Genomic DNA, 137,107 nt, shown 5'->3' on the forward strand with positions numbered 1-137,107 from the left:
CTTTGACTACTCCCAGTAAGAGCAGTCCCAGATCAGCTAATACGTCATGCTAAGTACCAAGATGTCAAACAGCAAACTGCAGCTGACACGTAAAACCGGCTCTTACTCCACGAGGCCAGGAACCTCGGTGACCCGTACCTATCATCCTGATGATTTCTTGTACCTTCTTACATACCTCCCCCCCTTTGTTCAACCCTGAGGGGGTGAACACATGCCATACAGTATACTCGGGACAGGGCATCCGCGTTTCCCAGCAACCGGCCTGCCCATGTTCTACGGAGACTTAAAGTTTTTTAAGGACAGGAACCACTTGGTGACTCAGGCATTTCTGTCCTTGGCCTGGCTCATCCACTTGAAAGGGGAAGGGTTGGTCACCAGGCGGAATGTTCCCCAACAAATAATAGCGGAGAGACTCGAGTGCCCACTTGATAGCCAGGCACTCTCTCTCCACTATACTATACCGGGTCTCAGCTGGGGTGAGCTTATGGCTGAGGAAGACAAACGGGATGCTCCTCCCCGTTGACTTTCTGAGACAGTACAGCATCGAGGCCTACTTCGGAGGCATCGGTCTGTACTATAAACTCCCTTTTGAAATCGGGCGTCATCAAAAACTGGGGGACCCGCACAGGGCCCACTTCAAAGCAGAGAAAGCTCTTCCGCCCGATCATCCCAGCGAACCTTCACTGACTTGTGTCCCTTCAAGAAGCCTGTCAATGGCGTGACCACCGTAGCAAAGTGGGGGACAAACCTCATGTAATAACCCACCATTCCCAGAATGACCTTACTTGCCTAGTGGTGACAGGTCTGGGCCAATTTTGTATTGCCTTTATTTTATTCACTTGGGGTTTGATGACCCCCGCGCCCAATGACTATACCCCAGGTACTTAGTCTCCTCTAACCCTATCACACATTTTTTTGGGTTAGCAGTCCACTACAGCCTGCACTTTGGGTAGGTGACTTTCCCAGTCAGTACTGTGGATGACAATATCGTCCAGGTAAGCCGACGCGTACTGACGATGTGGACGCAGCACAATGTCCATAAGCCGTTGAAAAGTGGCGGGGGCACCATGCAGACCAAAGGGTAGCACCTTATATTGATACAGCTCTTCAGGTGTGATGAAGGCAGTTTTCTCTTTGGCAGCCTCCGTTAAGGGCACCTGCCAGTACCCTTTCGTGAGGTCCAAAACAGAAAAATACCGGGCTTGTCCTAACCTCTCGATAAGCTCATCCACCCGGGACGCATCGAATTTTGAAATCTCATTCCGTTTACGAAAATCGTTACAGAACCGTAACGTCCATCTGGCTTGGGTATTAAGCTATAGGACTGGCCCACTCACTTTTAGACTCCTCGATGACGTCTAGTTGCAGCATTAACTGCACTTCCTCCGAGATGGCTTGTCGCTGAGCCTCGGGTACCGTATGGTTTTAACCGGACTTTGGCCTGAGGTTCCATGATAATGTCATGCTGGATTGTGAAGTGCGTCCAGGGAGGTCCGAGAACACATCCATGTTCCGACTAACCAACTTCCCTGGCCTCCTGAGCCTGTTTTGAGGAGAGGCTGTCAGCAACTTTTACTGCGCCGACCGCTTACCTTGCATCAGCACCAAGGGGTCGGAACATCTTCCCCTAGAAAACCCCGGATGCGGGTGTCTTCCGTAGAGGTCTCCTATCCTTCCACGGCTTAAGTAAATTACAATGGTAGATCTGTTCCGGCTTTCGCCGCCCTGGCTGGTGTACTTTGTAGTTCACCTCTCCAACTTTCTCGAGTACCTCGCAGAGCCCCTGCCACCTAGCCAGGAACTTACTGTCCACGGTCAGTACTAGAACCAAAACCCGATCACCCGGGTTAAAGATCCGGACCCGAGCCTGCCGATTATATACCCGACTCTGGGCTCGCTGAGCTGCCGCCATATGCTCCCTAACAAGAGGCAACACTGTCACTATCCGTTCTTGCATCTGGGTAACGTACTCAATGACACTTTTATACGGAGTAGGCTGTTGTTCCCAGGCCTCTTTGGCTACATCCACGAGACTGCAAGGGTGTCTGCCATATAGCAGTTTGAAGGGCGAGAACCCAGTGGAGGTCTGGGGTACCTCTCGCACTGCGAACATGAGATAGGGCAGAAGGAGGACCCAGTCCTTCCCATCTTTAGCCACCACCCTTTTCAACATATTTTTAATGTTTAGTTAAACCTTTCTACCAGACCGTCTGTTTGCGGATGGTAAGCGGATGTCCGTAGCTGTTTTATGTGCAGCAACTTAGAATTCCCTCATTACCTTGGACATAAAAAGGGGTTCCCCTGGTCAGTCAGAACCTCTTTAGGTAGACCCACTCGCGAGACCATTTCCAATAGCTCCTTAGCTATCAGTTTGCCGATGTATGTCGCAGTGGCTCTGCCTCCGGGTACCAGTGGGGTAGTCTAGGACGACCAAAATGTGTTGGTGTCTTCTAGCGGACTTCGGTACTGGGCCTAAGAGGTCCATAGTGATACGCTCAAACGGTACCTCGATGATCGGGATAGGTACCAAGGGACTACGGAAAAGGTGGCTGGAGCTAGGTGCCTGGCAGGTCGGGCAAGACTTACAGAATTCGTTCACCTCCTAAACACACTGGCAAGTAAAACCGTTGTTGATTCCGTTCCTGTGTTTTTCTGCATTCCCAGATTGACCCCTGAGAAAATGTTGGTGGGCTAACTCTAACTGAGTTTTTGATAACCCCGGGGCACCACCAACTGTTTAATGGGGTTCACCCCGCCAGCTGGTTTACCCGGAGACATTGAGGGTCGGCCAACTCAGGCCCTGGCGGCTAGTCCTCTACATCTCCCACCATTACAATAAGTGGGGTTGTCTCCCCTCTTCCACCGTAGTGGTGGTCACTTCCTACACTGGCCCTTTGGGCCTCGGGTTCCCAGGGTTCTGGCCTCCCTCGGAGCAAGGCCACTCTGCTGGGGTTACCCACTGTCTCATAGGTATCACTTTCGTAGCAGGCCAGAGTGCCGGGAAACGGACTGCCTTCCGGGCATCGCGGACACTTGGACATAAAAGGGGCCCTGGTCAGTCAGAACCTCTTTAGGTAGACCCACTCGCGAGAACATTTCCATTAGCTCCTTAGCTATCAGTTTAGCCGATGTATGTCGCAGTGGCTCTGCCTCCGGGTACCCAGTGGGGTAGTCTAGGACGACCAAAATGTGTTGGTGTCTTCTAGCGGACTTCGGTACTGGGCCTAAGAGGTCCATAGTGATACGCTCAACGGTACCTCGATGATCGGGTAGGTACCAAGGGACTACGGAAAAGGTGCTGGAGCTAGTTGCCTGGCAGGTCGGGCAAGACTTACAGAATTCGTTCACCTCCTAAACACACTGGGCCAGTAAAACCGTTGTAGATTCGTTCCTGTGTTTTCTGCATTCCCAGATGACCCCTGAGAAAATGTTGGTGGGGCTAACTCTAACATGAGTTTTTGATAACCCCCGGGGCACCACCAACTGTTTAATGGGTTCACCCGCAAGCTGGTTTACCCGGAGACATTGAGGTCGGCCACCTCAGGCCCTGGCGGCAAAGTCCTCTTACATCTCCCACCATTAAAATAAGTGGGGAAGTCTCCCCCTCATCCACCGAAGTGGTGGTCACTCTACACTGGCCCCTTTGGCCTCGGGTTCCCAGGGTTCTAGGCCTCCCTCGGAGCAAGGGCACACTGCTGGGGTAATCCCCTGTCTCAAAGGGTGACACTTTCGTAGCAGGCCAGAGTGCCGGGAAACGACTGGCCTACCGGGCATCGCGGACACTTGGGGTTGCTCCTGCTGGTCTGCAAATCCATCATGTGTTGTAGCAGCAACTGGTTGGTCTCTTGCTGCTGCTTGATAGTCTCCCGTTGTTGCAGGTTTGTCTCTCGCTGCTGCAGATTAGCCTCCATGAGGGCCTTCACAGCTTCCATTTTGTCGTGGGGACACGGGTTGTAATACCGCTGGTTTGATATATGACATACCACCCATGCCCAAAAATGCAAAACCAAAAAATATTAGGCATCACGCCAGCCTCACTGCTCACTGCTCATGCCGCATCCTCGACCAATTGTGGGGATTTGCACTGGTAGTTAGGATAAGCGGCCGCAGTACAGAGGCAAAATACAAGTTCGTAAATCAAACTTCAGTGTTTATTCCCACCTGATGCCAAAAACAAAACATCACTTTCACAGTATTGGTGTTACTTCCCACCAAATGGCAAGTTAATAAAACAAAAGTCACCCTGGTGGCAGTTTCTGCCTCAGAAAGTTCAAATTCAGGCTTTAGGCGGCCTGTTCCCCTGACACCAACTGGTGTCTGCTCTCCAGCCCAGCACAGGCCCCAGATCCAGCACACAGTCTCCTGAGCTCACTGTCAGACGGAGGTAATCCTCTCCACCTGGCAGTGCTGGCTGGTTTTTATGCCTGGCAAAACCGGCCTGGAACGCGTGGAGTATTCACCCACCCAGCACTTTGACTACTCCCAGTAAGAGCCGTCCCGGACTAGCTATTACAGCCCATGCTAAGTACCAAGGTGTCAAACAGCAACTGCTGCTGGACACGTATAAACCATCTCTTACTCCACCAAGGCCAGGAACCTCGGTGACACGTACTATCATCCACAATGATTCCTTGTACCCTTCTTACAGTTGCCATACTCACAGTTAATGTTACTACAGGTTTTCACTGGCAGGTGTTGCATAGTGGGCATATCTGGATTCTGCCTTGTTTAAGCTTGTCCACGGCCGGAAACCTTTCCACTTTCTGGCAATGTCATGCTATGGAGTCTATAAGATTCTCTTTTAAGCAGTTTATCTCCACAGAGCTTCTACACACGCACCTCCTCTCAACACTGGAATGCTTTTCCAAAATATATTTGCTGTTTTCTCCACTTTGGCTGGTGTTAAGCTTTCTTTAGGGCTATATTCTGCTGCCTCAGCCCAATGCACTTAATCTAGACATACACTGTGTCTACACTGAATTCTTCTGATCTAAGCACTTCCTATGGGGAGGGAGTAAACAGCACCACCTAGCACCTGGTTGTTAAGGCCTATTACATACAGAATGCATCGATATACAATAAATCACATTTTTTACCTTTTATCAGCATAAATACAGGAAATGCACAGAATAACCATTTGCAGTGACATTGGGACCCTGCACATTCAGGGTAGCTGGCATAGCAGCTCCTACTGCTAGGGTCCAACACCTAAGAATGCCCATCTTCAGTCAGATATAGGATGGAGTGAATCTAAAGAACATCTCTTGGATCTTAACCCCTTTTCTTTTCAGAATGGTCGTCGTCGGGGTCCATCTCCAGTCTAAACTTACATCTGCTGTACAAATTAGTTCAAGATAATACGCAAGGCCTGGTCAGCGGCTCCGGCCATCCATGTGAGCTCGGTCTGCGTAATTCATGTGTGCCCAGATCTACACGGACAATCTGTTATCACACCTCCAAGCCTGGACTACACCATCCATTGATCTCCTTCCCGAAGGTATAAATTCTCCAGCAGAAGGGCAGAAATCATACACGGACATAGGAATATAAAAGAAGAAAGCGGCATCAGATGATAACTCGTAATTGTAAATCCCCATTCGCTATTCATCCCGGGCTGGAATAAGGCAGGGGTTTTTTTTATCACAAGGGAGGGTGTTATGTGAAAGACAAATGGCAGTTTACACCATGGCAGTCTGTTCCATTCGTCTTGTTCCAGTGCGTCCTGTTCTGTTCTGCACGTACAATACACAGGGGCTTCCAGGGGGAGCTATAGATCTTCAAGCTGTATTTCTGGCTGGATTGGAGGACACCCAGGGGAGCCTGTAATCTAAAAGGAAACCTAATAAATGATGGAGCCCCCTGATGTTATTCCTGCAGGGCCCGTGAGGATCCAGAGCTGCCTGGATAAACAAGGTGTCTGTGCAAGTCAAACTATTTTTTTTTTTCCTGAGCAGAGGTGGAGGACACATGGCCGTCGTTAGTATTCTGCATCGAAAGACTAGGTGTCGGACGAGTGACTAGCATAATTAATATACATACCGCACATCTAAATGTGACCATAACAGGTAGGCCAACATGGGAACACGAACTCTTGGAAGAAGTAGTGGAACACCAGGCAACATACTTGGTTCCTCAGGACAATTAAGAAAGAGGCCCTCGTGGCAGGGTTGTCTCCAAAGGCAGCTCCAAATGGGTCTTTCCTCCTGGATCTAATGGTCACCACCATTGCCTCAGAGGCTTGGGCTCACCGGAGGATCCTCTGGTCCTTTGGTGGGCCAGTCCGACCCTGGTCACCAACATATTATTTAGTCTTCGTCCAGATATCTCACAGTTCAATTCTCCAGGCAATGAGTTGGCAGAACATGGATGGAACCCTAACAAGCTTCAGAACGTACCAAGGAACCTTTAGCATCTTTCACCAAGTCTTTTTTGGGCTGTTTTTGGTAATTCTCGCCACCTGCCAAACTTGCAAAAGGGAAGCATACTTTAAAGGGGTTATGCATGATTGGTGCAAAAAATGAAAATCAGACACCCTATAGGACATGACAATACCTTTCTAACAAAGCTTGAACCAGCCCCGTACCTCACATGGATCCAGAGGTCTCCCCCATTCCTTGCTCCATTGTTCTGCTAGATTATTTTTAAGCCTGGCAGGTCAGTGGGCATGTCCTTTTCTGCTGCAGCTCTCTCCCTGTAACTGCCACACTTACTAACAGAGCATACGGCTGGTGTCAGTTGATAGATTTAAACTGAGCATGTGTGACCACCTCAGTGAAACGGACAAAAATAATAAGGAAAAGACCAAACAGCAGGTGGCGCTATACAGATACATTTTTATTGAATAGCTCACTGACTACACTAAATTTTAATGCAAATACAAAAGTATTCACATCCAGGGGCTGGTTTTGAAAAATGTAGAATATGTTTTGTGACAAAACCCCTTTAACTGTTTCCCGTCTCTTCTCTCCCCATCCTCGGCTAATTAGCTCAGGTCCCATCCGTTTGCCACCGCTGCAGCCAATCACTGGCTGCAGTGGTAGCCTTCTCCCCTTGCGTCAGGGCAATTGACAGCGGGGGACTCGAGAGAGGGGCCGAGGACAGAGAGTGAAAGAGCCTGGACCCAGCGACAGGGAGCAGGTAAGTATGCTTCCTTTTTGCAGGTCTGGTCAGGAGGAGGGTTTGCTAAAACACCCACAAAAGTTGGACAACCCCTTTAAAGGAGTTCTTGCTTTGGACAATCTCTAATGGTAGAAGGGCCCCATGACAATCAGCTATAATCAATAGGGAAACCTGGCTGTAGTGTTCAATTTCCCTGCAGCCGCCACCACAGGGGGGAATGAAGCATTACACAGTGTCCATACAAATCAATGGGCTGTCCTTGTAACGCACGACAGGAAGAAGTCCTCCAGTGCGAGAGACACTCTTTGTAACCGCCTCTCACTTTTATGGGACTGCTGCACTCATCTATCTCCTATAGAGCGGTGGCCACGCATGCGCAACCAATCCATTCACAAGAGGACTTGAGGACCACCGTGCTCAGGATCGCTGGGGGTTCAACAAAGATTATATTTATACATTTCTATACAGGAGGAGGTCTCCAAATGCCTGGCTCTTCCTAATGCATCCTTACGCCTACAGGGGGCACCTAGTGAAATATCTGTATGTACAAGCAGATATGATCATGATGTATTACTGCCCTCGCCTGTGTGTCAATCTGCGGAGCCGCGCAGTCCTAGCGCTCACCCTGGGGTTTGCTCTGAAGCCATGCTGTGTTTACCATGCTGCACGTACAGCTGCGCCAGCTCAGGAAGGTGGACAAGTTAGAGGTTGTTCTGGCGAGGAGGGGGCTGCCAAGCATTGTGGTGGATGGGGAGATCAGGCAGGAAATCAGCAGAGAGGTGTTCCTTTACTGCTGAGGCTGGAGAAAGACGGGACATAGACAGTATTCTTTTTTTTTTTTTTTATCATTAGGGGTACATGAGAAACATTCGTCGTGGTACGATATTTTCCACGCAGGGTAGACACGGTTGGAAAACCCCGGTGCATGCACATATCATTCCTATGTATTGATGTGCGCATATTGCGAAGGTACAGTCGTGTTCTTATAGGGTCAGTTCACATGGGACAACAATGAGCCAGATTTGGATTTGCGCCATTTTAAACCAAATCTCATCCACGTGCCACGGAAATTTTCCACACAATAAATCGATCTGCTGCGTAGATTGTTAAAGGGTCACTGAGGTTTCATAAAAATTTGTAAATGTCATAAAGAGAAGTTTCGCTAGAATGAGGAGAGAGAAGTGCTGGCATAGAGCTCTCTCTCTCTTCGATGCAGGAGGCGGGACACAATAGAAAGTCTTAGGGGCCCGTCTTGATTCTGTTTCCCTGCAGCGAGGAGAGAGAGCGCGGTATGCGAGGGCTTCTCTTTCCACGTTCTAGCGTTTGGTGGGGGTCTGTGTCTGAGCGCTTCTCTCTCCTCGTTCTAGCAATCGGTCCTCTCCTGCCTATCGGAAACGGGACGGATCCGTTTTGCAGCCCATAGACTTCTATGATGACGGAGTGAATATAACGGAATGGCCTCTAAAGGCATTCCGTCGTAGAATTGCGTTATGGTCCGTGGGTAACGGAATCCATAACGCAATTAACCTTTTACAGACCAACGAATTTCAAAATATGAAATTCGCTCATCTCTAGCCATAACGGCCAACCATACAATTCAGGGAGTGCAGGTACCAACATGCATGCCGAGCCCACTCTATACCTCTCCTGGTGCCAGATGGCTTCCAAGTAATGCAGGGAGAGCAGGATACAGCTTTAGGCCTGTGTGCTGCCCGTGCCCGTGCTGAGGACTGCAAATTGCAGTCCGCAATGCATGGCACCGACCGCGGGGCAGCCGCATGAGAATCGCGACCCCATTCACTTGAATGGGGTCCGCGATCCGTCCGTTCCGCAAAAAGATAGGACAAGTTCTATCTTTTTGCGATAAGAAGCACGGAACGGAACCCCACGAAAGCACTCCGTAGTGTTTCTGTTCCGTGGTTACGTTCCACACCGCATCTCTGGATTGGCGAACCCATTCAAGTGAACAAGGTCCGCATCAGTGATGTGGAATGCACACGGCCGGTGTCCGTGTATTGCCGAAATGGACGAAGATAATATTTATACACTCGACGGAAATGGGAAGACTCAGTGAGAAGGTCTGCAGACAATCTCCACCTCCCACCCATTATATGTATATATATCAATATCAGATCTGTAGAGGTCCGACACCCAGTTGTTTGATCAGTTATTTGAGGAGACGCAGAACTCCCGTGAGACAACACCGTCCATTGTATAGTGGCCTGTGATTGGTATTGCAGCTCAGTCTCACTTGAAATGGAACTGAGCTGCGCCTAGGCCATGTGTTCAATGGACATGAAGTCAGTGGCCAAGGAAAGAGGCAACAGGGGCTCACCAGAGCGCCGTGGGCCTCTTCAGACAGGCTGATTGGTGGAGTCTGAGCCTTACCGATCAATGAGCCATCAATAAGAAAATCTCAGACAACCCTTTAATTGTAATTATTTTGGAATTGCTCAACAAGATTTATTAAAAAAGTTTGACACTGGTCAGAAGAACGTGGGCCTTGCTTCTAAAAACATGCACCACTCTTGTCCACGGGTTGAGTGTGGTATTGCAGCTCAGCCCCATTGACTTCAATGGTGTGTAATACCAGACACAATCGTGTGGACAAGTGTGGCGCTATTTTTGAAAGGAGCCATGCTGTTCTAATCCGAGACATCCTCTTTAAAGGGGGTTCGCCCGGGCTTTTAATAATTGTTGACCCCCCACCTATCTGAATATGGATGAGCTATCCTGAGGATAGGTCATCAATTTTAACAGCCTGGAAACACCCTTTAAGACCCGTTTTACTGATGAATCTGTTTCCGATCGTTGCCCCATATGAAGATGCCTAACGATCAGCTGCTCGTTTGTCACAGACTGCAATTTACTGCAGGCTAAAAAACGGATTCGATCGTGTGAATGAACCCTAGGCCCCTTTCACACGGGCGAGTATTCCGCGCGGGTGCAATGTGTGAGGTGAACGCATTGCACCCGCACTGAATCCGGACCCCATATCATTTCTATGGGGCTGTGCACATGAGCGTTGATTTTCACGCATCCACTTCTGCGATGTGTTGTAAAAAGCAGCAATGCTCTATATTGTGCGAGTTTCCACGCAACGCAGGCCCCATAGAAGTGATTGGGGCTGCGTGGAAAATCGCAAGCATCCGCAAACAAGTGCAGAAGTGATGCCTGAAATCTAACATGCCGATTTTCCTCACGTGCGTGCAAAACGCATTACAATGTTTTGCACTCGCGCAGAAAAATTGTGCATTTTCCCGCAACGCACTCGCCTCTTATCCGGGCCAAAAATATGACGCCCGTGTAAAAGAGGCCTTAAGGTTCACATGCTGCAGACCGCAAATTGCACGAGCACCGTCCGTGTGCATGCTGCTTGCGGATGCAGATCCACTGACTTGTATGGGTCAGAGATCCGCAAGAGGATGGTCCACACCACAAAAAAAAGGACGATCTATTTTTTTGCGGTGCTGAGGCTCAGACCCGAAAATCCCATGGAAGTACTTCATAGTGCTTCCGATCCGTGCCTCTGTTCCGTATCTTGCGGGACCCATTCAAGTCAGTGGGTCCGCATCCTTGATACAGGATTCACACACGTCCGCCACTCGTATATTGCAATACAGGCACAGAGCACATACGATCGTGTGCATGAGCCCTTAGGGTACATTCACACGAGCGTATGTATTTTGCAAAAAATACGACGATGTCCGTGTTGCATCCGTTTTTTTGCGGCTCCATTTTAACAATGCAGACCTGTTGAAATGAATGGGTCCACGTGCGATACGCAAAAATAGCGGCTCGGATGCGGAACAAAAAATACGGTTGTGTGAATGGGGTCTAGGGGCTCATTTACACGACCGTAGACCATCTGTGCCGCAAACAACCCATTGACTTGAATGGGTTCGCAATCCACAAGACATGGCACGGTGCAGAACGGAGGCACGGATCAGAAGCACTACGAAGTGGGTCTGTGCCTCCGCACCGCATAGCTCTTCGTAGCACTTCTGTGGGCTTCCGATCTGTGCCTCCGCTCCCCATCCTGCAGATTTCACACCCATTCAAGTCAATGGGTCCGCATCCGTGATTCACACAGCCGGTGCCCGTATATATTGCGGATCCGCTGTTTGCTGTCCGCAATATGTACACAGACGGCCTACGGTCATGTGAATGAGCCCTACGTGTGAATTTCAGTAGGGAAAGCGGGCTAAAATACATATAAAAAAACGCTTTGTGAACATTGCCTTAGGCTACATGCCACAACGAAACCCGTAATGTTTGTTCCTGGTCCCGCACAAAAAAACAAAAAATGGATTGACCTCCGTTTTTTTTTTGCCGAAACTCATTGTAACAATGGACCTAGAAACGACATGAATAGGACAATGTCTATTTTTTTTGCCGGGCTACAAGAATGACACATACGGAATGCCGGATAGCCCACGTTGTGCTGTCCGCATTTTTGGCAGACCCATTGGAAATTAATGGGTCCGGCCTCCTATCCGCCAAAAAACGGAACGGACACAGAAACAAAATACGATTGTAGTGCATGAGGCGTAACAGTTATAGTCCATTACCTCCCTGCATAGAATACGCAAGCCCTGTGCAGACAAGAACAAGCTGGAAACACAGCCAGATTGTGATGGCTGCAGAAATATTGGAATTGCAGCTCTGGAGTAGAATACATGGCTGTCAGTCAGATCAGTATTAAGTGACTTGCACGACGGAGATAGCAGGTGATCTCAGCCCGAGGCCAGCTCTTTGTGTGATGTTAAGTGACTTCATAGAGTAGCAAATACAGACTTTGCTCTCATATTTCAGCATTTGCGCCACTTTTGTTGCCACCTCGTCTAGCTTGTTATTTGTTTAAGTTAACGGTAGGAACTGTTGAGAGCCGTACGGGTCTCATGTCCGATGGGTTACTCATTGATTCCGTGAGTCTAGCGCCTATCTGCAAAGAAAAATTATTATTTCTTTTTTTTTAGCGAATGCAGTGTAGCCAGGCAGATTTGTCATTCAGGACTTGCGCCCAAGATCCGAAGAAGAACTGCCTGCTATCTTACCTCAGAAACAGCGCCACTCTTGTCCTTAGGCTTTGTCTGGTACTGCAGCATTCACTTCAGTCACAATGCAAGACCGTAGAGAAGGCGGCGCCGACTCTTACATCCCTTTTCCTAATCACATGCTGCCCTTTAAAGGGATTGTGGACATTTATGGCATACCGGCTAGGATATGCTAGAGCTCTGGGCTCGTACCTCCAGAACAGGACCCCGGTCATGTGCGGCCCACCATCGTCACTGCTCGGCTATCTCCGGCAGTCTCTTAGCGGGTGAATAGCGCAAAGGGCCGTGCATGCGCCGTGCCTCTCCATTTTAACGCTATGTGTCGTTCGCTCGTCGCTCATCTATTTTCGCCGCTATGGACTGCCGCACATAGCCGAGCAGCGCTCAGCTAATTTCCGAACTTCCATACAGTGGAAGCCCAGGGTCCCATTCTGGACATAGGGACCTGCACCCCATGTAAGGGCTCATGCACATGGAACGTATTTTCTTTCCCGCTTCCGTTTTTGTGTGTTTTTTTTTTGCGGACCGTATGAGGAACCATTCACTTCAACGGGGCTGTAGAAAATACTGAAGTTACTCCGTGTGCATTCCATTTTCCGTTCCGCAAAAAAATAGTGCATGTCCTATTATTGTCCCGCAATCACGGTCCGATGCCCATTCAAGTCAATGGGTCCCGCAAAAAAATACGGAACGCACACAGAACACATCAGTATTTTGCGGATCCGTACTGTAGAAATGCTATGCCCAGCCCATAGTGCTCATGTGTTTGGTGATTAATAAGTTACTGTTTCCGATCTTCAAAAAAAACGGATCAAATACGGAAACCATACGGATATGTTTTGTGGAATAAGAACGGAAGGAGGACTTAATCGGAGAGAAAAAAAAAAACCTCAGATACGGAAAAACTGATCCTTTTCTATGGGGCCACAAACACTACGTCCAGGACACGGCTGCCCATCTGTGTGCTGTCCGCATCCGCCTGTGGCCATTCTGTAAATTATACAACATGTCCCTATTCCGGTCAGTTTTTCCAGCCGGTATCCCGTATTTTTGCGGCCCGAATAATACATATGGTCGTGTGAAGGCAGCCTAATTTTGTATGGCCAGCTTTAACCCCTTTAGATCTGGTGTGATATTTTATGTATGACTCTGATCCCGACTTTTTTTTTTAATAGTCGTCCCCCCAACACGTCTCCTACCTGTAAAGATGGCCGCACACCGCCAGATGCCTTCTGGATTGTCAGGTCAGGCTGTGAGCTCAGCAATACAATAGCTATTGGCGATTGATCTGCAACCAACGCGTTTTCCTCCACCCTCATCCTATCTGTTTAGGGAGAAGTACACTGTGACAGGGCATGTGCAGGAATCGGTCGGGGGTCAGGGTAGGCGTTACGCGTCTGCTGTCAGCCGCACACAGGTGTTCTGTACTTCTGTTTTGCACATCAGCCTGTGTCAGTACAAACTGCCGTACACCGCCTCTCTATTCTGTACCGACGGCTCCTACGGGGTAACAATGGGGAGTCCTGCAGGGTTCTATCCGAGCGCCTCCAATAACCGCATTATGTAAGGGAATTACTAGTCGTGCAATTCTCTGCCAATTGTTAACCCTTTAAGTATGGGTCTATTTTGGGCCTCAAGGAGTAAGCTATATTTTTCCATCAATGTGATTGTATGAGGTTTTTTTTTTTTTCCTTTTATTGCAAGATGAAATTAGTCAATGGGGCTCCATTTTGGAGCAGTAGACCATGTTTTAGGGGTAGTTCAATGATGTTTTTAGGGGGAATGATGCAAAAAAATAAATAAATTAGGAATTCCTACCAATATCTGTAATCTAAAGGCCCTCTTGCACATGGAACGTGGTGCGCCCCGTTGCCGTTTTGCGGATCCGCAATACACGGGTGCCGTTCGTGGGCATTCCGCATCACGGATGCGGACACCATTCACTTGAATGGGTCCGCAAATCCGGAGCGCGGAATGGTGGGAAACGGAACACTCTACGGAAGCACGATGGAGTGCTTCCCGTGGGGTTTCGTCCCGGACTTCCCGTTTCCGCAAAAGGATTAGTAACAATGTCCTATCTTTTTGCGGAAACGGCCGGATGGCGGACCCATTAAAGTGAATGGGTCCGCGATCCGCAGGAGGCTAAGGGTCATTAGGACCTGGGGTGGTAAATATTTAATTTTTTTAGAATTTTTTTTTTTTATGAAATATTATTTCATTATTGCATGTCAGGGCGATCTATTAGACCAGGGATCAGCAAATCTCAGAACTCCAGCTGCTGTGAAACTACAACTCCCAGCATGCAAACATGCTCGGCTGTTCTCACAACACCCATAGAAGTGAATGGAGCATTCTGGGAGTTGTAGTTTCAGAACATTTGGCGTGCCGGAGGGTACTGATCCCTGTATTAGACTATCCCTCCTGGCAGACGTGGGGGCACGTGCCATCTCTGACCCCAGCAGTGGTGGCAGGAGCAAGGCTTTCTGAGGTCCACAGGGCGTTACAGGAGTTTTACGTTGGATGAAAGCTGTAGAATAAAAAGTACAGATATCCCGTGGGTATAAAGGCCTCACCGGTTTTTAAAAACTCTGCAGTCAGTGAATGAAAAACTATTTTGTTTACACCAAAAGGCTACAAATCTGGTTCTGTTCACAGCTGGGGGTTTGCTACAGTTGTATCCAGCAATCGGCGTGAACTCCAGACGGACACATTACAGCCAGAAATGAGCATTTCTAGATCTGCAATCTCTGGATTTTTTGCTGAGACACATGTCGCGCCCCCTGTTTGTGCCCAAGTGTAGCAGGGCTGCCATAGGAAGGAATGGAGTGGCAGCACGACTCGCACATGTGAATTGCAAAACAAAATCTAGATTTTTTTGCGAATAGCATGTCGTGGTCGCAGCAAACCTGCTGCACTGCGATATTTGGGCGTGCCAGGGGAGCACATGAATGGTGTCCGAAATCGACGTGTACCCTTAAGAAGGAATGTTTTCATCTACCCAAAAGGTGAGACCCTAAAAATGGCGGAGATATAAAAAAATATCAAGACATTTTCACTGTACAAGGATTTAAGGGAATCTTAAAAGGGGAGTTTTTGCTGATCGTTGGGGGGGTCTGACCGCAGGGACCGCTAGAGATTGGTCCTTAAAAAAGCCTCCCTGCGATGTAACTAATCTCCAGGCGGCACTGTGCAGGTACTTGGATTTGGCTGAGCTGCGGTTCTCTGCAGAGTACCTGCACAGTATTACCATCACTGTAAGTGGCCATTTTATTAGATATCAAAGCAGTGAATCATGGACGTGCGCTGTCCACGATCTGCACAGTATTCACACATCGGTGGCTCTCCACAGAAGCATGCCCTATTTTTGCCCACGATTACGGATAACGTACATTATAGTCTATGTAACAACCATTGTACATGAGGATATAAAACACACATATAGTCAAGCCACCAGGGTCTTGAGATTTTATTGGTGCAAACCCTTTATGAAGGCAGAACTCCAGCCCCACATTCATCATAAACAGAGCAAGGGCTTCCAGGAAACCATCCTGTCTGCACAAGGAGGTCTCCTTATAGACTACATCCATAGGTCATCGCTAGAGGCGAAGAGAGCAGAGGAAACTACCTGTGGACATCGATATCCCACAACCAAAACTTTACCCGGACCATCTCCTTTGCTGCTAGAGGGAACCCGATACCCCAAACTAGGTGCAACTAAGTAGTCCTGCTAAAAGATACCAAAGACTCCCCCCTAAACAAACATGGCGAAAGGGGATGAGTCTTAAATTTATCTTGTGCTCTCTCCCCCTCCTCCAAATGTGAAGGGGCTGGTACCGATCCCTCCGTCCAAAGCGGTTATGATCAGGTGGAGAAGATAAGCGTCTGCATGGCTAGGAACGGCAGGGAAGGCAATGTATCTACGGACAGAGGGATCTCCGCTCCTTCGCCGGGGATCCTTAGGTCTTGACGGGCTGAATGGAGAGCAGGCTGCCAAATTTAAAGTGCTGAATCACGGGAAACTTCTCCAGACACTGCAAGAGATAAAAGGAACAATCCTAATTAGAGGACACGGCGGTATAGAAGCAACGGCTAGTATGACAGGTGGTCAATTCACGCTCACATAAGATACGCACATACAGTAAAACTCCCATAAAACAGCAGAGCAGGGCAGGGCACGGGCAAGATCAACATTGTTTCAAGGGTATGTTTAATATGGATCAGTGTACATGGAAATACATTACTTATCCTGTGTTACATGCTGTACTATACTCCAGAGCTGTACTCCGTATTCTGCTGGTGGAATCACTGTGTACATGGAAATACATTACTTATCCTGTATTATACTCCAGAGCTGCATTCACTATTCTGCTGGTGCAGTCACTGTGTACATGCATTACATTACAGATCCTGAGTTACATCCTGTATTATACTCCAGAGCCGCACTCCCTATTCTGCTGGTGAAGTCAATGTGTACATACATTACTTATCCTGTACTGATCCCGAGTTACATCTTGTATTATACTCCAGAGCTGTGCTCATTATTCTGCTGGTGCAGTCACTGTGTACATTACTTATCCTGTATTGATCCTGAGTTATATCCTGTATTATACTCCAGAGCTGTACTCACTATTCTACTGGTGGAGTCACTGTGTATATACATTACATTACTTATCCTGTACTGATCCTGAGTTACATCCTGTATTATACTCCAGAGCTGCACTCACTATTCTTCTGCATTTATTATAGTCCAGAGCTGAATTCACAATTCTGCCAGTTGTCACCAACCCACAGCTGAAATCTGCTAACCCCTGGATTTCTCCCACAGTTTCGCAACGCCGATCTGCCCACGGATTTCATTTGTGTGCGGACACCTGCTTCACTAATCAGCAGCACGGATACCATGTGGAAAATCCCCTGTGTGAACAAGCCCTGACAGGTTTTGTTCTACATTACTGTGGAGTGCGTGGTTTAAGGACTTTGCTTCCCATAATGCTAATCAACAGAGAACGCAGACGCTGAACAAGCAGGGAATTCAGGGAGCTTGCAGAATTATGATTACAGCTCAGGACTACAGTACAGACTGTACCTTGGAACAGCACCAGATAACACCCCATTGATCTCTATGGATTGGTGGTCATTTGGAGGTGCAGGTCTGTCTGGGCGGTGTGTAACAAGCACATTAGAATATATTTTGCAGACATGTTATATTCCTGGAGAACCCCCTGCTTAGCGCAAGCGTGTTTTCCGGGCTAAATCTGTATTCAGCCAGAAGGCAAGCTATTAACTTACCTGGGCACCGACGACATTGCACGGGCATGAAGTACTCAGTGACTCATGGCTTACCAATGTCCATTATTTTCTTATGAAAGGAAAGACCATCACGACTCACAGGTAATGAGCCACATAACCGCCTCTGAGTGCCTGAGCGAGTCCTGTGAATAACACCGCGCCTGCGAGCTGCTCAGCAACGTCAGAACCGCATAGCGGGCATTTGATCCGTCACTGGTAAACCTACAGCAGATGGACGTACGAATCTATACTGAAATTTCTACTGTTAATGGTTTAAAGGGGTTAATAGGCCTCCATTATTTCCCAGAAACAGCGCCACACCGTGGACGGTACTGCAACCCCCCAGACTTGTATGGGAAGGTAGCTGCAGTACTGGAGACAGCCCCATGGTACAGGAATGGCGCAGTAGGGGGGGGGGGGGGGGGGGGGGATATTTTTTTCTAGTCCCTTTAACATGTCTCATGCAACTTAGGCCCCTTGGGCAGTGGTTCGCCCGTGAAGAATCCTGTGTCCGTTTTCTGCCCTCCATACGTTATACATATTACACGGACACTGCTAGGCTGAAAATTAGTTTCCACAGCATCCCTAGCAACGATCCGCGAAAACCATGGACCGAATACGGATGCCATCTGTGTTGTGTCCGTTTTTTTTCATGGACCTATAGACTATAATGTGCGTGAGGGATCCATAATCGGGCACGCTTCCGTGGTGTCACTAGTGGTAAGCCACTGATGTTCTAATACACACATTAAAGGGGTTCTCCGGGCTTTCACTATGGATGACCCATCCTCAGGATAGTTCATCAATATCGGATCAGCAGTACATGCGTGCCGTCTCCCTTCCTGCTCACGGTTGCTATGTCCACCATTCACGGATGTGTGAACGGGGCCTTAGAGCCCTGATTAGATCATACTAAGCCTTGTGCACGCGACCGGATTTTCAGTATGTGTCCGATCCGAATTTTAGCGGATTGCACGCGGACCCATTTATTTCTATGGGACCGCAAAAAAAAAAAATCTGATGTCATCCGTGTGCTGTCCACATCCATGCCGCAAATTACAGAACATGTCTGAGGGTCCATTCACACGGATCCGCAAAACACGGACACCGGCCATGTGCGTTCCGCATTTTGCGCATCGCACATGGCCGGAACTATGAGAGAAATGCATTTTCTTGTCCGTGGCTGCATACAAGAATAAGACATGTTCTATATTTTTTTTTTTTGCAGGGCCGCGGAACGGAAGTGCGGATGCGGACAGCACACTGTGTGCTGTCCGCATCTTTCCCGGCTTTATTGAAAATGAATGGGTCCGCACCCGTTCCGTAAAATTGCGGAACGGATGCGGACGTGTAAATGGACCCTTAGGCCCCTTGCAGACGAGCGTGTCCGGATTAGGCCCGGATGCGTCCCGGAGCATTGCGGCAAACCCGCTCGAGTAGGAACGCAATTGCAGTCAGTTTTGACTGCGATTGCGTTCCGATGTTCAGCTTTTATCGCGCGGGTGCAATGTGTTTTGCACGCGCGTGATAAAAAAAACCGACTGTGGTACCCAGACCTGAACTTCTTTACAGAAGTTCAGGTTTGGGTTAGTTGTAGTGTAGATTGTATTATTTCCCCTTATAACATGGTTATAAGGGAAAATAATAGCATTCTGAATACAGAATGCATAGTACAATAGGGCTGCAGGGGTTAAAAAAAATAAAAATAATAATAATATGTAACTCACCTTAATCCACTTGTTCGCACAGCCGTCATCTCTTCTGTCTTCATCTGTGAGGAAAAGGACCTTTGATGACGTCGCTACGCTCATCACATGATCCATCACCATGGTGATGGATCATGTGATGGGCCATGTGATGAACGCAGTGACTTTATCAAAGGTCCTATTGCTCACAGATGAAGACAGAAGAGATGCCGGCTGTGCGAACAAGTGGATTAAGGTGAGTTACATATTTTTTTATTTAATATTTTTTTAACCACTCCAGCGCTATTGTACTATGCATTCTGTATTCAGAATGCTATTATTTTCCCTTATAACCATGTTATAAGGGGAAATAATAATGATCGGGTCCCCATCCCGATCGTCACCTAGCAACCGTGCGTGAAAATCGCACCGCACCTGCTTGCAGATGCTTGCGATTTTCACGCAACCCTATTCATTTCTATAGGGCCTGCGTTACGTGAAAAACGCACAAAGAGGAGCATGCTGCGATTTTCACGCAACGCACAAGTGATGCGTGAAAATCACCGCTCGTGTGCACAGCCCCATAGAAATGAATGGGTCCGGATTCAGTGCGGGTGCAATGCGTTCACCTCACGCATTGCACCCGCGCGAAATACTCGCCCGTGTGAAAGGGTCCTTATTCTTGTCCGTTTGGAGACATGAAAAAGGCAAAGAAAAGTGCAGGATGCACACGGCTGGTACTTCGTATTTTGCGGATCTGCAGTTTACGGACCGCGCAATGGATACGGTCATGTGCAGTAGGCCTAATGGCCTCCGCTTAGCACCAGGACACGTGCCTAACGTACGCGGCAAGTGTGTCCATAGAGCTCCATTAACCCGACGCAGGTCAAAGTGCACCCTGTTGGGGGAGTATATAAAAATATATCTACATATCCGTATAGAATAGATAGTAGACTACAGTAAAAAATGTAAACCATGTGGCATGTTTTTCCACAATGCAACTAAAAAACGGAAATCCCGCTGAATGCTGCTGAACACTCTTTTGACGTACATTGGTTTAATAGGTTGGGCGATCAAGATGCAGAGCGAAGAGACCCTTACTTGAATTACTGACCCCCCTAGGAGATCTGCAATGGCAACCATGTTTCTTCTCACCCAGCAAATAGAGCGGCGCAGCGGTGTACTGCTGTGCCATGGCTTTGCACAGGATGAGGTGGGGAGGGCGCGGACTGCGTGTGTGCGAGCGCGCTGTCTCTGCAGGAAGTTTACCACTAAGGAAGTTTTCACATGTGTGTGTGTGGGAAGAGCCCGGGACAGCACAGCTGCTCTCCCAAACGCCATTAACCCTGCAGCTGCCAGCGGACGGCTGCCCGGCCCCCTCATCTGTAACGTGTTACCAGCCGGCGGCACCACCACGGTTCTAGGTCACTAAAGCGTAATGAAATGTTCTACACCACTTTTCAAAATTTCTGCTTGCAGTCAGTGAATGGATACATTCAGAGGCAGGAAGTATGCTTCACTGACTGGGCTGCAGGGCTTGTTAAAGGGGTTGCCCTATTACAACTTCCATCTACCGGATAGTTGGTCAGTGTCTGACCGCTGGGGCCCCTGGTGATCAAGAGAACCGCAGCTCATGTTCTTCTGTTTGAGTGCAGGAAGGGGGTCCTCATCTCTAGTTCAGAGTGGATAGCGTCTCTTATTCCGGAGGACCCGTCCTGTATTACAGCACATGGACGCGAATGGGATCTGTGTAATGCCCAACATTGCCTGTAGAGGCACTGCAGGGAAATTAAACATTTATCTCCCAGCAGGGGGAGGACGCTTTGTGATATTGTCAAGTGATCCTTTTCACAGGAAGGCATTGTCCAAGTACACTGATTGTCGAAAGGCCATCACCGTGTGGTCTATGGGAGTCAGATCGCCTCTAATTAGCAGAACAGAGCCACTGTGCACCTCAGCCTCCACCACGCTTATTCGGGCACAGCGCCTTGTCAGTACCTGTGGCCGTGTCTGGTACTGCAGCTCAGTTTCTGAGTTCAGAATAACCTTCATTCTGCTGATCAGAGGGTGAGAGGCCATAAAAGGAGATTTTTTTGTGGAACTCACCTGTAAAATCTTTTTCTCGTCTTTTCCATTGGGGGACACAGACCATGGGTATAGCCTAGGTCATTACTAGGAGGAGACACTATGCAAATAATAATAATAAAAAAAAAAAAAAGAGAGCACCTCCTCCCCGGGCTATACCCCCATGCTCCACCGGGAGGACCCCAGCGTGTGCAAAAGCAGTAGGAGAAGGAGACAAAAAACTACAGAGACCAGAACAAAGGAATACCGCCATCGGACGGATAACACTAAGGTCCCGAAGAACTAAACCAACCCCTCCTGCAACAGACAAGAATGGGTGGGAGCTGTGTCCCCCAATGGAAAAGACGAGAAAAAGATTTTACAGGTGAGTTTCACAAAAAATCTCCTTTTCTCGCACATTCCATTGGGGGACACAAACCATGGGACGTCCCAGAGCAGTCCATGGGGTGGGAAAAAGATCAGCACCTCCAGGGGGAAACGCCCAGCGGTCAAACAGGAACCACCGCCTGCAATACCTTGCGCCCAAGGACAGCATCAGCCGGAGCCAAAGAGTGCAGTTGGTAAAACTTTGTAAAGGTATGTAAGGACGACCAGGTGGCCGCCTTACAAATTTGAGATGTCGAGGCGCGATTACGCCTAGCCCAGGAGGCCCTCACCGCCCTGGTGGAGTGCGCGGTAACCCCAGCTGGGGGAACCCTGCCACGGGCGCGATAGGCCGCGGCAATAGCCGACCGAATCCACCGAGCTACCGAGACCTTGGAAGCCTCCAGACCTTTACGAGGCCCTTCAGGAATCACGAAAAGGGCATCAGTACGGCGGAAAGGGGCAGTAACCGACAGGTACACTCGCAGAGCACGGACAACGTCCAGGGAATGGAGAGCACGCTCCTTGCGGTTCGCCGGGGATGGACAAAAAGAGGGAAGGACTATATCTTCATTAAGGTGGAAGGCGGAGACCACCTTGGGCAAAAATAAAGGGACCGGGCGTAGCACCGCCTTATCCTGGTGGAAGACCAAAAAGGGCTCCCTAGAGGAAAGAGCGGCCAGCTCAGATACCCTCCTGATCGAGGTGATGGCCACCAGAAAGACCACCTTTCAGGTGAGAAGACTCAAAGAAACCTCTCTCAGAGGCTCAAAGGGAGCTGCCTGGAGGGAAGACAGAACCAAATTGAGATCCCAATTGGGGCAGGGGAGGAACATAGGGAGGGACCGAATGCGCCACCCCTTGTAGGAAAGTCCTCACTGGACCGAGCAGAGCCAGGGATCGCTGGAAGAAAATGGCTAGAGCCGAGACCTGGCCTTTCAGGGAGCTCAGGGACATTCCCATCTCAAGGCCCGACTGGAGAAAGGAGCGGACCACCGGAACCGAGAAACGAAGGGGAAAAACGCCTAGCTTCTCACAAAAGGCAAGAAATGCCTTCCAGGTACGATAGTATATCAGGAAGGAAACTGGTTTTCTGGCCTTGATCATGGTCTTCACAACAGAGTCCGAGAAGCCCCTCTTCTTCAGGATGGCGGTCTCAACAGCCACGCCGTTAAACAAAGTGACCGTAAATTCTGGTGGAAGAGCGGTCCTTGAGACAGTAGGTCCTCCATGAGAGGAAGAGGCCACGGAAAGTCTGCCAGCATCAGAGTGACGTCCGAGAACCAGGCGCGGCGAGGCCAATCGGAAGAGATGAGAATGGTCAGAATCCCTTCCGACATGATCTTGCGAAGGACCTTTGGTAGTAGAAGCAGTGGTGGAAAGACATAAAGGAGGGGGAAGCCTTGCCACGGAGACACCAGCGCGTCCACCCCGTACGCCTCCGGATCCCGAGCACGGGCCAGGAACGTGGGAACCTTGTTGTTGAGCCTGGATGCCATCAGGTCGACCTCCGGGCGGCCCCGCCGGCGACAGACGTCCTCAAAAACCTCCGGATTTAAAGACCACTCTCCTGGATCCACTGTGTTGCGGTTGAGAAAGTCTGCCTTCCAATTGTCGACCCCTGGGATGTATACTGCCGACAGTACTGGAACATAAGTCTCCAGCCCACTGGAGGATCCTTTCCGCCTCCTGCATCACCGTCCGGCTGCGGGTCCCGCCCTGGTGGTTGACGTATGCCACGGCTGTGGCATTGTCCGACTGGACCCTTCCCGGGTGACCTGCCAGGAGAGGAGTCCAATGAGAAAGGGAGAGGAAAATTGCTCTGAGCTCCAGCACATTGATAGGAAGGCGGGCTTCCGCCGCCGACCAAACCCCCTGCACCGGGGTGAGGAACTCCCCTGGAAGAGAAGCAATAACGGAGCGGAGGGATTTAATCCGGAACCTCCGGACCCGCAGAGACCTGTTTAACAGCTTCAGGTCTAGAACCGGACGCACGACCCCTCTTTCTTTGGCACAACGAATAGGTTGGAGTAGAAACCTGCGCCTTGCTCCTCCAGGGGGACTGGAACAATCACTCCCCTGTCCAAAAGGGAAGAGACCGCCTGCAAAATGGCCGAGGCCCGGACCCCCCGGAACCCGAGAAGGGAAGAAACGCTCCGGAGGCCTGGAAGTGAATTCTATTTTGTAACCGGATGTTACAATTTCCAGGGCCCAGGCGTCCTGGATGGGAGCTCTCCAAACCTGTTGAAAGGAGAGCAATCGGCCCCCCACCGTAAGAGGTGGGAGCGCCCCTTCAGGCTGAGGACTGCTTGGGTGCCGCGGGGCGGGCTGATTGTGGCCGCGGGCGCCAGGAAGGCTGAGGCTTAAAGGCAGGCTTCTTGCGGGAGTCCTGAGAGCCACCCGGGAAGGGGGCCGCCGCAGATCTGGAAGAGGAGAAGCGACGAAAGGACTGGTTCCTAGAACCGGAGGACCGAGCTCCAAAGGTGCGCTTGAATCTAGATTGGGGCAGGTTGGTACTCTTGCCACCCGTCGCGTCCGAGATGATCTTGTCCAGCTTAGCACCAAAAAGCCTGGAACCCGCAAACGGGAGGTTAGTGAGGGAACACTTGGAGGAAGCGTCAGCGTCCCAAACCTTCAACCAGACTTCTCTGCGCTGAGTGACCGAAACCCGCGCAAAGAGAATGCTAACATCAAAGGAAGCTTCGCAGAGAAACTTCGTCGCCTGAGACATCTGGAGGACAAAGTTCAAGGTGTCCGCAGAGGCATCCTGCTCCGCTAGGTCCTGATGGTGGAGCTGCAACCATACGGAAAGCGCTCTGGATACCCAGGCCGAGGCGAAAGCGGGCCGCAGGCCAGTGCCTGCCAGAGTGAAGATGGCTTTGAACAGAGAATACAAACGCCTGTCTACTGCATCCCGTAGAGACGAACTGTCCAAGACAGGTATGGCCATATTCTTAGCCAATGTGGCCACCGGCGGGTCGACCTTAGGAGGAGAAGACCACTGCTGCACATTTTCTGCCGGAAATGGATAAAGAGTATCCATGCGTTTCGTGGCAGAAAACCGGTGATTAGGGCGGTCCTAGGGCTTAGAGAGGACCTTGTCGAATTCGCCATGTATGGGGAATACAACAGTTTGTGGTTTCCTAGAGTGGAAAAGAGGGAATTCCTGGCTACCAGCAGAAGGAGATTCCCCCTGGATATCAAAAGTATCCCGGACCGCCGCCACCAAGTCTGCCACCATAGTGGACAGTTTGGGCGAGGGTTCCAGCTCTGTGTCCTTGTCAGAACTGGATCTTTCCCCTTCCGATCTATGGTCCCTGCGAGAAGGGGAAGTGTCTGAACGGGCCTCCAGGCGAGGAGGGGAAGCAGAATCATCCGAGGAAGGATGCTGCTGTGTACACTGCCTCTTAGCGGCAGAGCGTCCTCTGTGGGAACCACTGGGAAGTGGATTGGTGTTAGCCACAGGATCCGTGGACGCCATGCGTTCCATGAAGGCCATGGCGGCCCGAGAGACTTGGGCTAAATCAGTGGCCGCCCTAGAAATGGCAGAGGCCCAAGCGGGTTCCGCGGGCTCTGACGGGGCGGAGGGGGGACTATGCGGAGTTAGAGGAGGAGGAGACGGGGGTGGGGGGGGGGGAGGATGATCCTGTGCAGTGGCAAGGCAAGAGTCACAGGATCCAGTGACCGATAGTGGCAAACAGCAGACCTTACATGGCCCCAGTGGGGCCTGAGGAGCAGACTTGGATTTTTGGGGGGCCCCAGGTTTCGGCATGATGGCAGCAATCCCTGCAAAGAAAGGGGTCAGGGTCTCCTACCGTTCCTGCAGCACGCTGAGTAAACACTATCCTACCGCGACAAGTGTGGAGCCAGGAGCAACCGCGTGTGGAGAGCGCTGAGACGGAAGCGCCGGAGCTGAAGAAATAGGGCTCCGCCCACAAATCGCGTTAAGGAAGGCGCGAAACCCGCGCGCGCGCGAAGTATGAAAAATAATAGAGTCGCGGCCGCCGGAAGGGTAGGAGAGCCTGCTCCTATAGAGCACCGCTGTGGGAGAGCCGAGGAAGCTGCCACTTGTGCAAGAGCGATTGCCCCAGACAGGAATCCTTCCCACCTTCAACCACCCACTAAGCGGCCCTAAGTGTCACACCGGGAGACAGAGGGAGGACAGAGAGCTCTGCAGGAGTGCCGTGTACTTATCTGCGTCCTGCGGAGGTCACCTTTTCAGTCAGCTGGCACAAGGAGTGGCAGTGATCTGGTAGGAGGGCAGGATAGGTGACCCCAGATCTGGTAGGCCGCAGGAGCTGCAGGTCGAGCACGGTTCCACTTAACTTCTTGGGGGAGGTAGCCGGGGACGCCAGTTCGACCTCGGCGCTCGCTCCACCGAGAGACCAGGAAAGCAAAATTGCGACCCTGCGTCCTCTGCTGAAAAAAAATAAACGGGAGTAGAGTCAAAATGTCACCTCTTTATCCGACACTAAGCAAGACTGGGGTCCTCCCGGTGGAGCATGGGGGTATAGCCCGGGGAGGAGGAGCTCTCTTTTTTATTTGCATAGTGTCTCCTCCTAGTAATGACCTAGGCTATACCCATGGTCTGTGTCCCCCAATGGAATGGGCGAGAAATATAGATTCCCGGTAACAGGCTACAAAGGCACAGATCTGACTTCATGTATGACAGTGGTAACACACATGTCCATCCAACAGGCCCCATTCTGTAGGAAGGTCCAAAATGACAAAAAGTGGGGCAATACAAGTAGATGGGACCCACAATACCACTGTGCAGCACAGAGTACTGCACCCACAGAACCAAATACCACAGTGCAGCACAGAATACCGCACCCACAGAACCAAATACCACAGTGCAGCACAATCCTCAGGATAGATCATCAATATCAGATCGGTGGGGGTCCGACACCCGGCACCCGTGCTGATCAGCTGTATGAGGAGACGTGTACAGTGCACATATGCCGTCTCCCTTCCTGCCCGCCAATCTGATATTGATGACTTATCCTGAGGATAGGTCGTTAATAGTAAAAGCCCGGAGAACCCCTTTAAGCTGTCTGTAAGCATGAGATGTGGCCAAACCTGATGACTACAGCAGGGCCGGTCCATCTTCTAACCTGTATGAGGTCCTCCAGACTCTCCCCAAATTTTTGGGGCAGATAAGTATCAGGCAATTTAGATTTTAACTGCCCGATCCATTCGATCTTGGGGAGATCAGCTTTTCTTCCCCCTCCTCTCAAAGAACACATGGGACACTCGGGTTGTGTCAAATCATACATTGGTGCCGTATCGCTAGGATAGGCCAGTGTCAGATAGGTGCCAGCACTCGGCTATTTTTCGAACTCCCATAGAGGTGAATGGAGGGTGGCCACGCTTGTGATTGGAGATTGGACCTGCAATTATCTGACATTAAGAGCATATCTAAGCAATATGCCGCCAGTGGCTTAGGTGAGACAACCCCTTTAAGCCTGCATGTGTATGGGAGGGTCAGGAGATATTGCCGTTGAGTGTTCTGCTAACAGTCATCTAATGCATGGCAAGTCTAAGGGCTACCAACCAAGAGAGATTGGTGCCGTGCCCACATAGCAGTGTCTGTAGAAATACCTTTCGTACAATCCAACATGGAAGCCATTAAGTTCTATGGGTCAAATCCTGCTATGCAGCCAATATCTATGGCCTGTTCCATCACAGTGGGCACAGCACCCATAGCAGCAGAACGAGTAATAAATGCCTGGGCACCACAATAGAGGTCCGTGACCCCACGTCTCACCTGGAATATTACTGGACAAAGACATCGGGTCCTCTAACACGGGCAAATTCCCAACAGGCTGAAGGACCTTCACGCTGTCCCAAGAATGATGATTGTTTAGGTCACATCCCTGTCCGCAGCACATCTCCTGTTTATAGGAGGAGCTGTGCTGCTGAAAAAAAACCATCATCTTTAGGGTCCATTCACACGTCCGCAATTTTGCGGAACGGGTGTGGACCCGTTCATTTTCAATGGGGCCGCAAAAGAGGTGGACAGCACACAGTGTGCTGTCCGCATCCGCGCTTCCGTTCCCCGCCCCTTGCTAAAAAAATAGAATGTCCTATTCCTGTCCGCAGACACGGACAAGAAAAGGCATTTCTATTATAGTGCCGGCCATGTGCGGTCCGCATTTTGAGGAACGCACATGGCCGGTGTCCGTGTTTTTCAGATCCGCAATTTACGGACCGCAAAACAGTTGGGGACGTGTGAATGGACCCTTATGCCGACATAAAAGATCTCATCAGCTGATCGGAAGTGATCGAGAATGAATGCCGAATAGTCAATAATATGCCGGAATGTGCTGAAAAACTTAAAGGGGTTGTCTCACCTTAGAGATTGGTGGCATATCTTGAAAATTGTAAGCCCTCGCGGGCAGCGCCCCCTCTCCTTCTGTACCAGTCTGTAACTCGCCTTGTTCATGCTCAGTGCAATTGTCTGTATTATGTATGTGTACTGCTCATCATATGTACAGCGCTACGGAATGAATGGCGCTTCAAAAACAAATCTTGCTAGGACATTCCACCGGTGTCAGATAGGAGCAGGTCCCACCTCCCATCTCCAGAACACATCTCCTCCATTCATTTCTATTGGAGTGCCGAAAAAAAAGCTCGGCTCTTTTCAGAAGTTTAGTAGAAGTGAATGGAGGAGAGCACACTGCGCAAGCGCGGCCACTGTTCCATTAACTTCTATGGGACTGCCGAGCCTACTCCCATAGAAAATGGAGGGTTGGCCGCGCAAGCGCTGTGAGCTCTCGTTCAGTTTGGGGGTCTCCTTTCTAGAGACAGGTGGGACCTACTCCTATCCTAGAGATATGCCACCAATGTCTGAGGTGAGACAACCCTTTTAAGCTGGCCATACACATTAGCCGATCGCGACGACCATCTAATGTGTATGTGGGCCGTCCCAATGGGATAAGAATCGGGGCTGTTTGATTTCAACATGCCCCATCCTTTTGTTCATGGGGAGATAAACCCCCTGCAGCGAGACAGAGGTCGACTAAACGAGAGTTCGGATGACGGCTATCTTATAGAGTTTGCCAGCCTTAGGCCTCATGCACACAACCGTTCCGTTTTTTTGCAGTCCGCAAACTGCGGATCCGCAAAAAACGGAAGCCGCCCGTGTGCCTTCCGCAATTTGCGGAACGGAAGGCCCATTGTAGAAATGCCTATTCTTGTCCGCGAAACGGACAAGAATAGGACCCGCTATATTTTTTTTGCGGGGCCACGGAACGGAGTAAAAAATGCGGACAGCACACGGAGTGCTGTCCGCATCTTTTGTGGCCCCATTGAAGTGAACGGGTTCACACCCGAGCCGCAAAAACTGCGGCTCGGATGCGGACCCGAAAAACGGTCGTGTGCATGAGGCCTTGAGTTGAGTCGGAAGCTCCTATCTGGAGGAATGGAACCTAGGATAAGTCAATGGGGTCCTTTGGGCGAAGCTGATCTACATGTGGCTTTAGTTATACACGGAAGCCGCAACGCAGATGTGAACAGAGCCTTACATGGACAGCATTACCATCTCCGCTAAGAACTGCATGTAGACCGAGACCCTGATACCTTGCTCCTGCTCTGGCTTTTACTTGCAGGCATGCAGCTGCCGGTCCCGTTGATGTCATGAAGGAGGCTGGGGGGGGGGGGGGTTTACAGATCAGGCCGCCTGGAATTCCAGCCAGGGTGAAAGTTCACTCCGCTTCCCAGAGACTCGGGGGCCTGGTGGAGGCTGAGCAAACATGAGAGCAGCTCCAGAGCTAAAAGAGCTGTGCTGTTCTCCTGCGTATGCGCTGGTGTGAGGGGAACACACATCAAGAGATGAAAGGAAGAGGCCTATCAGTTTGTACTGACACACATGGGTGCAGTGTGCTGGCTCTGCAATCCTAATGTGAAGCAGCTCTAGCTTACAAATCAATACCACACCTCCTTATGCCGACAGGAAACCATTCACCAGCATAGTCCTCACACCGCCAGATGCTGCTTTACAACAGCAGCATCACGACGTGCATTATCCCACACATGGTGGGTGCCAATAGCATTATTTAGGGCGACCACGGCAGAACTAGGGTGCTCTAGCGGGGCAACGTCACTTGAAACGTGCAGCACAGAGCTCCAGGTGGGGGGGTCAACTGACGAGCCCTATTGTCTACAGGGGTTTTTAGAGGCACCTATTGGTCTCCCCATCACTTGTCATGTAATTAGGCTACTTTCACACTGGCGGTAGCCTTTTCCGGTGGGGGAACAGCCTGCCGGATCCGTGCTACCGCAAGTGCACCGTCCTGCTGGAAGTCCGCTCCGGCCCCATTCACTACAATGGGGGCGGGACAGAGGTACGGCTGCAGCACGGCAAACATGCAGAGAGGCGGCCGAAATAAAACTACAGCACGCTGCGCTTTTTGTCCGGCCGCCTCTCTGCATTTTGCCTCCGGCCTGCCCCCATTATAGTGAATGGGGCCGGAGCGGACTTCCGGCAGCACGGATCCGGCAGGCTGTTCCGGCGGGGGAAAAGGCTGCCACAAGTGTGATAGTAGCCTTAGGCATTTTCCTTCCTACCGTGTGGTGTATACAGCTCCTATGTTGACCTATGCGTCTCCATGGTTACAGACTACAAACAAACCGGCTGTAGTCTGATCCTGCAGTCATGTGATGCTTCACTCCCTCCGTCACCTTTCTACGGTCTGTAGGATCAGGCCACACATTAGGCTTTGTTTGCAGTCAGCAACTACGCAGACACACATAGGACTGCATGGCAGGATAGGTCATCAGTATCAGATCAGTGGGGGTCTGACACCCAGCTGTTTCAAGTGGCCGAGCCCTGTGGCCTCTACCTAGGCCAAGTGACGTCGCGTTCTTTGGTCACATGGCCTAGGCGCAGCTCAGTCCCATAAAAGTGAATGGCGCTGGGCTGCAATACCAAGCATAGCCACTATCCAATGGACGGCGCTGTGCTTGGTAAACTGCTAGGAGTCAAACCCCCACCGATCTGATACTGATGACCTGGGGATAGGTCATCAGTATTAAACATTTGGACAACCCCTTTAAAGGGAATGTCTGCTTTGGACAATGCTTTTTCGGTAAAAGGATCCCCGGTTGAAGGGGTTATCTAGAAATGGATAATAAAGATCTATCCTCAATGGGAATCAGCGGCAACTAGGCCATGTGATTGATGTACAGCGAGGTCACATAGCCTAGGACAGTGATAGATAACCTTTGGCACTCCAGCTGAGGTGAAACTACGACTCTCAGCATGCTACATTAATTTCTATGGAGTTCTGAGAACAGCCAAGCAAGTGTACATCTTGGGAGTCGTAGTTTTACCCCAGCTGGAGTGCCGGAGGTTAGCCATCACAGGCCTAGGAGGAGGTCATCGCCGTCAGAGTGTCCGGCCTCTCCTAACAGCTGATTGGCAGGGGTCCTGAGTGTTGGGCCCCCGCCGATCAGATATTGATAACCAATCCAGAGAATAGGTACATCAATATTATTTACTGGAACCCCCCCCCCTTAAGCGGATTGTTGGGAACCCCAGCATTCACCTATAATCTGTACTCAGCCGCAAGTGTTCATTTGTGCTGCAGCACTCCCACAGGGGACATAAAGTATTACATCCTACCTACTGAAATCAATGGGCTGTTTGTGTAAAGCATGGACGTGCCGAGTCCTCCAGACTGAGAGACCTTCTTTGTAGCTGCGCTTTTATAGAGGAGACTTCTATTAAATCACCCTAAGGCCTCATGTACACGGCCGTTGTTTGGGTCCGCATCCGAGTCGCCGTTTTGGCGGCTCGGATGCGGACCTATTCACTTCAATGGGGCTGCAAATGATGCGGACAGCACTCCGTGTGCTGTCCGCATCCGTTGCTCCGTTCCCCGGCCCAACAAAAAAAATATTGCATGTCCTATTCTTGTCCGCAAAACGGACAAGAATAGGCAGTTATATCAATGGCCGCCCGTTCCGTTCCGCAAATTGCAGAAGGCACACGGGCGGCTTCCGTTTTTTGCGGATCCGCGGTTTGCGGACCGCAAAAAACGGCACGGTCGTGTGCATGTAGCCAAATACGGTGTTGTTTCTGGACCCTAATGATAATGCCTTAACTATAGGACACAAGGTGTAGTGGTGTTCAGCTCTGCAGTGATTTGTATGGCACCAGCTGAGGACCCCCGGCACTGCTCAGGTAGACCACGCTGCTCCCGTCCGCACCTGGCCTCTGTAATCGGAGGGCCAAACGGGAACAGAGATCTTTCTTAGCAGGAAGGAGACAGCGCAGACTTCCAAGAGACTGGCTCCCAGATTACAGAGGTATGTGGGTGGAACCTTACACAGGATGTGGAGCCGGCAGCGAGGGGGGAGAAGGAGGAAGGACTGATTCAGAGCTCCAGGAACTTTTCACCTCAGTAATTCTATTCAGTACAGGCGGTGCTGGCCCCCTTCACGGGTTAACAGACGAGTCTGTGGTAACAGAACCCAGATACATTAACCCCTGCTCCACTGATAAGTGTGTGGGCCTTCAGGAGGCCATAAAACTAAAGCTGCTCGCACATGGCCGGATGTTCTACTGGGAAATGAGGGGACAGTGACCACACTCTGACACAAGTAGACCTCTTTATAGTCCAGTAGAGTGCTGGACTGTCCTGTCATCCTGCAAAAGTAATGGCTGAAACATAAAAGTGTGTCCAAGTGGAGATCAGCGGCTGCCAAGTGTCTCTGGTCCGGACGGACGTAGACATTCAAATTTTCTGCTGACAATTTAAAGCGGTTGCGATTGACTGCAGCGGTCACATGCGTATTTTTGGCGTGGTAGGGAGGAAGCAGAGACCACCAGAAAAACGTAACAATCAACTATATTTTTTTATGTTACCCCGTTTGTTGATCTTGGGCAAATTTTTGCACCCCTGGACAAGGGGTTATGCAAAAAATGTTTTTTATTTTTTTTTCTGAACAACCCCCACTTGGCAGGACCTGCTTCTCAGGGCTCTACTGCCCATGACGGTTGACCCGTTCCCCTTAAGTCAGGCATGGCCAACCTGCGGACCTTCAGCTGTTGTAAAAGTACAACTCCCACCATGCCCTGCTGTAGGCTGATAGCTGTAGGCAGTCTGGGCATGCTGGGAGTTGTAGTTTTGCAACAGCTGGAGAGCCTCAGGTTGGCCATCCCTGCCTTACATCATGACAAATGGCCACATGACGCAAAGGGATACGATCTCCACCGCGGCCAGTGATCGGCTGCGGAAATGTCAAACGGGATGTTTCCATCGAGCTAGCTCAGAGGAGCATTGCAGGCTGGGAGAAAAAGGAGCGAGGAGCCGACACATGTCCTGCCAAATGGGGGCGGTCGATGGCAGTGGTATTCTTCACAACCCCTTTAAATATTATGGCAGACAGTTGTCCAACGATGTATCTAGAAGGCTGGACTATAACCTAATCTGATCCGTCTTTTATCCTGGAGATGAGCGGTGCCATATGTGTCAGGCAGCAGCTTCTCCACTTGTCCTATTAAAACGACATACACGTTGTGCTGAGGCGAATGTGCATGTTAAAGGGGAAGTCAGGGGAGAGCTGACGCTCATTCGGCACAACTGGTAAGTGCTCCCAAAAACTGCAATCTAAGCCCATATTCACATCATGCTAAGCCCTACACTTAGAGAAGAGCTCCCAGCCAATACGCTAAGTGCATCCGAATGGCTCCATTCACCCAACAGAGGCCAAAGGAGAATCCATACATTAGTATACTGTGGAGAAAAGCGAACTAGGATTTTCTAACATACTGCAAGATAGAAGGGGTTTTCTTGCATGGGAGACCTACAGCGTGTCACTGCATTCCTATACAGTGGCGGCGGAACAGGGATTTGCGTTTATGGACAACCCACAGCCACGCTACAAATCCTTGCCAGATCTCATCTGGTTCCACTGAAGCCACACAAAACACCACAGCACAAGCCGGTGCCATGCACTACACCACAATACGGCAGACTATGGGTTCTTTGAGGTTTCTGATACCCCGCAGGTCAGAGGATACCACAGTTTAACCTTCTACAAATATCCGTGTGGTCGCCAATGTGTGTCGGACAACGCGGAGGGGTCAGTAAAATGAATTTGGTTTGCTATGGAGGAAGAAAAAACAAATCTGCAGCTGTCAGTTATCCTGATGGCGGCCTTATGATGGGGCTTCCTATTGAGGCGCTACTTTCACTATGAGACTCGTCACCCTCTTACAGAGAACCTGCATCTTTCGCTATCACTCAGCGTGTGGTTTACTGGAAAGCTTTATCCCCTTCCTGGTCACAGCTTTTATAGCAATCTGCACAGGAGCCATGATCTGGAGGGCAGCACATAAAGAACACGCCGTCTCACCTCTGCCTTGTACATGCGGATGAGGCCTTGGTTGACTTTAGACCATGCAGGAACGGCGCTGATGTTCCACAGCTGATTGGAGTGTTCTGCAAACGGGCCGGTCTTCATCTACAAGAGAAATAAGCAGAAGATTGAATGAAGCGGCAGTGTGCAATAGAAAAGGAGTTTCTTGAAGGACCTATGGTTAGTAGCTGCCATTTTAGGCCCAGAGGACAACTAACATTTTCGATTTCCATCTTCAGCTTCTGGGCGGGTCCATGAGTTTCCATGGTTACAGACCACAAACACACACTGTGTAGTCTGATCCTGCAGTCACGTTTTACTCATTTCCATCCGACTCCTTTACTTTCTACCGACTAGTAAAAGAGAAGGCGAAGGGAGCAACTAAGGGGACTTAGAGGTCTGTAAAGGAGCTGTATACACAAAACGGTAGAAGGTTTGTCAGGAGCCACGTTTTTTTTTTTCTCAATCTGTCATACTGAAAAGAACATATGATGGGTCTAAGCATGGCACTCACTTCAATAATAAGAGTATTATTCCTAATGTTTCTCCATTATGGAGAAAGGACATGAACAACCTCCCTTCCCCCACCCTTCTGAAATGCTACTGTGTTGGCTTGGAAGAAACTTTGCCGATTTGAAGTAACAAGCGGTTAAAGGGGTTCTGCAGTTTTTTTTAACTGATGATCAATCCTCTGGATAGATCATCGGCATCTGATCGGCGGGGGTCCGACACCCTGGACCCCCGCCGATCAGCTGTTTGAGAAGGCAGTAGTGCCGCGGCCTTCTCGCTGGCCCAGTGACGTCACGACTAGTATCACTGGCCTGGGCGGGGCTAAGCTCCATTCAAGTAAACAGAGCTTAGCCCCGCCCAGGCCATTGATACTAGTCGTGATGTCACTGGGCCTGCGCTAAACAGTGAGAAGGCCGCGGCGCTACTGCCTTCTCAAAACGCCTGCCAATCAGATGTGGATGATCTATCCAGAGGATAGATCATCAGTTTAAAAAAACTGCAGAACCCCTTTAAATTGGACTGAATGCCACCATCCGGCGGCTTTACCAAACTGTTCCTGCGGTTCCGCTCCCTGCGAATAGTTCTTCCACAAGCAATTACCTTAAAGTGGCTTCTAATGAGAAATACATTGACGGGATGGGGTCCACGAAGAGGCGTTTGATTTCATGCAATTTATGGACAATCCCCCGGCGGTCTCTGCTTACCTGCTGCAAGCACTGTGCTTACTGGGATCACTGCTGAAGCCTCTAAGTCTCCTTTGTTTTAGGGTCCATTCACATGACCCTAAGTGTTTTGCGGTCTGCAAATTGCGGATCTGCAAAACACGGGTACTTTCAGTGTGCGTTCCGCATTTTGTGGAACGCCCATGGCCGGCCCTATGATAGAAATGGCTATTCTTGTCCTCACTGGCGGACAAGAATAGGACATGCTCCATCTTTTTTGTGGGGCCGTGGAACGGATGCATGTGTCCTGTCCCCATTGAAATTAATGGGTCTGCACTCGTTCCGCAAAATTGTGGAACGGATGCAGACCCAGAAATGCGGTTGTGTGAATGAACCCTTTTTGTCATATTTTATAACATTTGCTTTTTAAGTCTTGGCTTCTCCACACATTAGTTCTGCCATGATGAACTTTCAGAGACAATCCCACTGGCTCCCTTGTAAGGCCTTGTTTTTCACTGACGTGTTCTGTCCGCATTTTCAACGTTCAGCACACGTACCCATCGATTTGAATGTTTTTACTCACCGTGGGTCAATAAAATAAAATAATAATCACGGAGACGTGCACTACTTTGGTAAGTGATGCCGGACCCAACACACCCATTGAAGTCTATGGGTCCGTGAAAATCACGGACACAATGCGGATGGCATCTGTGGTGCATGTCTCTCTGATTTTTTTTACTAACCCATGGTCAGTAAAAAAAAAAAAAAAACTGATATGTGCACAGACACATTACAATAAATAGATACATGTGCTGTCCATGGAAAATGCGCATAGCACACGTCCGTGAAAAACGGTAATGTGAACGAGGCCTGACTGTGTGAAAGCAGCTTAAGATCAGCGGTGCCAGAGGAACCTGGATACTGCTTCTCTATAATGAGATGAACGGGTGGGACCAGAGGTGACTGCCATCTCCTGTACAGAGACAGCGTTCCACCCAGGCTCCATCATTAACGTGTCCATTTGGCTTCACATTTAGGAGATAAGCAGCTGTCTTACACAGGTCACCGCTTATCTTGGACAAAACGACATCATTGGACTAATTTAATTTTTAATCTGTCTGGAACTCCATATCCACCACTTCATGGAAAATTTTGGGGCTGTTCCCATAGATATGACAAATCCCATAAAAGTGAGATCTGGGCGGTAAAACTGTTGCACAGGGCGGAAAGGATTATAGTCCTGGATGAAAGGGGTTTTCCGAGATCTTTTTTAACTGATTACCTGTCCCCTGGATAGGTCATCAGTAGGTGATCGGTGGGGGTCCGATGCCCGGGACCCCCGCTGATCAACTGTTTAAGAAGGCAGTGGCGCTCACAGTAGCGTTGCAGCCTAGCCTAGGCAGTATGACATCACATTCGTTAGTCATGTGGTCTAGGCGCAGCTCAGCCCCATTGAAGTGATTGGGGCTGAGCTGCAATACCAAGCACGGCCACTATAAAATGGGTGGCACTGTGTTTGGTGAGCTAAGAGAAGGCTGAGGAGCTCACAGGAGCACTGGTGTCTTCTCAAACAGCTGATCAGCGGGGGGTCCCGGGTGTCGGACCCCCACCGATCAGATAGGAGAGGTCTTCAGTAAAAAGGTCTCAGAAAACTTTTAGGGTATCAAGTGAGATGGAAAAAAACAAACCAAAAAAACATGGCTTTCTTTAAGAAACGGTGCCACTTTTGTCCACGGGCTGTGTGTGGTACTGTAGCCGAGCTCTATTCACTGACATGTCTGATGTAGCAAATATTCGTGTTCCCCATTAATTACAATTCTGGAGCCTCCTTCCTTTAAAGGTCTGAACTGTGCCGTTACTCTGTTCTACCTGGAAACTTATGAATAAATTGACTTCTGGGTAGGACATTGTCCCTGCACAGTCTGACAATCGGTGCCGACTATGAAGGGGCACGCCCCCAACTGGTAAAACCCAGCTGGCAACGTATTCATACAATTCTAGGGGGAATAACAGACCACTGCAAATTGCAGAGTTTGAAGAAAAGAGGCTCCCAACCTGCTTTTTCAGGGAGAATACAAGGATTTACTAAAACAGATGTGTCAGGGGTGGTGACAGAGCTGCAATACCACAGCAGCCCTATGGGCATAAGTGGCGCTGTTTTTAGATAGGTTTTCCTAATTTTATACAGATACCCATTGTATCTGTAAATCAATACCCTCTTGGTAGATCCTCGCTTTAAACTAAAGGCGCCCATACAGATGAGATGATTTTCGTCAGGGCAGGCTGTGTATGCCGAGTTCCAGGCTTTCCATCAGCAGATGTTGGTGAAAGGAAGGATTAGGCATGCTGAATTTCAACCCTGCCTGATCCTTTTGTAGTCAAGGGAGTCTCCTATGTATGTATGTATGTATATGTCTGTCGTCCAAACGAGTGCTAGGCTGGCAGTTACTAAGGGCTCATGCACACGAACATGTGCCGGCCAGGCCTGTGCTGCGCACAGCATACGGCGGCCCTACGGTCGGTGCCTGTGCATTGCGGACCCATTCACTTGAAGGCGGTGCAGAGGCACGGACAGAGCGCTTCCGTGGGGGAGGTTCCATGCCTCCGTTCCGCACCACACCTTTCAGATTGTGGACCCATTCAAGTGGGTGCCCATTTATTGCATATCCGCAATACAAGCCTGGCCGGCGCACGGTTCGTTTGTGCGCGCGAGCCCTGAACGTGGAAGCGCACCTCAGCATTTAATAAAGCCGCCATCTCACTTCTGCTTTTTTCACTGGATAATAATAAGGGAAGGCTTGCAGCAAGGACAATCTGCTTTGACATGCAGATACGCAGCCCAGTCACCGGGACGTTACACCGACGACACTTCCACTTCAAAGGTGTACTGCCGGCGTGTTAATGGGGACAGAAAGTGGTGGTGGTGGGGGAACTAAATAAAATAAAATAGGAGAGAAAACGCAAGGAGAGATCATGAGAGACTGCAGGAGAAAAAGAGCCTGAGACATCACATGATGGAGAGAGCGAGGGAGAGAGCCAATCCTGCAGTAACCTCAGGGGAATTGTATGAGTCAGAGAAGCCATATTGAGCAGGAAATTACTCACAGGCTCTGCGTTCCTGACTCTGCTCTCCCCAGAGAATGAGCCTTTTGTAAATGGTTCCTCAGTCAGTAAGAGGAGGGAGGGGGAGGAGGGGGGGAGAGGGATAGATGAGAGCAGCCCCTTCCTGTCAGTTCCTTCCCTTCCAGCAGAAATCCGAACCCTCCCTTCTCTAGGAAAGAAAAAAAATAAAAAAATAAAAATCTCCTCCAAATTTAGAAGGGCAGAGTGAAGCGGCGACTGCGCAGGCAGAGGAGAGCGCTGCACAATGCTCCGCGCCTTTCAATTACTGCTCATCTCTCGTTAAGTCAGCATCGCTCATTCGAAACTTCACTGATCTCATCCTTTGTGGTGGAAGCTGCGCTTTCATTAACCCCTGAGCTGCCAGCCACGAGACTGCATCCGAAGCGCTCCTTCATCAACAAGCCTCGGGCAATTGGGAAGGAGGGGGGGTATTGGTCTGTCAATGAATCCCTTTAAAAGAGATGCTTGTAAAAAAAAATTATATAGAAAATTCTAGGCTGCAAGCAGATCGAGAGGAGACGGTGATGTTACCCCAGATCCTTAGGATGCGGTTTTACAATGGCCGTCCCTGGACCGGGGTGCATGGACCAACATCTCGGAGCTAGGTCCATGGGGCGTAATTCATTTATATCCCATGGCCCCCCATTAAGTCCACACATTAGGGTTCATTTCAGAACAGTGCAGCTCATCTGCCGCTATCACAGAGCTCAGGGTTGTCCGTGGCTACTTTTTTCCAAAAACAGCACCACCCCTGTCCACAGGCTGTGTGTGGTATTGCATCCCACCACCATTCAATTCAATGGAGCAGAGTAGCAATACCATACACGAACTATGGACAGGAGGGGCACTGTTTTTTGAAGAAATCAACAATCTTTTTCTAATCTTGGACATCTTTACTCTCACGTCGGTGGTTGGATTTCAACCCATTCAAACCCACTGTTTCCCCTCAGTGTAGGCGGCGCTGATCCCGCGCTCGCCATAGAAATAACACGTAAATGGGCAGGTTTATGTCGGACCTGAGGAGGTGGCAGGCAGCATTGTTAGCCAGGGTCTGTGGCAAGGACCAGCCTGGGGGTGAAACTAAGACTCCCAGCATGCAGACTTGCTTGGCTGTTCTCAGAACTCCCACAGAAGTGAATGGAGCTTGCTGGGAGTTGTAGTTTGACAACAGCTGGAGTGCTGGAGCCTGCTGAAGAGAATTGCATCAAAGTGCCCACCTCCAACTTAAAGGGGTCCTCATCCTACAGCCGCTTTATTCCTCTAGTACCGAACAGATGTCTGGGCATAACGTAGCTTTTATGGGTCACCTTACAAAGGGGGTGCAGGTGGCGGGTCCCTCAAGATGAAGAGTTTCCCCAGCTGCACACACTTCTGCAAATGTTCCATTTAGGCTACTTTCACACTCGCGTTTTGGGCGGATCCGTCATGGATCTGCAAAAACGGATCCGTTACAATAATACAACCGCATGCATCCGCCATGAACGGATCCGTTTGTATTATCTGTAACATTGCCAAGACGGATCCGTCATGAACTCTATTGAAAGTCAATGGAGGACGGATCAGTTTTCTATTGTGCCAGATTGTGTCAGAGAAAACGGATCCGTCCCCATTGACTTACATTGTCTGTCAGGACGGATCTGTTTACAAGCAGCGTTTTGGTGTCCGCCTCCAGAGCGGATCCTTTTCCATTCAGAATGCATTAGAGCAAAACTGATCCGTTTTGAACCACTTGCGAGAGCCCTGAACGGATCTCACAAACGGAAAACCAAAACGCCAGTGTGAAAGTAGCCTTACCTGCAGCGCCGCCACAGGGGAAAAGAAGTATTACACAGTTCCTACTGAAATCAATGCTTTGACCATGTAATGCATGGATGTCCTGAGGAAACCTCAGGGTCCTAAAAAAAAGGAGATGCACTGGATTAGAATACATAATTTTTTTTTTTTTTTAAACTGCCTAATTCCAAAAACCAGCGCCTCCTCTGTCCACAGGTCGTGTGTGGTACTGCAGCTCAGTCCCATTCACGGCAATGAGACCGTGCTGTAATACCAGACGAAACCCGTGGACGTGCGGTGTCTGGAAGAAAGCAGCCATGTTTTTCTTCCATTGGCTCAGAGTTATCTAATGGGGTCTATTAAAGGGTCTTCCTGACCTCACTAATGACGTGTTAACGTTTACCTCAGCGGTGCACGTCCATGTGGGTTTATAGGTAGAACTGCAATATAATCATTAGAACATGGGGTTAGGCAGTATAAAAAAGGCTATAACATAGGACTCAGTTTGGCAGCATTAATGGAACATGGGGGGGGATTAAGTGCGCTATTATATAGGAGTTCCTAAATACTTTCCTCCATACATAAGCTCCAAGCCACCAGTTTAGATTTTTCCCCCCAGTCTTACTTTTATATGGAAATCTACCGCACCGCAGAGAACATTTCCATTATGGAGCAGTCGGCGCACACAAAGGGAGTAGGACCTGGTTTGCAGCTGCTGTCCCTGCCATATAATGCTCCAGGCAGGCGATACTCTCATGACTGCCTGCCCCGGTAGCATCTTCAGACAGTGATGTGCCGCCCCTGCGTGACCCCCCGGGGTCACAGTCAATATACATTTCTCAATAGGGATAGCCTGTCCTCTGATCTGCACGCTCCCAGAGGCAGATAACGTTTCCAGGAATAAAAGCAGAGAGACTGAGATTTCTACCGCCACCTCCATAACAGGGAGGCCAACGTAACGCCGGCGATGGGGCTTCATCAGGCTCCGGTTATGATCCGTTCCATTTTACGTTGCAGAACTACAAGTTCCAGCGTGCGATGTACAACCCTTCGGCTCACAGCTGCACGAAAAGCTTTAGGCAGCCTCACCCAGTTCCCCTGCCGTCTTACGACACGTGAAATGAATGTGTTAACCTTTAACCATGTGGGTGCAGCTCACATTGCTGCTCCGTTACAGCGCGAGCCTGTTTTTCAACTATGGAGCCTGACGGAAAAACACTGCACCGAATTTTTTTTTTTTTTTTAAATGACGTTTTCTAAAAAGAAAAAAAGCCATACGACATTGCCCTGAGCTAATTTTTGGGCTGATAGGAGTAAAAAAACAAAAACAAAAAAAAAACAGCCACTACTATGGCGTAAAAAAAACCAAAACATAACTATAGAGGGAAAATGGGCGAATGCCGTAGACGATCAGTCCGTAATTCCTGTGTCTTCCCAGAAATGATAAATTCTTATATATTATACCCAGGCCTGTAAGCTGTAGTGGGTTAGTGGTACCAGCTGCACCAGGGCCTGGTGCCTGACGGGCACATACAAAGACACCAGCATAGTACTTGGGATGGATTTTACTTTACCTTTAGTTTCGCCTCTGATACCACCCATACATCCGCCGTCATGATCCACGAACTGCACTTTCCAAAATCATTCCCAAAGCAAGGGGCCCAAGTCGTAAAAACTCTCCATATCTTCTGCCAGCAAAGACACGGCAGCCCCAAAGAGCGAATGCGTTCTCAGTACTGCACTGCGGCATATGTTGGCGCTATCTGAATAATAACTGGAGGCTAGACTGCAGCCTAGAACTGGGCAGTGGGCGTTGACGCGTTCATTTTAGTGACCTTACGCTTTTTATGTTAGGAAGTGGCACCTACGGTAATTTCCTAAACCTTCCTAGTATCACAATCCCTACCGTTGGAAGAGTGGGATACGGCAGAGCAGGGATCAGCAACCTCCAGATGTCCTGAAACTACAACTCCCAGAATGCTCCATTCACTTCTATGGGAGTTGTGAAAACCACCGAGCATGTTTGCATGCTGGGTGTTGTAGTTTCACAGCAGCTGGAGTGCCGACGGTTGCTGACCCCTGCGGTAGGGGTACATGGCTGCAGTGATGAGGTGTTCAGCAGCGGTCACTTGTAATTACGGACAGCAGCGGTCAGTCATCCCAGTCCAGAGTTTCCCTGAAGATTGTGCTCTTGAAGGAAGGGATTCCGATAAGGCCCGTTTCACACTTGCGTCGTTAATTCTGGTACTGAGATGCGGCAGAGGATCTCAATACCGGAATTAAACGGATCCGTTTTGATAGGATGCGGTTCTGTGAAAATCAAAAACTGATCAGTCACTAAATACATTGAAAGTCAATGGGTGACGGATCCGGCTTTTTAAACTCCTAAAAAAAGAAAGAAAAAAAAACGGTTCCGTCACCATTGACTTAGGCCTCCTGCACGCGGCCATTTTTTTTTCCTGTTTACTGGCCGTTTTTTGCGTTCCGTATACGGAACCATTCATTTCAATGGTTCCGCAAAAAAAACGGAATGTACTCCGTATTGATTTCGTTTCCGTATTTCCGTTCTAACATAGAACATGTCCTATTATTGCCCACGAATCACGTTCCGTGGCTCCATTCAAGTCAATGGGTCCGCAAAAAAAACGGAACACATACGGAAATGCATCCGTATGTCTTCCGTTTCCGTTCTTTGCTGAACCATCTATTGAAAGTGTTATCCCCAGCCCAATTTTATCTATGTAATTACTGTATATGCCATACAGAAAAACGGAACGGAAAAACAGAAACAAAAAATGGAACAACGGATCCGTGAAAAATGGACCGCAAAACACTGAAAGACATACGGTCGTGTGCAATAGGCCTTACATTGTTTTAATTGACGCATCAGTTTTTATGACCGGACACAAAAACGCAGCTTGCAGCGGTTTTCTATCCGGTCACAATACGAATGCTGACTGAACGGATCTCGTTTCCATTCAGAATGCATCAGGACTAAATGGAAACTTTTTTTTCCGGTATTGAGATCCTCTGCCTCAACAACGCAGTGTGAAAGTAGCCTAAGAAAAATATATTCGGGAATTGCGCTGTAAATCCAGGTTCACGTCTGTCGCCTTTCTGGAGCTTGGGTGACAAAAACTTTGATGGGTGTCTGCCCCACCACTCCTCTTCAGGCCTACTGCTTTAGAATTGAGAGGGCGATACGATGCGGGTCTGCCATCTCTATTCCTTGCCATGCCTACTGAAGGGATCGCACTGGCGTCTTTAAAGGGGTTGTGCGAGTGTTTAATACGGATGACCTCTCCTCGGGGTGGGTCATCAGCATCTGATTGATGGGGAACAGATCATGTGTTTCAAAAGGCCATGACGCTCCAATGATTTCACAGATATTGTCCACATGGTCTAGGTGCAGCTCAGTCCCTGCAATACCTAGGACAGCTGGTATCCAATGGATGGCACTGTGCTTGGTAAACTGCCAGGAGGACTCTTTACACAGCTGATAGGTGGGGGTGCTGGGTGTCAGACCCTCACCAATCAGATATTGTTCAGTAGTAAACACTCGGAAAACCCCTTTAAACCACTGGCGTGATCTAGGAAACCAGGGCACAGTACTCTATGGATATTCAGTCCTGACATGGTACACAAGTTGGCTCTCAGGGCAAGGGCGCTGCAAGCCAAGTCATTTCTATGCCTATGCCGGTTTGCAATAGACTGGTTCTTACAGATACACCGGCCACAGCCATTTCCATGTAGCACATCCCTAGCAACCAGTCAGTCCCCCTGACTTCATCTCAAGGTTGATCTGGCACTGGGAGGGCTGAGGAGTAGCAAGGTCAGCCTTTCCTGCCATATTCCGCCAGCAAGCAGTGAACGGGTCATCTCACCTGTGTAATAAATAAGATGCACTCCAAAAACATATAATCCTTGTGGTTTTCATTCACCACCTTCTCGTCCACAAAATGCCTGGGCTCCAGGGTGGAATTATCTGCAGAGACATGGAGCAGATGTTAAACGCTGTTTGCCAAGTCAGGGGGTCACAGCAGTGAGATGAAGAGTAAGGATGCCATGTCTATATGAGACAACATATGTGTGGTTATTGGCGCAGTGTATGCAGCCCGCGTGGTCCGATATCAGCGCCGTGTATGCAGCCCGCGTGGTCCGATATCGGCGCCGTGTATGCAGCCCGCGTGGTCCGATATCGGCGCCGTGTATGCAGCCCGCGTGGTCCGATATCGGCGCCATGTATGCAGCCTGCGTGGTCCGATATCAGCGCCATGTATGCCGCCTGCATGGTCCGATATCAGCGCCATGTATGCCGCCTGCGTGGTCCGATATCAGCGCCATGTATGCAGCTTTTGTGGTCCGATATCAGCGCCATGTATGCAGCCTGCATGGTCCGATATCAGCGCCATGTATGCAGCCTGCATGGTCCGATATCAGCGCCATGTATGCAGCCTGCGTGGTCCGATATCGGCGCCATGTATGCAGCCTGCGTGGTCCGATATCGGCCCCATGTATGCAGCCTGCGTGGTCCGATATCGGCGCCATGTATGCAGCCTGCGTGGTCCGATATCGGCGCCATGTATGCAGCCTGCGTGGTCCGATATCGCCGCCATGTATGCAGCCTGCGTGGTCCGATATCGGCGCCATGTATGCAGCCTGCGTGGTCCGATATCGGCGCCATGTATGCAGCCTGCGTGGTCCGATATCGGCGCCGTGTATGCAGCTTTTGTGGTCCGATTATCCTGAGGAGAACAAGTCATTAGAAACAACTACTGTCCTACAGCTGAACTCTTTACCTACAAGCTGAGCGCTGCCCCATATAAAAGGCAGAAACTGGAAGTCGTCCAGGCCCCAGACCCCTTGGCTGCCAGCAGGCTCCATCCTGTACGTTTTCTGCAGTTTCCTCATGACCTCAAGGTAACTGTGGAGACATGGAGAAGACGATGAAAAAGAAAGTCTTCACGGGCGATTAGAAAACCTGGCTGATTTCTTACAACCACGCCAGTCCATGGGTTGTAGATGGCGAGGTGAAAGGTGATGTGCTGTAATACCACAGGCAACCAGTGGACAGGCGTGGCGCTGTTTTTGAAAGAAATATACGTATATGTAAAATTCATGAACCCCGAAGGCTTTATAAATGATATGATGAAAAGATAAAAGGGGACTAATAATGTGTCCACCACTAAATGGAAATGTTTTACACCAGCTGTGGTCCCGTCTGTGAGTGTACCACCTATATCCTGCCCTTCTCTTACCGATTAAACACCCGGAAGACAATGGCGAGCTGGTCATCCACCTGCAGAACCCCAATCTTACACAGGCAAAAGAGGAAAGCGGCAAAGGCAGCTTCATGTCCTAAGGAAAAAGGCAGAATGCGTTAGGGCAAAGGTCGCCAGTCTGTGGTACTTCAGCTGTTGCAAATGCTGGGAGTTGTAGTTTCACAACAACCGGAGATCACTACCTTTGTGCAAAGCTGCTGCACCGCTAAAATCTGGAGCAGCCTGGGAATATGGATTCTTCATATATTTGGGATGTACCCAGGGGGCAGTCACATGACCATGTGTATTTTGTGATCCTCAAAATATGGATGACGTCAGTGTTGCATCCGTTTTTTTTTGCGGACCCACTCACTCAGTGGTTCGCATTTGCGGCCAAGAATAGGACATGTACTATCTTTAGCAGAATGGACATACGGATGCGGATAGCACGGGGATGTCTTCTGTGCGCTTTCCACCTCTGCAAAAGATAGAACATGTCCTATTCATGACTGAAGTCAACGGGTCCGCAAAAGAAACGGATGAAACACGGACCGTAAAATACATATGGCCGTGTGAATGCACCCTTAGGACATATTCACACAGTGTCCATGGACTGGGATAGCTCCTGGCACATGGAACACACATAATGATGGGAGCCTGCGGAGGAAGTACGTCGCTGTGTGCGTCTGTCGGAGATACGTGGTGGGAAATCAGCAGTGAGAAAAGCACAAAAAAGTGTTATGAAAAGCAGTTGCCAGTAGGAGGCAGTGGTGACAATGGGCTGCAACAGAAACCTATTCCAGAAATCCCACTCCGCTGCTATGACCGTCCTACGCCTGCCGCCATGAGGTATACAACATGTGGCACAAGACTAAGGCTCTGTTCACACCTCATTTAGGCTCGCCACTAGTGGCACACATTGGGAGGACTTTCTGATGGAATGTCACGGTATAGACATATAGTGCAAAAAATAAGCTACGTTCAGATAATACGTCCGTCTGCATCAGTTCAGAATGGATCCGTTTGTATTATCTTTAAACACAGCCAAGTCAATGGAGGACGGATCCGTTTCCTATTGTGCCAGATTGTGTCATAGAAAACGGATCCGTCCCCATTGACTTCCATTGTGTGTCAGAACGGATCCGTTTGGCAAGCAGCGTTTTGGTGTCCGCCTACAAAGCGGAAAGGAGACGGAACGGAGGCAAAAACTGATGCATTCTGAGCGGATCCTTTTCCATTCAGAATGCATTAGGGCAAAACTGATCCGTTTTGGACCGCTTGTGAGAGCCCCGAACGGATCTCACAAACGGAAAGGCAAAACGCCAGTGTGAAAGTAGCCTTACAGGTCAAGACCATCATAAAGCAATAAAAGCCCATGCCTCTCTTCTAACCAGGACTTACTGCCTATAGGCCTCCTAACTACAACCTTTCTGCCTCCCCAACTTCCTTCCCGTTTCTGCCCCCCTTCCCAAAAGCTTCCAGTTCCTGTGCCTCAAATAGTCCCTTTTTAAGGATTTTAACCCCTTCCCAGCTACCAGATGGCACAAAAGGATGAAGAGCGTCACTGCCGGCACACTACTACCGCCCTGACCTTAACCAATACCCCCAACATCCTGCCTGGGTTCCATACCTTCCCTATCATGAGCTTTTACAGATCTGCCTAGAACACGCGTAAGGCTCAGCATGGCCTCCCAGTCAAAGTCTTGCTGAGACTTTTAGTTCTGTCAGACGCAAAAAGCACAGAAAGAACTGACGGATCGTTCCCGGGGGGGTTAACGAAGCTGCTGAACCTCTTGTTTGCTACAGCGGAGAGATGTGCGGCTGGCGCTGGAGGTATTTGGCGTACGTGAGATGTGCTCCATGCTGCTCGCACATCTCGCATGTCTACCAGCGGCCCCAGAACACGTGCGGCTGATGCTGTCACCCCATGGAGTTACAAGACACAAACCGTTTTAGAGAGACTAACAGAGAACAAGAAATGATGTAAGGGAGAGGGGGAAAAAAACCTGACAGCGCAGGAAGAAGTGAGCTCCAAAACCACTGCAGGCATCAGGCAGGCGAGCACCGCTGCAGCAACAGGGCACCCTAGTGGTGCAAGGCGGAATAGCCAGCGAGTTTCATTTCTGAGCCTCCGCTATTGTGCTGTGCCATGGGCATCGTTGGGTTTTTGTTTAGTGACAAGTCTGGTGAAAAATGAACATATTTTACGCGTACTCATTTGCATAAACGCTCGCCCGGTGTAAAGGGAATATGAATGGATGCAAAATGATCACAGAAACCCTTCATAAGGATGTTTTATAGGGGGGGGGTTTTCACGACTTACCTGTGCCGTAGTCGATACGGGTCGAGTTCCCCACAGATTCCTTCAGATATACGGCCACCTCGGGCACCGCCGCGCTCAGATTTGGCGGGATCACAGTGGAAACGAGATTCTCAGCTTCCTAGGAGGAAGACTCTGCTGTCAGACACGTGTGGGCTTGTAGAATGGGGGGGGGGGGGGGGAAGCAGAATTCACTCCGATTACAGCTGAGGGCACGTGCCATACAGTCAGAATCTGCACCCAACCCCACGGGTGCCCTAAACCTGCAGAGGGTGCCCCCTATCTACCAACAACCCAATGGTAGCAAACGAGTCAGAAAGGAATCAGTGCGAACCCGGTGAGGGTATAGTGCTGGGTGCCGGGTCTGATATGGACTTCGGCTATGGGCGCGCATTGTATTTGTGCCCACACCATTCTTACTGCAGTGCCCACTGACATGTACACAATGCAGACCCTGCCATGCAAACAGGGGATTATATATAATATAGAGAACGCTGCCCTCAACCCACATTGCAACGAAAAATCTGAATTAATTTTTCGCGAGGTTTCCATAGCATACTGGTTTATACAATTCAGTCGCAGTAGAGCTCCCCCCTCAGCTGAGACCTTAAGACCAGGGGCTTCTTCTCATGCCGGCCATACTTATAATAGCCGAGCCCCTATAAACACAGGCGCTTGCACTGTATGGGCTGCTCTCCGCTCCACTGTCAGTAATAGAATATATAGGGGATGTCTGTACTATTCCCATTTTGGTAACCTGGGGTGAAATCTCTTGGGCAGCGCCCCCTTGTGGCTTCACGCACATTATAACAGGTCAGGAATCTCTGCTGTGGTTCCCACCTGATCCAGCTTGGCGTACCAGGTCCGAAATGCCTTGTTGCCGAAACGGGATGGATGGTCTATGGGGGGCGTTTCATCGATCCAGCGATCTAGAGTGTCCAGTAAGGCCATCAGCTTCTCAATCGCCTGTGGGGGAACCAAACGTACTGTGATTAGGACATAAACTTCAGCTATATACCCGGATCTGGCCGCAGAGACCCCCGGATTTAGCCCCAGAGGCCTGCCCACAAAATTCTGCTGTTTTTACAGTAGTTGTTCCTACAAACAGCGCCACTTTAGGCAATGGCCTTACCTGGTATTACAGAATTAACTTGAAAGGGGCTGAGCTGCAATACCAGACACAGACCATGAACAAAAGAGGCGCCGTTTCTGGGGGGTAAGAAAAATAGACCACAATTTTGTAATGTCATGTAACCCCTTTGATTTGCTGCCATCACTGTTGGCACAGATACTGGCTTTATGTGTATATACCCCAGTGTTCATACAAGTGGCCGGTCACCTGTACTTTACACCTGGTGTCCCTCCCATCTATCTGCAGATAGAGATAATAGATGGATAGTTAGACAGATAGATATGAGAAAGCGCGCGCGCGCGCGCGAGCGCGAGAGAGAGAGAGAGAGAGAGAGAGAGAGAGAGAGAGAGAGAGAGAGAGAGAGAGAGAGAGAGAGAGAGAGAGAGAGAGAGAGAGAGAGAGAGAGAGAGATATGAAAAAGCGAGAGAGAGAGATATGAGAAAGCGAGAGAGAGAGAGAGAGAGATAGATAGATATGCGAGAGAGAGAGAGAGAGAGAGAGAGATAGATATGAGAAAGCGCGAGAGAGAGATATGAGAAAGCGCGCGAGAAAGAGAGAGAGAGAGAGAGAGAGAGAGAGAGAGAGAGAGAGATGAGAAAGTGAGAGAGAGATGAGAAAGAGAGAGAGAGATATATGAGAAAGAGAGAGAGAGATAGATATGAGAAAGCGAGAGAGATATGAGAGAGAGATAGAGAGAGATATGAGAGAGAGAGAGAGAGAGAGAGAGATGGATAGATAGATATGAGAAAGCGAGAGAGAGATGAGAAAGCGAGAGAGAGATATGAGAAAGCGAGAGAGAGATATGAGAAAGCGAGAGAGAGAGAGAGAGAGAGAGAGATATGAGAAAGCGAGAGAGAGATATGAGAAAGCGAGAGAGAGATATGAGAAAGCGAGAGAGAGAGAGAGAGAGAGAGATGAGAAAGCGAGAGAGAGAGAGAGAGAGAGAGAGAGAGATGAGAAAGCGAGAGAGAGAGAGAGAGAGAGAGAGATGAGAAAGCGAGAGATGAGAAAGCGAGAGAGAGAGAGAGAGAGAGAGAGAGAGAGAGAGAGAGATGAGAAAGAGAGATAGATATGAAAAAGCGAGAGAGATATGAGAGATAGAGAGATATGGATAGATATGAGAAAGCGAGAGAGATGGATAGATAGATGAGAGAGAGAGAGAGAGAGAGATATGAGAAAGTGATAGAGATGGATAGATAGAGATAGAGAGCGATGGATAGATAAGATAGATAGTTAGTGTATTTTTTATATCTAGGGACACATTGTATTTTAGGTTCATTAACCCATCAGTGTCCAGCTCCGGATCATAAAGCCATGATGCCGGGGGATCCAGCTGTGGCGGCCGCAGCTTCACGTTGTAATTAAGAGTCAGGGAGAGAGAAGCTTTCCGTTAAACAATAGCCATGATTTACATGGCCACCAGCCTCCCAGCCATAGGCGGCTCATTATGGCCATTTCTGGCTCCTCCATCCTTCTCGCAGAGCAGGGACGGGCTGAATAATGGCTGGCAGGGGATGGCTGTACCTCTAGGCTTAGGAGCTGGTGAGGAGGAGGGGGAGGGGGGGAGACCAGTCACGCATCCATTGCTTTCTACTGCCTTTTTAAAGGGATTAAAAACAGCCGAGCCGTACGCAGCGAGCAGGCCCCAGCTGCCAGCCCGGGCTGCCTAATACATAATTAAAGAGACACAAGGGTTTCGTTGGTGTCTGGGTCTCTTTGAAAAGCGGTGTGTGGAAGCGCAGGCGGCATCCTATTGTCCGGCTAAATTAATATTGCAACGGAAGCATTCGGGTGTGTGTCCTGTGTAAGCCGGGGTCATCGGCAGCGTGAGCCGACATTCGTCTATGTAGAATACATTACCTGACAATGCGGGCGGACGCACAACGAGCTTTAAGAATATTACAAGGGTGTGCAAAATACCAAGGAAATAACAGCTCGACACTGCATGGGGCGCTGTCAGTACCCGTCTATGCGAGGGCATCAATATTTGATAGGCTGCTTCCTCAGTTTTCAATTGGGGGGGGGGGGGGGGGGGGGGTATTAGTGGAAAAAACTTAAATTAAAGCGGTTGTGTGGCTTTGAAAAACAGATTCCCAACGCTAGGTAGGTTCCCAAGTCAGGACTGTTGTCTATTAGGACGGAAGGAGCAGCTATAAAGAGCGCGTTCATCAATCCGTTACATGGACAACTTATGGACCTGAATGGAACTGTGTAATACTTCCGTTTGCCTGCGGGGGCACTGCAGGGAAATTGAACACTTGCTCCTGGACAGTGATGGCCAGTTCGCATTGTTCGCCCGCGAACATATGCAGGCTGCCATCTTTTTTCACAAGTCCAGCGAGGCACAGGTAAGCCCTTACCTGTGCGCGAGCCGGTCTGAAAACAAGTGCAGTCAGTTCCGAGAACAGCCACCGGGGGCCTTCGACGGGCTGTTCTCGGAACTGCCTGCTCCCGGTGACTGCATTTGTTTTCAGACCGGCTCCTGGTACAGGCACAGGTAAGGGCTTACCTGTGCCTCGCTGGACTTGTGAAAAAAGATGGCAGCTCACATATGTTCGCTGGCCATCACTGCTCCTGGATTCCCCCACAGATTGCAGATGATCATTTCAGATATAATAACATATACCAAAAGATCGGCTGATCGCTGTGGGAGTATTGTAACAAAAAGAGTATGAGGTATCCACAAACGAATCTGGAGAGTCTTAAAGGGGTTTTCCAAGACTTTTATACTGATTACCTATCCTATGGATAGGAGGGGGGTCCGATACCCCTGCCAATCAGCTGTTTGAGAAGGCACCGGTGCTCGCAGCTCACCAAGCACAGCGCCGTACATTGTATAGCGGTTGTGCTCGGTATCTCAGCTCAGCCCCATTCACTTCAATGGGGTTATGCTGCATCTAGGTCATGTGACGTCACATAGCCCAAGCTAAAATGTGAGAAGGCTGCCAGCGCCGCTGTCTTCTCAAACAGCTGTTTGGCGGAGTCCGGGGTGTCAGACCCCCACCAATCCAGACGATAGGTCATCAGCATAAAAGTCTCAGAAACCCCTTTAATAGTGAGCCTTAAACTGAATGGACATCGGTGTCCCCTTTAAATCTGTGTGCGTCTTCCTGACATCCGCTCTACATATACATTGCGTATTTCCTGCAACCCGCCATAGGCTACTTTCACATCTGCGTTTTCCTTTCCGCTATCGAGATTCGTCATAGGATCTCAAAACCGGAGGAAACCGCTTCAGTTTTGTCCCGATTCATTGTCAATGGGGGAAAAAACTGAAGCAGAATGCGTTCCGTTTCCATGATGCACACAAAAGCATCGTGGGATACGGAGCAAGAAGGATCCTGCATGAAACACAATATAAGTCAACGGTGCCAGATCCGTTTTATCCGACACAAAAGAAAACGGATCCGGCGCCCATTGACTTACAACGGTTTTAGTGCCGGATCTGTCTTTTAGAGATAATACAACCGGATCCGTTCATGCAGACGGTTGTATGATCCTAAAGGAAGCGTTTTTGCTGATCCATGACGGATCCAGCAAAAACGCAGATGTGAAAGTAGCCATACATGTACGATGTTGGCCACGCTCCGCGCAGACACTATTACAGCTGACGCTCTGCTGCAAAGGCCGGGGTCAGAGGGAACTCCAGTTCCAGTTCTTTAACCCCGGATGATAGCAACCATGCCATCTAAGGGAGGGAGCTTCTTATGTCGCCCCATGTATTCCCCCTGCGACGGTAGGTTGTGGCAGTCTAATAAAGGAACTGTTGTCCCCCCCCCTTCCCCCGAGAGAAATGGTAAAAGTTCTTTAATGCATTATATGTACCCCCAAAACAGCACCATTAATGGATGTCGATGATCTCGAAACACGGGGATGAAAAACATTAGAAAAAAAAATTAATTGACAAAATAGGCTGTGACCTTAAAGGGGTTGTCCCATTTCAACAACCTATTGCCTATCCCCACCCGCCATGAGAATGGGTGCCATGTTCCCCTGCTTTAATACAGCAGCAGACTCATTCATCTCAATGGGAATGCCGAGTACGAGCACCATGGTCTATCCGAGAGCCAAATGGAGCGGCAGAAATGCACGCGTGTCCACCGCTCCATTCAAACAGGGGAACGCGGCCTCCATTCTTTCGCTCAACTGAGGCCCCGGCGGTTGGATCCCTGCCGATCAGACACTTATCCCCTTATCCTGTGAATGGGGGATAGGTTGTTGTCATGGGACAACCCCGTTAAGGGGTTAAAAAGTTGTACACAATTATTGGAATACATCAGAGGTCCTCTGTGCAAGTACAGCCTGATCCACCTATATATACACATGCGATGCTGGTCATACAGGGAGGTCGGGGTACGAGCAAACACATAAAGGGGGTGTCCACATGCCACCCCTGTGTGTATATATACATTATACATAGTGTCCTTCAGGCATATCCTGGACAGGGTGACTTTTTCGGTATAGAATAAAGCTCGTTACTCTGTAATGTCCGATTTGCTTTGTACACGTACCCTGCCGAAATGTAAAGTGCTGCGGAATATGCTGGTGCTATATCCAAAATGACTATTACTATTGTATAGGCTGCTATGCACATCTGCAAAAAAGACAACTGTAGATGCTTTCCTTAAAATGAAAGCCAGTGGAGGTGGTCTGTAATATTAATAGGATTCTTTTACCTGCCAGAAAATGTGAATAATCCTATTAGAGACGTGTGACGGTTTCTGAGTGCATTCTATTATGCGGCCACTAGGTGGCAGTGTACTCACACAGTCGAGCGCAGGGCTTCTTAACTAGAATAATAGGAGCAGCACCATTGTGTTATATGATGGGACCCTCTATGTTTAGAAGGCAGACAGGCTGGGGTCTCAAAGACTAGACGGGGGTGGTCTGATCACTACGACCCCGCAGTACTGAAAGCAGCGCTGCCCGTCTTAACACTCTCCCTAATACAGTATATAACACTCTCCCTAATACAGTATATAAGTGAAAAGTGACCAAGAGCTGACACTTCCAGGAACCAGGACTGCGTGCCCCCCTTCTTGGGATCAGTGGCCATGCCATTAAAGTCTAGCTCTGACACTTGACTATGGTATATATGGCGCACACATCTTATAGGATAGGTTAGAGCAGGGACCAGCAACCTGCGGCACTCCTGCTGTTCTGAAACTACAACTCCCAGCATGCTCCATTCACTTCTATGGGAGTTGCAAGAGCAGCCAAGCTGGTTTGTACGCTAGGCGTTGTAGTTTCCCAGCAGATTGAGTGCGGGAGGTTGCTGACCCCTGGGTTAATGCATAAGAAACGGCCTACACCGACTGATAACTAACCATTATCTATATGGATGAGGCCACTATCTCTAATGAACTTATATACAGGAAAGAGTTAAGCTGGCTGGCGACTGATATTGCAAATTATTATTTTGCCTTGTAATAAACAGCCCTGCACTCTGCATAAGTATTCACATCATTTACAGGTGGCTGGCATTTCTAGAGGCAATCCTTTTTCTGTCCACTAGATGGCAGTGTGGTGGCCCATTAAGGTTGATTGCCTTTAAAACACACAAGGAAAAGAGTGGAACCCACAAAACCTTCCTAAGGCTGAAATCACACATGCAGTTTTGTTGCAATTTTTATTTTTTTGGTCAAAGTCAGACGTGGATTCAGAGGGAACTGAGCCATTACACCTGGAGGCTCTGCTCTCTCTGCAACGGCAGCGCCCTCTGCGTTTTGATAGACAGGGCCAGGCGGTGGAAATGTGATCACTCATAGCCCTGTTAATCAAAGTGCAGAGGACGCGGCAGTTGCAGAGAGAGCAGGGCCTCTAGGTGTAACGGCAACGCCCCCGTTGCTCCTAGAGGCTCATTTGCATATATTAAAATGTCATTTTTCTCATATGAACATGGGACCAACACAGATGTCTTCAGTTGCCAAGCGCACATGTAACAGGTCAGCCAGTGTCATAGGTACAAACCTGCCTGATGCCCTTTAACCCCCACGCGACAATATTTTGTCACACATGGCGTTTTCACACCACCCTTGACACAGGGGAGTGGTGGGGGCGGTGTGAGGATGTGTCGGGGGGCCGCCAGCCCCAGCAAATTCACGAACATTTACGGCAGGAAATAGCCAGAAATAACTCATGATATCTACTCCAATCAGGGGCACGGACTGGCGGAGGATGCACCTAATTTAGGACTAGGCCTGCATCCCACCATAAATTAGGTGCGTCCTCCGGCAGCACAAGGGGTATCCAAGGGGGTCCTGTCCATCTGTCCCTTGGCTCTAAAAAGGACTGCAAGTAGGGGACACAGCATTTGCACAGTATAATCACAAGTGGAGCCACAGTGCGAACCCAGGTCCTCTTACCTTTGTATTGCCAATTGTTTTTGCCGATTGTGTTCCAAAAAAATGGCGCCACACCTGTCAACGGGTTGCATCTGGTATTGCAGCTTCATTGAAGTGAAGGAGGCGAGCTGCAATACCACACACAACCTGCGGACAGGCGTGGTGCTGTTTCTGTAGTCCTGGAAAACCCCTTAAGGCTGGTTTCACACGGGCGTTGCGGGAACATGCACGATTTTTCCACGCGAGTGCAAAACATTGTAATGTGTTTTGCACGCGCGTGAGAAAAATCTGCATGTTTGGTACCCAAACCCAAACTTTTTCACAGAAGTTCGGGTTTGGATTAGGTGTTCCGTAGATTGCTATTATTTTCCCTTGGTTATAAGGGAAAATAATAGCATTCTTAACCCCCTCCGGACCGCTGTACGCACAGACGCGTCCTGGAGGTGGTTGATTGATTCCGAGTGGACGCGCCGGCGCATCCTCTCGCGAGACTTCCTGTGAACGCGCACACACAGGCGCGCACGCTCACAGGAACGGAAGGTAAGAGAGTTGATCTCCAGCCTGCCAGCGGCGATCGTTCGCTGGCAGGCTGGAGATGTGTTTTTTTTTAACCCCTGACAGGTATATTAGACGCTGTTTTGATAACAGCGTCTAATATACCTGCTACCTGGTCCTCTGGTGGTCCCCTTTGTTTGGATCGACCACCAGAGGACACAGGTAGCTCAGTAATATGTTGCACCAAGCACCACTACACTATACCCCCCCCCCCGTCACTTATTAACCCCTTATTCACCCTTGATCACCCCATATAGACTCCCTGATTACCCCCCTGTCATTGATTACCCCCCTGTCATTGATCAACCCCCTGTAAAGCTCCATTCAGACGTCCGCATGATTTTTACGGATCCACTGATCGATGGATCGGATCCGCAAAACGCACACGGACGTCTGAATGGAGCCTTACAGGGGCATGATCAATGACTGTGGTGATCACCCCATATAGACTCCCTGATCACCCCCCTGTCATTGATCACCCCCCTGTCATTGATCAACCCCCTGTCATTGATCACCCCCCCTGTCATTGATCACCCCCCCTGTCATTGATCACCCCTCTGTAAGGCTCCATTCAGACATTTTTTTTGGCCCAAGTTAGCGGAAATTATTTTTTTTTTCTTACAAAGTCTCATATTCCACTAACTTGTGTCAAAAAATTAAATCTCACATGAACTCACCATACCGCTCACGGAATCCAAATGCGTAAAATTTTTTAGACATTTATATTCCAGACTTCTTCTCACGCTTTAGGGCCCCTAGAATGCCAGGGCAGTATAAATACCCCACATGTGACCCCATTTCGGAAAGAAGACACCCCCAGGTATTTCGTGAGGGGCATATTGAGTCCATGAAAGATTGAAATTTTTGTCCCAAGTTAGCGGAAAGGGAGACTTTGTGAGAAAAAAATAAATAAAATCAATTTCCGCTAACTTGTGGCAAAAAAAAAAAATTTCTATGAACTCGCCATGCCCCTCATTGAATACCTTGGGGTGTCTTCTTTCCAAAATGGGGTCACATGTGGGGTATTTATACTGCCCTGGCATTCTAGGGGCCCTAAAGCGTGAGAAGAAGTCTGGGATCCAAATGTCTAAAAATGCCCTCATAAAAGGAATGTGGGCCCCTTTGCGCATTTAGGCTGCAAAAAAGTGTCACACATGTGGTATCTCCGTACTCAGGAGAAGTTGGGGAATGTGTTTTGGGGTGTCATTTTACATATACCCATGCTGGGTGAGAGAAATATCTTGGCAAAAGACAACTTTTCCCATTTTTTTATACAAAGTTGGCATTTGACCAAGATATTTATCTCACCCAGCATGGGTATATGTAAAAAGACACCCCAAAACACATTCCCCAACTTCTCCTGAGTACGGAGATACCAGATGTGTGACACTTTTTTGCAGCCTAGGTGGGCAAAGGGGCCCATATTCCAAAGAGCACCTTTCGGATTTCACTGGTCATTTTTTACAGAATTTGATTTCAAACTCCTTACCACACATTTGGGCCCCTAGAATACCAGGGCAGTATAACTACCCCACAAGTGACCCCATTTTGGAAAGAAGAGACCCCAAGGTATTTCGTGATGGGCATAGTGAGTTCATAGAACTTTTTATTTTTTGTCACAAGTTAGTGGAATATGAGACTTTGTAAGAAAAAAATAAAAAATAAAATAATCATCATTTTCCGCTAACTTGTGACAAAAAATAAAAAGTTCTATGAACTCACTATGCCCATCAGCGAATACCTTAGGGTGTCTACTTTCCGAAATGGGGTCATTTGTGGGGTGTTTGTACTGTCTGGCATTGTAGAACATCAGGAAACATGACAGGTGCTCAGAAAGTCAGAGCTGCTTCAAAAAGTGGAAATTCACATTTTTGTACCATAGTTTGTAAACGCTATAACTTTTACCCAAACCATTTTTTTTTTTACCCAAACATTTTTTTTTTATCAAAGACATGTAGAACAATAAATTTAGAGCAAAATTTATATATGGATCTCGTTTTTTTTTGCAAAATTTTACAACTGAAAGTAAAAAAAATGTCATTTTTTGGCAAAAAAATCGTTAAATTTCGATTAATAACAAAAAAGGTAAAAATGTCAGCAGCAATGAAATACCACCAAATGAAAGCTCTATTAGTGAGAAGAAAAGGAGGTAAAATTCATTTGGGTGGTAAGTTGCATGACCGAGCAATAAACCGTGAAAGTAGTGTAGGTCAGAAGTGTAAAAAGTGGCCTGGTCTTTCAGGGTGTTTAAGCACTGGGGGCTGAGGTGGTTAATACAGAATGCATAGTACAATGGGGCTGGAGGGGTTATAAAAAAAAAAAATGAAAAATTATTTTACCTTAATCCACTTGTTCGCGCAGCCCGGCTTCTCTTCTGTCTTCAGGACCTTTGATGACATCACTGCGCTCATCACATGGTCCATCACATGATCTTTTACCATGGTGATGGATCATGTGACGGACCATGTGATGAGTGCAGTGACGTCACCACAGGTCCTTTTCCTGTACACAGTAAAGATGAAGACAGAAGAGAAGCCGGGCTGCACGAACAAGTGGATTAAGGCGAGTTACATTTTTTTGTAACCCCTCCAGCGCTATTGTACTTTGCATTCTGTATTAAGAACGCTATTATTTTCCCTTATAACCAAGTTATAAAGGGAAAATAATAATGATCGGGTCCCCATCCCGATCGTCTCCTAGCAACCGTGCGTGAAAATCGCACCGCATCCGCACTTGCTTGCGATTTTCACGCAACCCTATTCACTTCTATGGGGGCCTGCGTTGCGTGAAAAACACACAAAGTAGAACATGCTGCGATTTTCATGCAACACACAAGTGATGTGTGAAAATCACCGCTCATGTGCACAGCCCCATAGAAATGAATGGGTCCGGATTCAGTGCGTTCACCTCACGCATTGCACCCGCGCTGAAATCTCGCTCCGTGTGAAAGAGCCCTAAAGGAGTTTTTAAAGGGTACATCATGTAAGTTACTAACGTTTGTATGTACTTCACAGAGGGAGGGTGAACAAGACCTAGAGCGACAGACAGCGATAGAAGAACATATATAAAGCTGTATGAATGGGACGTGTGCCAGATGGAAAAAATATACAGTGTTGTACCCAGGGCAGAACGTCGGCAGAGATGAGTAAAGAGTGTGACGAGAATGGATTATTTGATGGCCATGGGCAAGAAAGTTATGAGACAAACATCCTTGAAGAGAGAGTTTTACAGGCCACGCTTAAAGGGGTTTTCTAAGAGTACCCAGGATAGGTCAAAAATATCTGATTGGTTGGGCTCTAACTCCCAGCTGTATGAAGAGGCCATAGGACTCCGATGAGCGCTGAGGCCTCTTCCTAGTCCAATGACCTCACATCCATGGGTCACGGTGAATGGGCCTGGGCTGCAATACCAAGCACAGCCACTATACAGTGGACGGCGCTGTGCTCGGCATGACTTGAGGAGGCCGAAGCACAGTGGTTCTTCAAACAGCTGATCAGTGGGCGTACTGGTTGTTGGACTCTCACTAGTTAGATGTTAAGGACCTATCCTGAGGACAGGTCATTAGCATTCTGCTCCTGGAAAACCCCTTTAAAGCTGTGTCCAGTGGTCCAAGGCACGAGTTTCCTAGGATGAGTGTAGAACGGGAGAAGTCCAGGTGATGGAGGTGACAAGGTGTAATGAGGGAGGAAGAGTCGTAGGTCATTGGCGGAGCAAACAGCACAAGTGGTTCGGATCACCGGGAAGACGCAGGTGGAAAAAGAAGGATCTCGTGCCTCGTCTTCTCACGTAGTGCAGGCGGTGGTCCAAATTCATACTTACGGTTTTACGGACACGACTAATACTCGTTACACGTGTGTCATAGCGGACACGTCTGGTAGAAGGCTGTAAGCAGATTGTAGCAGGGTACCCTCTGCCCAAAGAGGCCAGGGATCAGCAACCTCCAGCACACCGGATGTTCTGAAACTACAACTCCCAGTATGCTCCATGCACATCTAGGTGCTGACCACTGAATGATACCATGGGGTCTTCAACCTCCGACACTCCAGCTGTTCTGAAAGGACAACTCTCAGCATGCTCTTTTCACTTCTGCGGGACTGCCAAGAAGATCTGAGCAAGGGTGCATGTAGGGAGTTGTAGTTTCACAACAGATGGTGTGCCGGACGTCACTGACCCCTGCATTCGACAGTCACCCAACGCATATGTCAAAAGGTATCTACTGTGACTTGGAGGCCAAAAAAGTATCCTCCATCAGGCTAGAACAGGTCAGTGTGGCTTTTGTTCTGCGTATGGGACTGCGCAGAGGCATCAGATCCGTCTGTGGGAGACGGCGATACAGTGGTATACGTCAATGACACTCATCGGGGACCTGGCACTATGTTACCACTGCTCAAACTAAGCCTATGGACACCTGCATATGTTGCAGAATAAGTTTTTCCCCCCCCCCCCCAAGCGGGAAAAAAACCCGCTGCGTATTACTGTACCAGCAAAGTGTATGAGATGACACCAATCTCATGACTTTGCAGATTTTTCTTTTTTCCAAATCCGCAGCATGTCAATTATGTTTGCGGTTCTAGCTGCGGAATTCACCCCTTTTCAATCAAAGGTGAGATCTACGGCAAAACCGTATCAAATCGGCACCAAAATCCACAATTAGATTTTGGTGCGGATATGCTGCAGAAACGGACAGAAATCTGCTGAGAAATTTGCGCGTGGAGGAAGTGACAAGGGATAATCGAAGTGGACAACCCCTTTAAATGTACAAAGGCTGTGCGCCTTTATGGGGCTTCCTGCCTTCGACCTATCCTCAGAGGTCTGACCAATCAGCTGTTTGAGTAGACCGCGGTGCTCCAGTGGGCTTCTCCCGGCTCACCAAGCGCAGCGTCGTACAATGTATAGCAGTTACGCTCGATATCGCCGCTCAGCCTCTTTCACTTGAATGGGACTGATCTGCGCCTAGGTCATGTGACCGATGAACGTGACGTCACTGGCCTGGGGAAAACTGGAAGAAAGCCGCGATGCTCACAGGAGCCCCGCAGCCTTCTCAAACAGCTGATCAGCCCTGGGTCAAAGCCGAGGGGGGTCCTGTGACCCCCCGTATCTGCGATCGCTGCGGATTAACCCCTTCTATGCCGCTACTGCGGCATAGAAGGGGTTTGTGTTTGAGGGAGCGCATCGAGTCCCCGCGCTGCTGTGGCGGGGACTCGATGTCTCAGACGGCAGCCTTGCACGGCATCGGGAACTGCCTTCTACGGGTGCCCAGGAGATCCAGCCTCAGGCCCGTCTCCTAGGCAACCTGTTAGTGTATGACTCACTGTAGTACACGAACAGGCAATGCAATACAATACAGATGTATTGTAATACATTGCAGAGGGGATCAGACCCCCAAAAGTGAACATCAGAAATAAAGTAAAAGAAAAAAAAAAAAATGCCCCTTTCCCCTTATTTTATAATAAAAAAACACATTAGGTATCGCCGCGTCCGTAATGACCGGCTCTATAAATATATCACATGATCCACCCTGTCCGATAAATACCATAAAAAATGAAAAATAAAAATTCTATTTTTGTCACCTTACATCACAAAAAGTGCAACACCAAGTGATCAAAAAGGCTTATGCCCCCCCCCCAAAATAGTACCTATAAATATCTAACCAGTACCTCATCCCGCAAAAAAACTGAGCTCCTACCTAAGACAATAGCCCCCCAAAAAAAACAAAAAAAAACTATGGCTCAGAATATGGAGACACTAAAACATCATTTTTGTTTAAAAAATGCTGGTATTGTGTAAAACTTAGGTAAATAAAAAATATATACATAATAGGTATCGCCGCGTCCGTAATAACCTGCTCTATAAAAATATCACATGACCTAACCCCTCAGGTGAATACCGTAAAAAAAAAAAAAGTGTAAAATAAGCCATTTTTTTGTCTTTACAAAAAGTGTAATAGCAAGCGATCAAAAAGTCATATGCACCCCAAAATAGTGCCAAACACTCATCTCATCCTGCAAAAATCATACCCTACCCAAGATAATCGCCCAAAAACTGAAAAAAATATGGCTCTCAGACTATGGAGACACTAAAACATGATTTATTTATTTTTGTTTCAAAAATGAAATCATTGTGCAAAACTTACATAAAAAAAAACAAAACACTAGACATATTAGGTATCGCCGCATCCGTAATAACCTGCTCTATAAAAATATCACATGACCTAACCCCTCAGGTGAAGACCGTAAAAAAATAAAAACGGTGTAAAAAAAGCCATTTTTTGTCACCTTACATCACAAAAAGTGTAATAGCAACCTGCTCTATAAAAATACCACATGATCCAACCTGTCAGATGAATGATGTAAATAACAAAAAATAAAAACAGTGCCAAAACAGCTATTTCTTGTTACTTTGCCTCACAAAAAGTGTAATATAGAGCAACCAAAAATCATATGTACCCTAAACTAGTACCAACAAAACTGCCACCGTATCCCGTAGTTTCCAAAATGGGGTCACTTTTATGGAGTTTCTACTCTAGGGGTGCTTCAAATGGGACATGGTGTCAAAAACCCAGTCCAGCAAAATTTGCCTTCCAAAAACCGTATGGCGTTCCTTTCCTTCTGAAATATGGCCGTGTCCTTAAGGGGTTAAGAAATAAGCGCAGCAGGCGACCATATACTTGCCTCAGACACACGGTATTCGCAGCTCAGCTTCTTTCCCTTCACACTCTCATTTAAGGTGAGGACGAATCCCATGTAGTCAGCGTAGGCCTGCGAGGAAAAGACACAACGGGTTTGAGCAGCTTATGCGGTCTACGATCGGTATGAAACTGGTGCAAAGTGGAGATGTTGCCCAAAAATCATTTCCAAAGGGCTTCTGCAAAATGGGGGAGACTCTGGTTGCTATGGGCTACTATACTGTTTCCCTTTGCCCAGTTTTCATAAATCACCCCCACAACCCACCGAGAGCACCCAGTGGGGCCTCATCACTCATTACTAAGCAGCCTACATTTAAAGTGGAGTACCCCTTTAAATAGCATGATTGTATAGCCTGCTCATAGACTGCCTACATTTACAGATACCCTTCCATGAAGCCTTCTAGGATATATTAATATGTCCCGTGCCCACGGAGACACTTCACTGAAATGACACTGAGTATTACCAAGCCCGAAATGTATATCTTCTATTCAGAGAACTCTTAGAAAGTCTCAAAAAGCAAAAAAAAAACAACAACATAAGAGCTCAAAGCAAAAGTGGTGAATGTATCTCAAGGAGATTGGGAATTAATTCAAGGACATGTTTCTGACATTTGCAGACGTCTAGCGAGTACGCGCCGCGGCTGCAGTCAACAAATGGCATTCCTGTGCGGAGATGAAGTCAGACGTGCAATTCTCAAAAGCGCCACATGAGGGAGCATGGGAACTAGGAATCCTCAAGTCTGCTGACAGGTATTGCGGCATCACTGAATGGGCTCATGCACACAAACGTATTTTCTTTCCGCTTCCATTGCGTGTTTTTTTTTTTGCGGAACCATTCACTTCAGCGGGTCCGCAAAAACAAAGGAAGGTACTCCATGTGCATTCTGTTTCCGTTCCGCAAAAATGTAGTGCATGTCCTATGATTGTCCGCAAATCACGGTCCGAGGCCCCATTCAAGTCAATGGGTCTGCAAAAAATATGGAACACACACACAGAACACCTCCTTATGTTGCGGATCCATACTATAGAAATGCTATGCCCATATTGCTCATGTGTTTGGTGAATAATAAGTTACTGTTTCCGATCCGCAAAAAAACAGATCGCATACGGATATGTTTTGTGTAATAACTGAACGGAAGAGGACTTAAAATCAGAGGGGGAAAAAAAACTCAGATACGGCACAACGGATCCGTGAAAAACAGACCGCAAAACAACAACGGTCGTGACCACCATGGATCCTGAGAATGAAGGGGCCATGGTGCTCACAAAAGCTGGACAACCCCTTTAAACCAGTCCCGCGACTCCTTCATTCTCAGGATCACCAAAGAATATTACGCCATTATTTTATATGGGCATAGCCCTTTAAAATATTGGAAATCCACTTAAAGGCTATGAACACCTTTGGACGCAATTTGTTTTTATCATTGCATTTTGCTCATTTTTTATTAAAAAAAATTTCAACAGTTTTTGTCCTACAGGTTAAAATTTCGTCCTATGTGCAGAGCGAGTCCCGTCGCACAGGATCTGCAGCGCTCCTCTCTGATCTCCTGACCGCTCCTAAACACTCAGATTGATAAGGATTTAGCTGTAATGAGTGTTTAGGAGCGGTCAGGAGATCAGAGAGGAGGGCTGCTGATCCTGCGCGACGGGACTCGCTCTGCACATAGGACGAAATTTAACCCTGTAGGACAAAAGGGAAAAAAAATATAATTCCTCCATAGTTTTAAGGATTTTCGGGGTCATTTATCAAACTTGTATAAAGCAGAAGGGTCTTAGGTGCCCATAGCAACCAATCAGATTCCGCTTTTCATTTTTCAAAGGAGCTGTGAAAAATGAAAGGTGGAATCTGATTGGTTGCTAGGGGCAACTCAGCCAGTTCTACTTTACACCAGTTTGATGAATGACCCCCTTTGTTTTTACGGCGCTCTCTATGTGGTAAAACTGACCTCTTCCCTTCATTTTCCGCGTCAGTACGATTACAGCGATAGCACATTTATATAGTTTTTCTTGTGTTTTAATACTGAAAAAAAAAAAAAATGTAATAAAACTTTGAATTTTTTTTATTTTTGCTTTGAATTGTCTGACCCCAATTATTTTTTAAAGTTACATCTGCAGAGCCGCGTGAGGGCTCAGTTTTGTGGAGCAATCTGTATTTTTATTGATATCATTTTGAGTATGTATAACTTTTTGATCACTTTTTATAAAATTATTTTGGTGAAGTGAAAAAAATAAATAAAATAAATCTCCCCCCCCAATACGTACGGCGTTCGCGCTTTGGGGAACAGATGCCAAGTCTTCATTATTATTTTTTTATTGTTTATTTTTATTATGGCGGGAGGAGAGTTTAATTTTTATATTAAAAAAAAAAAAAAAAAAAAAATATTTTACTTTTATTTTCTAATACACATATTTTAGGTCCCCTTAGGGAACTTGAACATGTGATCATTATATCGCTTGTCCGATAGACTGCAATGAATTACCATTGCAGCTTATGGGAGTTGCGCTATGTTCCTATAGAGGCCTGCCACCTGTGGTAGTCTGGGATCCTTCAGACGGACCAAGGCTACCACAAGGAAAAAAACGGCTCCCGTGATTGCTGCGTGGAGTAGTCTTTTGGGCCCTGGAAGAGCAGCAATTCAAGGAAAAGCCGCCTTAAATGCCATGGTCACGACTGACCACGGCATCTGAGAAAGTAAATGTCTGCGATCAGCATCATCGCCGATCGCTTCCAGGGCCCAAATGGCTCCTCCGCACAGCACTCCAGGGAAAAGCTGCATTAAACGCCGTGGTCACAATTGACCACGGCAACTGAGGAGTTAAAAGGTCTGCGATCAGCATTATCGCTGATCGCAGACATTAGTCCGGTTGTTTGCTGTGTGAAACAGCAGAAAACTGTCACCTATAGTCAAGAAGCAGGCACAGTCTTTAAATATTGGACTTCTGCCATACATTTACCTCCAGAAAGGGTTAAAATAATATCTGGATGCATGCGAAAAAGGCAAAAAAAAAAAAAAGAGACAATATGAGTGAACCCGTTCTATAAGGCCTCTTGCACACGAATGTGTGTGCCCCGCGTCCATTCTGCGGGCTGCAATGCACGAACACCCACCGTGGGGCAGCCGCAGCATATCGCAGACCCTTTCACTTTAATGGGTCCGCGAACCTCCTGTTCCGCAAAAAGATAGGACATGTTATATCTTTTTGCGGAATTGAAGTACGGGATGAAACCCCACGGAAGCACTTCGTAGGGTTCCGTTCTTCCGTTCCGCATCTCCGGACCCATACAAGTGAATTCAAGTGAGCAAATGCGGTCCGCAATACGGCCACGGAGCGCACACGTTCGCATGAAAGAGGCCTAAGTGATTGGGAGACATACACTGGGTGACAGTCACAAAGACTGCATGACTGAGAAATTAGAGTTCTCATACTCCTGGCAACATGCCTGCAAGGCCTCTTTCAGACGGGCGTTGCGGGAAAATGTGCGGGTGCGTTGCAGGAACACCTGCGATTTTTCCGCGCGAGTGCAAAACATTGTAATGCGTTTTGCACTCGCGTGAGTGTTGTGTAGATGTTATTATTTTCCCTTATAACATGGTTATAAGGGAAAATAATAGCATTCTGAATACAGAATGCTTAGTAGGTGATCAATTGAGGGTTAAAAAAAAAATAAAAAAATTAACTCACCTTCTCCTCTTGTTCGCGTAGTTCCCACCTCTTCTTTACTTCTTTAATGATGATGAGCTGTGGGCTAAAGGACCTTTGGTGACGTCAGATCACATGCTCCAATCACATGGTCCATCACCGTGGTGATGGACCATGTGATTGGAGCATGTGATCTGACATCACCACAGGTTCTAGCCGGTAGTTCATCTTTTAAGAAGTAAAGAAGAGACCGGGAACTACGCGAACAAGAGGAGAAGGTGAGTTAATTTTTTAATTTTTTTTTTAACCCTCAATTGATCACCTACTAAGCATTCTGTATTCAGAATGCTATTATTTTCCCTTATAACCATGTTATAAGGGAAAATAATACAGTGAATAGACTGTCACCTAGCAACCATGCGTGAAAATCGCACCGCATCCGCACTTGCTTGCGATTTTCACGCAACCCCATTCACTTCTATGGGGCCTGCGTTGCGTGAAAAACGCAGAATATAGAGCATGCTGCGATTTTCACGCAACGCACAAGTGATGCGTGAAAATCACCGCTCATGTGAACAGCCCCATAGAAATGAATGGGTCGGTATTCAGTGCGGGTGCAATGCGTTCAACTCACGCATCGCATCCGCGCGGAATACTCGCCCGTGTGAAAGGGGCCCAAGATTCCAGTTGTCCGTCCCTTCATCTTTAGTGCCCTGGAGGAAGTGACAGCCCTAGCGTCCAATCAGGAGACTCTCAGAGCAGAGGGGAGGGGCTGACAGAGAGCCCAGGGCGCTAAGCACGAAGAGACCGCCTCCAGGACACTTGTGATCGTGGCACCGGGGGGATGCAAACCTCAACTTCGAGGTGCAACCTTCATAACAATCACCCGGGAAACATCTACCCGCAGCAGTTTCGAGGGGTCAAACAAAATAGAGCGGGGGTCAGCAACATCCAGCACTTCAGCTGTTGTGAAACTACAAGTCCCAGCATGCTCCCTTCACTTCTATGAGAGATCCAAGTGTGCATGCTGGGAGTGATAGTTTCACCACAGCTGGTGGCCGACCCCCGGGGATAGACTGTGCCTTATACGAGTGAATCCACAATGCCCCCTAGTGGCAGCAGCACTCCGCATGGGCAGATCCCGCGCTGGGGGAGCATGGAGTACCTGAGAGCGCTTCCACTTGGCCATGTCAGGAACTGTGTTGATCTCCTTCTTGGGGACAATAAAGTTTTGTTTCGAAAGATCCTCGTCCCCATTGTGGGAGCCTGAAAAAAAAAAAAAGGAGGAGGTGAGCATGAAGGACACGATGTGAGAGCATGGGCGGGGCATGACACAGGAACACAGAGGGAACCAGAGAATCCCTGTGTCATGCTCCGCCCCCTCAGCGCCTGCACTAGGAGGTACACAATGTATTAAAAGGGATACCCTTAAAGACAAAAAAAAAATATGGCCAACTTGCCCCCTTGAACCTCTGGCTGAACGGCCTAAAGGTGCGGTATATCTGTCTGGCGCCCTTTAAGCCATTCAGATGCACTGAGAGGGCTCGTGTACAGTCAATACGGCAGCCATCTTGGAGCTCCGGACTGATCTACAAGGTGCGACACGTGGTCGGAAGGAACTTAGACTCCAGGCCTTCACTGATGCGGAGAATGGGGGTAGTACACATGTGATCAGCGGGGGTCCAGCCATGGGACATTTCTGCCATCACCGCCCCTTTAAGGCGTGCCAATACCAGGCAGGAGCAATGTCAAGGGGGCGCAGAATGGCACAGTGCTGTACTGGCAGCGGCCGGTCAATGGCTTTCATCCGGATCTGGTGCGACACACAAGTCACTGTGTAGTCCTAGTCTGCTCAGCCAAGTGTGGGATAAGCGGCAACGACACACATCATGTGCCGCTTCTCTCCAGTACCAGGACCGTTAAACGCCTACCAGCCCGATCCTCGCCAGGCAGAGATGCAGCAAGCCCCAGCTTTTATTTCCCCCAGAAAGACTTGCAAGGCGCTTAAAGGGGAGGTATAAGATCTGGACAATCACCCTAGGAACACAGGGTAACATAGGGATATATCTCCACTGGATCAGGGACGTCCAGCTGCTGTGAAACTACAACTCCCAGCACACAAACACTCCAACAGAAGTGAATGGAGCACTGTGGGAGTTGTAGTTTCTGACCATTGAGGCCTAGTGAGGACAGGGAGTGGGGCAGCCCCAGCGGTCACCTGTGGAAGAACTACAAGTCCCAGCATGCTAGCAGTAGGCAGGCACCTGGGATAGCTCCACTCCTGGTGCCCACCTCTGCCTCCTGAGACCCGGGCATCCCCACTGGAGGCTCGGCTATGGTTACCATAGCAACGAGGAGCCAGCAAGAGCCATGTGACCGGCCGCCATGACTACGCAGTGTGGTTATTAGTTAGGGGGTGACAGACCTGTCTGTTGCTCCCTCTCGGCCATCTTCTTACAGCCGGGTTCTCTTCACCTTTTACCTTTCACCTCCTAAAGACACGCCCTCCGTCCGTCACCCTGGAAACCGTGACTCCTCCTCCTCCCTTACGTTTTACCGCCGACAAAACTTAGAGTCCGTTTTCCGAAGCAGAAGTGACATTCTCCCCCTCCCTCATCCTTCTTTCTAAGCACGCCTCAGGGTTTGGCGGCGCTTGCCAGATATAAAAATGGCCGCCGAGCAATGACCGTCCGCCATCTTTACCAAGGGCAAATCCGCCTCTTTTTTTTTTTTTTTTTTTTTTTTTTAAAAAACCTCTTCCCTGATTTAGCTTCTTTTTTTTTCTTGACAGGAATGGAAATCAGAAAAGAAAAACAGCGCAGGGTCGAGGAAATAAGTTCGACTGGCAACAGTTTGCCCTTAGTCAAGATGGTGGCGGTTTAAACCACAGGCGCCATGTTTGTTTCTGGCAACTCCCTAAGTTGCGCAGGTCTCCTATTCGGAAACATTTCCAGTCCTTCTGAAGCGGAGACCGTCTCCGGTGAACGGTGGAAGTCCCGGCGGGGTGAAGAGAAGGAGGGACGGAATGCGCGGCGCCGGAGAGCCCGCGGGAACATGGCCGTTGCGCCCCACCCTGGCCTCTATGGGCAAAGCAGCAGAGTTGTGTTGACGGAGCGGCAATGAAGTTGTCACTGTCCTTGTGACTGACAGGCAGGGCGACAGTGGCAGCTCCCTGCGGGGGACTTTGTACTGGGGCTCTGATAGTTCTGCCCTGCAGGAGACATGCTAGCCTTCATAGCCAGGAGCATGGTAAGTGAGCGCGCACTCACCTTCTAGTGGGCTTCTGTCACCTGCTTATTAACCCTTTCCTCTCAGGGGGGCATCCCCTTTAAGGGCTGTCGCGTTGCATGTGGTTTAACCTTTGCTCACGTGGAAATGATTGTTTATAACGCGCTTTTCACGAAAAACTGCGCGTTCGTCGTATGTTTCGATATCTAATACGCCCTTGTCTTAGTTCACCGCTACGGGGTCGGCTCCCGTTTTATAATTTTTATATTATATTTTTTTATATTATTATTATTAATATTATTATTGTTGTTGTTGTTGTTGTTGTTTTTTTTTTTATTGTTTTGTTTTCTGTACAATCCCCCTGAATCTGCTTCATTATGGGATTTTGTCACGCGGCTCACAGGTCGTGGACTGTAACGCGAAAGTGGCGTGTGACATGACGCTGGTCTGCGACTCGGCGTGACGGCAAAAAAATAAATAAAAAATCCAAGGCGATTTGTCTGCAACTTGCTGGACTCTTTTAGATGGGGGATCACTTTCTATAACCCAGAATACCCCTGTAAAGCAGGGGGGGGGGGGGGGGTTAAAAGTTGGGTGCGACCTGCAAGACAAAATCCATCAGGTCCGGAATTTTTATTTTTTTTTTTAAGACTTTCACGTGGCACTGTGACCTCATTGACAGTCCTGAAATCCAATGTCCCGTGGCTCAAGAGTGACGCGTGGCGCGGAAGAGTCACACGTTGCACACGACTTAAATTAAAGGGCATCTGTCAGCAGTTTTGTACCTGTGACACCGGCTGACCTGTTACATGTGCACTTGGCAGCTGAAGACAAATGTGTTGGTCCCATGTTCATATGTGACCGCATCGCTGAGAAAAATGATGTTTTAATATATGCAAATGAGCTGCTAGGAGCAATGGGGGCGTTACCATTACACCTAGAGGCTCTGCTCTCTCTGCAACTGCGGCACTCTCTACTTTGACAGGACCAGTTGTGATAATGTTTTCACTGCCTGGTCCTTTCAATCAAAGTACAGAAGGTGCGGAAGTTGCAGAGAGAGCAGAGCCTGTAGGTGTAATGGTAACGCCCCCGTTGCTCCTAGAGGCTCATTTGCATATATTAAAACATCGTTTTTCTCAGCAATGCGGGCACAAATGAACATGGGACCAACACAGATGCCTTCAGCTGCCAAGTGCACATGCAACAGGTCAGCCAGAGTCATAGGTACAAAACTGCTGACAGATGCCCTTTAAAGCTGGTGGGGTAAAGGTCACGCTTGAGCCGCCAGGTCTGGATTCTTGTGACTGTCGTGTCTCAGAGACAGCCATTAGATGTCGCGCCACTTTTATGACGCCGCGTAGGGTAGGATGACGTACGCGGACAGCGCCCCCCATTGACTTTATGTCAGGCAGCCACGACCGGACAAAATTGCGTAGAATACTGCGTGGTGTCGTCCAGATTTTAGCAAATCTACAGGAGGAGCGTGCGCCCTGTGTGAACGGAGCCGTAGGGATCGCGCCATTCCTCATACAGGATGAGAGGCTTCTGCGTCACGTGTGCTTCGTATAGAGCAAACCTACAGAAGGAGCGCAATATGGATTATCCTTCGCACTGACAGGAGATCTGGCCAATCACAGAGCAGCTTTAATTTGTAAATAAAAGTGGCGTGCTGATTGGTGGCGGTCGGCAGTGCTGGTGAATGAGACTCTATTGGTGTGAAATCTCGCTACGTTTTGCCTCCAGAGGTCTGGGAAAGCGGAGTGATGTCAGTTTTTACCAGATGAATAGAGCACGACTGACGGACTTCTATTTTGGGGGCTTTATTTGGTTTCGCGATGACCTAGACGATGCTCCCCGGCCGGCACATATGTTGATGTATGTCACCCGCGTCCTGCGGCCGCTCTGGATGGCAGGGATGCCTGCCGGGTATAGTGTTACACACAGGCCCTGGAGGCGTATCGTTTTTTGCTCTTCACGGTCACCAGCACAGAACTGAAATGACTTTGCTTTCTCTCGTAAACTTTGCTCCCATAACACAGTCCATTTAGATTTTCCTGGTTTGTGAATAGAATGCCGGACTGCAGGGAAGACCGACTGACGGACAAAGTTTAGGCGAGGGGATAGCCGACTGCCGAACGCCACCCCTCAGCCAACGGGTTGGAGCGCCTTTTAATTGAGAGAGGAAATCGGACTCCTGAAGGCCAATGAACGATGGCGTGCTGTCCGGAATATGGGGAAGGCAGCGGTCCCTTCCCCTTGTGACATCATTTAGTAGCAGTCCCATCCGCTTTTTTTATTTATTTTAAAAAAAATTCGGATTGCATGCAAACCCATTTATTTCTATGGATCTGTTCATCCTTCAATACTGTGCGACCATTAAAGGCGTATTCCGGTTAGATAGGGGATAGCTATTAAATCGGTGGGGGTCCCAGCAGTAGGGGTATTCGCTAGGATAAGCCCCCATAGCCGGAGGTGGAACCCACACCTTTGAAAGTCACAAAGGGGCGCTACGCGCATGCTCGGCCGCCCTCCATTCATTTCTGTGGGGCCCCCCCACAGATGCACTCCCGTACATTCCTATGGGGTCGACAGATTCGGCGGAGGGTGACCACGCGTGAGGCTCAGTTTACGAGATAGGTGCGGGTCACATCTCTTGGACCTGCAGCTATCAGACAATGGGGGCATATCCTAGCGATATGCCCCCATTGTCTGAGATGGGAATACCCCTTTAACGATGCAGCGCGGCTATGCAGTGCAGTCTTCATAAGGTAAATAAGAGGCAGCTGAAGCCTAATTGGCTGCGCCCCGAGGGGCTGATGACTGCGCCATGTGGTCGCGCTATGTTGAACTGGGGTGGGGCTGCAATGCTCCTCCCTCTCCACTCAGGTGCTAAGGCTGATTAATGGAGCAGACAGAACTAGCTGCACAGAGGAAGTCAGCGCCACCTCTCCTCAGTCTGACTGTAGGTAGGTTGTACTTACTGATTGCTGTTTCTTTTTTTTTTGTATTTACTACTTTAATTGTGTTATCTACAAAGTCCTCAGGGTGGGGGATGCAAGGTGTCGGCCGGCAAGTCAGTTCTTATATGCTCCCTAGGACCCCTGGACTAACGGGATTTGATAGGATTGTCCGTATACTGGCGGTAAAGCTATGCATGCAGCTGCGGGGGTTTCTGCAGCTATTATACTGTTGTCGTGTTGTATTAGTACTGAATTATCTGGGTGTAACCACCACTCCACGGTTTTCCGTGTGGCTTTGATTTGGTTTTTCCGCAGATCTCACCCTTTCATTGAAAAGGTTTGAAATCCGCACCAGAAAACGCAAACGTAACTTCTAAATCTGCACGGCCTAGTTCACACTTCAGTGATTGGAGCCTCCGCAGACATAGGGTATAAGGGAAAGATCTGCACCTGGTTGTGGCTCAAAATCACTGACCGAACACTGACGTGTGAATGAGGCTTAAAGGGGTATTCCCATCTTGGACATTGGGGGGCATATTACTAGGATATGCCCACCAGTGTCTGATGGGTGCGGGTCTTGCTTCTGGGACCCACATCTATATTTAGAACGGAACCCACGCCACGCATGGGCAGCCGCCCTCCATTCATTTCTATGGGAGCGCCGAAAATAGCCTTGCCTATTTCCATCAGCCCCACTGAAGTAAATGGAGCTGTGGCCGCGCTTGCGCAGTGCACTTCCCTTTGATTTCAATGGGACTTCTGAAAATAGCTGAGCGTGCGCCGCTTGGCTATTTTCGGAGCCCCCATAGAAATGAATGGAGGGCGGCAGGGCACGCGCGGTGCACCCGCCAGCTCTGTTGTAAGTATAGGTGCGGGTCCCGCACCTATCAGACATTGAGGGCATATTCTAGCGAAATGCCACTATTGTCCGAGATGGGAGAACCCCTTTAAGGCTACCTACCTGCGCACTGTGGATTTCCGTGCACATTTCTGTGCGTTTCCACACCGAAAAAACACGTGTTGTGTGCTGTTTTTGTTTGCAGATTTTTCCCAAATCTCGATCCTTGCATTGAAAAGGGTGAAATCTGCAAACATTTTGTCGCCCAGGGTTTTAAAAAGTCACAAGGGGTCTTGCAACTTTTTATTTTTTAGCCATACTGGCATTAGTAAATGGCCCCCAGTATATTTTGTGGCAATGTGAGCAGCCATTGGATCTTCTAGTGTGTGGCACCCATAGGATGCCACGTTAATACATATACGGCGTGCAGTATACCTATTTTTACGTGACGTATACCGGCCCAGCAGAGGGGCACTTTTGTTTTCTAGAAGGTGAATGGGGGCCCCTGCATACTTCTATGGCACGCATCGGGAGGGCACCAAAACACCTTGTCCCGGCCCCAGCAGGAGGGTGGAGTGACACTCGGGCTGTTCGGAGTCAGTGCACTCAGCCCTGCCCTGTATTATATTATGGGGGGGCGTGCTGTAATCATTTATTACAGCGTCAGCCATTGCTGATCAGAGGTTAAACTCCGGGAAATCAAGGCTGTACAACTAGGGGAAAGTTTACGGTTCCACTTTACAGGAGCAGGTGAACTATGGCTGATAACACGAGCAAGACATAGGGGGCGCCACACTAGAGCAGGCAAATGCGGAGTCCGTGGGCCATGCTGCAGATCTATGTGGGGTAATTTATCCTATAAAGAATGGGCATGCTCCAGAAACGGTACATGCCTGTCTTTGGTTTAGTTGGGGGGGGGGGGGGGTCTCGGTGGTCAGGCCCCCAATAAACACTCACTTATGGCTATGGTGCCGTCTGTCGCCCCGTCGTCGCCCCCCCCCCCCCTTTCCCCGGCATCAGGAGTAGTGTGCTGTATGTTAAACAGGGCCACCAAAAAATGGTGAACATAGGCCCAGGTATTGGGGAATTGCCTGAGAAGCGATTTTCCTATAGCGCAGTATTGCCCTCACTCCCTTTAGCCATGGGAGCAGCGCCGTAATGGATAAGGGGCTGCCGAGGGTTGTTTGACTTCAGAAATATAGTTTGGGGAGTTGTAATTTAAGCAATTCCCTATATATTCTGGCCGGTAATGTGCCCGGGTAAGCGGCCGTACAGTTAGTACAGTAGCAGAGCTTTGGATGGTATCTCTATGGCCGCTCCATCGGGTTCTCCTGCCAAGTATTGCAAAATAATTGGCGCAAACAGTGGATGTAATGCCAGGAGGAAAGGTGTGTGATCTCACATCCATAAAGGGGGTGTAACAGGTACACCCCCCCAGTACTCATTATTTATCTAGTCCCTGGCCAGCAGAGCTTACAGTCTATGTCCCGGACATACACATGCAGCAGCCAGTATTCTGTGAATCCTCACCGCCTCAGCCCATTCACTGCACCGCAGGACGTTGGCGAGGGTCCCGCAGATGCAGCTTGTATGGAGGTGATTCCCATAATTACTTTTATATGGAAAATCGCTTGTCAGGCGATTCCCTCATGTCTTGTGTACGTCAAATGTCAGGGGTGCATGTCACTGTGTATAGTGACGAAGCGGGGGGGGGCACATGGTGAGCGCAGACGGGCTCTATTCACCTGATATTTGTGACTGGTCTACTGCAGGGGTTCCCAACCTGCGGCCCTCCATCTGTTGAGAAACTACAGCTCCCAGCAGGCCCAGACAGGGAGTAGTAGTTGTAGTAGAGACACGGAGAAGGATGGAGATGAAAGAGCAGTGAAGAATTTGTCTATTCCAGGCATGCTCAACCTGCGGCCCTCCAGCTGTTGCAAAACTACAACTCCCAGCATGCCCAGAGAGCCTACTGCTGTCAGCCTACAGCAGGGCATGGTGGGAGTTGTAGTTTTACAACAGCTGGAGGGCCGCAGGTTGGGCATCTCTGGTACTATTCGAATGCAGACGGGTGACCAGAAGACTCAATATGGCCGCCTATAGTCAGGAAGAGCAGCTCCGGAGTGTAAACTTCTGCTCTAACCAGTGACACACTGAGCAGACTTGAGCAGGTCTTGTATAATCTGGTGACCCTACGACATATTAATGGCTGCCGTTTTGTTTCCTGTGTTGTGTCTAGAAGGTTGGTGGGCCTGCATGTTAATTAGTCAGTGCAGCGATGGATGAGCGGCGCCAGGCAGATCAGGTATAGTACGCTTCTCACTCCCCGACCCCTCTCTGTCCTCTTGCTCTCTATCTGATTCGCTTCTGCCGGGATTAGAATAATGAGACTTTCCTTTGCAGACACTGATCTCGTTATTACCCCCCCTGCGTGTAACGAGGAAGCGAGGGCAGAGCTGAAGACTTCATCCTCCAAGGAGCGCCTCTAGGGACATTGGGGGGGGGGGATTGATCAAAAGGAAAACTGGCCTGTAATCCCCATTGTAGATAGCTGAGCTGTAATACCGCACACAGACACGAGAGGCGCTGTTCCTGGCTCGGCACAGTACCCCACTGCAGTGTGCCGATCAGATACCACACGTCCTCTGCCCTTAGTAAACACTGCACCGAAGGAAGAAATGGATCAGGGGTGTATGATAATATTGGGTTGTTTGCAGTTGTCAGGTGTCGGCTCTGCCTATCACAGCGTTGGATGGTATATCCTGGCCCCGGAGCCCTTTCTAATCCGACATCCGTTCAGTCGCCTCTATCACATGAGGCTCAGCGCGCTAATGGCAAATAACCTATTAACCCAATGTATGCTGATGCTTGTCTCCTTTAAAGGGGTTATCCCATGAGTAATGTAAAAAGTGACATCATATGGTACATAACAAAACTAGAACCAGAGCTCACGTGGATCCAGATTCATTGCTCCAATTTCACAGCTTGATTTATTTCAATCTGGCAGCTCAGGGGTGTGTCCTTCCTGCAGCAGCTCTCTCCCCGACACAGCTCAGGGGTGTGTCCTTCCTGCAGCGGCTCTCTCCCCGACACAGCTCAGGGGTGTGTCCTTCCTGCAGCGGCTCTCTCCCCGACACAGCTCAGGGGTGTGTGCTTCCTGCAGCGGCTCTCTCCCCGACACAGCTCAGGGGTGTGTGCTTCCTGCAGCAGCTCTCTCCCCGACACAGCTCAGGGGTGTGTGCTTCCTGCAGCAGCTCTCTCCCCGACACAGTTCAGGGGTGTGTGCTTCCTGCAGCAGCTCTCTCCCCGACACAGCTCAGGGGTGTGTCCTTCCTGCAGCAGCTCTCTCCCCGACACAGCTCAGGGGTGTGTCCTTCCTGCAGCGGCTCTCTTCCCGACACAGCTCAGGGGTGTGTCCTTCCTGCAGCGGCTCTCTTCCCGACACAGCTCAGGGGTGTGACCTTTCTGTCACAACTCGGGAAGCATGTCTTTTCTGCTGCAGCTCTCCCTGTGATTGTCTCTGGCTTCCCACAGCAGATACAGCTGGTGGCAGTGCAAAGATGGAACTGAGCATGTCTGTCCACCTTAACGAGGTGGACAGAGAGATGAAGAAAAGAAGAGACAGCAGGTGGCGCTATACAGATTGACTTCATGGCATAGCTCAGTGGCTGTGCTGCATTTTTAATGACATTTACAATTACAAAAGTACTCAGATCCAGGTGCTGGTTTGAAAAATGTAGACTCTTTCTCGTGGGACAACTCCTTTTACTAAGACACTAAACCAAAAATCAGAGAAGAAGCAAAAAACGGAAATTCTTTTGGAAATGTATTAACCCGGCTACAAATCTGGAGGTTTTTATCTGCAGGTATCACCCCACCTTCTACATCGGTCAGCGGAACGCCACTTCTCCCAGCTTCCCCCTACACATGCATCCTCGGCTTAGTATGCATGTGTTTTGAATGGCAGGAAATGAGAAAACCAGACGCCTCTCATGACGGCTTGTCTCCTGCCAGAACAAAAGGATTGGGAATTGAAATTCAGTTTGCCCGATCCTTCATCTAGAGGAGAGTTGGGGGGCCGGCGTCACGCATGTTAGGTGGCCCTATCTGTCATCTAATGTGCACGGGGCCCTCAGTTGTCTTTGGCCATAAACATTACATAACTATTCAGATGGCCGCCTGCTGCAGACTTTGACTCCTTATTTCAGTGGGAAGAGATAAGAAGCCGCCAGATATCTGACACCACTTATCTCTACATCGGATATCCGCCCTGGCGCCTCCCTTGTCCACAGGCTTCATCTGGTATTGCAGTATAGTCACAGCCAACGTTTAAGTAAATTGGGCTGACCCGTAATACCAGAAGCAGTGTTTTTTTGTTTTTGTTTTTTTTCCTCCAGTAGTACTGATGAACTTACTTTATTATTATTTTTTTTTTCAGGCCAGGCCGGCCCGCTTGGTGAGGCCCGTCTCCTTGGTGAAGCTGCCAGGTAGGTACTTGGCACACCAAGAGGGGTTGCCAAACCTTCCCGTACCCCAATTGCAACAGACGCTGGACAAGTACCTTCTGGCCTTGAAACCTCTGGTCCCTGAAGATGAATGGCACCACACCAGCCAGCTGGTGGAGGACTTCCGGACATCTGGAGTGGGCGAGCGGCTGCAGAAGAGGCTTGAGAGGAGAGCGCAGAAGACTGAAAACTGGGTACTGCCACCTGCACCACTGATACTGACACCAAGTGGGGGGGGGGGGGGGGCCTCTATGTCCGTATGCCATGATAGAGTATATGGACAGAGGGGGTCTTAATGTGAAAACTAGGTACTGACACCAAGTGAGGCGACCCCCCCCCCCCCCTCCCCCTATGTTTGTATGCCATGATAGAGTATATGGACAGAGGGGGTCTTAATGTGAAAACTAGGTACTGACACCAAGTGAGGCGACCCCCCCCCCCCCATGTTTGTATGCCATGATACTGACACCAAGCGGGGGGACCCCCCTGTATGCCATGATACTGACCAGGGCTGTGGAGTCGGTAGATAAATGTTCCGACTCCTCAGTTTTATGTACTTCCGACTCCTCTGTATTAATATGCGAATGTATTTTATACATTCCTTGAGGGAAAGAAACGCAACCTACCACAGGACTACTGGCTGGGAAGCCAACAGTCTACTGTATTGCACAGTTTAAGCAAAAGACAAACACAATGAAAACAAAGTTTTATTAATTTTTTTTTATTAATCAATCAAGTGGCTGGATAGTAGCAGCAGGCATAAACATCAGGAACAGGATCTTTACCAGTTCAAAAATACAAACCACATTATTTGGTTGTTTTAGAACAAAAACAAAGCTTATCTATAATGAACCAAAAACAAAATCTGTAAAACCTAGAAATGGTTTATATTAATCTTGAAATGTAGTTATAGGCTTAGCAAATGCAAATCAATTCAATGTAGAGTTCTAAGGAAGAGAATTGCCTCTGCCAGATCCTCTTTCACAGAGGCTCTTAAGTCAGACTTTATTATTTTTAGGGCTGAAAATAATCTTTCGACACTGACTTGGGTGGGTGGCATTGCAGTAACTATTCTGGCCACATCACTAACGATCTCTGGATAAACAAGGATGGCTTTTTTTTTTTTTTTTATTCCAATCTAAATTTAGTAGGAGTCGGAGTCGGTGCATTGTTTGCCGACTCCGACTCCAGGTACCCAAAATTTCCTCCGACTCCTCGACTCTGACTCCACAGCCCTGATACTGACACCAGGTGGGGGGACCCCCATCTATGTCCGTATGCCATGATAGCATATGGACAGAGGGGGTCTTCATGTGAAAACTGGGTACTGACACCAAGTGAGGCCACCCCCCCCTATCTTTGTATGCCATGATACTGACACCAAGCGGGGTCTTCATGAGACATGGCGTACACTTTCTTACAGCCGTTTGGGGTGGGGACGTTTTCCCTCATTACGTTCCTGTCTGACGACCTCTTCTTTGGTTCTCCTCAGCTCGCCGACTGGTGGCTGCAGACGGCTTACCTAGAATACCGCCTGCCGGTGGTGGTGCACTCTAGCCCCGGGGTGGTTTTACCAAAGCAAGATTTTGCAGACCGCCAGGGGCAGCTAAGGTAAGTTTCAATCTGCACTTGTCTCGTACAGTGACCTTTGTCTCTCCCGTAGCAGCAGGAGGAGGTAATTGACCCCTATCCAGGGTGACCTTTGCCACACTTTACTCGGCAGCTGTTTCCACACGTCTCAAAATAAAGTCCAGGGAGATTTATGGGAGGCAGTTCCTTCCAGACCCTCCTCCACGTATAATCACGGCGCAGCTATCGCTCCGACCTCAAGATTGTCCCCCCTCCTCCTCCTCGTCAGTGCGGGGGATCGTAATATGACCCGGTCAGAGTGGGTTCTGTTCATATGGATATTCAATAGTACAGCCCGTGGACGGAGATATGTCTCCATCGCAATTAGCAAAGCAATATTCTCCCCATATGGGACTGGTCTGATCTGGACACACACAGCGTACAGCTGCCATTGCTGTCAGGTTCCTATTGACTGATGCCACTGATTTTAAAGGAATATTCCGCTTGTTACAAGGGATCCCCTATAAAAGGATAGGGGATAGCCATTAGATCAGTTCTTGTGTCCTACCGCTGGGACAGAAGAACGGGGACCTTTTTCCCCTTGGAGCCCCCCTAAATGAACGGAGCAGCAGATCGGTCACACACACCGTCGCTCCATTCTTCTCTGTGGGAGTTCTGTCCTCAGTTGTCTCGGGGCAGTGCGCATGCCCAGTCTGACACTCCATTCGTTTTTGGGGTCTCCAAGTGGTACAGGGTCTTCTTTCCTGCTCAGCCATGTTTAAACCCCGGACTTCCGCTGTACATGTACAGTGGTGGTCCTTAAAGGGGTTATTCAACCCCTATAATGCCCAGGCTTCTGATGCACGGCCGCCGCTGAATCTCTTTATTGCACGGATCAAAACATACGGGGGGGAGGGGGCAGCCAATAGCAGGCTGTGACGGGAATGAGCCTACCTAGCATCGCGGGTGACGCTAGGGAGGCTCGTTCCTGTTGCGTCCTGCTATTGACTAACTACCCACCCCCCATTGCTGGATGTTTTGATCCGCGCAACAGAGAGATGCGGTGGTCGTGCGGGCATCAGAAGCGAAGCAGGTGCTGCGGAGCGAGGTAAGTATAACCTGTGTGAGGGACCCGGGCATTTTGGGGGGCATTATAGAGGTTGGATAACCCGTTTAAGGGTTTTCCAGGTATTAAGGGTAGCTCAGGATAGCTCATCAAAATTGGATCGTAGAGGTTTGATTCTAGACACCCCCCACGATCAGCTGTTGGAAGGGGGCACTGCGCTGGGGACGAACTCTGTCGCCTCTTCATAGTATACTGAGCACAGCGCCATACATTGAATAGTGGCTGTGCTTGGAATTGCAGCTCGGGCCCAATCACTGGAAAAGGACGGAGCTGCAGGAAGGCCATGTGCCTGAGAGGTGTGACGTTGCCAGGCAAGGAAGGGGCTGCAGCACTCAACCGTGCACCACGGCCCCTTACAAAAGAAGATTATTAGAACCCTATGATCAGATATTGATGACCTAAGGTGTGAAAAACCCCTTTAATACAGAATGCACCTACCACCCCCATTTACAAGGCTCTGGGGCCTGTCAGACCCTACTAGTCTTCTGCAGGAGAAATATGAATTAGATAATTTGGATGAATAGTGCCGGAGATGTCGGTCAGCCATCCATCTCCTTCTGATCTATGTAGTTCAGCCGAACGTTCTCTTATGTCTAGGGGCTTCTTTAACGTTTTCCAGAGCCTCATTTCCTTGGTTCCATCAATGTAGAATCCCACAAGCCTATGTGGTCAGGGGTGTACGGACAAATCATAGGTCCTGGCTTTAGACTGGTGTATGTAAGTCTCCCCCGCTCACAGTGTGACGGCCTCTGTGTGGGACCCCAGTGCACCACCGACCACCTGGTAGTCGTAGGGTCTGCGTCTATGGCAGAGGTAATTTGCTGCACTGTCCCTTAAGCCCCAGCATCGCCATCGTCCTAATGTTCTCGCTTTGTTGTATAATGAATTCGGTTTCTTCTTATAGATTTGCGGCGAAGCTGATTAAGGGCGTTCTGGACTTCAAAGCCATGATAGACAAGTGAGTAATAAACTGGTGTAGTCAGAACCTCTGATGGACATGTCTACGGGCCTAATGGATTGTGTCTTCCTGTTGATTACAGTGAGACCATCCCCGTGGAATATCTGGGTGGTAAACCGCTATGTATGAATCAGTACTATCAAATTCTATCATCGTGTCGAATTCCTGGCCCAAAGCGTGACTCCGTGGTCAACTACAGCCAAGTGAAGAAGCCCCCCACTCACATAACTGTGGTCCATAACTTCCAGGTAAGGCCTACTGGATACTGTATACGCACACTGCTCTCTTCTCAGCTTGGACACCAAGATCAACCACGAGGCTCAGAAGTTTGACTATGAATTTGAATATGACAAATGCTAACGCTGCCCATACACATTGGAGTGGAAGGAGAGGGTAATGAGGCGTTCTGAACTGGGTTAAGATGGCATCCTGCCAGGAAAGGTAAGTGGCAGCATGGTCAGGACTCCTCATTACCCTCTCCTTCCACTTGACTTGCCAAGATATTGCATTTATTACAGACTGTACTGTCTGCGCTGTGTGGCATTTTATGTGTTGCACATTGGATCTATGTCGGCCAAAGCCACCGACCATCTAATGTGTACTGGGCCTCCCGACTTCCCTGACCAACTGATGATGAGCAAGGAGATAAGCCACTGCCAGAGGAATCTGACAGCAGCCTTCTCCTTTCTCCCCATTCAGTACACATGCATGCCCGGCTGAGTATGCAAACATATGAGAGGATCAGGAGAGGTAGCTGTTGGCCGAATGAATGAGTTATCTCCTGTGTAAGGCCATTTTCAGACTATATAATGGATTTCCCACTTGTCTATGTCCTAGTTCTTTACATGGTGTTTACTGTCCTTATCTCCTCAGTTTTTTGAACTGGACGTGTACAACAGTGATGGAAGCCCCCTCACCGTCGATCAGATTTTTATTCAACTGGAAAAGATCTGGGGGACCTCCCTACAGTCGAACAAGGAGCCCATCGGCATCTTGACTTCCAATCACAGGAACAGCTGGGCCAAGGCCTACAACAACCTTATCAAAGGTGAGATGAAGACACTTTGTCAGCCTAAAAGGGTATCACGGTTGTTGCAAGATGGGGGAATAACTATACCTTCAGCAGGGACCCCCATCGATTACGAGAACAGGGACCCCACACGCCCTGAAATGAACAGATTAGCAGGTTGGATATGATGACTTCTGCTCCATTCATGTCTGTGGAGCTTTGGAGACAACTGAGTACAACGCTCCTATTTCCAGAACTCCCATAGAGCTGAACGGAGTAGCAGTGCGCATGCTTGACCTTGTGTTTATTACAGGGGGCTCTGAGGTTTATGGGGTCTCCAATATTGTGATCATGACCCGACCTCCACTGATCTAATAGTTATTCCCTATCCTGTGGACAGGAGCTTCATGTTACGCCTCTGATGCCTTAACTTTTATAACTAGATAAAACAAATAAGGAGTCAGTGCGCTCAATCCAGAAGAGCATCTTCACCGTGTGCCTGGATGGTCCAATACCCAAGGTCTCTGATGATCACTACAAGAGCCGAGTGGCCGCTCAGATGCTGCATGGCGGAGGCAGCCGCCTGAACACTGGCAACCGGTGGTTTGACAAAACCCTTCAGGTAGGAGAGGCAACTGTAGTAGGATATAGGAGCAGAATTTGTAGTTGATTGGCCATTATATATCCTGTCTGTGCTCAGTTCATAGTATCAGAGGATGGGTCATGTGGGCTGGTGTATGAACACGCTCCTGCAGAAGGACCACCCATTGTGGCCTTGGTCGACCACGTCGTTGAATACACGTAAGAGCTTTTAATATCATTATAAAAAGTGTGTATATATATATATATATATATATATATATATATATATATATACAGGGAGTGCAGAATTATTAGGTAAGTTGTATTTTTGAGGATTCATTTTATTATTGAACAACAACCATGTTCTCAATGAACCCAAAAAACTCATTAATATCAAAGCTGAATATTTTTGGAAGTAGTTTTTAGTTTGTTTTTAGCTTTAGCTATTTTAGGGGGATATCTGTGTGTGCAGGTGACTATTACTGTGCATAATTATTAAGCAACTTAACAAAAAACAAATATATACCCATTTCAATTATTTATTTTTACCAGTGAAACCAATATAACATCTCAACATTCACAAATATACATTTCTGACATTCAAAAACAAAACAAAAACAAATCAGTGACCAATATAGCCACCTTTCTTTGCAAGGACACTCAAAAGCCTGCCATCCATGGATTCTGTCAGTGTTTTGATCTGTTCACCATCAACATTGCGTGCAGCAGCAACCACAGCCTCCCAGACACTGTTCAGAGAGGTGTACTGTTTTCCCTCCTTGTAAATCTCACATTTGATGATGGACCACAGGTTCTCAATGGGGTTCAGATCAGGTGAACAAGGAGGCCATGTCATTAGATTTTCTTCTTTTATACCCTTTCTTGCCAGCCACGCTGTGGAGTACTTGGACGCGTGTGATGGAGCATTGTCCTGCATGAAAATCATGTTTTTCTTGAAGGATGCAGACTTCCTCCTGTACCACTGCTTGAAGAAGGTGTCTTCCAGAAACTGGCAGTAGGACTGGGAGTTGAGCTTGACTCCATCCTCAACCCGAAAAGGCCCCACAAGCTCATCTTTGATGATACCAGCCCAAACCAGTACTCCACCTCCACCTTGCTGGCGTCTGAGTCGGACTGGAGCTCTCTGCCCTTTACCAATCCAGCCACGGGCCCATCCATCTGGCCCATCAAGACTCACTCTCATTTCATCAGTCCATAAAACCTTAGAAAAATCAGTCTTGAGATATTTCTTGGCCCAGTCTTGACGTTTCAGCTTGTGTGTCTTGTTCAGTGGTGGTCGTCTTTCAGCCTTTCTTACCTTGGCCATGTCTCTGAGTATTGCACACCTTGTGCTTTTGGGCACTCCAGTGATGTTGCAGCTCTGAAATATGGCCAAACTGGTGGCAAGTGGCATCTTGGCAGCTGCACGCTTGACTTTTCTCAGTTCATGGGCAGTTATTTTGCGCCTTGGTTTTTCCACACGCTTCTTGCGACCCCTGTTGACTATTTTGAATGAAACGCTTGATTGTTCGATGATCACGCTTCAGAAGCTTTGCAATTTTAAGAGTGCTGCATCCCTCTGCAAGATATCTCACTATTTTGACTTTTCTGAGCCTGTCAAGTCCTTCTTTTGAGCCATTTTGCCAAAGGAAAGGAAGTTGCCTAATAATTATGCACACCTAATATAGGGTGTTGATGTCATTAGACCACACCCCTTCTCATTACAGAGATGCACATCACCTAATATGCTTAATTGGTAGTAGGCTTTCGAGCCTATACAGCTTGGAGTAAGACAACATGCATAAAGAGGATGATGTGGTCAAAATACTCATTTGCCTAATAATTCTGCACGCAGTGTATATATATATATATATATATATATATATATATATATATATATATATATATAATAATATATATAATATATATAATTAATTTGTACAAAATGTGCTAATTATTAGTTAAAATCCTATTGCTGGCATATCTATTCAGCACCTCCAGGCTTTTCGGTGTGCATGTATTTGATGCAAGTGTGAACAGAGCCTAAGAGATTCTGCTTAGAAGAATAGTGCAGCATCATCCTTCCCATCAAAATGAAGAAACCCAACACATCCCTTTATAAGTCACTGGGGTCCGTTGAACACTGTTGGTGTCCGTCTGTTATTTTCGGTTTAAGAAATCTAAATTATGAGAGAGATCTAATAAGTTTATACGTTATATTGAAGTTTGACACCACCGCACACTTGGGTCCACCGATTTAGTCTCCAACTGTAAGCCTATATCTGCACTGAGCGATTCCATTAGGATGCAGATTCTGTCAAATTTGCAGGGTAAAATAGCACAGCACGCTGGATTTTATTATATATTTTTTTTTTTTTCGGTAAAATGCAGGACACCAAGACAAACCCAACAGAACCCATTATAATCTCTGCAATGTGCTCTGCAAAATAAGATAAGAAAGCTTCATGCACACGAACACATTCATTTCTATGGGTCCACGTACACATCAGTGTTTTTTGTGAATCCATTTTTCCGTTCCGCAAGTTATAGAACATGTCTTTATTCTGGTCCATTTTGCAGACTAGAATAGTCCATTCTATGGGGGGCAATGAGAAAAAGAGCCTTCTGCCTCCAGCTCCGTACATGGTATAGTTTCTGGCCCTGCAGCTGCCAGAAACAGCTAATCGGTGGAGATGCAGGGTGCCAGCACCCCACAATCTGATACAGGTGACCCATCTTGAGGACAGGTCCTAATTATCTAAGTCCTTGAAACCCACTTTAAATGATAAAGATAAATAATAATGAAAATGTATTAAATTGTTTATCGTTCCTGTATTTTGCAAGATAATATAAATCACGTTTATGCTGCCTTGATGGGGTCAGGCACTATGTCTGAACCTGTCAATCAAAATGCAGAGAGAGAGCAGGGCCTCCAGGTGTAAGGGCAACACCCCCGTTGCTCCTAGAGGCTCATTTGCATATAATAAAATCCTTATATATATTTTTCCTATGCAGGACGAAGCCTGATCTGGTGAGGTCGCCGATGATTCCTCTGCCAATGCCAAAAAAACTTCGCTTCAACATCACTCCAGAAATCAAGAATGACATTGAGAAAGCCAAGCAAAACCTGAACATGTGAGCAGAACTCAAGGATACGACCTAATTGTTCACCTCACTTTGTAGAACGTTATTTGTGCAGATTATCAGGCAGGAAATGGTTAATGTAACATTTGAAAGGGTGACCTGAGACCCGGCCTGCCAGCGCTTGCTCTGTGCTGCTTCTCTGCTCATTTCATTTGTTTCCCTTTTTTAGAATGGTTCACGACCTGGATGTCAAGGTGTTTGTTTTTGACGTTTTTGGGAAAAATTTTCCGAAGGCAGAGAAGCTGAGCCCAGATGCCTTTATCCAGGTGGCGCTCCAGCTGGCCTATTTCCGGTAAGGTTTCATGCCACTATTTACCACGATGACCCCTCTGTTATACTGATTGTGAATCCTCTGGACAGTAGGATAGTCCAAAACCTAATCATAATGGGTGCAGCAGGGGAAAAGTCTCCGAGGGAAGATTATTTGTAGACATGTGGTTTCTATCTAGACTGGAGAAAGATATTTATTGGTGTCCCATCTGAGGTTCTACAGCTGTCAGGATAGGCTGGGAGTTGGGGTTTCACAACAGCTAAAGGGCTACAGGTTGGGAGACCATGAATGATGAGCTGGGAGTTTGGCCTGGACTTCTAATGACAATTAACCACCTAGCTGTTCTGTCTGAGCTCAGCTCGGGCAGACGTGAGGAGGGGGGGGGGGGGGTTCCTTTAGCTGCTGCTATCTCATGAATGGTAGCAGCTAGAAGCATAGAAATGGTTTTGCTTAAAGGCTGACAGGCTTTTATACAAGACCAAAATGACAGCATTATTCCAAGCAACTGAGGAGATATCACTGTTAGAAATCGAGTCTGGAATAATCATGGGTAAAACCTGCTTTCACTTTCAGCTGCATCCCGATTTCTAACAGTGATATCTTCCCCTGTACTGAGGATATTGCATTGTTTTGAGTGCTTGGGATGTCGGCTTTCAAACAATACAAACCAGGGATATGAGCAGCAAAAAGTAACTGCTCCCCCTTCCCTGTCAGTCTGGAGGAGAATGAGGGAGCAGTTGCAGAGCTGACAACCTGCAGGAGGAAAGGGAAAACAGTAATAAATATATAGAAATGTGGCATTATGATCAATGCATGGACCCACATAATACAATTATTTCTCGCCCATATTCCTTGGGGGACACAGGAAACCATGGGTATAGCTCTGCTCCCTAGGAGGCGTGACACTAAGTGAAAGCTGTAAGCCCCTCCTCCATCAGCTATACCCTTCAGCCTGGAGAAGAGACTGCCAGTTTTTGCTTAGTGTCCAAGGAGGCAAGACACCCCCTGCTTATGCAGGGTTGTTTTCCTATGATTTTTTATTTTTGCGTTATTTGTTGTTTTTAATTCGATTTTTTTCTACCTACAGGGACAACAGAGGCGCATTAGACCCCTCTGTTTCTCCCGGGGTTGAGTTGCGCCAGTGCCGGTAATTCCGCACTGCCGCCTCCCCCACAGAAGACAAGGTGGACCAGGGCAGCCTCGCTCCCCTGCGTCCCGCCAGCTCAGGGTCGTCCGCACGCCAAGTCCCTCCCCCGGCTTCCTGCCACTGCGGTGCCAGGAGCTGAAGGGGCGACCCCCGCTGGATGGACTGAGGGCGAAGACAGCGTATGGTGAGAGTGGCTGCTCCAGCCTCCCCTTCCTCCCTCCCACCGCTGCTACAGGCCTCCTGGGCTCCCATGGCCACTGCTACATCCCCCTTGGCCACTGCTAGATGGCCACTGCTATCGGGACCGTTACCGGGCAGGGGAGTTTATCTGGGCAAGTCCTTGGCAGGGACGCTGCCTTCAGGGGACGGCTGCAGGAAAAAAAAAAAAAAAAAAAAAGCAAGCCGTCTGCCACATCCAGGCGCGGCGGGGGCCGCTTACTTGGCGTGAACGGCGCCATTTCAGGCCGGCACTTCATCATCCTTGGGGGTTTAAAATCATTTTGCCGCGCGCCGCGCGCGGCTCTGCTTCTTCTTCAGCGCGGCAGAGGGGGGGCGGAGCTCCCTACATGCGCTCCGCTACTTCCGGTTTCATCGGGCTCCACTTCTCAGTGCTGCGTGGAATCCTCTCTGCCGTGCGATCCCTGAAGCCATTCATCTCCGTTCTGCTGCCTTTCCTCCACAGCCTCCTCAGTCTGTTCCCCTTACCCGCTGCCACTTGCATCATCCGGGTCTGGTAGGACTGTTAACCCCCCTCCGTGCCACCACTTTTCTTGGGGTCTCCCACTTTAAGTGCAACATCTTTTTTTCCACCATGTCAGACCCTTCTGCAGCCGCCAAGCCTTGGTACCATGCCTGTACTGCTTGTAGGGAACCCTTTCCCCGGGGGCAGTCTGATCCGCACTGTACTGCATGCCGAGCTCCACCGCAGCCTCAGTCGCCCGCTGTGTCGCTCCCTGCTTCCTCTGACCCGCCTGACTGGGCTAGATCCCTGTCCCAGGCCGTGGAAAGCCTCACTCATGTCGTGGGCCGCCTAATAGACAGGCCACCTACCCCGCAGGACGCCTCTCTGACTGTCGCGCCCTCCGGGTCCACTGCTTCTGCCGCTGCAGCGGGTTCACTCTCTCTTAGTGACCCCTCCCGAGCTAGGCACTCTCAGAAGCGTTCTAGAGTAGAGCGAGCCTCCTCCTCTGAGGCCTCACTCTCTCCGCCACGCGTGCGCACCCAGACGGGCCTCTCCTCTCCAAAGGATTCGCTCTCTGAAGGTGAATTGGCGGTTTCAGATTTTGGAAATGGACTCGGCCCCTGCCGTCCAAGCTAGCCTCAGCGATGGGTCAGCTCATCTCTGATATTCGTGACACCTTTAAGGTGCAGGATGATCCCCCTAGCTCTGACGCAGCTAGCGTCTCCTTTATCAGACCCAGGCAGCCTCAAAAGTCCTTTCCAATCCACTCTGATTTCTCCTCTGTGGTGTCTAAGGCTTGGGCTCGCCCGGACGCCCGTTTTGTCAGCCCCAAGAAGCTGGACATTGCTATCCCTTTCCAGCCGATGTCGTGGCCACATGGTCTTCCCCACCCAAGGTGGACCCCCCTGTGGCCCGGCTGTCAAAGAACACCGGCCATCCCTGTTCCCGACGGGTCCTCTCTTCAGTCAGCGGAGGACCGTCCCATGGAGACCCTTTCCAAGGGCATTTTTGCTGCCTCCGTTCTGCTCTCAGACCGGTTTTTGCCTCTGCTTGGGCAGGGAAGCAATCTCTGCTTGGGGGTGCGCAGCTGGAACAGGAGTTGGACTCGGACGTCCCCATCCAGGACCTACGTTCCTTGGCACAGCTTATTATTCGGGCCGGGAATTTTGTTTGTGTAGGCCTCCTTGATGCGGGAGCCCTTATTGCACGCTCCTCAGTCGCACCACCGTCGACCCGGCGAGTGGTCTCTTCACCCGGAGGTATTCGAGGCCATTTGACCTTCGTGGGGCATACCGGACGTGGACCTCATAATTCAATCACAAGGTCCCCGCCTATCTGTCCAGGGCCAGGGATCCGGGAGCTTGCGGAGCCGACGCCCTCGTTCTTCCTTGGCGAGGCTTCGCGCGCCCATACATATTCCCTCCCATCCCTCTCCTGCCCAAGGTCCTTCGGAAGATAGCGGCGGGAAGGCGTCTCGGTGATTCTGGTCGCTCCGGACTGGCCCCGCCGGTCTTGGTATGCCGACCTCATGCTGCTCCTGGCAGACGCGCCCTGGCCGCTGCCCCGACAGGGAAGATCTTCTCTCTCAGGGGACCGATCTTCCACCCGCGTTTAGGGTCCCTACGTTTGACGGCGTGGTTGTTGAGACCACGTCCTGACGCGTAGGGGTTTTTCTGCGGACGTCGTCCGCACCATGATCCCGCGCCCGTAAGCCGTCCTCTTCTAGGATCTTATTATAGGACCTGGAGGACCTTTTTGGGGTTCTGTGCCGATCTGGGGATTCCTCCGCTCCGCTTTTCTCTCCCCACCGTTTTGTCCTTCCTGCAGAGCGGACTGGCCCAAGGGCTGGCCTTAGTTCTTTGAAGGGTCAGGTGTCTGCGCTGTCCATTTTGTTTTCAGCGCCCACTGGCCCCCCTTGGTCCTGTCAAGACCTTCCTTCAGGGCGTGGCTCACGCGGTTCCCCCGTACCGTCCTCCGGTACCGCCCTGGGACCTGAACCTGGTTCTCTCAGCGCTCCAGGCTTCCCCTTTCGAGCCTCTGCGGACGGTTTCCTTGCGACTTCTGTCCTGCAAGGTTATTTTCCTTGTAGCCGTCACTCTCTTCGGAGGGTGTCCGAATTGGCTGCACTCTCCTGTCTGGAACCTTTCCAAGTGTTTCCACCAGGACAAGGTGGTTCTTCGTCCGGTCCCTTCCTTCCTTCCTAAGGTGGTCTCCGCCTTTCATCTGAACGAGGACATCGTTCTCCCCTCTTTGTGTCCTTCCCCTTCCCACCCGCGGAGAGGAAGCTTCATCGCCTGGACGTTGTCAGGGCGCTCAAGATTTACCTGGAAGTAACCAGCTCTTTCAGGCATACTGACTCGCTCTTTGTGGTCCCGGAAGGGTCGCGCAGAGGGATGGCGGCATCCAAAGTGGCTATCGCCCGTTTTGTCAAGATGGCTGTTACTGAGGCTTATCTCGCCAAGGGCAAGGTTCCGCCCCTTGGTGTTACCGCTCACTCCACTAGAGCGGTCGGGGCTTCCTGGGCTCAGAGGAATCGGGCTTCTACGGAGCAGATTTGCAAGGCGGCCACTTGGTCCTCCTTGCACACCTTCACCAAGTTCTACAGGGTGCATACTCATGCGTCGGCTGACGCTGCTTTAGGCCGTCTGGTGTTGCAGGCGGCAGTTGATTGATGCCTCTGGTGTTGGTTGAGTTTGTTCTGGTCCCTCCCTTCTGGGACTGCTCTGGAACGTCCCATGGTTTCCTGTGTCCCCCAAGGAATATGGGCGAGAAAAGGAGACTTTTGTATTACTTACCAGTAAAGTCTCTTTCTCGCTCTTCCTTGGGGGACACAGCACCCGCCCTTCATTTGGGTTACAGTTGTGGTTCCGGCTTGGTTGCCCCCGTTGGGGCTCGACAGTTCTTTTCCGGTTGGTGGTTATCTTTCACTACTTGGACACGCAACTGGCAGTCTCTTCTCCAGGCTGAAGGGTATAGCTGATGGAGGAGGGGCTTAACAGTCTTCACTTAGTGTCACGCCTCCTAGGGAGATGAGCTATACCCATGGTTTCCTGTGTCCCCCAAGGAAGAGCGAGAAAGAGACTTTACTGGTAAGTAATACAAAAGTCTCCTTTTTTTCCACACAGTGAATGCTGTAACAAAATTCCATAAAATAAGTTATTTAATACTAATATATATATGTATATATTATACCCCCAAAATGGTTCCTAAAAAAACCTACAACTTAAAAATAAACATTACAGAAGAAAAAATTTAAATTGACTGTTAGAACACAGAGGGAAATATTATTGGTCCTTAAGGCTAAAATTAATTGTCACTAAGGGGTTAAAAATGCAATTGTGTCCCCTTGCAATTGTGTGCCAATGAGATTTACTGCAGATACACATTAAAAATCTACAATAAAAAAAAGTGACCTTTTTGGGAGGGTGTTTCTAATTTTAACGGGACCCCCTAATATCACAGAAGAGAGAGAAACGCAACTGTATACCCAAATAGAGCGGGCTGGTACAGTGGTCATAATGGGAGATTTTAACTTCCCAGACATTGACTGGGGTCATGGTTCTGCCTCAACCGCAAAGGGGAGACAATTCCTCAACTTGCTGCAGGACCACTTTATGGGCCAGTCTGTAGAAGCTCCCACTAGGGGCGATGCCCTGTTGGATCTGGTAATCTCTAATGATGCAGAGCTTGTTGGAAATGTTACTGTTTGAGAAACACTAGGTGATATAATTATATCCCCCTAAACTATAAGGAGGAAACTCTGTCAGGCAGAACAAAGACACTGAATTATAAAAAGGCTAATTTCCCTGGGTTGAGGGCAGCATTTCAGGGCATAGACTGGGAGCAGCTACTGTCACATAATAATACTGAGGATAAATGGGAGAGCTTCAAATCCACATTGAGGTATAAACGGCTAAAATTAGAAATCTGAGTCTCAATTCCTTTTGGGATTCGCATCCCCACCTATCCTTTAGTTGAACCTGATGGACGTATGTCTTTTTTCAAGGGCATCTGTCAGCAGTTTTGTACCTGTGACACCGGCTGACCTGTTACATGTGCACTTGTCAGCTGAAGGCATCTGTGTTGGTCCCATGTTCATATGTGTCCGCATTGCTGAGAAAAATGTTTTAATAAATGAAAATGAGCGTCTAGGAGCAACGGGGGCGTTGGCGTTACACCTAGAGGCTCTGCTTTCTCTAACTGCTGCGCCCTCTGCACTTTTATTGACAGGACCAGGCACTGAAAACATCATCCTGTCTGGCCCTGTCAATCAAATTGCATAGGGCGTGACAGTTTCAGAGAATAATTTTTCTCAGCAGTGCGGACACATATGAACATGGGACCAACACAGATGCCGTCAGCTGCCAAGAGCACATGTAACAGGTCAGCCAGTGTCATAGGTGCAAAACTGCTGACAGATGCCCTTTAAAAGGGTTATCCGGGTTGCGCTACAATCCTGTGCACTGGCCCCCTCTGGAATCGCGTGCCGTACATCAGGCACATGATCGTAGCCTAGTGTTAGAACCTGCAGCACGCTCATGAGTTTGAATCTCTTGATAGAACTACAGTATGGCGAGAGATTCAGAGTCACACGTACGCTGCGGGTTCTAACACCAGGCTGGGATCACGTGCCCAATGTAATGTGTTCCTGGAAGTGGTGCATCTTGCTTATCGGCTTTAACTCATGAGCAATGGAAGGAGAGGTAGATTTAATTGGCTTCGGATCAACACTTGAAGGGTAGTTCCCCTATAAGCTTAATTTAAAAATTTGCAGTGACTGAGTCAAGTGCTATATATCTATCTATGTTGTCTTAAGTTGCGGCCTGTATTATAGCCCAGAGCTGCATTCACAATTCTGCTACTGGACACCACTGTTGCAGTGCATTCTGGGAGAGTTATGTTTTTTCCTACCTTGGAGGACAGGATTTGATGAGGATTTCCGTGCAGATACCTACTCAAAAACTGCTAACATTCAGCATCCAGGTTGTAGTGCCGGACTACACTTCCCAGAATGCAAAGGACCAGGGCAAGCTTAGTGCAGACATTGATCAAACTAGAGCTGCAGGGAGACGTGAGCTCAGGAGCCTGCAGAATCGTGAATGCAGACGTGCACGAGGTTTGTCTGGAAAATGAAGACCTTTCCAACGTGAGCTTCCAGGTGTTTGTGGAGATTTCTGATGTTCCGCATGCTCGGGCCCTGACCTATCATTTACCCCTGTGAAGGATGTACGGACAAGCCTGCGCCACTTACGAGAGCGCGTCGCTGCGAATGTTCCGCCTTGGAAGGACGGACACTATCCGCTCTGCCTCTGTGCAGTCTCTGGAGTTTGTGCAAGGAATGGAGGATTCTGGGAAACAGGTGAGCGACAACAGTGACTGTGCAGTTATCTGAAGGAGAAGGTGCGTCTTGTCTCATGCATCTCGTCTTCTTTTCCTCTTCTTAGAACATGGAGAAGGTGGATCTGCTGAGGAAGGCGGTTCAAGCTCATCGTGCCTACACAGACATGGTACGTGGAACAGGATTCCCCATGGCATAAAATTTCACATTTAGAGCGTCATGGTCCTAAGATCCACAGGATAGGTGATAAATGTATGAATGCTGGGACCCCCCCCCCCCCCCCCCCCCCAGTCACAAGAATTAAGGCCCCCAAGTCCACTGTGGGAATGGAGCGATAGTTGATTTGCATGCGCAGCGCTTCATTCCCTTCTGTGGAATGGCTGGCTATAGCGCTATCCCACAGTCACTCATTTATACTACTGCTCCATCCACACAGGGGTTTCGGGGACCCCCATACTTGTGATCAGCGGGGGTCCCAGTAGTTAGACCTCCGGTGATCATACATTTTATTCTGTGGATATGTGATAAAAGTTGTTTGTGGGCCCCTTTAATGGAGTTGGCCCATCTCATACGTTGGGTGCATTTCCTAGCAATATGCCTCCAATGTCTGATAGTTGCAGGTCCCACCTCTGGAGCCCACACCTATCAGACATTGGCGATATGCCCCCAATGTATGAGATGGACCGACCCCTTTTAAGTTGATCCCAACTCTGCTTCATTAGGTAGGGCATTTCTATAATCCTTGACCACATTGTCTGCCTGAAGGTTGAGGCAGCCTTGTCTCTTCAGGCAGGTGCGGTTTGGTCCTTTCCCCATACTTTACACTGCAGCTCTACCTGTTCACATTGACTGATGTGTATAAGCACAAGCTGAGCAGGAAGAGAACTGATTTTCTATTAGATCAGTGATAGAAAAAAATGATAAACTACCAGCAAACTAAACCAATAGTGAGAATAAACTATTTTCAGGTAAAAAAAAAAAAAATGCTTTCTTGACATCGGTCTCTTCAGTTCTGGTGATTGAGACGTGCATGCAGATGGCGTACCTAGCATGCATGACCTCTGCACATTTATAGGTGTCGTGCATCTTCGGCTCTGCATGGGTCAGACTTTTTAGACAAAAGCATAAAATGTATTAATTCTTCCACTCAACATTGCGCTTTGATGCAAAATCGCACGAAGGCGCCCATGAGTGTAAAATGCTGGTGTTCAATTTATTAAATGACATGGGTACAGTGAGCAAACCGCTGCAGTATGGAAAGGATTAAAAAAAAGAGCAGTACTTACCTCGCTGATCCTCTGACACACGGACATATGACGGCTGCAGCCAATCACTGGCTGCAGTGGTGACTGTCTACAGCTGTGAGTGGCTGCAGCAGTCATATGCCCGCGTGTCGGAACGTCAATGCTGGACTAGAAAATGGAGAGTGTCGGGATCGGGCAGCATCAGTACAGGAGTAGAAGAGGATCAGTGACTGCTACTGTTTTATGATTGCACAGCACCACCAGCACTATACAACACAGAAAACCTCTATAAACAGGATCTGTCGCCTCTGTTTTATTAAATCCGTATATGCCATGTGAAAGAACAGGTCTGGAGCACCCTTTCCTGGAACTCTTTATCGGGCAGTTCCTGTGTTATTCCTCCTGGAAGTGTATGAATAAACTGCCAAGTGGGTGTTACCATTTCTGTTATCGGAGGGGCATGTATACAGTCCCAGATATGTCGGGAGAGCAGACAGGTTCCCTTTAGGCTGGGTTCACACAAACACACTAGCGAGATTTCAGAAAACCGCAATGTGTGAACCCAGCCTTGTGACTCCACAGTAAAATGACGACATCATTCATGAGGCCCTCATTCCTTTCATTGCCACAGGCAATCGGTGGAAAAGCCATAGACCGCCATCTTCTGGGATTGAAGCTTCAAGCCATTGAGGATTTGGTCAGCATTCCGGAGATCTTCATGGATACGTCTTACGCCGTGGCCATGCATTTCAACCTCTCCACCAGCCAGGTACAGCACCTAGCTCACCCCTATTAAAGGACATCTGTCAGCAGTTTTGTACCTATGACACTGGCTGACCTGTTACATGTGCACTTGGCAGCTGAAGACATCTGTGTTGGTCCCGTGTTATGTGCCCGCATTGCTGAGAAAAATGAGGTTTTGATGTATGCAAATGAGCCTCTAGGAGCAATGGGGGCGTTGCCGTTACACCTAGAGGCCCAGCTTCTTTTTTTTTTTTTTTTTGTAGATGCCACGCCCTCTGCACTTTGACAGGGCCAGGCAGTGTAATTGTAATCACTCCTGGCCCTGCTTTCTCCTAATGTCAAAGCGAAGCGGGAGTGACCATTATGGAGAGTAGATCCTCTGGGAGGAACGGCAATTTGCGTATATCAAAACCTCATTTTTCTCTGCAATGCGGGCACATATGAACTTGGGACCAACACAGATGCCAAGTGCACGTGTAACAGATCAGCCAGTTTCATAGGTGCAAAACTGCTGACAGATGCCCTTTTAAGTGAAGTAACCCTGACTGACACGGTGTATTTGGTTGTAGGTGCCTGCAAAGACGGACTGTGTCATGTGCTTCGGCCCAGTGGTGCCCGATGGGTACGGCGTTTGCTACAACCCCATGGAAGATCACATCAACTTCTCCGTATCCGCGTTTAACAGCTGCGCTGAAACCAACGCAGCCAGGATGGCCCATTATTTGGAACGGGCCCTTTGTGATACTGCAGAAGCTGATTCAGACCACCCCATAAGTCTAAGCTTTAACCCTATAGCAGCCTGGAGACTTTAACCACAGAATATGGTGGTTTAAATGGACATCTGTGAGTGCGGGCACCAGCTGGTTAGCATTGAAGGACTACAGCAGTTAGATGCGGTGCCCTCTCTTCTTTGGACTAGCAACTGTAACAGGTCAGCCGGTCTAAATACTAATCAGAATATTGAATCCAGCAAGGAAACCAGGGGGGTTTATCAAAACTGCTGCCTGTAGTCACCAATCTGATAGCCGCTTTCCTTGGGAAATGAAAGCCCCCGCTACAGTTTTGCTAAATCTGCCCCAATCCTAAACTCTGATGTTGCATGCATTTGGGTGGCGGTTTTATGGCTCGTTCTGGGTAAACTGCTATCATATTTGTGTTTACTGATTTAGGATATTAGAGAGTTTACTGGTGCTTGTGTGAGCTACACGAGGGCGAGAGGGCCGTACGTGGTATGACACAGGTTGCACAGAATGGGATAAGGGGTTTCTAAAGACCTGGATCTCCATTGTGGGTGTTCATGACAGGTCACTTTGTGGAGGGGTGGTACAGGATTAGAAAACATGGTAGATTTTTTCCAGAAACGGCGCCACGCCTGTCCATCCGCTGTGTGTGATAGTGCAGCTCCTGCCATAGAGCCACCACAATCCGACAGATGGTCTAGAGTAAACTTTCTGGCGTCAGTCGGCATTTCTTTTCTGTTATATTACACCATTAGGCCCCATTTACACGACCCCCGTATTGTTGCTCCGCATCTGATCTGTATTTTTTGCAGATTGGTTGCGGACCAATTCCTTTTTAATGGGTCTGCCAAAATGCGGACAGTATGTCTGTTTCTGCGGCACCGCAAAAAAAGATAGAACATGTCCTATACTTGTCCTGTTTTGTAGACAAGAATAGGCATTGTTACATTGGGTCTGCAAAAAAAAAAACCGTAGGTGTTTCCGTTGCCGTATTATGGATCCGCAATACACGGGCACCGTTCTGTGTGGCATTCCGCATCACTTGATGCGGACCCATTCACTTCAGTGGTCCGCAAATCCGGCGTAGTGGAAACTGAACCACTACGGAATGCTTCTGTGGGGTTTCGTCCCGTACTTCTGTTCCGCAAATAGATAGGACATGTCCTATCTTTTTGCGGAACGGCTGGATCATGGACCCATTAAAGTGAATGGGTCCGATCCGCTGCCGCACGGCCACGGGTCGCACACGTTTGTGTGCAGGAGGCCTAAGTGTGATGTGAACAGAGCCTTATTTAAGCTGAACTGCAGTACCAGACACATCCTATGTATAAGAACGGCGCTGCTTCTGGAATAAAACAGCCATGCTTTTCTAATCCTATATAGTCCCTTTAAGATGGGAAGACACTGGTGAAGTGTAAAATAGGCTTAATGAGGTATTCTGGTTACATTAATTTATCTGGTAAGAGCGCTGGGTCCCCAACAACTCACGAGAGCAGGGGACCCATACCCTTTGGAGCCTCCCTGCCGAAATGAACAAAGTGGCCCACTCTATTCATTTCTATGAGAATTCCGGTGACAAGCACTCCCATAGAAATAATATGGACCGGGGGCTCCCATTATTGTGAGCATTAGGACACACCCATCAGTCTATAGTTATGCCCTTTCCTGTGCATAAGGGGGTGACTTAATATAACCGGATTACCCCTTTAATTCTGAATGGGACTGTACAGTGATCTGCTGCCTCCAGCCGTCCATCACGAATAAGTAGAGAGGCAGCGGACATGCAACAACTTGCTGTTCCATTCATACAGAGGTTACGGGAACCCCCGTTCTCCTAATTGGTGAGGTTCCTAGTGGACAAAACCCCACCAATCAGATACATAATGGGGTAGGTTACTCTCTTGCCGCAGCCCCTTTTTAAGGCTGGGTTTAGGATCTATATTATGTACACAAAACCCACCCTTTCAAATATATACCAAGTGCTGCTATAACTTTAAATTGCATCTGTCAGCAGTTTTGTACCTATGAACCTGGCTGACCCGTTACATGTGCACTTGGCAGCTGAAGACATCTGTGTTGGTCCCATGTTTATATGTGCCTGCATTACTGAGAAACATTAGGTTTTGATATACGCAAATGAGCCTTTAGGAGCAACAGGGGCGTTACCATTACACCTAGAGGCTCAGCTCTCTCTGCACTTTGACAGGTCTAGGCATGATTACGTTTACACTGCCTGATCCTGTCAAAGTAGAGGGCGCAGCAGTTGCAGAGGACAGCAAAGACTCTAGGTGCAATGGTAACGCCCCCCGTTGCTCCTAAAGGCTCATTTCCATATAATAAACATAATTTTTATCAGCAATGCGGAAACATATGAAGATGGGACCAACACAGATGCCTTCAGCTGCTAAGTGCACATGTAACAGGTCAGTGTCATAGGTACAAAACTGCTGACAGATGCCCTTTAATGACCCAAAATTAACAGCATTGTAGATCATCCCTGTGACGCTGTCAGTTCAGGCCAACGATGTGTGATCAGGCCTTAGGATACCGTGCACATCGCTTTTTCACCTTTTACTCACCACATAAATAGCAATAAAACCGTGCGGCACTTTGTGCTACGGGCACCTTGAGATGACTCTCTAATTCCCAGACGTGCCAAAAGTAAATTTCTTCATTGTGATTATTTTTACTTGTTCAGTCTTAGGACGTTATTCTTCAGCAAACGGCAATCTGTGGCCTGACATAGACTATACTATATGGGCTTGAGGAGGGAGAGGTCTTATGAATGTACAATCTAATCCTGACCAGATGGGTCTATGAGATGTTTACTTTGTAAGTCGCTGTGATAAAAAGATTTCTAATGAATATAATGTGACGCTTTTTATGATTACTCCTTATTTATAGAGAGTACCCCACAGCAGAACACACGCGGGCCTGGTCTACACTGCAGCCGGGGTGTGTGGGCCTGGCCTTTCACGTCACTGTAATGAATGGTTTCTGTTTTTTTTGTAGTTTTACTGCCGTTGTGTCAAAAAATACATTATTCACATGCAGTTTTGATACCATACATGCCCATCACGGCTACACTGTGCAGCTGAGACACAACCGAAAACTGCTGCTTTTCAGATTCATGGTCATAGGTATTACTTCAGTTTTTCCCCAAAATCAAGCGGCCATTATGGTTTAATTTATTATAGAGGTATTCCCATCTGTGACATTTATAGCTAGGGTATGCCATAAATTTTTCAGAAGTGCAAGTTCCACTTCTGGAACCTTCTCCTCTCTCCAGTCACTGCTACTGGACACACCAAGTGCACTCGTACAGCTATTTTTGGAAGTCCCATAGCAGTGAATGGAGAGCAAGTATGGCCACCCCTATATCAATCACTATGTGCAAGGATCAGCAACCTCCGGCGCTCCAGCTGTTCTGAAGCTTCCTTTAACTTCTATGAGTGTTAGAAGAACAGCCGATTGAGTGTGCATGCTGGGAGTTGTAGTTTCACAGCAGCTGGAGTGCCGAAGGTTACTGATCCCTGGCCTAGTGCAACCTGCTCAGCACAGGCTTGACGATGGGACGTTACAGAGCAGTCCCAAGGGTGGGCATAACAAGAAACCCTCCCGCCAATCAGAGAACCGCCGTCTGCAAAACTCCTACGCCCCAGAGAAGCATCAGAAGACGCAAAGGTGTGCACTCTGTAAAACTTGGCAAAAGTGTGCAAAGACGACCGGGTCGCCACCTTGCACACCTGAAGGGCCGAAGCCCCGTGGATTGTACTGCCCAAGAGGCTCCCACTGCTAGAGCGAATAAAGCAGTCACCCGGAAGGGTGGGCCCGGTCACTGACGCGTTAAGCTTACACAATGGCCAAACAAATCCATCAGGAAATGGAAGTTTTAGACGCAGCCAGCCCTCGTCTCGGTCCCTCTGGAATGATGAACAGGGAATCCGTCCGCAGGAAGGATGACGTCTGGGACCGATAGATGCGAACGGCTTGTACAAAATCCAGAGTGTGGAGCGACTGCTCGCGAGGATTAGACAAAATGAAGGAAGAATAATCTCTTCGTTTAGATGGAATGCCGACAACCTTCAGAAGGAAGGACTGAACAGGGCGAAGGACTACTTTGTCCTGATGTAGGATGAGGAAAGGCGACTGACATGAAAGAGCCGCGAGTTCAGACACCCTATGGAAGGAAGTGATGGCCACCTTGTAGGACAGGAAGCGAAGCGACACCTGCTGCAAAGGCTCAAACTGAAGAGTGGAGAGCGTTGAGTACTAGTTTAAAATCCCAAGGATTCAACGGAAGACAGAAAGGAGGAGCAGCATGCGCCACCCCCTGCAGAAAAGTCAGAACCATAGAAAGCGAAGCCAAGTTCCGCTGTAAAAGAATGGAGAGCCGAAACTTGCCCTTTGAGGGAGCTGAGAGCCAGCCCCAAGTCCATGCCTGACTGAAGGAAAGACAACAGTCACGGCAACGAGAAACGAACGGGAGATAGTTGATGACGCTCGCACCAACTAAAATAGGACTTCCAGGTCCGGTGGTAGATTCGGGAAGACTATTGCTTTCTGGCACGAATCGTAGTCTGGACAACAGCATCTGAGAAACCCCGAGCCCTTAGTACGGCAGCTTCAACAGCCATGCCGTTAAATGTAGCAACCCTAAATTCGGGTGGCAGATCGGTCCCTTCGACAAGGTCCTCCCAAAGAGGAAGACGCCAGGGTTTGTCGGCGAGGAGAGGGACTAGAGATGCATGCCACACTCTGCGTGGCCAAGAGAATGACTGTCAGACCTGATCTTCCGGAGGAGATGCGGCATGAGCGGAAGAGGAGGGAACACGTAAGGAAACGTGAACTGACTCCATGGAATCACTAGAGCGTCGCACGATAGGGCCATGGGATCCCTGGACCACATGACGAAGTCCAAGACCTTGTGGTTGAAGTGGGAGGCCATGAGAGCCACGTCCGGCCGACCCCATCACTCGCAGATGGCTAGAAAAACATGTGGGTGAAGAGCCCATTCGCTGGGATCGAGACTCTCCCGGCTGAGGAAATCGGCGATCCAGTTGTCGACGCCAGGGATGTGGACTGCCGACAGCGCCAGAACATGGTTCTCCGCCCAGCTGAGTGTCAGAGCTGTTTCTGCCATGGCTTCTGGGCTCCGGGCGCCCACTCCAGCTCTACCTTAGGCTGGGCAGTAGGGGCAATTGGGTGAGGGGCCAGAGCACTTGACGGTGGAGCTGAGCAGAGGGGATCTGACGGACCGTTGGAAATTTTGAGCGACACGAGGGCCGTCCCTGCAAAGAGGCCTTGTAGGAAGGGTATACAGTGAGGAACAGAAGTATTTGAAATTTGCAAGGTCTCCCACTTAGAAATCATGGAGTGGTCTGAAATTCACATTGTAGGTGCATTCCCACTCGGAGTGATTAACTGATTTTTTTTTTTAACGAATTTTTTTTGTCTTGCACTGCTGAACATAAGTATTTGAACATTCTGGCTCTCAAAGACCTGTTTCTGTGCCTTTAAAAAGTCCACCTCTACTCCACTCATCAATCTAACTTAGTAGCACCTGTCCACCCCAGTCAGTCAGTCAGACGCCAACTACTACCATGGGCAAGACCAAAGAGCTGTCAAAAGACACCAGAGACAAAATTGTGGACCTCCACAAGGCTGGAAAGGGCTACGGGGCTATTGCCAAGCAGCTTAGTGAAAATGGATCAACTGTTGGAGCAATTGTTAGAAAATGGAAGAGGCTAAAGATGACTGTCAGTTCCCTCGGACTGGGGCTCCATGCAAGATCTCACCTCGTGGGGCATCACTGATGAAAAGAAAGGTGAGTAATCAGCCCAGAACTACAAGGGGGGAGCTGGTCAATGACATGAAGAGAGCTGGGACCACAGTTTCAGAGGTCACGGTCGGTAGAACACTACACAGTCATGGTTGCAGATCAGGCATTGCACGGAAGGTTCCCCAGCTCAAGTCATCACATGTCCAGGCCCGTCTGAAGTTTGCCAATGACCATCTGGATGATCCAGAGGAGGTATGGGAGAAAGTCATGTGGTCAGATGAGACCAAAGTAGAACTTTTTGGTCTAAACTTCACTTGTCGTGTTTGGAGGAAAAAGGATGAGTTGCATCCCAAGAACACCATCCCTACTGTGAAGCATGGGGGGGGGGGGGGGGGTGTAACATCATGCTTTGGGGGTGCTTTTCTGCGAAGAGGACAGGACGACGGCACTGTATCAAGGAGAGGATGAATGGGGCCGTTTATTGTGAGATTTTGAGCAACAACCTCCTTCCCTCAGTCAGAGCATTGAAGATGGGTCGTGGCCTGGTCTTCCAACATGACAACGACCCGAAGCACACAACCAGGATCACCAAGGAGTGGCTCCATAAGAAGCATATCAAGGTCCTGGAGTGGCCTAGCCGGTCTCCAGACCTAAATCCAATAGAACATCTTTGGAGGGAGCTGAAACTCAGTGATACTCTGACAGCCCTGAAACCTGGCAGATCTAGAGGAGATCTGTGTGGCGGAGTGGGCCAAAATCCCTGCTGCAGTGTGTGCAAACCTGGTCCAGAACTGCAGGAAACGTTTGACCTCTGTAATTGCAAACAAAGGCGTCTGCACCAAATATTAACACTGATTTTCTCAGGTGTTCAAATACTTATGTTCAGCAGAGCAAGACAAATACATTCTGTAAAAATCATACAATGTGAGTTCTGGATTTTTTTTATTTTATTCTGTCTCTTAGAGTGGGAACGCACCTACAATGTGAATTTCAGACCCCTCCATGATTTTTAAGCGGGAGAACTTGCAAAATCGCAGGGTGTTCAAATACTTCTGTTCCTCACTGTAGCTGAAGCGAGGCGCTCACACTTTTTGTGCTAAGTGTCGCCTCCTAGTGGCAACAGCTATACCCATGGTAAAACCTGTGTCCCACCTATAAGAAAAAACTCTCATATAATGTGTGAATAACACTGGGGTCTAGTATAATATTACTGAGCCAACACAAGAACAAAACCAATAACCCCAAAGAAAGATGGGAGACTCACATATAAAATATATGTAAATTTATTAAGACAACCAAATAACTAACAATATACAAGACATAAGGCACAGGTGTACAGGAGGGGGGCCTCCTGTAAGGAGGTCAGATACAACCTCTCTCCCAAACACCCAGCTGGCAGGGAAAAGAGGTCACAGCCCTAGGTATACATCAGCATGAAAATTGTGAGAACTGTAGGTTCACTCAAAGTAATGTACTGGTATGTACGCTGTATGCACAGAAAAAGTTAATAAAATGAAAAGATACAAATAGCACAAGGAAAACTAGCCCACCCATAGACCTGGGATGGCCGCATGAGGTATGCACATAGCCATTGAGCTGTATGATACAGACAGAGGCAAGTGTGCCAAGTGCAGATGGTAATTGGAATATAACAACTAACTGAGCAAAACAACAAAACATATATTACCCATGATATGCTGGACCCAGAGCGTGTGACCAAAAGCTGCACCTCGATGTACGTTTCACCTGGAGAGGCTTCGTCAGGAGGCTCCAGAAGAAGCCTCTCCAGGTGACACATACGTCGAGGTAATGGGCGGAGCACTGCCTTATGCGAGTACCTGATAAGAAAAACGTACTTACAAGAAAGGCACCCAAATTCGTTGGGTGGAAAAACCCACCCCCAGGAATGCCACCTTTCCAGAAATAAAAAGAGGGGAAGAAGACTCACAGAGAGGGGTCATGTTACTCACTGAAACGCCACCAAATGACCCATTGGTCATCTGGACGAAACCAGGTACCTGGCCCTAACCCTAACCCTGGATGTTGATGACTTGGAAAAATGTACGTACAAGAAGGCGCTATCAACTCGGAAAGCCGCCGGGTGGAAGATCCTAGAAATAGAGAAGTAGTCCCATAGGTCGCTGGGACGAAGCAGGCTACTGGCCACAACGGTGGAAGCAGAACCAAAATCCAGGTCCGCAGATCATCCTCTGGTTAAAAGAACACCCCTTAGAAAGAGGTAAATTGGTAGACTAATGCCCCTAGAGCCTTCGGGCTTGTGGTGAGACTTCTAGCGAGAGAAGCTGCTTGAGAAAGTACTGAGAATAAAATTTCTGAGACAGGCATGCCCAACTGCAGGCCAAAGAACCAATACCTCGGATAAAGGTGCAGCTCTTAGTAGCCCTGGACCCCCAACCTAAAAGGAAAATAAAAAATAACAGCCACCCTGCAGAGTGGGTCTGCCTCCTACGACACTAAGCTAAAAACGGACATGCTCTCTCCAGGCTGGAGGGGGTATAGCCTGCAGGGGAGGAGCCAGTCTTTTTCAGCCTAGTGTCGCCTCCTAGTGGCAGCAGAAAGCTATACCCACGGTCCTGTGTCCCCCAATGATACCAGCGAGAAAGAAAACTTATGAAAATCTGTGCAGATTTTCTACGTAAACCCGCCACCTTGTGCTGCAGCATTACCACCCTGTATAAATGGATCCCATAGACTTGTTGAGTGCTCTCCGCTTTACGTCTCGAGCCGTCAGCGCAGCCCCCCTCCCGCATGAGGCCAAGTGTATACGTGGCAGACGTGCCGTGGATTTTACATGGTCATTTCTGCAGCGGGTAAGGCTACTTTCACACCTGCGTTCAGGTGTCTGCTCGTGAGCTCCGTTTGAAGGGGCTCACGAGCGGTCCTGAACGCAGCCGTCTGGCCCTAATGCATTCTCAGTGGAGGCGGATCCACTGAGAAAGCACCCGCCTGCCAGCGCTCAGCCTCCAGCTCCGCTCAGTGAGCGGACAGGGTGTCCGCCTGGCCGTGCGGAGGCAAGCGGATCCGTCCAGACTTATAATGGAAGTCAATGGGGACGGATCCGCTTGAAGATGACACCATATGGCTCAATCTTCAAGCGGATCCGTTCCCCATTGACTTTCAATGTAAAGTCTGGACGGATCCGCTCAGGCTACTTTCACACTTAGAAATTTTTCTAAGTTATAATGCAGACGGATCCGTTCTGAACGGATGCAAACGTCTGCATTATAGGAGCGGATCCGTCTGTGCAGACATCAGACGGACCCGCTCCGAACGCTAGTGTGAAAGTAGCCTAACAGTACAAGGTAAGTCAATATGATTTTCCAAAATCTCATCCACATGTTGCATTTTTTAATTTGCAGCATGTCACTTATTTCATGCATTTTGCGGTAGAATGGCCACAGAAATCTTCCGCCATGTCTGAACATACCCTTACAGTTACATAAACTGCAGTCTGTAATTGCTGCGGATACTGAGTCCTTCGGAGATCTATAGGAAAAGCAGAGGTGAAATAAAGTGCGCTTCCTTATTAAAGACCAGAACACGCCATAGAATTCTGCATAATTTTTATTTTAAAATAAAAATATCATTGGACTCACATATGAACAGAAACGAACAAGAGTGACAAACTGATGCCAGAGGCCACTGGTCAGTCACCATGAAATGGGGGCTCCGTTCTGCTGAAGTAATAGACCGATGTCCCCATCTCACATTAAAGAGGTTCTCCAGGATTAGTGGGGGAAGGGAAAAAAACACACCACTCTGGTCCACAGGCTGTGCCTGGTATTGCAGCTCAGCCCCAATTACAGGATCACTCTGCCACTTGTTGTGCTGTTGCATCTCTCCACGCCAAAAGGCAGACAGAGTGGTACAATGGCCGAGATAAGTGTGTGACACGTGTACAGAAGTAGGAAAACGTGACTACTTTCTTCCAAAAGCAGCGCCACACTAATCTACAGGTTGTATGTGGTGTTGCAGCTCAACCACATTATTTCCATGCAGCTGAGCTGCAATACTAGACACCTAGCACTGTTTGTGGCAGAACACAGCCATGTTTTTCTAATCCTGCACCATCCCTTTAAATGAATGGGGGTGAACTGCAATGCCATAGATTGGCAATGTTTGGGGGGGGGGGGGGGCATTTTTCTACTTAAGTTGTGAACAACCCCCTTTAAAGGGGTCACTGAGTTTTCACAAAGCTTCTAATAATATGTTCGAGACCTAACAAAAGTTTTGATTGGTGGGGGTCCGATTGCCGAGACCCTCACATATTGGCACGCGCTCTCTCTCCTCGCTGCAAGAGACGGGCTCAATAGGAAGTCTATGGGCCTGTCTCAATTTCGCCCCCTGCAGTGAGGACAGCGGTCTAGCGATCGGTGGGGGGGGGGGGGGGGGGGGGGGGGGGGTCTCTGCACTCAGGCCCCCCCGATCAAAACTTTTGATCGGTCTGACGTTTAAAAGGGTCATGGAGTTTTCAGAAAGGTTTAAACTACGAGCCAAGCCCCGACTGTGCACATTGTGAACCTTGAGCCTCCCATGCAGTCCTCCTATAACCTACAAGAGTGACCTCCTCCTCCGTTCAGTCGCCTGGTCCGGGCCCACACAGCACATGGATTTCCACACACGTGACAGAAATGGCAGGCACCCGGCTCGCCTGACATAAGCCCTTTCCACATGGACACTAAAGTCTACTGTACCTGACATGTATACACCGAGTAACACTGTGCTCCGAAGACATCACCTTCTCACTAAAAAACAGATTTGCATGCTAAAAACAAAACTGCTGGGGTGTCTTTGGGTTGGAATTTATTTATTTTTTTACGCTGAATTTGCAGGTGGGTATTGCTACTTCTATGGACATTACATATGGCAGATCGTTGCAAGAAGGTCCTGCATCTTAATGGGGTTGTCCGCTTTTTACTACTGGCAACCTATCCTCAGGAAAGGTAATCAATATCAGATAGTCAGGGGTCTGCAGAGCGCTGCCTTGTCTGCTCTCCACAGCAATTGCAGTGGTCACCCAGTGTCATTACAAGCATGGTGTCCGCATTCACTTCTATGGGACGGCTCTGTAGTATTCACTTGAACAGACGGAGCCATCCCATAGAAGTGAATGGAGACGCCATACTTCTAATTACAGAGAAGGCAGGACTCTTATGAGCTGATCGGCAGCAGTGCTGGGAGTCAGACCCCCGCGCTGATCTATCCTGAGGATAAGTTGTCAATAGTAAAAAGCAGACAACCCCTTTAAGGGCGTGTTAAGACGGAAGATTTTGGCGCCAGGATTCGATGCCGAATCTGCCATTGGAGGGCGCACCATAGTTCATGCCGCCGGTGATTTTTTACCGCTTGGTTTTCAAGATGGCGTATAGGTCCATTCTTGGCGCTGTTACCGCACAGACCCCTTGCAAAGCTGTGGCGGGGCCTGTTCACAGTTCAGCACTAAGGCCTCTTTCACACTTGCGTTGTTGGGATCCGGCATGCACTTCCGTTGCCGGAGGTGCCTGCCGGATCCGTAACAACGCAAGTGTACTGAAAGCATTTGAAGACGGAACCGTCTTCCAAATGCGTTCAGTGTTACTATGGCACCCAGGACGCTATTAAAGTCCTGGTTGCCATAGTAGGAGCGGGGAGCGGGGGAGCGGTATACTTACAGTCCGTGCGGCTCCCCGGGCGCTCCAGAATGACGTCAGAGCGCCCCATGCGCATGGATGACGTGATCACATGGATCACATGATCCATGCGCTTGGGGCGCCCTGACGTCACTCTGGAGCGCCCGGGGAGCCGCACGGACGGTAAGTATGCTGCTCCCCTGCTCCCCGCTACACTTACCATGGCTGTCAGGACTTTAGCGTCCCGGTAGCCATGGTAACTATTCAGAAAAAGCTAAACGTCGGGTCCGGCAATGCGCCGAAACGACGTTTAGCTTAAGGCCGGATCCGGATCAATGCCTTTCAATGGGCATTGATCCCGGATCCGGCCTTGCGGCAAGTCTTCAGGATTTTTGGCCGGAGCAAAAAGCGCAGCATGCTGCGGTATTTTCTCCGGCCAAAAAACGTTCCGTACCGGAACTGAAGACATCCTGATGCATCCTGAACGGATTACTCTCCATTCAGAATGCATTAGGATAATCCTGATCAGTATTCTTCCGGCATAGAGCCCCGACGACGGAACTCTATGCCGGAAGACAATAACGCAAGTGTGAAAGAGCCCTTAACCTAAAGTAGTTCTGCATGGGGGGGGGGGGGGGGGGACATGCAACATGATACGTGGTGCATTTTAAATCCTCCGCCTGAACATACACTAAAGGGGGATCCGAGTTTTTTGGGGCTTTTTCTTTTTGCTCCAATAATCCCAACTAGTCCTAAACAATAAAGTTGCAATTTCAAAAAGTGGCTTCGTTTTCTAATTTGCCTGTGACCTGAAATTTTCTTCCTGCTCTAGTGACGTCCTGTATGGTGATCACAGGGTCTAGGTGATGATCGTCCCAGCCCAGTAGATGGGTCATCACTAGTGACATTCCCATTGTGGGTATACAGTGCTAATGCCAGGAATGCATGTGAGATAACAGATTCTCTCAGGTCAAGCAGAGACACACAGCATTATAAAATCAATGAGCGGGATCCAGAACGGGAAATCACGCTCGTCTGAAATTAGCCTAAGTATCCAAGCAAGTCTGTACGGGGCAGTTGTCAGGCTGCTCCTCCAGATAAACTGCAGGGTGTCCAACTACTAGCAGCCCTTCCCCCGCACTAAGCAACTGCAAAATTTAGACTTGAGCGCAATAAGACAAAGGTTTGGACGCCACTGCGACTTTTTGTGGTGCTGCCAATTGGAGCGACAGCTGCGGCCCACCAGATTGCATAGAACATAAAACGGGGTCCGCACAGCAAAATAAAGCCGTGCTCTCCCTTTATCCCTTGCTGTGTCCCCACTGGTGTCTGATGCTTCTCGACACAAAGCTTTGCTGCCTAAACTTCTCAGTCCCATCCAAGTGCATGGGAATAAAAGGGTTTCTGTTTCTAATTATTTTCAAGCAAGTGCCCGCAGCCTGCCTGCCGAAACAGACCATTCATACTTGGAAGGTGGAGACACCGGAGGCAGCGTGAAGGACCAGAGGCAGGCAAGTACGAATCTTGTTTCACCAGGCACTTGCTTGAAAAAAAAAAAAAAAAATTGAACTGGAAAACCCCTTTAAGCTGCAATACCGAGCTCAACCACCACACAAGGTACGGCGCTGTGTTTGGTATACTGTGAAGCAGCAGCCCCTTCAAAACAGCTGCTGCCGGGACATGAACCCTGAACTCCACCGACCAGATATTTATTCCATAAGGTAAAATTGCATGCTGCTAGATGTCAGTTATATATATATATTTTTTTCTTTCTGGGGGAAGGGGGGGGGGGGTGGCTTATCGTGTTTCTTAAAGGGGTTGTGCAGAATTAGAGGAAAACATGGTGACGTCATTTCAAAACCAGACCATCACCTATCCATGGGTGGTACCCGGTAGTGCAGCTCGGCTTCATGGAAATGAATGGGGCTGAGATGTAATACCACACACAACCTGTGGACAGGGGTAGTGCCATTTTTTCTAGTCCTCAAAAATCCCTTTCCGCCCCCCACCCCACATTGATTGACAGGGCCAGACAATGCAAATGTGATCACGCCTGGCCCTGACTTCTAGTCAAAGTGCAGAGGGAGCAAAGCCTCTAGGTGCAATGGTAACGCCCCCGTTGCTCCTAGAGGCTCATTTGCATATAGTAAAACATAATTTTTCTCAGCAATGCGGGCACATAGGAACATGGGACCAACACAGATGCCTTCAGCTGCCAAGTGCACATGTAACAGGTCAGCCGGTGTCATAGGTACAAAACTGCTGACAGATGCCCTTTAATTCTGGACAACCACCATCAGGTTTCTCCAAACGTAAAACGATCTTTACTCCTAATAAATTACCCAGATCTCTTTCCTTCAAAGCAAGAGCATAATACAGGTGTCGCTAGCGGCAGTCTGTATTCTTCACATCAGTTATCTCCAACGTTGTGAAACTACAGCTCCCAGCATACCCCTGACAGAGTTGTAGTTTTAACACGCAGAGAGCCCCCAACGCTGTATAGGGAGAATAGCCTGGATAAGGCCCACAGAACACAAAAACTAAAATTTTCCCTATTGCTGCCAGTGCAATTGCTACACGTTAGAAAAATCGCTCAAAAGGCAATTCCATAATTGGTGGCTCCAAGGGTAAAGCTGTATTGAATGAAAGGTCAAAGAGGGACCACATGGGAGGCTACAGAGTAAACCGGCTCCTCGGTTACTGCAAAAAAAATAAAATCATCCTCTCCATGGGGGTAAGACGAGTATCAAATTAGCAAGGACATAATCCCGTTTTCCACCCACTTTCACAATTTTCACACAAACAAAAAAAAAAAAAAAATCACTAGTGTTAAAAGGGTTATTTGTAGTCCTTAAATCGAAAAAAACCTTGTTCAAAAAGTGCAACAGGAATTGCTTTAAGCCCTCCAACCATCAGTCATCAATAGGCACCTCGGGGAGCATAGCTGAAGCCCATGGGGGAAGGGAGGGGGCGGTATTATTAAATCGGCAACCAAGCTTAGCCTGTTAAAGCGCAAGGGGTTAAGTGCCTCGCTTGTAGATGAAGGACAGCAAGTCCTAGAGCCCCTCCATCACCTCCCCCCCCCCCAAAAAATAAAATAATAAATCGCCGCCATTTACAGCATATTCCACCCTACACTTATTAGCTTCTGTGGATTTGTTAAAAAATATCTATAAATAAATAAAAGGCGGACGTTCATGCCATAAAAAAGGGGCCTGTTTTTGCTAGAAGAATGGATTTTCTTTGATAGAAGTGTTGGGGGAGGAACAACCTTAACTCTTGCAAATTCCCATCAATCCGTCTCGGAGAGGGACTGGCGGACAAGCGTGCATTGGTCGACCCCGGTCCTGACATGCAGAGGGCGGCCGCTGGCAAGACAGGCATTGTAAACCAAGTAGAAGGCCTCTCTCGTTCTCGCTCCCAGTTTTTGGTCCGTCAGTTTTAAATGTTCTTCAGTGCGCCGTGGGCTGCACTGGCTTCAGTTCCTTTGGACTGCCAGAATAGTATGGATCCTACCGCCGTCATACCCCAACCCTGTCAGTTTCTTGGTCTGAGATTCACTGCAGCTTTGTACCGAGTTTGCGTTGTCTGCTTCTGTACAAGGCCAAAAAATAAAATAAAATTAAAAAGATTAATGGATAAATGAAATAATTTATTTTATTTTTAGGGGGAAAGAAAAAAAATAATTTTTACATCATTATTTTGTAGAATTGATTTACATTGTTTATAATGTGGGACAATACAATGATGATAATGCCACGTTTCTATATATATATATATTTTTTTTTTACCATTTCTCCTTTCCTCCCGCAGCCTGTCAGCTCTGCAACTGCTCCCTCTCCTCCTCCAGACTGACAGGGAGGCAGGGGGAGGGGTGGATGCTTTAGTTGCTCATATCTCTGGTTTGGTAGCAGCTAGAGATATACTGCCATTCCAAGCTTTCAAACAATACCAGAATGACAGCAATATCTTCAGTACATGGGAAGACATCACTGTTAGAAATCGGGATACAGTGAATACAGCTGAAAGTGAAATTAAAAGCAGGTTTTACCCACAATTAATCCCAACTCAATTTCTAACAGCGATATCTCCTCATTTGCTTGGACTAATGATGTCATTTTGGTCTTGTAGGAAAGCTTTCAAACAAGACCCGGCCCATGCTTCTAGCTGCTACCATTCAGGAGATAGCAGTGGCTAAAGCAGCCCCCCCCCCCCCCCCCCTCCACTTCTGCCCAAGCTCAGCTCAGGAGAACAGTTAAGTACTTTTCCCACAGCCCTAGCTGAGCAGTTAGGTGGTTAAGTTGTAATGACATATCCCCACTGAAGGCTAGGCCATCAGTTTTAAAGAACCAGCAAATCGGCAGCATGTCGATTTAGGGCTTGTTCACACGACCGTTTGGCTTTTTTCAGTGTTTTGCAGGCAGTTTTTAGCAGGTCCATTTTCCCATTTTTTGTTCCAGTAGTGTTTCCGGTTCAATTCCGTTTTTCCGTGTGGCATATTCAGTATACAGTAATTACATAGAAAGAAAAAAATTGGTCTGGACATAACATTTTCAATAGATGGTTCCGCAAAAACGGAACGGAAACGGAAGACATACGGAGTACATTCCGTTTTTTGTGCGGACCCATTGACTTGAATGGAGCCACGGAACGTGATTTGCGGGCAATAATAGGATATGTTCTATCTTTGCACGGAAAAACGGAAACTGAATGCATACGGCGTACACTCGCAAAAAACGTTTGTGTGAATGAGCCCTTACATTGTGAATTTCCACCTTGCATTTCACCCTTTGCAATGCAGATGGTCAAATCTGTGGCAGATCCACAAGATTGACGCAACATTTGGGGCAAATTTTGCTGCTACAGAATTCCAGTAGACACGCTGCAGATGTATCTTTCAGACAGGTTCTTCAGTAGGATTACCAACAGGCAACATTCCTACCACGAGGACTAATCTACCTCCTAAGAACCTCGAGAGGCATTTACATACATCTATCTAAACCACGGATGCCCAAAATGTGGCCCTCCGGCTGTTGTAAAACTACAACTCCCACCATGCTCGGCAAATAGCTGTTGGCTGTCTGGGCATGCTGGGAGTGGTAGCTTAGCATGGCCTGGGGGACCAGACTGCGGCTGCCCTGCATGCTGGGAACTGTAGTGGAGATCACTGTTGGGATACTTGGCATATTTACCTGGCTTCTGACCGAGTGACTGTGTATTCAAACCACAAGATGTTGGGAATTAGACTGGTGTCACGAATGAGAAAAAATTCTGAGACTGGCCTGCGGGGAACAACAGAAGAAAGTGTGAAGAGAGACATCCGAGAAAAGAGGAGGACCGAGGCCCCTGGATTCAGTCCTCTAATTAATACACATTTATTTCTGAGACGCCTGTCTTCCCCGAGATCTCCACTGATACAAGTTTTATACCTGACGACTATAATCCAGAATAATCTGATAATCCAGTAGATCAGGATTAACAAACCCTTCCTATGCAGCGGTTTGTCTCAGTCGTGGCAGGTAACCCCATTAATGAAAGAGATCAGCAAATGAACTGATCAAAAAGGAAATTGCAAATATTCAGAGAAAAAAAAAAAAAAGTGGCCATTAAAGGGTATGTCAACTTTTGCAACAATGTATTTTTATTGCATCTAAAATAGTTCAGGTTCACTCACCGAAATCTCTTCTTTCAAAGAGGCCCGAAGCAGCGCACTAAATCTGTGCTGCTGAGGGACAATGTGGCAAAAAAATAATAATTGCATAGGAGCTGTAAACACAAAAGGACAGGAGGCAGAAATGCCACTCAACCTTCGGCTCTACTCAACTGTCCGAGATTTGGTGGGTATGAATCCCATATACTTTCTATGGACCTGTACTCCACACAGAGTCGGGCAGAAGCAATGAAAGCTGAAGAAAAGGTAGAGAGCACAGCAGCGTTTCTGCACCTTTGTATAATTTTTATAAACAAAGGTTTAGGAACCCTTTAAAAACAGTCGTTTTTTGTATGCAGCTCCTATGCAATCAAGTGTCACCCCCATCCATCTGCTAGCAGACTGGTATGCAATTATGTACAATGACGGAAGTAATGAAAGTCTTCTTCTTGCCTAAAGATTCTCCTAGTACTACAATAAAATGGATTAAAGGGGTTGTTCCCCCCTGGAAACCTTTTCTTTAGACCCCACAGCGTGGCCCGGACATTCGGTAGTAATCATACTTACCTGATCCCCTGCCACTGGGTTCCAGCTTCATCGCTGCTCTGCTTGCACTGCAGGTCCCGGTCTCCCTTTATCAACATCTGCTTTGATGCCAGGTCACGTGACCCCTTCAGCCAATGACTGGCCGCAGGGATGACGTGTCACCCATTCATCGCCTCACCGAAGTATGGGCGACACATGACCACTTCAGCAGTTCTGTGACCCGGCATCAAACCTGATGTTGACTCGAGACCTGCAGAGCCGATGGGGCACCAATGGAGCCGGAAGCCAGTGGCTGGTATCAGATAAGTATGACTACTGCCACGGGTCCGACTAAGCTGGGGGGAAGGGGGTCTGTAGAAAAGGTCCTCAGGGGTGAACAACCCCTTTAAGTATATGTACTGTGTTATGCATGGTACAGGGCCAGGGGGATAAACGTGACAGGGATTAAGTCCCCATGTCATGCTTAGGGTGGCCACTCTGATCATGCCCCTGACTCTGCTAGGCCAAGACCCCGCTGCCGACAAAGATAAAAAAAAAAAAAGGACGGGTTTGGTGTCAGTTTGTGCCTGCAGCTCACACAGACAGCATGATGCTGCTGTCTGAGCATTAGCTAATGAAACGGTGGACATCCCTGCGCAAATCCAGGCCCTGCACCGGACAGGGAGTCAGAAAACCAGACGTCTGTCCGCCCTACTCATGCTCAACCCTACACAAGCCCAGCACTAGACACGATATACTGTATATTTTTTCAGGAGGGCTTCTTTACGCCGCGTTCCAAATTACTCTGCAAATTGGATTTAAAGGGGTTATCCGAATTCTAAAATCGCTTTTGATTTCAGTAAATGTGACCTCTTAATGCTGCAAACGCAACAAATGACCATTTTTAGTTCTTTACAACCTATAAAATATCTTCAAACTCTGTTGTGCATAATAAATTGCAAAAAAAACTTATCATTGGGAGGTTTGTTCAATAAAATGTGATTCTTACTCTGTTGATGACCGATTCATTTGCATCGACCATTTAGGAAAATCGGAGAAACATATCATTAGCATAATAATTTGGAACGCGGTGTAATTCTTGTTTCACGGACCACAACTTACCAGGATGCGATTCTAGGGAACAACGGGGTAAGAATCTCCTGGGTGATGGCAAACCAAGCTATAGCCAAGATACTTCCTGCCACAGCTCCATACGTGACCTGGCTCCAGCTGTGATACATTAGATACACTCTGCAGGAGAACCAGAGACCGTTACACAAGACCTACCGCTCAGTATAGGACGCTACAAGAGGCATAGTACCTACCGGCTATATGAGACTAGACTTGCTGCCGTCAAGAGACAAAGTGACAGTACGTGGCGCCACAGCAAGTCCAAGAACCGAGCGTTGTTTGTCTGGTGCATCCTGAAAGGCAAAAAACACAAGATAAAGTCTGATGGGAATAAAACTGCTTAAAGGGCAAGTACAACCATACAGATGGCCCATGGGAACTTGACCACTTGAGAATGGTAACTAGGACATGTACAACCAGCCAGACAGGCTACCAGCGGATCTCACCTTAAGTATAGGAAGAGGAATGAATACACAGAGAAGAACCACATGAACTGTGAATGACTTGAAGGCAACCCATACTCTGTGGTGACTGTTGTGTGCATTCCTGCGAGAAGACGGAAAGAAATGCAAAATGAAACAAGAACACAAGTTCAGACAAACAACCCCGACCTTACCAACCCTGAACCTACAGACCCCGACCTTACCAACCCTGAACCTACAGACCCCGACCTTACCAACCCTGAACCTACAGACCCCGACCTTACCAACCCTAAACCTACAGACCCCGACCTTACCAACCCTAAACCTACAGACCCCGACCTTACCAACCCTAAACCTACAGACCCCGACCTTACCAACCCTAAACCTACAGACCCCGACCTTACCAACCCTAAACCTACAGACCCCGACCTTACCAACCCTGAACCTACAGACCCCGACCTTACCAACCCTGAACCTACAGACCCCGACCTTACCAACCCTGAACCTACAGACCCCGACCTTACCAACCCTGAACCTACAGACCCCGACCTTACCAACCCTGAACCTACAGACCCCGACCTTACCAACCCTGAACCTACAGACCCCGACCTTACCAACCCTGAACCTACAGACCCCGACCTTACCAACCCTGAACCTACAGACCCCGACCTTACCAACCCTAAACCTACAGACCCCGACCTTACCAACCCTGAACCTACAGACCCCGACCTTACCAACCCTGAACCTACAGACCCCGACCTTACCAACCCTGAACCTACAGACCCCGACCTTACCAACCCTGAACCTACAGACCCCGACCTTACCAACCCTGAACCTACAGACCCCGACCTTACCAACCCTGAACCTACAGACCCCGACCTTACCAACCCTAAACCTACAGACCCCGACCTTACCAACCCTAAACCTACAGACCCCGACCTTACCAACCCTAAACCACCTACAGACCCCGACCTTACCAACCCTAAACCTACAGACCCCGACCTTACCAACCCTAAACCTACAGACCCCGACCTTACCAACCCTAAACCTAGACTAACTAACCGTGCTAACCTTGGGCTTAATAACTACATTCACCCTGATGTAACTACCCTTAATCCTACTGACCCAAACCTTACTTATCGTAACCTTGCTATCCCTAATCCTAATGACACTGACGCTACTAACCCTGAGCTTTACTGACCATAACCTTACTATCCCTAATACATGTGACCCAAACTTTACTAACCATAAACACATTAACTCTAATAACCCTACTCACCCTACTAATCCTAACCTTACTGTGCCATATTAACCTTAACATTACTAATATTGATCTTACTAACCCTAAGCCAGCAGCTGTCCCGCATGGTGGCTGTCCTGGTAGCCCGGGCCCCCGGTAACACTGCTACTACAACCCCATGCTCCACTAGCATGCAACTCAATGTACTTGTATGGCCAGAAATGATGATGGGGTGAGTAGTCACTCATTTCTAGTCTGATCCCCATGTGAGCAGTACCCTCACCTCATGCCTCGCTTACCTTCACATGGACGCGGCTCTCTTACTATGTTCTTAATTACCCAGTTTACGCCTTCATTCATTACCAGACCCCCCAGAAAAGAAATCTGGAAGAGAGAAAGATGATGAGAGTGAGACCCGGAGTCTAAACCACCTTACAGGGGAGGGGGATTCAGAGACCCTTACCGTGTGAAGTTCTCTCTTGAATATAATGAGAGTCACAAAACTGATGAGGATGACGACTGGTCCCAGGCTGAGGTAGGCCAACAGCTGCCCATAGACATCTCCTAGAAGAGGACGATGACATTAGAAGAACAGAGATTCCGGGCCGTCCATAGCAAAGGCAAGTATCTGTCAGTAGAGACGCCCCTACAGGGCAAGTAATGGGGGGAGGGGCAAGCGGCTGATGGACATGGAGCGAGAACACAAATGGGGCAACCTCTACTCCGTCATATGAACATGACAGGTCGGTCATACATTCAGTTGATGGGTATCCCTCTCGATCCACACACATGCAAGCTTGGATGAGCATGCATGTGTCCAGAACGTGGCGGCATCTCTCAGAGTTTCTCTAGAGTTTGATCCAAGTCCATGAGGTGGGATGGGGTGGTCTGTCTGTTCCAAGTCCATGGGGAAGGTCTGATCCAAGTCCATGGGATGGGGTGGTCTGTCTGATCCAAGTCCATGGGAGGGGGCATTGATGGTCTGATCCAAGTCCATTGAGGGATGATACTGGGATACGCCCAGTTTACCGTTTTGAGGTATGTCCTAATCCATGGAGGGGGGGGGTCCCCCTGTGTTTTAATTAGATCTTGGGAGTCCTCAAGGGCTTAGGAAGACAAGTACAATTGGGGGAACTCTCCCCACAAGGGTTCACATGCCCCAGCAGTGAACACTCTAGGAATGAGCGCCCCCTTCAGGCCTGGAGAAGAACAGATCCGGTTACATCACCGGCATCGTATAACGGGGGCTTATTTGGCTGCAGCGAGGAGGAAGAACCTCGTGAATAATTGAGGCCGGCAGTTTTGCTGAACCATTAAAAAACCACATGAAATATTCAGGGAAACCACAGAGCAGAAGAATCCAGAGGAGAGAAATGCGGTCAGATCCCGTCTGCTGAGGAGGAGGGTGGACCCTGCCTTTTAGGGGGGGCGGGGGTGTCCCCAATGGTCTGGGAGGAGCTGCGTACACAAAGCGGCACTACACCTGTTCTGCAGGACAGCGCCAAGTAATGCTACATCCTCCCTGGCTGGCTGCGGCTTCCTTAAGAAAAACGGGGGCTGCATTTTGAGAGGGGGTTGTCTCACTTTACTATAGTGAAAGGGGCTGAGATGCAATACCAGACACAGCCTGTTCACACAGGTGGCGCCATACCTATTTTCCCAAGCATTTACTACTAGCAGCAGGTGCGAACATGCCCCCCACACACCGGATATCAAAGACGCTGGAAAACCTACGCTGAAATCTGCATGCTATATGTGCAGATTTCAGCCTCTCTGCGCTACAAAAGGTAAAATCTGCAGCATTGTCATCCCATGTGGAGGAATAATAGAGGAATGGCACAACATGGATGCTCCACATTTGTCATTACAGGGGGGGGGGGATGCAAGTATTTACTAAAACAGACAGGAGAGTAATCGGTCCCCTTTAAAATTTTATTTAGGACTTTTTTCACCCATTTAAGGGGGGGGGGGGGGGGTTGCTCTATAACATGCGGCCGCCCAAACGGAAAGCGACCCAGGCAGCTGACTGATAAGACGTGACTCAGTTACAAGTCTCTTCCCTTCTTCTACTACAAGATAGCGATGACTGAAGGAAAACGCGGCGGAACGAGCCTCGTCCTAGGTTATAGCGGCAGCGGCCTGACTATGTGCCCCACACACACACACACAAGACAGATTTGCAATTCAAAACCATGATGGATTCACTTTCCTGCGATACAGACGGCCACACACCCGAGACAGCTGTCAGGCCGAGAGCTATTCCTCCTGACAACCCCCTCCACCACCACCACCAGACATGCATGCTCGGCCGAGCATGCATGTGCTCTAAATGGAAGGTGGGGAGTAAGCGCTGCCAGCTTATAGGGGGATTCCTCCAGCAGTGACAAGTTATCTCCAAGACAGGGGATAACACATCGGTAGGGGGTCCTACCGATGTGACCCCCCCCCCCCCCCCCAGATCTTGTGAACCATTAGACGGTCATGTGACTCACGTTACGGTACTTCCTGTGTCTACGGTGGCCAGAAGTAGTCACCCGTGCCCTGCTGGCTTTAAGGAGAGGTGTTAAAATGGGGCGCGGTCACATAGTGGCATATATACACTCTAAAAAAGTACTAATATTATGTACAAGGTGAGATTTATGGTCATAAACCTGCGCCCGACCCATTTTAAGGAGCGGTCAGGGAAGGTGAGAAATGCCCCTATTTATACAAGGAATAGGGTCCATACATGTAGGAGGTATGCAGCAAGCACCTAGTACCGCCACACAGTGCACTGAGAAACCTAAAACCCCCACACAGCATCCCCTCCTCCATGACAGGAGAAGACCCCCACACAGCAGCTACAGGCAGAAAAAGTGCGCCGCGCATGCGCGCCGGCCCGCCACTACTACTTGGCATCAGCCTCGGCCGCACGCACTACGCACGCGCGCAACCCAGACAGTCCCGTAAAAGGATCACAATATCGCCATTAAATCTTTCTTCCAGCCCGTCTCCATCCGCCGCCGGCTAAGCGAAGGCGTCGAAGCTGTGGGCACGCTCATTTACCTGCAGGGTATTCAACGTGAGTGAGGGAAACCGGGCGCCATTGAGCTGAGAGCGAGCACTGTTCTACGGCCGCCATCTTACCCGGATACCGGGCGTTTGGAAACGGTAGTGGCTGGTTCCCATCCTCCAGAAGGACCTTGATGACGTTGCGGTCACATGACCATGGCGCTTCAGCGTACCACGTGACCTCGCTGTTGGCGCCGTGAGCGGGAAACTCAAGTGGAGGGGAAACCTGAGCGTCGCCTGTGAGGGAAGGGGGGAGGAGGGGCAGTGCGCGGGATATGTGAGGGGAGCCTTACCCCTAAACCCAATTTACAGTGAAAAATAATAAATTCATCATAAATAATATATTTTTCTTTAAACCTTTACTCAAGTCCTACCACACAGAGTTTGTCGTCATGGCCGCCGCAGTCCTGTGACGTAGTGTGAGAGGAAACTCAAGTGGAGGGGAAACCTGAGCGTCGCCTGTGAGGGAAGGGGGAGAGGGGGGGCAGTGCGCGGGATATGTGAGGGGAGCGTTACCCCCCAAATCCAATTTACAGTGAAAAATAATAAATTCATCATCAATAATATATTTTTCTTTAAACCTTTACTCAAGTCCTACCACACAGAGTTTGTCATCATGGCCGACGCAGTCCTGTGACGTAGTGTGAGAGAATGTCATAGCAAAATATGTAAGAAAAGTAATCGACCGTCATTTATTAAGACTATCATTTTGCTTTTCTTTTACAGGGCGTGCCCCTCGTCATAAATGAGGCGCATCTTTGGTAGTACTTATGCCTGTTGGAAAATTCTAAGTTTTCTCATATTTTTACGCCTTTTGCCAGGGATGGAGTTCTGGTCCCCGCCGCTCCCTCGACATTCCTCTGTATCGAGCATGGCGTAAAAAAATTGGAAAAAGAGGTCATGCGGCAGTTTTACGCCAAGAACAGGCGTAAAACTGTTCATAAATGACCTCCATTATTTTTGCATATGAGTGACTTCCAGGATATTTATTATTTTTGGAAATCCTCTTTAAACGGCATCTGTCAGCAGTTTTGTACCTGTTACATGTGCACTTGGCAGCTGAAGACATCTGTGTTGGTCCCATGTTCATATGTGTCTGCATTGCCGAGAAAAAAGAGGTTTTACTATCTGCAAATGAGCCTCTAGGAGCAACGGGGGCGTTACCATTACACCTAAAGGCTCAGCTCTCTCTGCAACTGCTGCGCCCTCTGCACTTTGATTGACAGGGCCAGACATTAGGATGTTCACACTGCATGGCCCTGTCAATCAAACTGCAGAGGGCGCAGCAGTACCTCAGCCGTGTTAGCCCCCCCCCCATATCAACATTTTTGAACAAAACATATGCCGTTGGTTAGATCAATTGTTAGATCAGGTTGGATCAATTGTTGTTTGCATTAGATCTCACACAGAAGTAGAGATATTAAGGCCTCTTTCACACGGGCGTCATGTTTTTGGCCCGGATAAGATGCGGGTGCGTTTCGGACAAATGCACGATTTTTCCGCGCGAGTGCAATACGTTGTAATGTGTTTTGCACGCGCGTGAGAAAAATTGGCATGTTTGGTACCCGGACTTCTTCACAGAAGTTCGGGGATCGGTGTTGTGTAGATTTTATTATTTTCCCTTATAACATGGTTATAAGGGAGAATAATAGCATTCGTAATACAGAATGCTTAGTACAATAGCGCTGGAGGGGTTAAAAAATAAAATAAAAAATAATTTAACTCACCTTAATCCACTTGTTCGTGCAGCCCGGCTTCTCTTCTGTCTTCTTCTTTGAGGAATAGGACCTTTGATGACGTCACTGTGCTCATCACATGGTCCATCACCATGAGCGGCGCCCGGGGATAACAGTAAGTGCAGGGGGATCCCTGGGCGCCGCTCTACACGTCTATATCGTCAGTTTAGATACTTTATTCGGGTGAAAGGTCCTCTTTAAATATTATTTTATAATAAAAATATTCACAAATACCTTTCATTACTTAGAATGGCTTGTTTTGTCTAGGGAGCAATCATCAGGAGAAATAAAATGGCCGCCGTCCTATCAGTACACACAAAACCTGTCCTAATCACACAGGAGGACAAGTTACTTCACCACAATGAGCCATAGTGCTGCCTCATCCTCCTCTCTGCTCTGCTTGTCAGGAATCATGATCCTGAATACAGGTGAATCTCTGTGGGAATGGAGAAGATGAGGAGACATAAGAGGAGGGGAGGTGTGACTAATGAGCAGCAGCACTTGTATGCAGTCTCCATTACCACAGCCTGTCCTGTCCGTCCTCTCTGTACTTCATGTCTCTTCATGAACTTAATTCCCCAAAGATTCAGCTGAAGTTCTTATCTGTATTCAGGATCATAATCCCTGACAAGTAGAGAGGAGGATGAGGCAGCTCTTTACCTCAGTGTTGTAAAGTAAGCTACTTTTACAATCGCGTTTTGGCTTTCCGTTTTTTAGATCCGTTCAGTGCTCTTGCAAGCGGTCCAAAATGGATCAGTTTTGCTCTAATGCATTGTGAATGGAAAAGGATCCGCTCAGAACGCCTCAGTTTGCCTCCAATCAGTCTCCATTCCGCTCTGGAGGCTGCCTGCAGCGGTTTTCTGTCCGTCTTGGGATGCAGAGCGAGACAGATCCGTCCTGATACACAGTGTAAGTCAATGGGGACGGACAGGCATGGGACTCAGCCGGTTCCCTCCGGTTCTCCAGATCCGGTTGTTAAAGGGATTCTGTCTCCTCGTTTTCTGTTATAGAGCTGCAGACATGCACGGTTAGATCGCCGCTAGCATGTCCGCAATATACCGGTCCTATAGGGCTGTGTCCTTTTATCTTGTTTAAAAACTGATTTTAGAGATATGTAAATGAGCTTTGTAAGGAGCCCAAGGGGCTGCACTAACCTTCCTGGTGCCCAGCCACGCCCCCTGTGAAGGAGCCCAGCACCGCCTATGTCCTCCGAATCTCCTCCTTTCGTCACAGTTAGATTGCCGTAACCTCGCGATGCGCGAGCTCGCGCAGTTCCTTCCCTGAGGCTGATGCCAGCACAGGGAAGGAACACTATACAGACACTGCGCATGCGCGAGCTCGCTCATCGCGACATTACGGCAATCCGGATCCAGAGCTCGGGAGTGGTGGCAGCAGGTCAGGGGGAGATGAGCGATACAGATTAATGTTGCAGCAGAGCAAGGGAGAGGCGTCTCCCTTTCCTGCTCCTCTGATAGGCTGCAAGCCTAGTGCCTGCAGCCTATCAGAGGCTGACGTAGGCGGAGCGATGACATTGTCGCGTCCGCCTGAGCTGAGATTTGTACTGTGCGGGACACAGGCCGGAAGAGGCCTGCATCCAGTGGCGTACATACAGGGGTCGCAGTTGCGCCCAGGCCCGGCACTTCAGGGGGCCCGGCCGCCTGTGGACCCCTGGCCCCTGCAGTAGTGCCACTCAGACTCAGGTGTGGGCCAGCGGCAGCGGTGGCGGCAGGTGACAGGGAGATGAACGCTTCCATTGTCCTCAGGACAGCGATACAGATAGCTGTGCTGCGGCCGGGCAGGGGAGGGAGGCGTCTCCCTTCCATGTTCCTCTGATAGGCTGCAGGACTTGTGCCGGCAGCCTATCAGAGCGGTGCAGTCGGCGCGATGACGTCATCGCGCTGCCTGAGCCGTACAGCACGGGACACAGGCCAGAAGAGGCCTGCATCGCATCGCTGCTAAGGAGGTAAGTATAAGGGTTTATTTTATTTTTTTAATACCGGACTTTACTGGGACTTGAGGAGGCACTTGATACTGGAAAATGAGGGGGGGGAGGGTTGGCACTAGATAATGGAAAATGGGGGGGGGGGGGGGAAGGTTGGCACTTGATACTGGAAAATGAGGGGGGGGAGGGTGACGGTTGGCACTTGATACTGGAAAATGAGGAGGGGGAAGGTTGGCACTTGATACTGGAAAATGAGGGGGGGAAGGTTGGCACTTGATACTGGAAAATGAAGGGGGGGAGGGGGACGGTTGGCACTTTACTGGAAAATGGGGGGGAAGGTTGGCACTTGATACTGGAAAATGGGAGGGGGGGAAGGTTGGCACTTGATACTGGAAAATTAGGGGGGGGAGTTGGCACTTGATACTGGAAAATGAGGGGGGGGAGGTTGGCACTTGATACTGGAAAATGGGAGGGGGGGAAGATTGGCACTTGATACTGGAAAATTAGGGGGGGGGGAGTTGGCACTTGATACTGGAAAATGAGGGGGGGAGGGGGACGGTTGGCACTTGATACTGGAAAATGGGGGGGAAGGTTGGCACTTGATACTGGAAAATGAGGGGGGGAAGGTTGGCACTTGATACTGGAAAATGAGGAGGGAAGGTTGGCACTTGATACTGGAAAATGAGGGGGAAGGTTGGCACTTGATACTGGAAAATGGGAGGGGGGGAAGGTTGGCACTTGATACTGGAAAATTAGGGGGGGGAGTTGGCACTTGATACTGGAAAATGAGGGGGGGGGGTTGGCACTTGATACTGGAAAATGGGAGGGGGGGAAGGTTGGCACTTGATACTGGAAAATTAGGGGGGGGGAGTTGGCACTTGATACTGGAAAATGAGGGGGGGGGGAGGTTGGCACTTGATACTGGAAAATGAGGGGGGGTATGGTTGGCACTTGATACTGGAAAATGGGGAGGGGGGAAGGTTGGCACTTGATACTGGAAAATGAGGGGGGGGAAGGTTGGCACTTGATACTGGAAAATGGGGAGGGGGGAAGGTTGGCACTTGATACTGGAAAATGAGGGGGGGGGGAGTTGGCGCTTGATACTGGAAAATGAGGGGGGGGGCGGTTGGCACTTGATACTGGCACACGGGGCCCCATGGATTGTGTGTATGCCACTGCCTGCATCACTGCCAGCATGGAGGTAAGTATCACTGCCAGCATGGAGGTAAGGGGGGTTGGTTTGGGGGAAGAGGAAAAAAGGTATTAACTATATTGAGTGTTTACTCAAATTCTTTCCTTGTGTATTCTTTTTATATACTAATAAAGATATTAAAAGTTAAAAAAAAGTATTAGTTTTTTTTTTCTTTTATGTGGCACGCTATGGGGGCATCAACTGGGGGAATTACTGGCACATGATGGGGGCATTACTGGCACATGATGGGGGACAATATGGGGGCATTACTGGCACATGATGGGGGACAATATGAGGGCATTACTGGCACATGATGTGGGACAATATGGGGGCATTACTGGCATATGATGTGGGACAATATGGGGGCATTACTGGCACATGATGGGGACACTATGGGGGGTATTACTGGCACATGATGATGGGGGCATCAACTGGGGGAATTACTGGCACATGATGGGGAATACTATGGGGGCATTACTAGCACATGATGGGGGACAATATGGGGGCATTACTGGCACATGATGGGGACACTATGGGGGGTATTACTGGCACATGATGAGGGGGGCATCAACTGGGGGAATTACTGGCACATGATGGGGAACACTATGGGGGCATTACTGGCACATGATGGGGACAATATGGGGGCATTACTGGCACATGATGGGGACACTATGGGGGGTATTACTGGCACATGATGAGGGGGCATCAACTGGGGGAATTACTGGCACATGATGGGGAACACTATGGGGGCATTACTGGCACATGATGGGGACAATATGGGGGCATTACTGGCACATGATGAGTAGTGATGAGCAGCAGGGGCAATATTCGAATTCGTGATATTTCCCGAATATTTGCCATATATTCGAGAATTCGTTATCTCCAGTCATTATTTTCTTGATTGCGGAAATCGGCAATTGAAAAATTCGCGATAAAAATTCGCATCAACACTACTCCTAAAGTCAAAGATATTGCAGCCTTCTCATTGGCCCACAAGCTAGAAGCGGGGAGGGATCATGTTTACTGATTAAAAAAAAATCTTGAATATTCGAAATTACAAATATACAGCACTATATTCTAAATATTTACGAATTCTCGAAGTGCCGATATTTTCGATAAAAATTCGCAATTTAAATATTCGTGATCAAGACTAATGATGAGGGAGACATCAACTAGGGAATTGCTGGCACATGATGGGGGACACTTTTTGGGGGCCTTACTGGCACATGATGAGGGGGGCATCAACTGGGGGAAGTACTGGCACATGATGGGGGACACTATGGGGGCATTACTGGCACATTATGGGGAACACTATGGGGGCATTACTGGCAGGTGATGGGGGATCATATTGGGGCATTACTGGCACATGATGGGGACACTATGGGGGGCATTACTGGCACATGATGAGGTATACTATAGGAGCATTACTGGCACATGATAAGGACACTATGGGGGTATTACTGACACATGATGGGGGATACTATGGGGGCATTAGTGACATATGATGGGTTATACTATGGGGGCATTACTGGCACACGATGGGGGATACTATGGGACAATTACTGGCAAATGATGGGGGGACATTACTGGTACATGATGGGGGACACTGAGGGGACTTTACTGGCACATCATGGGGGACACTGAGGGGACTTTACTGGCACATTATGGGGGACAGTATGGGGGCATCTACTGGCACATCCTGGTGGACACTATGGGGGCATCTACTGGCACATCATGGGGGACACTATAGGAGCATTACTGGCACAGTATGGGTGAACCTATGGGGGCATTACTGGCACATCATGGGGGACACTATGGGGGCATCTACTGGCACATCATGGGGGACACTATAGGGGTATTACTGGCACATAATGGGGGGACGGGGCATTACTGACATTATGGGGGACACTGTGGGGGCATTACTGGCACATCATGGTGGACACTATGGGGGCATCTACTGGCACTTTCTGGGGGGTCACCAAAGGGGCATTACTGGCACACCATGGGGGCATCTACTGGGGGAATTACTGGCACATCATGGGGGGCACTATGTGGGCATCTACTGGGTGCATTACTGGCACATCATAAGGGACACTATGGGGCATCTACTGGCACATTATGGGGGCATTTATACTGGCACATCAGTGGTGGCACTATGGGGGCATCTTATACTGGCACATTATGGAGTCACTATGGTGTTGGAGGGGGGAAATAACACTATGGAGGCATATTATATAGGCACATTATGCAGGGCACTATGAAGGGGCATTTATACTGGCGCATTATGGGGGGAATCTTATTCTGGCACATTATGGAGTTGGGTGGGGAAACACTATGGGGGGCATATTATATGGGCACATTATAGGGAAACTATGGGGAAGGAGCGCTATGGGGGCATTTTATACTGGCACATTATGGGGACACATTGGGGAAGGGGATAGTACCACTTGGAACCGGACCCGAGTTCGGGAAATGTTTTTTTACAGTACAAATTTATTTATGGAGCCAATATATTCTAATACTGTACGGAGCTCATCCCTAGACATAATGTTTACACCGTTAGTGTCAGGGGCACTATTTGCTTGGTGCAGTTATTTTAGGGCAGTGTGTGCCAATAATTATTGAAGGGGCACTATCTTTGTGGTACTAGTGTTATCAGGTGGATTATCTGTTTCTGTAGTATAGTATTGGGAGCACAGCGGGCACAGTATTGGGGGCACTATATGTGTGGTACTAGTATTATCAGGTGGATCATCTGTTTCTGTATTATAGTATTGGGGAGCACAGCAGGCACAGTATTGGAGGTGGCAGGATGAATTGTTCAGAAGGTAGGAGGAAGATGGAAATGTAGGAGCCTAAGATGTATTTTTGTCAAACTGCAGAGACAAGAGATGGGTGAAAAATCATCATGGGGGTCTGGTCTGAAAGGAGAAGATGAGGAAAAAGAACATCTACATCAGAGGCGACGTCACTGGATGTAAGAGGTATGTGGCGCTGTATTCTGGATAGCACTGAATATATTGTGTATGCAAATATGTCTGTAGTGCTAGGTACTGTCATGGACGTACCAAGACATACGGCCGTCCCGGCGACAGTGAGTGGCAGGAGATCTGTGAGACTGGCAACACGTGGTTTGATCTGACAGGTTTTCCTTGTGGATCAATAGACGTCTGTGTTGTTTCTGGTAATGGCCACACCCCTTGCCTCCAGGTGTTGCTCATGTGGTCATTTAACCTTCCTTATTTATAGTTGCTTCTCCCACTATGCTGTGCGGTTTATAGCTTCTGTGCCTGTGGATAGTTTGTGGTTGGATCTCAGCTGAGTTCCTGGTGTTTCCATAGCCTCTTTGAAGTTAAGTCTTTCCTTTCCCTTTTGTATTTTGTTTGGGTTATGTGTGTTGCTTTTCCCTATTGTTTGTATTAGGCCTGTAGAAGACTCCTGTTCGTCCTTCCTTTTGGAGGCACAGGTAATCTCGTCTTCCATTAGTACCAGGGTCCTATAGGGCTAGATAGGACTCTAGGTATTCCTGAGTATGAACTCACCTACTGTACCTTTTGGGGTCTGTTCATACTGGTAGTCAGTCAGGATTTTGGTTAGGGTTTTCACTAGGAGGTGTCCATCTTCCTTCCCTAGTCCTCTGATTCCCTGTCCCCGTCCCCCCTTCACTCTTTTGCTCAGTGTGGTGTTTTCCACCCACACCGAAGCGTGACATTATAAACCGCCAAAACCGTAATTTTTTTGTTTGTTTGTGTGCAGCCATGGATCCTGTTGCTGCACTGGCAGGTAGCTGACTTGCAGATGCAGATATCACAGGCGGTTGGTCCTGGTGGAGACCAGGCCTATCTGGAGCATAAAGTTGCCCTCCCAGACAGATTCTCTGGGGGACGTGATAATTCCATTTTGTTTAGGGAGGCGTGCAAACTGTATTTTAGGCTACGTCCACACTCATCTGGGTATGAGAAACAGCGAGTCAGTGTGGTTATTTCCTTGCTTAAGGGGGATGCGCAGTCATGGGCTTTTTCTCTGCCGGCCAGATCGCAGTCTCTCCGGTCGGTAGATGAATTATTCAAAGCTTTGGGTCTTATCTATGATGATCCGGATCGGACCTCTCTAGCCGAAACCAAGCTGCGCGGCCTTCGTCAGGGCTCCTTAGGCTTTTTAAAAGTTTGGTGGTATGTCTGTGTGGTGTATTTATGTATGTGTACTATATATATGGTGCATGTATGTGTAAACATGTGTCATGACGACGCGTGTCCGCGGTTAAGTAGGGAACCTGTTGTTAAAACTTTGAATCCCACCCCTGGGGACGGATCCTTTTTCTCTGACACAATAGAAAACAGATCCGTCCCCTGTTCACTTTCAATGGTGTTCATGACGGATCCGTCTTGGCTATATAAGACATAATACAACCGGATCCGTTCATGACGGATGCATGCGGTTGTATTATTGTAACGGAAGCGTTTTTGCAGATCCATGACGGATCCGCAAAAAACGCTAGTGTGAAAGTAGCCTTACTTGTCCTCATGTGTGATCAGGACAGATTCTGTGTGTACTAATAGGACAGCAGCCATTTTGTTTCCCCCGATGATTGCTCCGCAGACAAAACGAGTCATTATAAATAATGAAAGGTATTTGGGAATATATTTATAAAAAAGTAATATTTTAAGTATTTTCATTTTCTTAATTCCGGGAGAACCCCTTTAAAGGTGGTCATGAGGTGCCTGCTGTTTCATACAGCAGGCACCCGCGGCTATTGTCCACGATTGGTGGTAGTGCCGGTTGCGGACATTTAACACTTCAGATGCCGTGGTCAAACTTGGCATCTGGTTTCCGTTATGCGGGACTTTGTTTTCCGTCCTGCATAACGTCATCCCCAGCAGCAAGCTTCATCAGACTCATCGCCCTCGCAGTGCTGGCGTGCGCTGTAGGATTCAGCTTGTCAGTACTATAAGGATAGGTTCACGTAATGCGGCTGAGGATTTTTTCTGTGCGGTTTTCCAGACCGCGCCAAGAACGTACATGTCCATGCTTGGCGCAGTTATCACACGGACACCTTGGAAAGCCGCAGCTGGAGAGAGAGAGCGCACAATTTAAAATGAAAACCCGCAGCTGTTTCTTCATCATGTGTGAACATACCCTAAAGCCTCAACCACTTGTACATGTGCCATACGTGTTCGCTACAGACGGCACACGTACCCATTAATTTTAATGTGTGTATTAACACATCCATGTTTTAGCATGGTCAGTGGTTTCAGCATGGAAGCACACTCTATTTTGTCCGTGTTCACAGATCCATCACACCCGTTATGGTCTATGGGTCCGTGAAAACCACGATTGCCGCCCGTGTTTCACGGATCATTAGGAAGAGATGCTTTAAAAATTATTTTTCAGCTGCACAGTGTCCATGAAACACAGATGACACACGGACAGCAAAAAACGGACACACAGGTCCTTCACGGGGGCATCACTGACCACCTTTTTACGGATTTGAGCACAGACACAGACTTGGGAATGAGGCTTAAAAGTACCGCCATCCCAGAAGTGACATAGAAAGCGACAGGTTTCACACTACAATATGCTGCCATTAGTGAGGGCACTATAGTGCAGGTGACAGGTTCCCTTTAAAAAATAATAAAAATCTGAAGTAAAGCCAGGGCCACACAGGAACATGGAAATCTTGTGATATTGCCATTTAATTATTGTCATTGGTGTCGCAGTGCGACGCGCAACATACTTCGGCGTGACAACCGCAGAAAATCCAAGACTATTAAAAGTAATGTTTTAGGTGTCGGTGTGTGGGAAGGGGGGGGGGGAGGTGTTTCTCCGTGATACATCATGCAATGTTTTTGGCAAGTGTTTTTTTGCAAAGGTTTTAAGGCTAAAAACACCAGCTCCATATGTTAGAGGGAAGGCTATGGGAAATATTAACCCCTTGACAACCAATGCCATACATGCACGGGGGAAGTTGTATCTTTAAAGGTACAGCAGACACAAAGGGCTAATGCTTGCGATCAGCAATAACGGCGATCTCAGACATTTAACTCATCAAATGCCGTGCTCATTTGTGACCACGACATCTGAGACGGCTCCGTTCCTAGGCCTGAAGCCGTTCATTGTCTGCAATAGCCTGGCTCTCTCTGAAGAAACCCGTGCTATTGCAATTGTAGTTCCTATGTAGCCCTGCAGGTAGCAAATCTGCACTGAATTGCATTGGAAATTCATTGCAATGTAAGGCCTCTTTCACACTACCGTATTGATATTTCAGTGTTTTGCGGTCCGTTTTTCACGGATCCGTTGTTCCGTTTTTTTGTTTCCGTTGTGTTTCCGTTCCGTTTTTCCGTAGGGCATATACAGTAATTACATAGAAAAAATTGGGCTGGGCATAACATTTTCAATAGATGGTTCCGCAAAAACGGAACGGATACGGAAGACATACGGATGCATTTCCGTATGTGTTCTTTTTTTTTTTGCAGGCCCATTGACTTGAATGGAGCCACGGAACGTGATTTGCGGGCAATAATTGCGTAGGCAACCTCCTGCACTCCATCTCAGTGTGAACAGAGGCAAATGGTGCATAATTGACAACGATCAATATATCATATCTGTGATACTAATCTTGAACTACATATATTCTAATAGTGATATCATAATAAAGTACATTCAGGTAGGTGCCTAGAACCAGGGCCCACCATAAGAGGTATAGTGTCTTCATGCCAGTCACCTTCTACACTGGAAGTACTGGTAACTGGCTCTTCCCATACATTTCATAGAAAATGGGAATGGGTGTGAAAGGCTGATGTGAGAGTACATGAAACTGGAGCTGTGGTGCGACACACATCTACTGTACGTGCGCCTACATCCAACTACAGAAGCCACGTGCTGCAGTTATACATATAACCAGCAGATGGCGTAATAGTAAAACAGGACGTTATGGATCCCCCAATATTAGGCCTCATGCACACGACCGTTGTTTGGGTCCGCATCAGAGCCGCCGTTTTGGCGGCTCGCATGCGGACCCATTCACTTCAATGGGGCCGCAAAAGATGCGGACAGCACTCCGTGTGCTGTCCGCATCCGTGGCTCCGTTCTGCGGCACCGTTAAAAAATATAACATGTCCTATTCTTGTCCGCGCTTTGCGGACAAGAATAGGCATTTATATTGCCGACCCCCGTTCCATTCCGCAAATTGCGGAAGGCAACACGGGCGACTTCCGTTTTTTGTAAATCCGCGGTTTGCGGACCGCAAAAAACGGCATGGCCGTGTGTATGAGGCCTTACAAAGACAATAGAGGCCCGTACTCTATATCCATTTTATCATGAGCCTTCATTTTTTTTTTTACTGTGCCTCCCCCGTGGTTCATCCCACGTCAGTTTCCCCTGTTGCCTCTGTCGGTTGTTCATACTCTCCCACTTTATAGTTCCTTGGTTGTCTCTAAAGCCCCTTTTCAGAAACCCACCTATATATTCTCTACTACAGGGGTAGGCAACCTCCGGCACTCCAACTGTTGTGAAACTACAACTCCCAGCATGCATACTTGCTCTGCTCTTCTCAGAACTCTCATAGAAATGAATGGAGCATGCTGGGAATTGTAGTTTCACAGCAGTTGGAGTGCTGAAGGTTGCTGACCTCATATAGACCTAGATTAACAGGCATGTTATTGTCTCCTGTTCTTGATTTGCTTTTCATTAGGGCTCATGCACACAAACGTATTTTCTCTCCGTGTCCGTCGCGTTTTTTTTTGCCGAGCATATGCGGAACCATTCATTTCAATTAAAGTTACTCCGTGTGCATTCCGTTCCGCAAAAAAATAGAATACGTCCTATTACTTTTCGCATTAAGGACAAGGATAGGACTGTTCTATTAGGGGCCAGCTGTTCTGTTCCGCTAAATACATACGGTCGTGTGCATGAGCCCTTATACTTTGCTGGTTTTAACTTGTGAACAAAATGTTCAAAACCTTTAATAAAGTTGTACAAAAAAAAAATCTGACCACTTATGTCCCATTCCAGGTGGACGGAAAGGAGGTGCGGAGAAGGAGGGTCCCGAATTGGATCCAGGCACAAAGGTGACCTTCCAACTTCAATCACTCCAGTACAAACCTATTACTGATTTTCAGTAAGTTAAAAACGCTGTAAGGCCTCATGCACACGGCTGTTCCCTGCATTGGGGATCGCAATTTGCGGTCCCCAATGCATGGGTAAAATCTGTGCGGATTCCGCAGACGGACCCTTACCCATTCAACTTGAATAGGTCCCTGGTTCGTCCACACGTGCATCCACTACTTTTTTGCGGTGTGGAGGCACGGACAAAAAACCCACGGAAGCACCTCAGTGTGCCTCAGTTCCGCACCAGACCTTCTGGATTGTGATGCGGGGTGCACACAGCCGGGGCCCACATATTGCAGACCTGCTATTTTCGGGCCACGGCTGTGTGCATGAGCCCTAAGTAAGATAACATTTTCTACGCCCTTTAGGGTCAACTTTCTGTCCTCAAAAAATTGGAGCTATGAAAAGCAGATAGTTGGTGTGTGCACGCCCGTCAAGAGAAAAGGGCAGAAAAGGATCCGCAGGGAGTTTCTCCAGACCCCACTGACTTAGGGTTCATGCACATGACTGTATGTATTTTGCGGTCCGCAAAAAATACGGATGACCACCGTGTGCATTCCATGTTTTTCAGAACGGCACAGCTGGCCCCTAATAGAACAGTCTTATCCTTACCCTTATTGCGGACAATGTTCTGTTATTTTGCAGAACGGAAATACGGAAATGGAATGCACACGGTGTAACTTCCGTTTTTTTGTTGTTGTTTTTTTCGGACCCATTGAAATTAATGGTTCTGCATACAGTGCGCAAAAAAACAGAATGGACACGGAAAGAAAATACGTTTGTGTGCACGAGGCCTTATAGTGGAGTTGTACAGCTCTACACAAAGTCATATTCCTTCTGTTAAGGGCACGCACACAAATGTACTTTCTTTCCGTGTCTGTTCTGTTTTTTTTGCGGACCGTATGCTGAACCATTCATTTCAAGGTTACTCGCTACATGTGCATTTCCGTTCCGCCAAAAAATAGAACATGTCCTATTATTGTCCACATTAAGGACAAGGATAATACTGTTCTATTAGGGGCCAGCTGTTTCATTCTGCAAAATACGGAATGCACACGGACGTCATCTGTCTTTTTTGCGGATCCGTTTTTCGCGGACCGCAAAATACATAAGGTTGTGTGCATGAGCCCTAAATCTGATGTAAACTGCAAAGGAGCCTCCGACGCTGGTGTGAACAAAACCTTAGCAACGACATTTCATTAAGGCTACATGTACAAGAACGTTGCTTGTTTCCATATCCGTTCCGTTTTTTTTTTTTTTGCGGATAGGATGCGGAATTATTCATTTCAATAGGTGTGCTGTCCGCATCAGTATGTCCGTTCCGTAGCCCCGCAAAAAAAAATAGAACATGTCCTATTCTTGTCTGTTTTAGGCATTGTTACAATGGATCCGCAAAAAAAAAAAACGGATCCGCAATTTGCGGAACGCAAAACACATACGGTCGTGTGCATGTAGCCTTAGATTGCATTTAAAAGTGAAGATCATTAGTCAAGGCAGGTAGAAATGTTTTGCTAAAAGAAGGAAAAAAAATTAAATTAAAAAAAAGTCTGCAGTAACCACGGGAACAACCAAATGCAGTTTATTCATCCATTCTTTACAGTACAACGTTTTAGGGTTGTGAGCTGAGACGTCACATTAATGAGGACCCGTCACCTCTCCTGACGTGTATTTTATTAATTACTTGCATCCCCCATGTAATAACAATTCTGGAGCATCTATTCTTAGGCCTCTACATTGTGCCATTCCTCTGTTATTAGCACTAGAAGTTTATGAATGAATTGCCAGCAGCTTGCAGTAAAGGTACAGATGAGTGTTACCAGTTGGGGGGGGGGGTATTACTGGCAGCACAGATTGGCCAGAGTCAGACAAACCTGCTACTGGTAACACCCAGCAGTACCTTTACTGCAGACAATTAATCTAGCAGGAATAAGACAGGAATGGTACTACTTAGAGTTATAAGAATAGATGCTGCAGAATTGTTATTACAAGGGGAAGACAATTAGTTAATAAAACTGACGGCAGGTGCTCTTTAAATGATGGGTTAGTCTAGGGCCACATGGCAACTTGCGCCAGCACAACAAATAGTGTCATGGTCGTTTAAGTTAACATGAATACATGAAAGTGGACAGAAATCAGACTATCATGCGCTCTTAGCAGCGGGACATTGTGATCTTATCTTGTGCGCCCACAAACCACCGACACTTGTACTTCATATGTGGCATATGCATTCAGGGACAAGATCTCATGAGAGCCACGTCCTCTTCACACAGCTGATCGAAGGGGGTGCCAGGAGTGGGACCCCCCGCTGATCTTATATTGATGATCTATCCTGAGGATAGGTCATCAATATGTACCCCCTGCACAACCCCTTTAAATCTCCATATGAGCAGCTCTGATCCACTATAGACAGATCACTAATCCTTGGTTAAGTAAACTGAAAAAAGAACATAACTTTTGTATTCTTGTTTCTTTTGTTAGCATTACAGGTCGAAGCTTCGTGTGTTCAGCCATTAGATGATAAAGATGGCAGGCAAGGGTCCATTGACCAAGGTGCCCTCGAAAGCTATCAAGTACCTGCCGGTGACTCATCGGCATAACCGGAAAACTCCATCAGATATTACACATTTACTTTAGCACAACTTGGAAGCAACGTAAGCATCGCAAATGTCACATCAAGATTTAGATATATTTATTAAAGGGAACCTGTCATCAACGTTAGGGTGATCTCACTAATTAGTGACTGAAATGCTGATGTCAGCGGTGTGTCACTCATGAGCTAATAGTAAGTGGTTGCTGAGAACCAGCATCATAATCATTACAGCCCAGGGCTTGAAAAGAGTCACATCTACCTGAGAAGAGTCCTGGTTATTATAATCTCCTGCTCTCCCGCCATCTGCTGATGATTGGCAGTTCTCTCCTAGAGAGAAAGAGAGAAAACTAGGTAGAAGACTGTCAGCCATCAGCAGGAGAGCAGGAATTCATGGATAACCAGGACTCTTCTCAGGTGGCCGGGACTCTTCTCCAGGCCCAGTCTGCAATGATTGTGATGTTGGTTCTCGGCAACCACTTACTTTTAACTTATAAATGACAGAACCGCTGAAATCAACTCACCTGTCTCTACTTTATACTGCCGTTAGTGTGGGTAGCATGAAGTTGATGACAGGTTCCCTTTAAGCAAATGTGCCAAAAAGAATAACCTACTGCGTCTCGCCTGTCAGGAGACATGTCTTAGTGGAAAGGGGTGTGGGTCTAGGATAGAACAAAAATTGGCACAAACTGGTGTAAAATAAATGGCCACACACATTTTTAGCCCGTTCAATGAAACCGGGCGATGGATGAACGATCTCACTGGGAAAGTTCTTTCAAAGAAAGATCTTTCATCCACGAACAATCTCTTTGAACGAAAGCTCTTCCGAGTATCTGATGGAAATATTAAACGCAGCCAACTTCTTTTCAGATGATCACAATCTGTCATTGGCCGGTCAAAATGAATGTTCGTTGTTAAAGAGTAACTAAACCTTTATAGCAATTTTTAATATGTTGTTCCTAATGCCCTAATGAAACTCTCTCTTATGTATATTTATTAATCAATTTTGTATTTTTCTTACTCTTTTACGTCCCTAAAAGCGTACCATTCACTGTGCGCTTAAAACTCTGTTCACCGCTGATAGCTCAGAGTGTGAAATGTATGAATGGAGGGGGCAGGAGCGCATATTGTTGCTCCTGCCCGTGTTCCCCAGAGGATTACTAACTCCTGGCATAGCGCATGGGTACTCTGTACCCATGTACTGTGCCAGGATTAGCTGAGCGGAGCGGGGCTCCTGCTTCTGCCTGCTCCGCTAAGAATATCGAAGTGAACTGCATGTTGACTCTTAGCTTAGCGGAGCAGGCAGAAGCAGGAGCCCCGCTCCGCTCAGCTAATCCTGGCACAGTACATGGGTACAGAGTACCCATGCGCTATGCCAGGAGTTAGTAATTCTCCGGGGAGCACGGGCAGGAGCAACAATATGCGCTCCTGCCCCCTCCATTCATACATTTCACACTCCGTACTCCGCTGAGCTGTCGGCGGTGAACAGAGTTTTAAGCGCACAGTGAATGGTACGCTTTAGGGACGTAAAAGAGTAAGAAAAATACAAAATTGATTAATGAAGTACATTAGAGAGAGTTTTATTAGGACATTAGGTACCGTCATAATAAAAATTGTTATAAAAGGTTTAGTTAATCTTTAAAATTTCACCCGATGAACGTTCGCTTGGGTGGAAATCCCAACTTTGGTCTAATGTGTACGGCCACCTTTAGACAAAACCGTATAGCCAAACTCATCATCCAGCCCGAGCCAGTGTGATAAATTTGGCACCTCTTTTTTTTTTTTTTTTTTTTTTGGATCAGTAAATCTGCCCCAATATGTGATCGTTAACCTCTTTCTCTTTTACTTAGATAGTTTGTGATAGCGTTCAGTTAGCCCATAAAGTGCGGTCATCAGACTAGAAATAACACTGTAGCAGACTCTCCGCCGACCTGAACGCACCACATACATAAAATGTGTAGTATATCAGTAAAATGTGCAATGATACAAAGCAAGAAGGTTAGTGCAACAAAAAGTCACAATACTTTGCAAACACAGATATGAACCCATCGACAAAT

General features: G+C 48.5%; 3 protein-coding genes across 5 annotated transcripts; 1 reads left to right on the forward strand and 2 right to left on the reverse strand.

Annotated features, from left to right (window-relative positions):
- Nucleotides 1-15,610: 15,610 nt before the first annotated feature.
- Nucleotides 15,611-68,575, reverse strand: PTPA (protein phosphatase 2 phosphatase activator). Of its 2 annotated transcripts, none has more exons than XM_040406105.1 (10): nt 68,454-68,575; nt 67,137-67,237; nt 62,316-62,402; nt 48,454-48,579; nt 47,617-47,734; nt 45,291-45,390; nt 44,832-44,956; nt 43,917-44,017; nt 33,962-34,069; nt 15,611-16,207 (listed from the first exon to the last, which is right to left on the reverse strand). In XM_040406105.1, the coding sequence occupies exons 2-10, from the start codon at nt 67,158-67,160 to the stop codon at nt 16,133-16,135; spliced, it is 864 nt and encodes a 287-aa protein (XP_040262039.1). In that variant the 5' UTR covers nt 67,161-67,237; nt 68,454-68,575; the 3' UTR covers nt 15,611-16,132. The 2 variants fall into 2 exon arrangements, with proteins under 2 accessions (XP_040262039.1, XP_040262038.1); XM_040406104.1 differs by having other exon boundaries at nt 68,397-68,547.
- A 309-nt stretch (nt 68,576-68,884) lies between these two features.
- Nucleotides 68,885-96,933, forward strand: CRAT (carnitine O-acetyltransferase). Of its 2 annotated transcripts, XM_040406103.1 has the most exons (15): nt 69,085-69,220; nt 75,237-75,302; nt 77,436-77,696; nt 78,995-79,113; nt 81,102-81,155; nt 81,238-81,403; nt 82,029-82,203; nt 82,608-82,786; nt 82,865-82,965; nt 85,762-85,881; nt 86,060-86,182; nt 93,214-93,349; nt 93,435-93,497; nt 95,204-95,341; nt 95,886-96,933. In XM_040406103.1, the coding sequence occupies exons 2-15, from the start codon at nt 75,276-75,278 to the stop codon at nt 96,126-96,128; spliced, it is 1,905 nt and encodes a 634-aa protein (XP_040262037.1). In that variant the 5' UTR covers nt 69,085-69,220; nt 75,237-75,275; the 3' UTR covers nt 96,129-96,933. The 2 variants fall into 2 exon arrangements, with proteins under 2 accessions (XP_040262036.1, XP_040262037.1); XM_040406102.1 differs by lacking the exon at nt 75,237-75,302 and having other exon boundaries at nt 68,885-69,220.
- A 12,697-nt stretch (nt 96,934-109,630) lies between these two features.
- DOLPP1 (dolichyldiphosphatase 1) lies at nt 109,631-119,618 on the reverse strand. Its single transcript, XM_040405785.1, has 8 exons — nt 119,482-119,618; nt 116,900-117,000; nt 116,736-116,820; nt 115,221-115,320; nt 114,969-115,067; nt 114,766-114,894; nt 112,661-112,750; nt 109,631-111,062 (listed from the first exon to the last, which is right to left on the reverse strand). The coding sequence occupies exons 1-8, from the start codon at nt 119,555-119,557 to the stop codon at nt 111,026-111,028; spliced, it is 717 nt and encodes a 238-aa protein (XP_040261719.1). The 5' UTR covers nt 119,558-119,618; the 3' UTR covers nt 109,631-111,025.
- Between the last annotated feature and the right edge of the window lie 17,489 nt (nt 119,619-137,107).

The sequence above is a fragment of the Bufo bufo genome, chromosome 8 (assembly GCF_905171765.1).
Source record: "Bufo bufo chromosome 8, aBufBuf1.1, whole genome shotgun sequence".
Lineage (NCBI taxonomy): Eukaryota > Metazoa > Chordata > Amphibia > Anura > Bufonidae > Bufo > Bufo bufo.

Coding starts and splice junctions, on each gene's coding strand:
- PTPA (XM_040406104.1), bottom strand. CDS start 68,421: ATGGCCGAGAGGGAGCAACAGACAG. Junction 62,403..67,136: donor CCAAGTGGAAGCGCTCTCAG/GTACTCCATGCT, acceptor TTTTCCTCGCAG/GCCTACGCTGACTACATGGG. Junction 48,580..62,315: donor GCGAATACCGTGTGTCTGAG/GCAAGTATATGG, acceptor GTTCCCCCACAG/GCGATTGAGAAGCTGATGGC.
- CRAT (XM_040406102.1), top strand. CDS start 69,194: ATGCTAGCCTTCATAGCCAGGAGCATG. Junction 81,404..82,028: donor CTGTGGTCCATAACTTCCAG/GTAAGGCCTACT, acceptor TTATCTCCTCAG/TTTTTTGAACTGGACGTGTA. Junction 82,966..85,761: donor GACCACGTCGTTGAATACAC/GTAAGAGCTTTT, acceptor TTTCCTATGCAG/GACGAAGCCTGATCTGGTGA.
- DOLPP1 (XM_040405785.1), bottom strand. CDS start 119,557: ATGGCGGCCGTAGAACAGTGCTCGCTCTCAGCTCAATGGCGCCCGGTT. Junction 117,001..119,481: donor TCACGTTGAATACCCTGCAG/GTAAATGAGCGT, acceptor GTCCTCTTCTAG/GAGATGTCTATGGGCAGCTG. Junction 114,895..114,968: donor AGTCTAGTCTCATATAGCCG/GTAGGTACTATG, acceptor GTTCTCCTGCAG/AGTGTATCTAATGTATCACA.